Raw genomic sequence first — 140,183 nt, forward strand, 5'->3', positions numbered from 1 at the left:
CTGGGTTTGATCCCTGGGTCAGGAAGAACCCCTGGAGAAGGGAAAGGCCACCCACTCCAGTATTCTTGCCTGGAGAACCCCGTGTACAGAGGAGCCCGGTGGGCTACAGTCAAGGGCTCACAGAGTCCGACACGACAGACTGACACTCACTGTGGGACTGCGGCCTCTTCACTCACAGGGTCACCCCCTCCGCCCCATCCCTCAAAGCCAGATGCTGACTCTCCTCCAGCCGAGCCCGGGTACCCTGGCATATGACTGCAGCCCCATCTCTTCCCCAGCTTCCCCCTCAGCCGTAGCCACTGACCGCAGCCTCTGTCCCGCCTCCACCCCGCTCCACCAGCGAGCCCGACCCAGCAGAGCCCTCCAGAGGTGGACACCCAGCGGGTGGACGTGGCGCTCAGCCCGGCTCTGGGGACACCGCTGCTGGGTCAGCCCCCGTCACCCTGGCTCGTGGCCACGTGCTGAGCCGAAACCTCTACGCCAGAGGAGGGAGGTCCTCTCTTATCCCCATTTGACGGATGAGGACACTGAGGCAGGGAAACCCAGGGACAGGCCTGAGGTCAGGCGGCCGAGCTGAGGTGCACGTGAGCAGCCGCACCGGCCCCCAGGGTCCATTCAGCTCAGGGCAGAAGGCAGACAGGGGGACCTGGGTCCCGGCTCAAGTCAGACACAAACAGAACCCGTCCTGCATATCAGACATGGGCTCCCGTCGAGGAGAAGAGCCAGGCGTGTGAGGAAAGCGGTCTCAGGATGGTGCCCCAAGGGCCCTCGCAGAAAAAGGCCAGGGCTGGGGCCTGGCTGAGCCAAGGGGCCACTCGAGGGCCTGGGGACTGGGAGGATGCCGTGGAGTGGGTGCGTGACCCCTCAGGGGCCCAGGGGCCAGGAGGATGCCGTGGAGTGGGTGCGTGACCCCTCAGGGGCCCGGGGGCCAGGAGGACCCCATGGAGTGGGTGCGTGACCCCGGCCGTGGCCACACACACTGGGAAGCCGGCCGCCTGCGTCCCCCGCAGGACTCTGAGCGCCTGCACTTGACTCTCAGGTGACCGAGATCCTGTCTGAGTCCCATCAACGTGGGGATGTGAGGGGACGCTCTGGCCGCGGCTGCCGCACTTCTCAGAGCCGTCCAGGAGGCCTGCGGTGCTTGCGGTATCTGCCGGCAGGGTGCCCCACCAGGAACAACCCAAACAGCCACCAGTCAGAATGCAGGGTGCCCACGAGGAGGCAGGCAGCTGGGCCCAGGATGGCTGTGGGGCACGTCTGCAGTCAGACCCCAGAACCTTCTGGAGGGTGAGCCCGGCAAGGGACATCATCCCTCACTGCGCTCTGGAAGGTTCTTCCCCGACATGCACGCACCTGTCCATGCAGGTATCGAGACGCAGAGCCCCTTGCCCCGGCCGCAGACTGGCGGACAGAGCAGCGGCTGACGCCTGCCCTCCTCTGGGCCTCAGGGTCCCCTTTGGTGCCCAGCAGGCCTCACGGGGCCGGGCCCCCAGGAGCCGCTGTCAAAGCTCCTGCAGCAAGAGCCCACCTGGCCCCGGTGTCCCAGGTCAGGACCGCAAGGGCCGGGCCTCCAGCAGTGAGGACCGCAGAGTCGAGAGAGAAGGGCCCGTCACAGCAGCGGCCCAGGGCCAGTCCCAGGGGCAGGGCGCTCAGGCAGGCCTCACAGAGTCCTCCCAATGCCCCCACCAGATGGACTCTCACACCAGAGATGAGCAGAAATGCTCGATGAGAGAGTACTATGGAGAACCAACGTGAGCTTCCTGGACGAGGCCACACCCGAGCCGGCCCCAACCCCACGTGACTCGGGACCGGGCTTCTTCTCTAAACCGGGGCTTCTCAAATGGGGGCCACACCCGAGCCGGCCCCAACCCCACGTGACTCGGGACGGGGCTTCTTCTCTAAACCAGGGGTTCTCAAATGGGGGCATTTTGTCCCCCGCCAGGGAACATTTGGCAATGGCTGGAGACATTTGTAGCTATCACAGCTGGGGTGGAAAAACAAAAACCTTACCAGCGTGAGCTCCCTGGAGCTCCCAGAGCTTAGATGACGGGCTGAGGTTGGGCAGCCCTGGAGGGCCTCCTAGGAGGAGGGCCTCCTCTAGGAGGCTCAGGTGGAGGCGCTCAGCCAGAGAGGAAGGCGCATGGCCTGGGAGTTCTGAGTCCAGGGTCCCCTCAGCCTGGTCCACCCTGGGGGCTCCCGACCGCTCCAGGTGCCAGACCTTGGGCTGGGGGCTCATGTCTGTCAGGCCCTTAGATCCTTCCAATAACCAGAGGAGGCCAGTGCTGCTAAGATCTCATTTTGCAGAAGGGGAGACTGAAGCTCAGAGCTATGAGAGGCCTGCTCAGGGCCCTGGAAGTCACGGGTGGTGTAGCTGGGAGTCACACACAGGCCGCTCCACCTGAAAAACAGGTGCCCTCTTGGGGCCCCCAGGCCTGGCACCACCTCCCCTTGGCCAACACAACCAGCGCATGTGGAGAGCCCTGCAAGCCTTAGGCCTGGCCGTGCCCCTGCCCCTGGCTCTCCCGAGAGACATGACTTCTTTTCGTAGAACGGCAGAAGACACTAAGGTCAGACTGCGGGATCCATGTGCCGAACCCAGCAGAATCCAAAGGAGTAAGAAGCTCAGGAGGGCTTCCTAAAGGAGAAGGTGGGGTCAGGGATGGCCTCAGAGTGCTCGCTCTGGAGGCCCCTGGCCCACATTGATGAGGCCACTTGGGGAAATGCAGTCGGGGTCTACCCCAGGCTGCACGCACAGCCAGCCAGGAGGCCCCCATGCAGGCTGCCCCAGACGGCCCTGCCCCTCCTGCCGAGCTGGGGACAGAGCTGCATCCCTAGTCCCCCTCAGGCCAGGCGCACCGAGCCTTCACCATCCTGGAGGACCCCCCGGCCCACGGCAAGGCCCCTCTGCTGGTGCGTGGTTCTTGGGCTCCCAGGGTGCCTGTTTCCCTTGGGGGGAAGAGCCCTTCAAGGGGCTCCAAGGAGGGTTTCTGATTAACCAGTTGGCATCCTGTGTTTCCCAGGGGCGAGCCAGCCCTGGTGCCTACCCAGGCAGAGAGACGCCTCACCACCAGTGCCATGGAGGTTCCGGGGTACCCACTCCCCAGATCAGGAGCTTAGGTAAATGCGCCAGCATCCGCCACCTCAGCTGCCCCCACCGAGAGGACAGTCCTCTTCCTGTGCCTCCTAACCCCCTAGCTTCCCCCGAAGAGCTACTGAAGAAGCCGGGTCTGTCACCCTGCAGCCAGACCTTGACGTGCATTGTCTCATCCCTCCCAGACGTGAGGACACACAGGGCAGTGCCTTCTGTGGGCTCACCAGGCACTGGGACCGCCCGACTGACCCCTGCCTGGCACTCCCACCCCAGTCCAGGCCACGGAAAGTCCTGCAGGGAGGCTCGGCCCGACGAGCAGACAGCCCACTACTAAAGGCCTGGCCGGCAGCAAGAGGGGGCAGAGAGCTCCCCGCTCAGCAGAGCGCCAGTGGCTACTTTCCATGGAAAAAATGTCTTCAGACCCCCAGAGGCCGGGAGGCCCCAGCCCATGAGTCAAGGCTCTGCTGCACCATGGCTGAACCGCGTCCCAGACAGGCAGCCCCGCCCCCGTCCCCCACTCCGTTCTGAGCCAGGCTTTGCTCCCCTCCAGTCACAGTAAGGGCCCCCTCCAGGCTGAGCCCCACCCCTGGGCACTGTGGCCCCTAGGCCTCCAGCCCACCCAGCCCCGGCACCCCTGCAAGTCCCCTGTATCCCAGGATGCCCACCTCCTCCCTGCAAAGTGGGCCCCTCAGAGCTGGGCTGTCCGGGGGCCACCCTGGAGGCTGGCCCCGGGCCCTGGGCCTTTGCCCTTGGGCCTGGCACCGTCGGCTGCCAGCAAACGCGGGTCGATTGGAATCTGCCTTCCTCCAGGCCGGCGGCCGCCCAGCCTCGGCGTCACCAGGCTTCTCTGCAAGGTTTTCTTTCAAAACACACTTGGGAGACCAAATGTGGAGATGACAGCTAAGCCAGGCCACCTGTGCAGACCCCCAGCGGGACTCCACGGGGGTCTGGTAGTGTGCCCCTGGGAGCTCTGTATGTGGTGGGAGGCCCTTCCTTCCCCGGGCGGCCCTGACTCTAGGGACCAAGGCTCTGAGGCTGCAGCGATCTTGTCCCGAGTCCCAGGCTGTTAGGGTTGGGAGTGTCCGCAGAGCCCCTGGAATTTTGGAGAAGGGGGCCTCGTACCCTCTCCTGTGGAACCAGGGCCACGTCAGCTCCTGCCGTGTTCTGGGACCCCTGGAGCCCCCATCCGGAGGGTCACCAGAGCAGCCCCAAGCAGGAGGGTCGGGGGGGTCCTCTTCACTCCCCCTCCAGCGCCCACGTAGCTGGGAGCAGCGGAGACACCGTGAGGGTCCCAGACGTTGGCCCCAAGCTGCAAGGTTGACTGAAAAGTGTGGGGGCCTGAGCTTGCTTGGGGGGGGCCTGAGGCCCGGGACACCCCCACAGCCTGGGACACCCTCCTGCCGTCGAGGCTGGAGGCCCAGAAACACCAGGATGTCTCTCCATCCCGGGGCCAGCCGCCCTCCACTCTCAGCAGGGGTGAGACACACTGAACTGTTCCAAAGGGGCCCAGGTCAGTGTCACATGGGCAGTCCTGTGTCCAGAGGCCCCTGGACGTCTTCAGACACGGGACACTGTGCACGGGGCTCCCTTTGACCTTGACCTCTCTCCCATCCATGGTCTCACATTGCCCTCCTCCTGCTCCCCTCCCGTCCCCCCAGGTCAGGCCACGGAGCTGAGGCCAGACAGCCCGGGACGTCCAGAGCAGCTGACCCCAGCCCCTGCCCCCGCTGCTCCTGCATTTCTGCAAAGACCCCCGTGGGCCATCTGCTGTCCTGGCTCACAGGCTGGGAGCTTGCTTGGACCAACTTCATGTGGTGTGTGTCCCAGAACCAGGGCGAACTTCATTTTTTCCCACTGACGTCACCCGGCACGGCTTGAATCCGAAGTGACTTCGAAACCCTCAGAGACATAACTGCAGTTGTCTTTGCAAAGTGGAATCAGATGGTTTTTCCAAACCTCCCCGGCCCCTGCCTCCTCCCCGACTCCCTCTCACCCTCTCTCTCTTTTATTATGTTCCTTGGACCGCGGCCAGATGTTTCCTGCAACAGCAGCCCTCCAAAACGTTACAGAAAGAGCGCGCACGCGGCTTCCTGCCGCTCGGGTGGAAGTGGCGACGTGGCAGGCCAGGGGCGGTGGCCAGGCTGCAGGCCGGGGGAGGTGTCGGTCTGCAGCCAGGCCCCGGGTCCCAACACACGGCCAGGGGCCCACAGGGCACCGGGGGCAGCCCCCATCCCCGGATGCGGGGTCTGGGCCCGGGCGGGGGCCAAGTGCAGACCACGGCCTGGGAAAAACCAGGGCGTTAAGACCAGGCTCCGGGCACAGGCTGACCCTGGGGCGCTCCCAGCTCCATGTCTCCATGGCGCACGGGACCCTTCACACCCAGCAGCCTCTCCCAGGGCTGGCATCAGGGCCGGCCGCACCTGGACCAGCTCACCTGAACTCAGGCACACAGGCCCATGGGGGTGGGCAGCGGGGCTCACAGGATGGCAAGCGTCTATCCCGGATGAAGGCAGAGGCTGAAAAGTACAGGAGAAGCGGCCTGGATGGACCCAGCGTCGGTGCCCGAGGCATGTCTGGGGGAACTGGCACACAGGGGCCCCCAGAGGGAAGGTCGGGCCTCCCGGATCTCCTGGACGCCACCAGAGCCTTAGCACAGGCAGCTCAGAGCTTCCCCTGAGCTGGGGGGGGCACCCAGAGGTGCTGCAGCCCTGCCCAGCCCCCGCCCCAGGCAGAACCTGCAAGTGTGCATGTGTGCCCACGCGCGCACACAACACACACACACACACACACACACGGAGCCCCATCTTCCTAGCAGCCCCTCCCTTGTCCTAGGTGTCTCCAGGTTCAGAATGGGGGGGGGCGGGGCCAAGGCTGTGCCCCCACCCCGGTCAGCAGGAGCCCCACTCAGGGAGGATCCCCTGCCACCAGAAACAGTTCGGTTCTCCCCAGGGAACATAGGATGCCACGTGGACGCCCGGGGGCAGAGCTGAGGACAGAAGAGGGGAGTCAAGGTCAAAGGGAGCACCCTCGAAGCACCCCCGAGTCTGCCGCCGCCCTACAGGGGCCTCTGGAAACAGACGCCCCAGAGTCTGCCGCCGCCCTACAGGGGCCTCTGGAAACAGGCGCCCCAGAGTCTGCCACCGCCCTACAGGGGCCTCTGGAAACAGATGGGACAGGGGCCCCCACCTGCTTCAGGGCCAGTCAACAGGGCAGCTGATGCCGACCCCCGGGGCTCCAGACCACCCTAGGCTCCCAGGATCCGCTGGAGGGACTCACAGAACTCAGCCAGGCCGCCATGCTCATGGTTAAGGTTTATTAGCCCAAAAGGACAGATAAAAACCAGCCCAGCGAGGGTCCGCGTGGGGCAGGTGCCAGGGACACCAGGCACCACCCTCTCCCGAGGGGCGTGTGATGTCATGGGAGGGGTGCCAGCCAGGGAAGCCCCCTGAGCCTTGGTGCCCCGGATCTCCTTGGAGGTGGGTCAGGAAGACAAGCCTGGCCGCCCACGTGAGTGACTTTAGTTTCCAGCCGCTGCAGAGGTCCGGTTGACACCGGGGACCCTGAGGCTCCCCATAAACCGCGTCATTTCACAGACTCCCTGGTGTGGCCTGGAGCAGGTAGATGAAGATGCTTTTATCAGCAGGACATCCCACGTGTCCAGAGGTCCCGCCTGGGAGCTGAGCCAGGGCATGACCTTCCTTGGGTGTGCAGGGTGTGGGTACTCCAAGTCTGCTGAGTTAACTCTTTACTGCGCAGTGACTGTGACCCACCACGTTCCACCCTGGGAGGCAGTGTGCCCAAACGAGCCCAAGCTGAGGAGGCGGAAAGGAAGAAAACTGCCGGACACACGGCAGGTGTGACGGCAAGGCTGCGCGGCTGAAACCTCCATCTCTCGGGTGACAGTGAACCAGTGAAGTCACGTACTCGTGTCTGACTCTTTGTGACCCCATGGACTGTAGCCTACCAGTTTCCTCCATACAGGGAATTTTCCAGGCAAGAGCACTGGAGTGGGTTGCCATTTCCTTCTCTGGGGGATCTTCCTGACCCAGGGATCGAACCCAGGCCTCCCGCATTGCCAGCAGACGCTTTACCGTCTGAGCCGCTCAGGTTACAGGACAGAGGCAAACCCAGGTTCCCACGCAGCCCACCTCTCAGCGGAGGACCCAGGCCCACATCTCAGGGACCACATAAGAGGCCACGGTTGATCACCCATGGGTTCTTCCCTCAACTTCCTGTGCCACGAGTACCCTTCACAGTGGTCCCTGCCCCAACCCCCCATGATGCCCTAGGAGAGCGACAGGGACCGCTTCAGTCCCGGAACGTGCAGTGAGCATCTGTAAGGGAGAAGGGTGATGCTCAAATGCCCCAGAACAAAGCCCAGAAGCTCAATTCCAGACAACACAGGAGGGAGGCTTCAGGAAACGGGGGCCTTCTTGTTGCCCCCACCAAGCGGAACAACAGATCATCACCCCAGTAGAACCCCTCTCCCTACAGGAAGGAGAGCAGAGGGAATGTGGCTCTGTTCCCACAGAGCTGTCCCAGCCCTCAGCTGCCCCACACCGGTCACCTCTCCAGAGATACCCCCATGAAGGCTCAATCTTTTGACTCTTTGCAGACACATTTGGAAGATTCACTTCTAAAGGTTTTCATGAACACAGCGGCTCTCCAGGCTGCTCCCTGGGAATAGCCACGGGAGAGGCAGCGTCAGAGCAGTCCTACGAAACAGCCTCACCTGGGATCCCAACAGCAGCGAGAGAGATTTCAGTTAGACCCAAGGAAGACTGCCCGAGTGGGACCCAGGGATGACAGCTCGTTACAAACAGGTTTCAGGAACCCCCACCTGTACCTCCTTCTCTGTGTGAAGCCACAGGCACGTGTGCCATAGCTTCATAAAGCAGAGGGAGGGCCACTGCCATCGAAGACCTAGATAGGACTTACGTCTCGCCTATTACCACCCAATAAGGAGCTCAGGATCTGAGCCACAGTCAGCTCCTGGTCTTGTTTTTGCTGATGGTATAGAGCTTCTCCATCTTCGGCTGCGAAGAATATAATCAATCTGATTTCGGTGTTGACCATCTGGTGATGTCCATGTGTAGAGTCTTCTCTTGTGTTGCTGGAAGAGGGTGTCTGCTACGACTAGTGCGTTCTCTTGGCAAAACTCTATTAGCCTTTGCCCTGCTTCATTCCTTGACTATGCCAAAGCCTTTGACTGTGTGGATCACAACAAACTGGACAATTCTTAAAAAGATGGGAATACCAGACCACCTGACCTGCCTCTTGAGAAACCTGCATTCAGGACAAGAAGCAACAGTTAGAACTGGACATGGAACAACAGACTGGTTCCAAATAGGAAAAGGAGTACGTCAAGGCTGTATATTGTCACCCTGCTTATTTAACTTCTATGCAGAGTACATCATGAATTATGCTGGGCTGGAAGACGCACAAGCTTGAATCAAGATTGCCGGGAGAAATATCAATAATCTCAGATATGCAGATGACACCACCCTTATGGCAGAAAGTGAAGAGGAACTCAAAGGCCTCTTGATGAAAGTGAAAGAGGAGAGTGAAAAGGTTGGCTTAAAGCTCAACATTCAGAAAACTAAGATCATGGCATCTGGTCCCATCACTTCATGGCAAATAGATGGGGAAACAGTGGAAACAGCATCAGACTTTATTTTGGGGGAGCTCCAAAATCACTGCAGATGCTGACTGCAGCCGTGAAATTAAAAGATGCTTACTCCTTGGAAGGAAAGTTATGACCAACCTAGATATAGTATTAAAAAGCAGAGACATCACTTTGCCAGCAAAGGTCCGTCTAGTCAAGGCTATGGTTTTTCCAGTGGTCATGGATGGATGTGAGAGTTGGACTGTGAAGAAAGCTGAGCGCCGAAGAATTGATGCTTTTGAACTGTGCTGCTGGAGAAGACTCTTGAGAGCCCCTTGGACTGCAAGGAGATCCAACCAGCCCATTCTAAGGGACATCGATCCTGGGTGTTCATTGGAAGGACTGATGCTAAAGCTGAAACTCCAATACTTTGGCCACCTCATGCGAAGAGTTGACTCACTGGAAAAGAGTCTGATGCTGGGAGGGATTGGGGGCGGGAGGAGAAGGGGACGACAGAGAATGAGATGGCTGGATGGCATCACCGACTCTATGGACATGAGTTTGAGTGAAGTCCGGGAGTTGGTGATGGACAGGGAGGCCTGGCGTGCTGTGATTCATGGGGTCGCGGAGAGTCGGACATGACTGAGCGACTGAACTGAACTGAAGTAATTACCCACCCAGGCTTCCCAGGTGACGCAGTAGTGAAGAACCTGCCTGTCAATGCAGGAGACACGGGTTCGATCCCTGGGAGGGGAAGATCCCTTGGGGGAGGAAATGGCTACCCACTCCAGTCTTCTTGCCTGGAAAATTCCATGGACTGAGGAGCCTGGTGGGCTACAGTCCATGGGGTTGGAAAGGGTCAGACGCAACTGAGCACACAAGCCTCTTAGTAGCTGAACCTCTAGACTTCAGGGTTTGTTACTAGAATATGGAAACATATTAGCACTGGCCCAGGGGCAGAAAGAAGCGGGTTTTGTTAAAAGCATGTTTATTTATTTGGGTCTCAGTTGCACTGTGAGGGTCTTAGGGTCTTAGTTCCCTAAGGAGGGAATGAACCTGGCGCCCTGCACTGGGAACATGGCTTTAACCACTGGACCACCAGGAAAGTCCTGAAATAATAGGATTTAAATCAGTGGTTCCTTCAGGAGAACCTGGTGGGAAGTCACTGAAAGTCCGTGATTCCTTCACACCCTATCTTGGGGACCAGGAACGAAATTAGAAGATTGTCTTTCCCCTACTTTGTACCCGAAGAACTCCTCTTTACCCTTCCATGCCCAGCCCAATGCCTCCTCCCCCTGGGAGCCCTCCAAGCCCTTCCCCATTGGCTGTTCCTCCCTCTGCATTCCCATAGTCCTGTGACCCCCTCCTGGCACAGATCAGCCCACACTGGCTGCCTGCATGCAGCCCCAAGAGCATGTTCCAGGCTTCCACTCTCCAGTATGCCAGCCCTGGCCGCTTGTGGCTTTTTAGAGCTTGAAGTCTGACTTAACACAAGTGGGGACGTGCTGAAAGTGTAAAATGCTTGCCAGATCTCACCCTTGGTGGTAAATGAGTGTAAGATAGCTCACTAATAACTTTTAGATGGCTCACATGTTGAAATGATAACGGGTTGACACATTAGGTTAAATATATTAATCAAATTCACATAGTTTTTAATGTGGCTACCAGAAAAGTTCCAGCCTATGTTACATTCTACGGGGCAGACACTGCCCTCCCCGAGCCAGCCCAGGGCGGTGACTGCTGAGCAAAGGAACAGATGGATGGGTACTCAGGGCTGGCCGTCATTGCCTCTGCCCTGGAGTCTCAGACTCGTCCAGCATGACCCATGGCCATCCTGCCGAAACACAGACTCCCCTCTCTGGAGTCTGCACCCAGCCCTGTGTCACGTGATCAGCCCCACTGGGCGCCTGGCCCTGTGCTGAGGTCCCAGGGGATTCCAGGCAGAAGAAGGGGGAGCTCCACGGAGCAAGGCCCATCTGAGGTATATAAGCTCGCCCTCCGCCATTCTCGCAGGCAGCCCGGCGGGCGGTGCAGGCCCAGGGAAGTCTGGGTGCCCGCCTCCCGCTCGGGGTGAGCATCAGCCAGGCCAAGCTGGGCAAGAAAGCGGGAGACCGGGCTGTCCTTCCCCGACTTCTCACCAAGGTCTGCCCTGACTGAGCCGTCCAGACAGGTTCCCCACCCGCCCCTCACCGTGACTCCTCAGAGCCAGCTGAGACCGATGGCCCGGCCCCTACCCTGCCTGGTGCAGGTGCTTGACCGCTTCGGCTCCTGCGTATCGGTGGCCTCCGTTCTCCCCTGACTCACCGTGAACTTGGAAGGTGCCCACCTGAGCCTTTCTACAGGCCTCGGGGACAAGCCTTGGGTGTCACGTTGGGGTCCAGGGTGGTCAAAATTCATCATCATTTCCCACTGCATAGTCTGGCCACAGAGGGGGCTCCCACTGGACAAGGTCCAGAAGCAGCTGGGGTCCCAAACACCCGAGGTCTTCTGCTGTGGTCCCTGCACTCTGCACCCCTACTCCTCGGCAGCGGGTGGCCCCTCCCCAGCCACTCCCCTCCACGGGGTGTGAGGGGATGGCTGCCTTTGCACCCGGCTCTGAAAGTTCCCTCTCCCTTTGCAGAACAGGAGGTGGGGAAGACAAGCATTTGGGGGGAAGGAGGGCCCGTCGGCCAAGAGGAAATCAGAGACACTGTTATAGGGCCCCAGCTGCATCCAGCACAGCGTCCATTCGGGCAGCACAGGGCCAGGGAGCAGAGGGGCAGCCCCTGTCTATCACAGACCAGCACTCGGCCGGATGGGTGCCGGAAGAGGGAGGGCTGGAGACGGTTGCCAGGGAGATGGCAGGGCTTAGCCAATCAGCCCTGGCCAACAGGCTTGGCGGTGAAGGGCGCTCGGTGGGGCAATGCTGCGCTCTGGTGGTGGACGGGGGAGCTGATGGCCTGGCCCCGTCTCTGCCATCAAGCTCCCTGGAGGCACCCAGTGGTTTCCCCTTCATTCCAGGTACATGAAAGGCACCCAGGCAGGCAAGCACTTCTCTGGTCAGGGGGTCGAACGCCTCCAGTGCTGGCGAGTTTCACAACCACCCTGCACTTCAAGGAGGTTACCTTTTGTTGGAGTCAGCCTCACTTGCTGCCCCACAAGCCAAGGAAAGCTATTGGCAGGTAATAGATCATAAAATGTATCTTTCCTTGATTCTGACTTAATTCAAAGTTACAATTCACAAAGTTCTGTGCACAAAGAAAGGCTTTATTGAACTTGATCAGTCAGTAAGTCATTTTGGTTTGATAAATGGTCAAGTTGCAGAATCGAGGAATTTTCCAAAATCGCTGCTGTGACTGCAGCCATGAAATTAAAAGATGCTTGCCCCTTGGAAAGAAAGCTATGACAAACCTAGACAGCATATTAAAAAGCAGAGACATCATTTTGCCAACAAAGATCCACATAGTCAAAGCTGTGGTTTTTCCAATAGTCATGTACGGATGAGAAAGTTGGACTGTAAAGAAAGCTGAGCACTGAAGAATTGATGTGGTGCTGGAGAAGACTCGAGGGAGTCCCTTGGACTGCAGAGATCCAACCAGTCCATCCTAAAGGAAATCAGTCCTGGGTGTTCAATGGAAGGACTGATGCTGAAGCTAAGACTCCAGTACTTTGGCCACCTGATGCAAAGAGCCGACTCACTGGAAAAGACCCTGATGCTGGGAAAGATTGAGGGCAGGAGGAGAAGGGGGTGGCAGAGGACGAGATGGCTGGATGGCATCACCGACTCGACGGACATGAGTCTGAGTGGACACCGGGAGTTGGTGATGGACGGGGAGGCCTGGCATGCTGCGGTCCATGGGGTCGCAGAGTGGACACAGCTTCGCGACCGAACAACCACCTGGGATAATTAAAGAGCGCCACCCACTGTTGACCCAGGGAATTGCAACCCAGCTTTACAAGCTGTTGTAACTCTTCAGAGGGGCCGGGGGTTTGACCAGAGGAGTAGGAGAGGGTGTCCAGGAACTGGTGGGATTTCTCGAGCCCCAAGGGGTCCTGGTGGTCCAACAGAAAGAAACCAAAGTCGGAGGGGGAGCAGGTGAAGCCAGCCAGCCCCACTCACACACACACTTCACTGACGCACTTACACAGAGGCGGTGCTATCAGGCCGATGAATGCACGGGCTCCAGGCTCCTGAAGCCGTGGCAGAGCCAACCCTCGGGCCCCTGAATCCTCAACACACGCCCCAGGCAGCGTCCACCATCAACACTCTATTTGCTCTGAACTCATTTTCAGTTTTGTCTTGGCTTTTTTTAATATAAATTTCTTTTTCTTTAATCAAAGTGTCACTTATTTCTTGTACCCAGAGGTCACTGAGTTTGTGCTCACTGGCAAATTCCTAGACCTTTTCCTTCAACCTGTCCTACCCAAGGCCCTCTAAGACCTCAGGATCTTCCAGAAACCCCGATATCTGGACTTCTACACCCTGGATGGCCACCTGCAGCGCAGGAGGGCCGTCTTCCATGCCCTCTGGGACATTCTGCTCCGGGGGCGGGCGTGAGGGGAGCTGATGTGTGACTCCAGAGCCCACACTTGTATTCCCAGGGGTGGGGGTGGGGGGAAAATAAGGCCCCAGACGGAGTTCCCGGGCTACACCAGCAGCAGTGTGCCAGTCTCCTGGCCCCCAGCCCCACGCTGAGGCTCTGATAGGAGCTCTGAAGACCCCACGACAGGTTCCATGAGGATGCCCCAAGCTCCCCTCTCACACCCAGCCCCATCCAGCCCCAGACGTATCAGGAAACCTCGCCTTTCTATTGGGAAAGTCCCTGGTCCTGAGACCCCCAGCCCGGGTCCTGCTGACCTAGAACTAGGCGGGGAGGGGTGGGGGTGATCTACTGGAAACCTGGAGCTCAGCTGACAAGGGGTTAAACACATGGTGGGGCCTGGGGGTGCCAAGCTGAGCCCCCTGCCATCCCTCGTGTGTCCACAAGCACCAGGCCACCAGCCTCCCGGCTAGCACTGGCGATGAGATGAGACTGGTCTCCGCCGCAGCCCACCCCTCACCCAAGGTACCCAGGCTGCTCCTCTGTCAGCTGGCTTTGGGGCCTTTCTAATCAAAATACAAAAGCTGAGCTACCGGATGAAAACCTGCCCACTGAGGCTCTGTAACTGGGGTCGGGGTCAGGCCCATGCCCGGGGGGCTCTCATTCCTGGGGAAGGGGCTCAGGCACTACAACAGGGGCCCCAGAGAGAGACCTCGGTCTGGCGGGCGGGGGAGGTGGGAGAGAGTCAGCCTGCAGGCCAGCCCTGCAGCCCCATCCCCGGTCCACAGCGCCCCCGTCGCGCTCTCCTCCCCTCTGTCTCCCTCCCTCCCTCCCTCTCTCCTGGAAATGGGATATTAAAGACAGGCTGCATACGGAATCTCTTTAGAAAAGAACATCCTTATTCACCACAGCTGGGCCATCTCACAAGAGGCCTTCAGTAAACACGCTGGTTTCCGAAAGTCAGTGTTCAGGCCACAGCTTGTGACATTTTTAGTTTTACATATCCATGCTGCTTTCATTTTCTCCATAAACTCTTTTATTTTAGAATCATATTAGATTTACCAGGTTTGCAGGCAGCACAGGGAGTTCCCACAGACCCCTCACCCAGCTCCTCCCGATGCGAACGTCTCACATTCATCTGGTACGTGTGTCGTGACTCAGGAACTAGTATCAAACGTCATTATTAAAGGCAACAGCTCAGAGGTACAGCAGGTTCGGTTCCAGGCCACTGCAGAACCTACCACAGGAAAGCCAGTCACAGGACAGTTTTGGTTCCCAGGGCGATAACGGTTATGTTTATACTGCACTGCAGTCTATCGGGGCTTCCCTGGTGGCTACAATAGCGTTATGCCTAAGGAAACGATGTACAAATCTCAATTTAAAATATCTCAGTGCTAAAACACGCTAACTGCATCCAAGCCGTCTCTCTTTGCTGGATGCTGACAGCTGCTGAGTGGTCAGGGCGGTGGCTATGACAGTATCTTAAAAGAAGGTGACAATGACACTGGTCACGTCTGCCGACTCTGGCTTTCATGAACGATTACTCTGGAGCATACAGTGCTGTTCGAGAGCATTTTACCCACAGTGGAATTTCTTCCACAATCGGAGTCAGCCTTCCCATAGCCTGCCACTGCTTCGTGAAATAAGCGTGTGTAATATTCTTAATCTTTTGCTGTCATTTCAACAATCCTCACCCCTTCTTCACCAGGAGTAGGGTCCATGTCAAGAAATCACTTTTGATGGCCCAGAAGCCCATGAAGAGATGTGCGATATCACTAGTTGTCAGAGAAATAAAAGAGCGGGGGGACCCCAGGATCTCAGATGGTGCTTGAGCCCTGGCTTCAGCTTCAGGCCCCCAGCTGCGTTGGCCCCCAGCAAGAGAGTCAGCCTGCCCTTTGAAGCTTTGCAGCTATGAAGGCACTGACTTCTCCTCTCTGGCTACGAAAGGCCTGGATGGCACCTTCTTCCAGCGGAGGCTGTTTCCTCCACACTGAGCATCTGCTGTCTAGTGTAGCCTCCCCCAGGACTGATCCGAGTTGGGTCTTCCCGACGACTGGCTGCAGCTCCTCCGTCAGCACTTGCTGCTCCACCTGCACTTGCACTTGCCCTTCTCTCCCGAAGCCTCACGAGCCAACCCTGCCAGGTTCAGAGTTTTCTTCGGCAGCCTCCTCACCACGCTCAGCCTTCCCAGAACTGAAGAGATTAGGGTCCTCCTCTGGATGAGGCTGTGGGTTAAGGGAGTGCTGGGCTGGTTTGATCTTCTATCCAGACCACCCGAACTTTCTCCGTGCCAGCAGGAAGGCTGTCTTTCTTTCTTATCGTTCGTGTGATCCCTGGAGCAGCACTTTTGGTTTCCTTCAAGAGCTCTCTTTGCCTTCACACCTTGGTTAACTGTTTGGCGCAAGAGGCCTAGCTCGAGGCCTGGCTCGGCTTCTGACACGCCTTCCTCACTGAGCTCCATCATGTCTAGCTTTGATTTAAAGTGAGAGACGGGCAGCTCTTCCTTTCCCTTGAACACTTGGAGGTCATGGTAGGTTCTTAATTGACCAAATGTCACTATTATTGTGTCTCAGGGAAAAGGGAGGCCGGGTGGGAGGGAGAGAGACGGGGGAGCGGCCAGCTGGTGGAGCTGTCAGAACATGTGGGTGCAGCTCACGGCTTCTCAGATAATGACAACGGTGACACCGAAGGCCACAGGCCACCATAACGGATCTAACAATAATGAAAGTGTTTGAAACACTGGGAAAATTCCCCAAACGCAACACAGAGACATAAAATGAGCAAACGCTGTTGGGGAAGAAGCACCAAGCGATGTGCTGGACTCAGGGTCGCCACTGCCCTTCAGTCTGAGAGAAGCAGAGCTTCTGCGCCAAAGGGAAGCACAATAAGACGGGCTCTGCCTGAGCTTGTGTCCATGATGTGAAAGTGTCAGTCACTCAGGCGTGCCCGACTCGCTGCGGCCCCAGGGACTAGCCTGCCAGGCTCCTGTCCATGGGCTTCTGGCAAGAACACTGGAGTGGGCTGCCATTTCCTCCTCCAGGGGATCTTCCCGATGCAGGGATCGAACCCAGGTTTCCCGCATGGCAGGCAAAGCCTCCACCACCTGAGCCACCGGGAGAGCCTGGTTTATTCCACTATCTTGCGTTTCCCCCGACGTCCCACCCGACCTTGAGTTGTCACGTCTCCTTGGGCTCCTCTGGGCCGCAGTTTCTCAGACTTTCTGTACTGTGATGATCTTGACAGTTTTGAGGATTGCTCAGGGGTTCTGTGGAAGGTCCTCCAGCTGGGATTTCTCTGGTGGTTTTCCCATGGCGGGCCTTGATGGGGGGGTTGGGAGGAAGACCCTGAGGGAGGCACCCTGTTCATGCCACTGTGCCAGGGCTGCAGGCTGGCACCAGGACTCCTCACCGCTGGTGTTGGCATTGATCCCTGGCCGAGATGGGGTTTGCCGGGTTCCGCACCCCTCCCCTGGAACGTTCCTCTTTGTCTCCTCCCCCAGCAGCCTGCTTTCCAAGGAGGTCAGTGGGCACAGCTCGCACTCCACGATGAGGGATCGGGTTCCAGCTCGCGGAGGGGGAGCATGCACATAAATCCTCTGGAATTCTTATGCAGGAAGAGTCGTCCCTTATCCACCACGGGTTTATTTATTCAGTTGTGTATTTATACGAGAACAGGCTCACGGATATTCATGTTGTCCTTTGAGTCATAACCCAATCCGACTTTATTTGTTCTGTCTCAGCCCCGGGTGTCCCAGCCTCGTCTGCGGGGACCGTGCTGGTCACATCCTGTGTCCCCTGACGACCCACCGTCGTGCTCCTGTGGCTCCTGCACCCCTTCACTTTCACTCTCCAGCACAAGATGCTCCTGGCTCATTCCAGCCGCTTCCTCCCCAGCCCTGGCACGGCCTCCCGCAGAACCTCTGGTCCTTGCCCTGGGGAACGGTGTTAAAAACCAAGATCTGGGTGCCGGGGCGCTCAGGGAGCAATCTGCCACTCGCAGTGTCTCTCGGCTGACAGAGCAAGGGAACTGTGTGTGTGCCACACCGGGCTGTTACACGTAATCACAGGTGTGTCGGCATGCAACCGCCTGTACGAAGCTAAACCCGCATGCAATGCTGGGTCTCCAGCTCTCATCCACCACCAGTGGGGCATTTGAGCACCTCCCCTGTCTGTCCGTCCCTCTCATCCCAGCAGTGACATGCCAGGGCCCCCAACACAGCTGCATGGTCCAGTTTCAGTAAAGACAAGAAAGCAGCGCCAGAGATCGGAGCTGCCAGCCTGAAGCCCCAGGAACAGCTTCATCGCCTCGAGAACAGGATCCCACAGCGACACCCGTCACGGCTAAGTTTACAGCCCCCAAAGCTGCTAGCTCAGCCGCTGCTGCCTCCACTCCTTCAGGAAGGTTGCCCTGTCAGTCTGCACGCCGTCCTGGGATTCTCCCGACCTCCCGAGTAACTCTCTTTGCATACAGTAAGGCTCACTGTGCAGAAAAGTAGTGTCAGGCACCCGCCAGAAGAGTTTCACTGCCCTAAAAGTCCTGCATCTCCCCTACTCACACACCCCTAGAGCCACTGATCTGTTCACCACCTCCAGAGTGATGCCTTTCCCAGAGCGTTGCATGAACGGAATCGTGCAGTTCCTCTTTCTTAGGCTTTTTCACTCAGCAGCATGATTTACGACTCATCCGTGTCTCTTCGTGGTTGGCATCTCACTTCTTTCCTTGCTAAGACTGTCCCTCTGTCTGCAGGAACCTGGGCTGCTCATCCACTCAGCTACTGAACACGTCTCGGCTGCTTCCCACTGTCAGCAATTACGAGTAAAGCTGCCACAAAGGTCTGTGTGCCAGGCTGGGGGCGGACATGTTTTCAAATCGGTTGTAACAACACCTACGGCTGCGGTCACCAGATGATGCTGAACTTTGTAAGAAACTGCTTCCCAGAGCAGGCAACCTCCGCTCTCAGGGTGCGAGGGAGGCCCCCCCATCACGAGAGCCCTGCCACGGCAGCCTCTCCCCATTCTGCGCTCTCCAAGGGCCTTGGCGGCTAAGAGAAAAGCGTGGGCCCCTCACCCAGCCCAGCCCCTACCCAGCCTCCTGAGGGCTTGGCAGCAGACGGAAGGGAAGTCCACAGGCACCTCCGCCAGTCCCCACCAGCCGCTGGGGCCCCACCTGTCCAACCGGGCAGCCTGGAATCCAGGCAGGCAGCCAGGCGGGCTCACACCTGGCCCTCCCCGGCAGGCACCTGGGCCAGCTCAGGTAGGAGCGCCGCCCGGACGCTGGGGGCCTGGGTCCCACTGCTGGAGCTGAAGGCGGGCTGCCAGCTCTTCTCCTGGCCTGTTTCCTCCCTGAACAACGAGGCTGCTTATCATCAGTGATCATGGCTCTGCTCCGTGCCTGCACGGCCCGTACTCACTGCGGCTGTCCCCTCTCTGCAGAGGGGAGGCTGAGGCCCAGGAGGGAAACGCTCTGTCCACCCACATCCGGCTGGTGGCGGACCCTGGGCCCAGCCTCCTGAGCCTCGGGCCTCCCGGATGGCCCTAGCAGCCACTGCAGCGAGAACAGGACAGAGGCCCGGCCTGGGGGGCGGCTCAGAGACCTCAGGTTCCCCAGGCAGAGCAGGCTTCCGAAGCTGGGTGGGCCCTAACCCGGGGGCAGGGCAGCCAGCAAAGCCGAGTGCGGAGATCCTGGGCCTGGATTCCCTAGACACTCCTCACCCACCTCTGTCTCAGAAGCATGAGAACCAACCGCACTCCTCTGGCGTGACTGGGTTTTTTCCAGCCTTGCTCGCTGGGTGCCGAGCGCTGGTTCCCAGGCTCAAAGTCGGAGTCTGCAGCCAGCCCCCAGGGGCCCTGGTGGGATAAACAGCCCCTCAGGGTGGAGCCTGGCCTGTAAGTGTGGTCTGTGCGTGTGTGAATGAATGTGGAACCAAGGCCCCCACACCCCGGGATTCCCGAACACCCTCCCCGACGGGCGGCTCTGACCTCCCCGGGACTTTCACCATCAAGGGCATGACAACGCTCACCCTCCCGGTTCCCTGGCCTGGAACCGGCCCACAGCCCCAGCCTCCTCCAGATGTGGCCCCAGACCAGAGGTGGAGAGCTGCAGCCCCCACGCCTGCCAGGCTGGTACCTGGGATCGGCCTCGTCCCAGGAAAACGACCCAGGAAGTGGCGACCTCAGGGATGTTTTCTGGATGACTGAAGTCTCACCCACCTCAGCACAACAGCCCTGGGAGGTGGAGGCGTCTGTCCCCGCTGGGGGGATGGGGAAACTGAGGTCCAGAGGGGACAGGGCCCGCCCTCTCCCAGTCCGGGCTGAGCGCGCAGCGGTCTCCGCTGCCCAGCGGGGTGGCCCCCCTCCACCCTGACCCCCGACCCTCTGATGTAATCGGACGGGGGAGTGGCCTGGACCGCAGACTTCCCAGACTCCTGGCGATTCCCCGGCGGGACTGGGCACCTGCAGGACGGGAAGGACCCGCGCGACCTCTGCCCTGAGCGTCCAGCAGGGGGCAGTGCTGCCTCGCCCCGGGGGCACCTGGCGCGGACGCGTCTGTCCTCCGAGCTCCTCCTCGAAACGGGGGTCGGGCGCTGGGCCAGCCCTGCTCCAGGCCCTGCCGTCCATCTGTCTCAGGACTCCTCCCCAGGGGTGCGGCCCCTCCCAGCTCCTCTGGGGTCCCCCGCATCCCCAGATGGCTTCTGAGGCTGGAGGGCAGCTGGGTGAAATGGCCAGTCCACTCCAACTCTCTTGAGTCCTCGAGCTCATCCCCCGCCCAGGGACAGGAGGGATGGGAAGTCCGCGCCCACCCAGGCTGGCGGGCGGCAGCAGCCCGCGTTTCAGCTGGGGGTCAGCCCTCAGCACAGCAGAGGAGCCCCAAGCACGGAGGCAGAGGGGACCACGTGGGTACTGGGGGCAGAGGACAAGAACTGCCCTGTGCTCCGTTTCCCGGCGCCCTCCACGCTGCGGCCCTGTCCTGCCTGAGGTCTCAGCCCCGCTGGCCGCCTCTCCTCAGCTCCCATCACTTGCCGCTGCTGCGCTCAGGCCGTGAGGACCCCCCACTGCTTCTGTCCTCTGTGTCCCCTGCTGGGTGTCAGGGCCCCTCTGGGGGCTCACCCCATCTTCCTAGGACTTCATTTCCCACACAGGCCCTTTCTCCAACCACACCGCTTGCCTGTCGACAGCAGGGCCCACTCTCCTGTCACCAGGCTCCAGCACCAGCTTGGAACCTGCCATACAGGGATGCCCGGCGCAGTCCCGTCCTCGCCTCTGAGGTTCGCCAGCCCTGCTCGCTCAGCCCGTCACCAACGGACCCTGAGGCAGATAAACTTTGTATCAAGCCCAGCACCTGTGGTCCAGGGGGACTGCCCTGGGCTGGGGTCACCATGGCAACCGGAGGCACAGGGAGGCCAGGAGCCAGGTTGCCCGGGAGTGGCCGTGGGCAGCCCAGGGTCTCCACGTGACTGGGGGCCCTCCAGGGGCATGGCGCTTGGCAAGAGGTCAGGTGTGAGCCCGGCGCCCTGGACTCCTCCTCCCGGGCCCCTGCCCACTGGTTCCTCTGCTCTGCTCGTCCAGGATCGGCGCTCTGGCCCAGGGGTGCTCCCTTGGGCCTGCATCCTGGACAACGTGCGGGGGACCCTCAGCCTGGGGAGGTCATCTCAGCCACGGCCATGCCCTGGCCTGGGAACCCACGAGGAACCATCCCGCTCTGGTCTTCCCCAGAGACTCCGACGGCCCCTCAGGCCCTGCAGCCGTCAGAGGCAGCCCTCCTCGGGGTCCACTTACACCTGTCACATGCCCCTGCAGGGCCTGCCCGTGGAGACCGTGTCCAGAGCTGGGCCAGGGCCTCTGAGGTTAGGGTCAGCGGCCAGGGAGCCCCTGGGCCTGGGCATGTGGAGGTCAGGGCCAGGGTCCCTCACTGGCGAGGCAGCCCGCCGGTTCTCCAGGCCCCCGGGGCTGACTATACGTCCTAGACCAGGAAGGGGTCCCCACGGTGGTTACATTTCAATTTTTATGACAGGAAGCCAGAATGGGCTGGTAGCAGAGATTCGTGGGGGTCTGTCTCCTCTGCCCACCCTTCCAGGAGATACAGGCTGAGCTTGGTGGGCAAGGCCATGGCTGAGTCCCGGGAGGCTGTTGCAGGCAGTGGGCTGTGAGGGCCGGGACGGCTGAGCTCTGGTGAGGCTGGGAGTGTCACGCGTGCAGGGGCACATTTGTATGTGTGTACACGTGCACGTCCCCGTCCGTACCGTACGTCCGTACAGCGAGTCCTCGGGGGTCATCGGGGGGGTCCTGGTTCTCGGGCCTCAGGACTCATCATCAGGTGCACGCCTCCCCCGGGAACCACCTCTGCCCTCGGTACAATGTGTCCTGCGCCACCGAGCAGGGCTGTGGGCCTCAGGGCTTCCATCCCCAGGACACCCCGGGCCCCCGGAGGGTGCCAGCCGGACGGAGGTGCAGGAGAGGGTTGGGGCACTGCAGGCATCTGCGGCCGGGCCCCGTCCAGCCCCCAGATGGTGTGGAGACAAGTGGGAGCAGGTGGGCGCCACTACCTGCTCATTAATGGGGCAGCTGGATGACATCACTCATCCTGGGGCCGTGCGAACCTCCCGCCCGTAAGGGCTAATGCCGACACAAGGGCCGGACCCGGCCCACGCCCAGCCCCGAAAAGGCTCAGGGCGCCCCTCTTGGACGGGGCCCAGGCACGGAGGTGGTTACCCAAGAGCCCTGAGATGCAGAGCAGAACCAGGAGGAGGAAGGGCCCAGCAGCCCCAAGTCGGTCTCGCTGCTGGGGACTGGCCGCCACCACCTTCGGAGGGCAGCTGGGGTGCCTGCTGCGGCCCTCCGGGCAGGGTGAAGGCAACAGGCCCTCCCTGTCCAGGGCAGCCGGAAGCCCCCACGCGGCCGGCTTCCAGTCCCGACAGGAAAGCCCCCTGAACAAAGGCAAGCTGAGGGGTATTTTTAAACGCTCATGTTTCGTTTGTTTCTCCTCTCACGTTTTGCTCTGAGTCTCTTTTCCACAATTCTGACACCATTGTTCGCCCGGCACCTGCGGCCGCGATGTTTTCGAGAACAGTCACGTGGGGGGAAGTAATTTCACAGTCAGTCGCGGGAAGGCCAGCTGGCCACGGGGAGCACGCAGAGCGAGGCTTGGACGTTACTCGGAAGGGAAGGAAAACCTCGAGAGTTCCAGGCCCACCTTCTCGCCCGCAGCAGTGTTGTCCGAGGCCCGCACGCCCGGCCGGCATCCCGACGTTGACTCAGAAAGCCTCCACCTCTAGAAGCAGAAACAAAACAAGTCCCCCTCCCCGCCACGTCCTCCAAGTTACACATGAGGGATAAAATTACATTTGTACAAAAATAGATTTTTTTTCTACCTTTCCCGATGCTTTAGACGTCTTCTCTTTTTCTCTGTACGTCATCCTCTGCGAGCTACAAGCCCCGGCTAAGGCATTGCTAAGGACTGGCAACGGCTAAAGCTCTTTGCTCCAAAGCATCTTAAAATAGATGCGTCTCCTTGCCTCAAGGTATTCATTCGAACCCGGATTTCACCAAAGAAGGGGTCCTTACATACTTGCTTACAACAAGCAAATTTATAGGAAAATGGGGTCGGGGGGAGTCTTGATTAGAAATAAACAGAAAACGCTGGTAACTGGTCTGTGTGTCTGTGGATGGCGAGCAGGTCTGTGCACGCGGGGTCTCTACAGCACGGGTGTGTCCACACACACCTGCGTGGGCAGGGACCGAATTCCATGGCGGAGCAACATCAGCCCGTCAGGCTCCGGCTGGACATTCCGGCTGGGCCCAACCAGTGCCTCCATGGAGCAGGGAGCGCAGCGTGGTCTCCAGCACTTGCCCCGGGGTGTCTGCCAGCCTCAACCCTCCTGGGACGCCCAGGGCGGGGGTCAGTCCTCCCCCCGGGGGGATGAGGGCCAGCGGCTGACACGGGGTCCCTCTGCACGGATGTCCCCGGGCAGGCCAGCTTCCAGGGAAACGCCCAGTGGGGGGCAAGCCAGAGGCTGGCCTGGCCGACACCTTCCGAACCTGAGGCGCAGTCGCCTTCACTCCTCGGCCGCGGGAGCCCCGCCTGGTGACCGAGCGGGAGGTGATGCTGGGGGCAGGGTGGGGGGCCGTGCCGGAAGCGTCCAGTGAGCGGGACGCGCACGGATGGCTAACCGAGCTGACGTCAGTGCTATCTTTAGAAAATTAAAGACTGTCCCACCAAAATGATAATTACCAAAAAATCACCTTAATTGAACCAGATTGGTCTACTGAAGGCCTGGTTAAAGAAAACGTCTATCTACTGAGTAACGTGCCATTTCCCCACCATCACCTTTCCAAACACAGCAAGGACATGACCATGACAGCGCCCGAGAAGACAGGGGGCTCGGCCCGGGATGCCATGGCGGGGCCGGGGGGAGGCAGGAGGCCGGGCGGCGGGGGGGGCGCTGCTGGGGGCTTCTGGCTTGGGGCAGGGCAGCCGGGGGGCCCCTGAGGCCAGCCCCCGCAGGGCCCCATGTGGGCTCCAGAGCGGTCCAGGGCAGCGGGCAGGCTGGGCGTGGACAGGGTGTATCCAGCTACAGAAGGCACTGGGTGTGGGGTGGGGGGCAGACCTACAAACCCACCACCGGGGGGGACCCCAGGGAGAGGACCCCAGGGTGCCTGTGTCACTCTGCTGACCCAACCACACCCCCAAAGGTGGCCGAGACCTCCGGGGGGCTGGGCAGGCCCCGGCTCGCCCCACCTCTGCCGCAGAGGGCTTACGCGGTGGGTGCCGGGGCAGCCAGGGACGTGTCTCCTGCGGGTGGGAATGGGGGGGCCCAGAGAAAGGAAGTGACTGTGACGTCCTCCACACGCTCAGCCTGGGCTGGACCCTGGAGGGCAAAGAACGGACATGCTCTTCCCCACAGAGGCTGAGAGGCCGGCCTGTCCCCATCCAGCCTCTGGGGCACCCCCACAACCCCCCGGGGATACAGGCTTGGGGGAGCAGCCACAACGCCTACCCCAACTCCTGCTCTGGGGCCGCTGGCAGGGGCGGCGGGACCCCACGCACCCAGTTCCGGCAGGACCCCACGCACCCAGTTCCGGCCCCCAGTCAACAAACGCCAGGTTTCGGTGTGTGAGATGGGAAAACAGACCGGAGGGAGCGCGCAACGGTGCAAAGAGGCCTTCACCCTAAGAGACCCGGCCCAGGACGCTGGGCCTGCCGGGTCCCGACCAGAGCGGGTGCGGACGGACACGCGATGACAGCCTGTCTCTGGGAGCCCCCCCACCCCAGGGGCCCGCGAGACGCCAGCCAGCCAAGCGGCCTCCCTGCCCAGAGTGCTGCAGGCCCCAACCAGCTGTCCACTCCCTGCAGCCGAGTGCCCACAGGTACCTCCAGCTCTGGACCCCGCTGGCCTCCCTCAGTGTGCGCGGCCGACCGAGGACCCTCCTCCCCTCCTGTCCCCGTGGGCCTCCTGGGTGGTCAGCAGACCTCCGGTCCACTAGAGATAGGGCACGCCCTGCAGGATTGGGGGCCAGCCTCAGCCCTCTGCACAGGCTGGAAGGTTTGGGGGTGGGCTGGACAGGACCACGTGGGACCAGAAGCTAAAACCAGGACAACGCAGAGAGCACGGATGTGGGATGGGGTGCGCAGGTGTCTCTGCAGCCTTAGGTGACCCCCAAACCCAGCACAGAGGTCAGCTCCTAATCTGACCGGCTTGGGGAGCAGGTTGAAAGTCATCTTTGGAAAAAGGGGTTGCTCACCCTTCACTCTGAGGGACCAGAGCCCCTCCTGTCCTCCCAGGAGGCAGGCGGGGGTCTTTGGCAGCCCCCGCCACCTGTCCCCTCCTCCCGATCGCAGGTGAAACTGGGAGGGCAGGGCACCAGCCAACACAGGAGGCAGAGGGATCCTTGCAAACAGAGGAGCTCGCACAGGAGATTTCCAAACCCAGCAACCACAGAACGTGACGGAGCCCAGCCGCCCTCTGACCGCTACGGCTCCGGGGGTGGCGGCGTGAACCCCGTCAGCCTGCCTGGGTTCCCCCCTACTGGGGCTCACACCAGCTCCTGCCGCTCCAGCAGCCGCCCCGGGATGCCCGCTGCCTGGTCCAGACGAGTCGTGTGGAAAAGGAGGAGGGCGGCCGGCAGCGCGGGCTCAGCAGTGGCGGGCCATGCCCCCAGGTCCGTGGCAGGCAGAGGAGGGCGGGGTGGGGCCAGCGGGCCTAAGTCATCTGGTGCGGGGCCTCCAGCATCTCCATGAGGAAGGTGTCGATGGGCGTGTCCCCGATGAGCTTGAAAAAGAAGAGGTGCTCCAGGCACTTGAGGCCGATGGAGCGCAGGGCTGGGAGGCGCAGCAGCAGCTTGGCGAACCTGTGGGTGGAGCCGCGTGAGAGCCCGCCGCCCTCCCACCCGGCCCGCGGCCTCCAGGGGCAGGCCCGTGTCTCACCGCTCCAGCCCCCGAGGCTGTCACACGGGGAGGGCCCTCTCGGGCAGAGGATGGACGCAGAGGGGGACCACGGCCCAGGAGCATTAGACCCCAAGAGGACGGCCCCAGGGCAGAGACTCAGGATGAAGGGCAGGCGGCCAGGCTGGGGCGGGCTGATCAGGGCTTCGCGGGGGAAGTTAAAAGGCGCGGCGGGCTTTCTCCAAGTGCAGCAGGGGTTGTGGCAGGATTTTACGTGGGAAGAAGGGCTCTGACAGCAGATCTGAGCACCAGCAAAGCCCCTGGCCGCCGCCCTCTCGAGATGAAGCCGCTCCTGAGCTGGGGGGCAGGTCTGAGCTCCAAGAAGCCTCCAAGGGGGCTCACAACAGCACCCACCTTGCCCAGAAAGAGCTGCAGCAGGGCAGCTGAAGTCGAACAGGGCAGGTGTGGGGAGGGGGAGGAGGCCCCTTGGGCCGCGCCTGCCCCACTGCAGGGTTTCTGGGGAGGACGCTGGACGGTGGAGGGGCAGAGGAGACTTTGGGGGGGAGGGGCGCCAGGCTCCTGCGCTCTGTGCCAAGGACAGCTGCCGTGTGGGGACGGGGCCCAATGCCCTCCCCCCAAACGTCCACATCTACCCCAACCCCGGACCCCAGTCCCCACCCCTAGTACTTCCAGGCCTTCTCCACACGACCCTCCGGGGACCCTGGGACCTCACTAATTATTAACAATGTCTTTATTTCAGGGGGAAAGCCCAGGGCTTGGCTGCAACACAATCCACGTTTTAAAGGCAAAAACGCAGCTCGGAGTCTGGAGCAGGGCCAGAGAACGCGCTGTTTTCTGCTGAGCTGGCGAGATGGGCCGGGGCGGGGAGCCAGGAAAAACAGGCGGGCCTGCCACCCCTCCTCCGGGAAGTTTCACTTTAAACCAGATGAGGCTGGTTGGACACTTAACCATGTGTCTGCCGGCTGGCGGGGCGGGCGAGGGCAGAATCAGGCCTGGGGCCCTGGGGCCCCACCCCCTTCCAGCAGACAGAGGCCGGTCCAGGAAGAGAGGAGGCAGGAATCTGGACAACCAGTCTGCAGCCACCGTCTTCCAGAAACCCACTGGGCACCTGGCTCGGTGGACCCGGCAAGGAGACAAGTCCAGCCCTCCCAGGCCCATGGTCGGTAGGGAGAGAATCAGGCAGGCTCTGTGCTCAGACCACGGCCATCTGCTCCGCACACACTCGTAAAGCACCTACTATGTGTTAGCATTCATCCCTGCCAGGGTGAGCACACCAGAGCCCTGCCTCTAGCTGGCTGGCAGAGGAAAGCACCGCCTTGGTTCACGCGCTCTAGAGTCAAGCATGCCTACTGTGCACCAGCTACACTGTGTCTGGTGGGGCGGAAGAGCGCCTGGGTCCCCAGCTGCCCTGGGAGGGCAGCTGCCTTCTAACCCACAGGAGTGTCTGAAGGGCAGGGTCCCCAGACCCTGAGGCCCATCTGGGCGGAGACTGTAGCCGGATCTCACCTTCCTGGCTGCTCGGGATACTTATGTTTGCAGTACGCCTCCAGGGACGCGTAGACCTTCTCGCGAAGTGCCTCCACCTCAGCTGGGTTTGAGAGCCCCTTGGAGTCTGCGAGGGAGAGGGGCCACAGGTCAGGGCCCGGCTCTGGGAAGTGGGGACCCAGAGGCCCCATCCAGATGAGGCGGCCCTGCACGTGTGCCCTGCCTGCTGCGTGCTGGCCACTCAACCTTGGGCCTGTCCCCTGATCTCCCACCACCCCACCACCCCATCGTGAAAGTGGGACGGGCCTGCTTCCACCACCCCTGGTTACCACAGCAACCGCGTCACCGCCAGTGCATTGGGTCTCAGCCCCTCTGAGCCAAATGTAGGCTCCAAACCTCGTTCTGTCTGAAACCACACTGTGGGGGCTGAAGCCACCCTGAGCCCTGGGACCCTGGCAGCAGAAGCCTGGTCTGGAAGGGGCTCTGCCTGTAGACAGAGATGCCTGGGACTAGAGCCACCAAGACCCCAGGGCCCAGGGGTGAGGACCAAGGTGCACAAGCTGCCCTGGGTCATCTGGGCAGCGGTCACAGGCTCCCCTGAAGCAGTGAGAGCTCCCCAGTCGGTCAAAGCCAAGCCCTTCTCTGCTTGTTTGTCTCTGAGGTCACCCCACAAGCTGACACCCGACAACTCTCTCCCCACTGACCCCAAACAACAGCCCCCTCTGGGCACTGGGATTCAGGCTTACTGCCCTGACAGACATGGTTCACCCTGATGGCTTAGGGGGCAGAGGCTGGAGCCCCCATGCTGCCCATCTGAAGCCAATGCAGCCCTGGGGACAGGCCTGCTCTTGGATGACCTCTGAGCCCCAGGCCAGGGGCCCCCACACCGACCCCACCCTGGCTGTCTGACATCCCAGCAGGGGTACTGTGCCCAGCATGAATGCCACGGTGGCCTGGGGTCTTGGGCACCTCGGGAAATGCAGACTACTCTGCAGCTGGGCCCCCGGTCCCCCCACACCTGGGCCTGTGCCAGCTCTGGCCACCTCCCTTCCGCCCCCGGCAACCCCAAGTCTGGACCCCAGCAGGTAAAGCAGTGCCAGTAGCCAAGCCACTCTCGACTTCAGTGGGGACCTGCTGGGCAGGGCTGTGTTGGCAGGGTCGTGGGCTCACGCACAGGCCTGGAGACAAATGCCCCTGGCAATGGGCTATGCCCACTAGGGGACCCCATCTTCACCACAGCCTGACCCTCAGCACAGGAGCCGACGGAGGGTGAGGACTCAGGGCCCACGGGCCCTGCAGCTGCCCCGCCCTCCCACTGCCATGTCAGAGCCCAGCACTTCCTCGAGAAGCCCTCAGAGTTTGCCCCTGCCCCGTGCCCTCCCCAGCACCCCCAGACCAGCCGGGCTCCAGAACTCTGGCAGCAGAGCCCATCACAAGGGAGACAGGCAGGCTCAGAGGAGGGGCAGGGGGCCACCCCGCCCTATCAGTGGGCTGCAGGGCTGCGGTGGGCGCCCCGCTGCCTTGGTCCCTCTGGGGGCGGACAGTGGGCCTGGACGGCGGGCAGTACCGGGGTTGAAAAGAACGATGGCGCGCAGGCAGCCCAGCTCCGTCTTGTCCATCTGCATGTCCCGCATCTTGGACACCAGCTCCGTCAGCACCCTGGGTGGGGGGAGAGGAAGGCAAACACCAACGTCCAAGCTAGACCGCGCCCCTCCCGGGACCCCCAGAAACTGCCCGACAGACTCCGTGCAGGCCCAGAGGGCAACTGAGAAGGGTAAGGCGATCCAGACAGGGTAGGACAGTCCCTGCGCCCAGCCGGTCCCCTCCAGCCCTGAGGGGGGAGAGGGCTCCTCTCCTCCAGCTCCAGGAGCTCAGCATTTGGGATTTTATTCCAAGAACCCGGAGACTAGAGGGGGACCGCATGACAGCAGGGTGAGCCAGGGTCCTGTGCATCCGGGGTGAAGTCCACCAGCACACGTCCCCACCCAGCTGCAGACCAGGCCAAGGCCCGGATGCCATCCCTGCCCCACTCCCTCCATCCGTGGAAAGGCGCCTCCCCAGCTCCTGGCTTCCCTGCTCCTGGCTCGCTGCCAGAGGGGGCTCCGAGCCACTTCCCATGACCAGGCACCTCCCAAGCACTTGGGTCCCTGGAGCTGTCAGCTGGGCGCACAGCTGGGGAGGCATTTCTAAATGTGCCCTCGGAGGGACGGGCTTGCTAAAGAATCCATCTGTGAGCAATATGATCCTCTGGAGAAGGAAGTAGCAACCCACTCCAGTATTCTTGCCTGGAGAAACCCACGGACAGGGGAGCCTGGCGGGCTACAGTCCACGGGGTCGCAGGGAGTTGGACACGGCTGAGCGACTGAGCATGTAAGCAATAAACCCAGCACCCCACAGCCCCCTCTTCGAGTTTGTTGAAGAACTGAAATGTCCTGTGGCAGAGATGCGCCCCACACTGTCCGAATCAGGGCCTGCCCAGGGTGCCTGGGGCAGGCGGGTGGGGTGCAGCGGTCAGGAGCCGCCCCCGTTCTTCCTGAGCTGTCCCACCTAGCAGCACGCTCCTGCATTTATCCCCAGGGGGCTACAGCAGGGGTCTCTGCTGCTCTCCCACCCCCACTGTAAAGTTCTTGTACTCAGGGGCTCAGGCTTCCCTGGTGGCTCAGTTGGAAAAGAATCCGCCTGCAACGTGGGAGACCTGGGTTCGATCCCTGGGCTGGGAAGATCCCTGCAGAAGGAAAAGGCTACCCACTCCTGTATTCTGGCCTGGAGAATTCAGTCCATGGAGTCACAGAGTCAGACACGACTAAGCGACTCATTTCACTCAAGGGCTCAGCTGGGACCCCGCCCATTGCCTCCCCTCCCCGGGGGTCCACTCACCCTGTGCTGCAGCCCCCCAGCCTGAGGGACCCCCCACGCCCCTCCCCAGCCCCTCCAGCTCTGGCTGGTTGACACCCCAGTCCCCAGAAGGCTCAGGTGCTCTAGGCCCACAGGCAAAGCAAGCCAGGGACGGGAACAGGCATCCCAGTGACCCCACCGGTGGAGACGGACGAGTTGTGATTTCGGAGCCTGAGAACAGAGTCACCTGACCACCATCCAGCACCAGCCAGCCGCCTGGGTGAGTGCCACGAGGGGAGGGAGCAGAGAGCAGCGTCCCCGCGGGGGACAGGCCTGGAGCGGTGCTGGGACATGGCCATGGGCCCTGGGCCAGGCCGCACGCAGGCTCACGGAGCCGCGATGGATCAGAGAAGTCCTCGCCGGCTCCCCCGGGACAGCACCACCGTCTAACTATGTTTTAAAGATGGGGCTGCTTTCCTTCCCGCACACAGATGTGGCGGGAAGGACACCGCAGTGGGAGCTGCAGTACATGGGCGGGCCAGGGATTTTAATCTTAGGGAAGTTGCTCAGTTGTGTCCGACTCTTAGCGACCCCATAGACTGTAACCCACCAGGCTCCTCTGTCCATGAGATTCTCCAGGCAAGAATACTGCAACGGGTGGCCATTCCCTTCTCCAGGGGATCTTCCTGACCCAGGGATCGAACCCTGGTCTCCCGTGCTGCAGGCAGACGCTTTGCCCTCTGAGCCAGCCGGGACTCAGTCCTGGGGCTCTCCTGCTGTCTCCGCAAGTATAGCCCCGTGCCAGGCACAGAGGCCGCGGGCGCCCCCACCTGTAGCCCCGTGCCAGGCACAGAGGCTGCGCGCCCCCACCTGTAGCCCCGTGCCAGGCACAGAGGCCGCGCGCGCGCCCACCTGTCGAAGATGGCGCCCACGCCCGCGCTGTGGGCGCTGTTGCGGTGCACGTGCAGTCCGGTGGCCAGAAGGATGCCGTCCTTCACGGCGATGGAGCGGTGCGAGAAGGAGGCGATGAGCAGCTCGTTCCAGCCTGCGGGCGGGGCGGGCGGCGCACAGGGTCACCGGGGTCTCCAGGCCCCGCCCCGCCCTCTCGCCCCCAGGACCGCCCCCACTGAGCCAGCAGGGACTCGTCCACCGCAGGGCTCCGCGCCCGGCCCGCCCCGGGGGCAGCTCGCACCCTCTCGAGGCACGGCCTCCGTGAAACCCTGAGCCCATGACCTTTCCACAGAAGGGCGCTTCCCGAGCACTGACCCTTAAGTCCCGCACAGAGCAGCTCCCGCAGCTGCTTAGCCCGGGCCCTCCACACTCAGGTGCCCAGGAAGTCCCTCTCTGTACATGCCAGACGCTGGTGCCACGGAGCGCGAGGGGGCCCCCGGGCCCTCTCGGGCAGCCCCACCGCAGACTCCCAGAGCTGACGTTTTGGGGGTGCCACAAAACAGTAAATGATGGAACCCAGGAGCGGTGGAGCCAAAGGGGGACTGCCACCCTCTCTCCGAGAGTCCCTGGCACACGCGGCGTGGGCGCAGGGCTGGAGGAGGCAGAGCAAAGACCCTGTGTGCATGCGCTCCTGCAAACCGGACGCGCCAGCCGTCTCCGGAGCGTCACTAGGGACCGTCTCAGACCCCAGCCCGGAGCCCACGGAGCACTCGGCAGTGGGGGCTGTGACCATCACCGCTGCCCCAGAGGCTCCGGGCTGGTGGCTGTGACCGTGTCACAAGGGTGATCCTGTTCAATCATGACTCAACCCCGCGAAGCTAGTATTGGCCCCACTTTATACAGCGGAAAACAGAGCCCGGGAGACAAAGAGGCTGCCGCTCAGCACGAGCACCCAGGGCCCCGCCCCACCCCGCAGGCCGGCATCTTTTCCTGTCAGCTCTGGGGTTGGGGTCTGTGCCCCAGTCAGAGTGAAAGCTCTTCCAGGGACCGTCTCCCCAACCCTGGGCCCATCGTGGACGGACACCCGCTGGCCAATCACAGGGCCCAGGAGACTGAGGATGAGACCTCGTCAAGCGGCAGAACCGGGCGCCCAGCAAGACTGCCCTCCTCTGAGGCCCCTTCCCCAGCCCTGTGTCCCCAGGCCTTCTCCCCAGCAGCGCCCCCCACTCCCCTCTCTCTGCCCGGCGCCCCTTGCCTCTGGGACTCCCTGCAGGAGCAGGGCTCCGCCCCCTCGCCCGCCCCACAGGCCCCGCCCATCGCCCCTGCCAACCCCTCGCCCCGCCCCCACCAGGCCCGCCCTCACCTGCCCGCAGCAGGATGACCTGGTCGTCCAGGGGCAGCTCGGAGAAGTGCGGGATCCGCTTGGCCCACTCCACCAGCGTGAAGAGCTGCTTGTCAGCCGCTTGGCAGATGTTGGTGACGGGGTCGTTGGGCTGGGGAGGGGCACCGTGGTGAGCACCGTGCTCGGAGCAGGGCCCCTGATCCGACCCGGCGGCGGGGGCTGATCAACGCCCCCACGACCCCCACGACCTCAGCCCCCGAACCCCAGCACAAAGGACTCGACGAACACGGCCGAGTGAAGGGTTCTGAGGGGAGGTTACCCTGGAAGGCGTGGGTGGGCCCGGGGACATCACAGAGCCCCTGCTGGTGGGGGAAGGTCAGAGGCGGTGAGGACGTGAGGACCGAGGCCAAGGTCAAGGAGGGAAGAGCTGCCGCCCCAACATGGAAGAAAGGCCGGAGCCGGGGCCCGGGGTACCTCCAGAGCTGGAGAGGCCGGGGCGCAGCCCGCCCCCCCCCCGTCACCCCTCAGAGGGCCAGCCCTGCTGATGCCCTGACTTAGCCCAGGGACACAGATCTCAGACTTCGGGCCTCGAGAAGTGTAAGGCAGTAAAATCCGTGTTGATTTAGGCACTCGGTTTGCTGTCATTTGTCCAGCAGCCACCAAAAGGTCACCGTCTTATGACCCTTGGTCCCGGCTGCAGTCCTTGGGCCGGAGCCGGGTGACCTCGTGTTGCAGACCAGGCTTGGGGAGGGGGTGGGCAGTGCCAGCCCCTCTGGTGGTGTTGCTTCCTCCCAGACTTGGGAGGTGGCGCACACACAAGGGTGCATCTGAAGCCGTTCCGGAAAGTTCTGATCAGAAGGGGGGTGCGCGCGTGCCCATTTAGTCGTGTCTGATTCTTGAGACCCCACGGGCTGCAGCCCACCAGGCTCCTCTGTCCATGGGATTCTCCAGGTAGGAACACTGGAGTGGAATGCCATTTCCTCCTCCAGGGCATCTTTCTGACCCAAGGATAGAACCCGTGTCTTCTGCATTGCAGGTGGATTCATTACCACCTGGGAAGCCCCTAACTTGGTCATCCTCACAAACGGGGAACCCAGGCAGCCTCAGTGGCTCCATGCTCCAGCCCGCAGGGCTCAGACGGAGAACCCGCAGGGCCCTTGGGGGTGGGGACCAGGCAGCGGAAGCGCCTCATTCCAGGAACCACGTGGGCCAGGCATCCCCCAACAGGGTGGGCAGGCCTGGAGGAGCTTCCCTGATAGAAACCATGTGCCCTCCCGCAGTGCGCAGTCTAAACAATCTGGCCTGTGAAGGGCCTGCTGAGGGCTCTTGTGGGAGGCCTGGGACAGAGGGGCACGGAGGCCAGCTGGGCGGACAGGGACCAGCGAGCAGGAGGAGGACCTGGGGCCGCGGGAGAAGCAGCCTGCAGGGCGCACGGCCAGTCAGGGGAAAGGGGTGGAAGGCACCAGCGCCCAGACGCCCCCTAAGTCACCGTCACACCGAAGCCCCAGGGGGCCGGCCCACACAGCATTCCCGCCTCCACCTGGGAGCACCGACCAGAAGCTCAGCACAGACGGCACCCAGACGCCCTCTGCCTAAGCCCAGCACACCCTCCAGGCATCACACACCCATCCCGTCCGCCGTCCGCCGGATGACTGCAGCCACAGGCAGAGCTAGCCTGCACTGTGGACCCGGCTCACCCGAGCGATACACCCAGCGGCTAGCGAGCCAGAGCCTGGGGCCAGGCTCCAGTCCTCAGGGACCCTGCTCCGTTCCCTTCCAGCCCACGGGTGGGAAGTCAAGCTTGATGGCGGGGTCCGGGGAGCTGCACTGAGGCGGGGCGGAAGGCCTAGGGAAGACCGACCAGTCCCGGGCTAAAGCCCCAGAGGTCAGGCCTTCTCTGGTCACTAGCAGGAGCCTCCCTGAGTCCCCAGGGGGCCCAGAGCAGGCCCGGTGGAGTAGGCCAGGCCCTTGGAGGCAGGTGCCAGGTCATACCTAGAGCTGGGGGCAAAGGTTACCTGCACCGGAGGTGCGGGACTAGGCCTGGAGGGAGGGGATTCCCCTGGGGGAGGAGCTCGAACTCCACCTGGCTCCATCCTGCTGGGTGGCCTCTGGCAGGTACTTAACTTCTCTGAGCTTGATTCCCACAAAAAGACAAAACAGGCCTCATTGAACAGCAGTTTCATGAGTTCTGGCCCCGTGCCGGAGAGGTCGGGGCCTTCCCTGTCCTAGGAGGGGACCGCGGGGCCCCCAGACTGGGACCTGAGGCTCCCCCAGGGAAGACAGGTGTCCCTGGTCTGGGGGAAGGGGCCCAAAGAGCCAGCCCCAGAGGGGGACCCAGGCCAATCCGCCAGGAGCAGCCACAAGAGGGCAGAGTCCCCGCCAGCCAGCCCACCGGCCTGGCCCCTAAATCGCCCACCTGTTCTGCATTCCCGGAGCGCACAGAGGGCAGACTCGTGTCCTCCCAGACAGTGTCCCCACCGGACAACAGTAAAACCTGGCCGACCACTGTCGATCCCTGATTCTTCAGGGTTTCTGCTCAATTGTGAGGCCCTTGCTGCTGCCCTGGCTGCCCACTGGGACTGGAGAGGTGCTGTCGGGTGAGGTCGGGCCACAGACCAGAGGGGCCATCAAGGGTCAAACCGGGCGGGGGGTCACTGCACACAAGAGGCGACTGCCCCAGAAGGAGGAGGCCTGCCTCCCCTGGCGGGGCAGCCAGAGTGGGGGTCTGAGAGGGGCTGCAGCCTGGGGCGCCCCATCACAGGAGGACAAGGAAGCGGGGTGTCCTGTGACCGCGGACAAGACGGGACCCCCACGCTCTGAGGTTGGGGGAGCCGTGAGCGGGCGCCCGCGGGCACGGCAGGGTCCTGTCCCCGACCACAGCCGGGCACGGGGGACGGCCCGACGTCGAGGATGGAGAACAAACCACCACTCGCCGCGCCGTGACCCCCACAGCGTCAGGGGCGCTGAGCCCCCGTAATGGGGGCACAAGGGGGTCGAGAGGGAAAGGGCTCCCCGAGGAAGGGACACTTTCCAAGGCTGAAGCCGGAGGAGGAACAGAGGAAACCGCAGGAGCAAGGGCCCTGGGGCTGCAGCGGGGGCGGGGACAGAACAGAGGGGAGAGGCCAGGGGGACCTCAGGGCTGCCCTGAGCCCACACGGGGACACAGACGACGCTGAGACCCAGGGCTGCCCACGGGCCTGGCTGCACAATGGGCCAGAGGCAACAGGAAGCTGGAAGGGAGCCCTAGAGTCCTGGGCCGTGAGCCCAACAACCGAAAACTCGCCTACCTGACTGGCAGCAGAGCCTTGTGGAGGCGGGGTGGGGGGGTGACGGGGTCCCCCTCCAGGCGCGCTCCCAGGTGGGGGTGATGACGGGGTCCCCCTCCAGGCGCGCTCCCAGGTGGGGGTGATGACGGGGTCCCCCTCCAGGCGCACTCCCAGGTGGGGGTGACGGGGTCCCCCTCCAGGCGCGCTCCCAGGTGGGGGTGATGACGGGGTCCCCCTCCAGGCGCGCTCCCAGGTGGGGGGGTGACGGGGTCCCCCTCCAGGCACGCTCCCAGGTGGGGGTGATGACGGGGTCCCCCTCCAGGCGCGCTCCCAGGTGGGGGTGATGACGGGGTCCCCCTCCAGGCGCGCTCCCAGGTGGGGGTGACGGGGTCCCCCTCCAGGCATGCTCCCAGGTGGGGGTGATGACAGGGTCCCCCTCCAGGCGCGCTCCCAGGTGGGGGTGATGACGGGGTCCCCCTCCAGGCGCGCTCCCAGGTGGGGGTGATGACGGGGTCCCCCTCCAGGTGCGCTCCCAGGTGGAGGGTGACGGGGTCCCCCTCCCTGGCCCCCGTCCCCGGAGCAGAGCACACAGACATGGCGGGGCGCTCAGGTGGGGGTGATGACGGGGTCCCCCTCCAGGCGCACTCCCAGGTAGGGGGGTGACGGGGTCCCCCTCCAGGCGCGCTCCCAGGTGGGGGTGATGACAGGGTCCCCCTCCAGGCTCCCAGGTGAGGGGGTGACGAAGTCCCCCTCCAGGCGCGCTCCCAGGTCGGGGGGTGACGGTGTCCCCCTCCAGGCGCGCTCCCAGGTGGGGGTGATGACGGGGTCCCCCTCCAGGTGCGCTACCAGGTGGAGGGTGACGGGGTCCCCCTCCCTGGCCCCTGTCCCCAGAGCAGAGCACACAGACATGGCGGGGCGCTCACCGAGCTGGGGTTCAGCCCCACGTTCGCCTCCACGTAGGTCTCGGTCTTGGGCTCGACGGCCAGCTCGGCCTCCAGGATCTTCTCCACCGGCATGTCCTCGTTGGCGCTGCTGGTGGACTCCACCTCGCTCTCGCCCCGGTCCTTGCCCCGCTGCCGTTCCTCCTGCACGGCTGAGGCGGGGTGGGGGGGCACCAGTCAGCCCGCAGCTCCCGCGGCAGCCTCCGCCCCCGGGGCCCAAGCAGCCCACCCGCCAGCCGGCCAGGGCCAGGGAGAGCCAGGCGGCTCGGAGCCGGCCAGACCGCAGCCCCATCTCTGCCCCAAGCCCGGCCTCCCGCTCCCGGGGGCTGTGCGCTCTGAGAACAGAGCATGCTGCCTCTCGCTAATTCATTCAACCACGGTTCACACCAGGACCACCCAGGGCCAAGACAGACGGGGCCCCGCTCTCAGGAAGCCAACGGTTCAGCGGGGATCCCGAGGTGGACTGAGAAGGGCTTTCATGGACTATGGACACAGGCAAAGCCAGGAAGGCTTCCCGGAAGAAGTGGCAATGAAGTTGAAGGAACAGAAAAACAGGGATGGCAATTCAGGCAGGGGAGGGGGCAGGCGCCAAGGCCGAGGGCCAGCGCAGAGATGCTGCTGCAAGGGCCTCTCGCGTCAGCGAGAGATCAGAGTGGGCCAGGCTCCTGGACAGGGTGCAAGGCTCCCAGAAGAGGGAGAGAGTGGGCTGCAACCTCTGAAGGTCCACGCCCGCTGTGGGGAGGACTCACACCCAGTCATGAGCAGGGACGTCATGGCCGGGCTGGGAGGGGGTGGGGTGGGCGGAGGGGGTGTCCAGCATGAGCCTGGGGGACTGGGCAGACACGGCCAGCCTAGTCTCTGGGAACCAGGGAGAGAGGGAAGGGTTTATTTCAACACGTCCCAAGGAGACCCACGCAGAGGAAGGCCGAGGCGACCGGGCACCGCACAGTGGGCATTCACATACCCTCGATCTCAGAGCCCGTGTAGCTCAGGCCGCCCTCTGCTAAGAGGGGCTGAGACCTCCCTGAGGTCACCCCGCAGGCCAGTGGGACAGTGAGCCACAGCCCAGCTGTGGACCCCACCCAGAGCCCCACAAAGTCCCGAAGGGCTCCTGCAGCGTCCTGGGCTGACCCCACTGCCCTGCCTCTACTGGGGACAGCAAGGACCCAGGACCAGAGCAGCGGGGGGAGTCTACAGCTGGGAGAAGCCGAGTCCAAGGCCAGAGGGGCTGCCGCAGAGCCCAGCACCCTCACGGCGGAGCCCCGCAGACGGCCAGACACGCCCGAGCAACAGCAGCACACCAGCACTGGGCGGCCCCCCCAGCCCGCCCTCCCGAGGTCCTGCCCTGCTGAGCCAAAGCGGGTCCAGGCATCCCCTTGACACCGCAGGTGCCCTCAGCGCCCACCTCAGGGCTTCACGGGGCCCCTGGGGACCCCAGCACAGAGCAGGAGCATGTGCGAGCCCACTCCCGGGGGCCGCGGTGCCCACACGGCCACCATGCTGTGCAGAAGGGCCCGCTCGCAGCCCCTCACCCCCAGGGGCCAGGGGAGCCTCCCTTCTCCAAGGCTGGGGGCATGAGGGTTCCCTTCCGGGGCTCCGTGGGGTCCCTGGGCCCCACACAGCTCCATAACAGCCCATGTCGACCCCTCTCCACCGCGCCAGCCCCACCGACAACTGTTCGGAGATGCCGGGACCCATCGGTGCCCTTCTCTGGGCCGTGGGGCGACCTGAGGGCCAGCCCGACACCTCCTTCCTGCCTCCACAAACGGCTGCTCACAGCTGCCCCCTACCAGGGGCTTCACTCTCCGAGCCCAAATGCTGACTCAAGTGAGGGACTTTCCATTGGTGCAGCCGGACTCCGGACAGGGGCCGGCCGACGCTGCGGACCGGACCAGCTGGGCCACGGAGCCAGGCAGAAGGCCTCAGGCCAGAGCTTTTGCAAGCCTGGCGCTTCTGCAAAGTCTAACAGCTGGTGGGGCTGGGTGGGAAGCTCAAGCTGGCCAGCCTGGCCCCCGCCCCACTCCAACAGCGGATGCTGGGCTGGGCCGGGCAGCTCCTCAGGTCACCATCTGTGCAGGGGACTGGGTCACAGGCCAGAAGCATGGACCCAGCATGAGGCAGCCACGGGGCCCATCTGGACCACAGCCAAGCAATGGGAACTCAGAACCCTGGCAGGCAGTGTCCCTGAGACCCTGAGGGTGGGGTCCCCGGGGTCTGTGCTCTGGACAGACCTGAGAGGCCCGTTTTACCAAGTGGGGAAACTGAGGCCCAGAGCACCCCTCATGGCTGAGCCCTCAGGAGAGCAGGCGGCTCAGGAGTCAGACCTGCTCTGCCCCGGGTGAGCCCCAAGCCTCTCTGGGCCCCAGCACCGCCCCCCAGTGAGACAGACGGCACCCACCTCCCGGGGGTCCACAGGCACTGTCCTCCATCTGCTCGTGACTCCCGCCCCCACGCCCCCCACGCTGTGGCCCAGTTACGGGGGTGCCCGCACTGGAGACAGCCCTGGGCACAGGGGTGCCAACCTGGGGGCCCTGGGTGGGGGGGGCAGGATTAACTAGCGAAGCTCTGTGAGCACCTCACTATAAACGTTACGGCTTACTTTACAGACAGCGGTGGGGGTGGGGGCTGGGCTTCTTGCTGGACCAGGTCAGCTGTCGTTCCCAGCGGTCGTGGTCGCGTGTGACTGACATCCAGCCGGCGGGAGGCCTCGGGTAGGAGGGGCGGCCAAGACCAGGCCCTGTTCTCCTCCCAGCCCAGGGTGGGGCAGGGGCTGCACGGTAGGGGGCGGGGGTGGGGGTGGGGACCGTTGCCAGGAGAGCAGCCGAGCCAGCGCCCGGAGGGGCACTAAACATCCCAACACAGCCAGGGTCCCCACAGTCAGCAGATTCCGGCATGGGACCCCTCTCTGCCACAGTGCTTGCTGCCGGCCCCCTGGGGAGCTGGGCAGGGAGCTGAGGGGTGGGAGCAGGTGTCCGGGTCGGGGAACCCACGCCTGCTGCCTCTTTTGCTTCGGGCACATCCCCTGTCCCTTGCCGGACCCGAGGGGCAGGCAGGACGGGATTTCATCAGCGGCTCTGGCCTGGCTGCCCCTTCTCAAGGGCGAAGGGGGCGTCCCTGCCAGAGGCCACAGAGCAAGTTAGGTGCATCCAGCTCAGAGGACCCGGCCCTCCTTCCCCGAGTCTGCTCACGAGAACGATTATGTGCACACGCTCACACATGCACACAGGCTCACACCCACGCACCCACACACCCACACCAGCATTCACACACACCCACACGGGCACACAGGCTCACACCCACACACACACACATGCACACCAGCACGCACACACACCCACACGGGCACACAGGCTCATACCCACACACACACACCAGCACTCACACACACCCACACGGGCACACAGGCTCACACCCACACACGCACACCAGCACTCACGCACACACTCACACGCACCCACACGGGCACACAGGCTCATACCCACACACACACACCAGCACTCACACACACCCACACGGGCACACAGGCTCACACCCACACACGCACACCAGCACTCACGCACACACTCACACGCACCCACACCAGCACTCACACACACACTCCCACTCACCCACACGGGCACACAGGCTCACACCCATGCACCCACACCAGCACTCACACAGACACACACACACATGTACCCATCTTGTGGCCACCAGTCTCCCGCCACCCCCACCACGCCCCCTGCCACATGCCTCCCTTGGGGGAGCTTGCCAACACCCCTCTGCACAGGTGAGGAAACCAAGGCTGGGAGAGGCAAGGCCACGCACCCCGCACGGACAGGGAGGCAGGGACGGCTGTGGCTCTCTCCGCAGGGGGACGTGGAGCCACACCCACCTGCACAGGCGCACGCGCACACACACGAGGCACCGTCTCCACACCCCTCGCTCAGAGCCAGCAGACGGACACAGGAAGGAAGCGGGGAGAGGCCTTCCTGATGGAGGAAGGGCGAAGCAGGGAGGCGGGACAGTGGGTGACCCCTCCGCCCAGGTGCTGTCACCCCAGACGGGGGCCAGGTCTCCCTCCTCAGATTGGGAAGCCCTGCGTGCTGGCCTGCCGCCCTCATCAGACGGGGGCGCCGACAGGCCCCCGAGTGCAGCCGCATGCCCAGCGGACAGGCCCGGCCCAGCCGGGGAGGCCTGGCCTGCGGGCACCTCCCACCCAGGGCCCCGGCCCCGCGGGCCGCGTGAGCGCCATCACCCAACACGAAGCCGTCACCTGCCGCATCCCTCGCTAGCCAGCCCTCCCTGCGGTCAGCCAGTCCAGGTGCCAACCCCAAGCCTGCGTCCCCGCTGCACCAGAAGCGACCAGAAGCCTCTCATGGGGGTCATGTCGTGTGGGGCCGGCTGGCATGGCTGCCCGCCACTGGGCCGCACCTAGGAGGGCTCTGGCTGGCCCAGGGGGCCTACAGCCTACACACTCCTGGACAGGGCTGGGGTGGCACACTGGGCCCCCATCGCCAGGCACTGCACTGCCCTAAGTCATGCCGCCAAAGCCCTGCCCCCGCCAGGGAGCCCTCCTGGCAGGGATCACACCCCGGGGTTGGGGCAGAGAGGAAAAGCCTGGCATGCACCTCGCTGGCACACAGAGCCCTCTGCAGGGCTGGCACCGTGGCCACACAGGGCCTCACCCCTCACCACTCTGGAGGGCAAGGCAGTGGGGTTGCCCCCGCAGCAGCAGGGGGCCAGACGGCGCTGCACCCACGGGCGGACGGAGACGCCTCCTACCACCCCGCGGCTCGCGGGCCAGCGAAGAGTTTAACGTCGTGTTGGGAGCACGAGAGGGCTGTGTAGGCGAGTTTTTACTGCCTGCTTGTGACTTATAAATCCAGCGGGAGGCGAGGGGAGGTAGGTCCTGATGGAATCAGGTATTTATCTAATGGCCCATAAATCAGGCCTCCAGGGCTGCGGTGCCTCAGGACGGCGCCCAAAGCTCCAGATTCATGCATCAGATGTAGAGCTCGGGCATACGGCCCTGCAGGCACGGCCCCCGAGGCCTCCTCCCTGCCCCCGAGGCCCCCTTTCTGGCCCCCAGGCCCCCTCCCTCCCTGGAGGGGTGTGCAGACAGTCATGGCACCACGGGTGGGTGAGTGTATGTTACCAGGCAGGGTCCCCAAAGAGGCTCCGGGCACAGCAGGCACCCCTAACAGCCACCAGTGGGCAAGGGCAGGGGGGTCAGAGCTGCTGACAGCCCCAGACCCGAGACTGCAGCTCCAGTGGGACAGAAGACGCTGTCTCTACTCTCCCCAGACCCTGGGGAGACAGACCACTGGGGTGTCCCCCGGGCCCACAAGTGGAAAGCTTGAGAGGGCCTTAGGAGAGGGTCAGCATTTACTGGACTGGACAGCCCTGGGGTCCTGTGTTCAGTCACTCTGTGGGGCCCACGGGGAGCCACATCCACTGGGGGTCTCGGCCTCTGCACGTGCTGTCCCCTCCACCCAGACACGTGGTCTGCCGGACACCCCTCCACTCTCCAGGGGTCAGCTAGACACCTGTCCACCAAGCGCTACCCAATGCCCACAGCAGGGCCGGGGCCTCCTCTGGGTTCCCACAGGCCCCAGGCTTCCCCGAAGGCAGCACTGACCACTCCCGGGGGCCCTTCCTGGCTGTGTGACAGTCACTTTCAATGGACAGATGGCCACGGCTCGCTGACCCACCCCAAGGTGCAGGCTGATGTGCCCACCATGTGCTTGCCCCCGCCCAAGTTTCCATCCTTCAGGAACAACACTGCCCTCACCACCTCCAGGAAGCACACCCTGACTACATGGGGCAGCCAGAGGAACTGGGGCCGGACACAGGCCTCCCCACACCAGGCACATGCTTCCTCTGCCCTCCTGCTGGCCTTGAGGAAGCCAGGGCCCAGTTCCAGCCCAACATGTGACCGTGGCCGAGCCCCAGACCCTCTGGGCCTCAGCTTCTCCACCCACACAGAAGGGTGGGCCAATGTCTCTGGAACATGCGCCCCCATCAGGAAGGCTGGGCGGGCAGACCAAGGCCCAGGCCGGCCCCCCAGCTCACACTGGAGCCCAGCAGGCGCCCCTCTGCGGGGTCCACAGGCACACTGCCCCTCGCCAGCGCCGACACCCCAGCCCATCACTGCCTCTCGGCCTCAAGGCACAGACCCTGCAGCACCACCGGCCCAGCTGAGGCCTCGGGCTGTCAGCAAGCAGGACTGGGGCCCAGGAGATAGACGAACAAGATGGAGACTGCAGCCCCCACAGGAGGGCGGTCCTCAGCGACGAGACAGCCGCCCGGCTCCCCCACGGGACCGGGGAGAAGGTGCGCACACCAGCCTGTGGGGACCTGGAGCAGACACGGTGCAGGAGGAACGCGCAGACCATGACCCCAGACGGCACCTCCCAGCCAGGAGCCCCCAAACCCGGTCCAGAGACCGAGGCCCACAGAGGGCAAGGGGCCATGAGGAGCCCACCCCAGGCCCAGGCCCCGGCCGGCGGGACAGCGGGACAGTTTCAATGACCCCAGGAGAGCGGCCTTCAATGCTCCCTGCCCCACCACCTGACACACACCTGCTGTCAACGAAACCCAGCCCCAGTCCCAAAGCCAAGAGGCCTGCAGTCCAAGTGTCTCTGCTGTGAGGATCTGGGTCACGAGGCACCCCTGCCCTGACGTCAGGAGGAAGCAGAGCCCAGGATGACCCAGCGCCCAGCCCGCTTGGGTCGTCCTCATGGTCTCCAGAGCTCCCTGACCACCCCGCCAGGCCCAGGTCTCCTGGATCATCCTCCCGAGCGGCGACAAGCAGGCCCCAGGACCCGCCTGTACACTCTCTGGGGCTCGTTCCAGGTGGAGCCCCCACCTCCCACCTCCCGCCACAGCCCCCCAGAGCCCAGGCGCTCGGCGGGGCCCACCAGGACCTCGGAGAGGTTCTGACGGATGCCTGTCCCCAGCAGGGCTGGGAGCCGCCGGCAGGCAGGACCAAGGGTGTCCCTCCTGTCACCCCAGAGCCTGGCGCGAAGCCGGTGCTCAGGCAAGAGTCAGTGAGTGAGACCATGGCCCCCAGGGTGTCTGCTAACCCGGCAGCAGCAGCGGAGGCCTCTGGAGGGACTGAGAGCCCCGCCGTCAGCGCTCTGCAAAGGGGCTAGAGTGGGGAGGGCCGCGTGCCCGTACCTTCGCGCTTCATGCCCATGGCCAGGCACTTCTGGTAGCGGCAGTACTGGCAGCGGTTCCTCTGCCGCTTGTCAATCAGGCAGTCCTTGTTGTCCCGGCAGGTGTAGGTCAGGTCCTTGCGCACCGTCCGCTTGAAGAAGCCCTTGCAGCCCTCGCAGCTGTACACCCCGTAGTGCTTGCCTGCGGGCGGGGAGGCCATGAGCGCCGCGCGCGCGCGGACCCGGACACCAGGGCCCACGCCCTCTCCATGGCCGGGCTGGCGCCCCGGAAGGGCTCAGCTGGCCTGCCCGCGGGGCTGCGGCGCAACGGGCCCTCGGCCTCCCCTGGGCGGCGTCTCCACCGGAGCCACCCGGCCCCGCTCACCATCTCCTGGACTTGGAAGCGCTAGGAAGTCCAGGGTGAGCAGCTCAGAGCTCCGGCGGCCTGTCCCCCCTGCACCCACCCGGGGGTCCCGCCCCGGCCGGGGGTCCTGCGGCCCCGCCCTCAGCCGCTCACCTGAGGAGCGGTCCCCACAGATGGCACAGATGTGCTTGGTGAAGGACGCCATGTTCCCTGAGGGGTGGGCCGGCACTTTGAGGACACCATTGAGGCCCAGCGGGGGCTTGATGTCCTCGCTGCTGCTGACGGGGTTCATGGGCGAGCTGAGCTGCAGAGGGAAAGCAGGGTCGGCCCTGGCAGGCGCCGCAGGACATCTGCGGGGCAAGGAAGGCGCTACCACGCCCCCCTCCATGGAGAGAGAAACAGGGCTCGGAGGGGGCCTCGCCCACCCCCAGCCATGTGGCCCAGCAGGCCCAGCCCCACGGAGCCCCATAGGATGTCCACCCCATCGGCTCGGCCAGGCTGGAGGAGGCCGTCCTGCCCCCAGGGCCCCAGCTCCCACGGAACCCCAGGCTCGAAGGAGGACCCACGAGGCCCCAGCTCCCACCAGGGCCCCTCGGCCGCCTAAGTGAGAACTGCCTGCCACTCCTGGGCGCTGCCCCCAGCGGCCAGCCAGAGGGACCCGCTGGTGTGGCCGGTGCTGTGGGGACCCCAACCCATGGATGGGCACCGAAGCCTGGCCCCGGAGAGGAGGGAGGGGAGAGGGAGGACACAGCACCCCTACACACTCACACACACACACACACTCACACAACCCTCACATACACACACACTCACACAGATACACACACGCAACCCACACACACACACTCAGACACACACACAACCCCACACACACACTCACACACACAACCCTCACACACACACACATACAGACACACACACACAACGCTCACAGACACACACGCTCACACACACACACAGCACCCCCCGACACACACACACCCTCTGCCCCTCCTGCCATCACACACACACACACACACACACGGCATGGTGGGGGTCTCGGATCCTGCAACCCAAGGAGAGAAGGAGGAAACAGCTCCCCTATACACACACACACTCTCTGCCCCTCCCACCAACACACACACCCTCCGCCACACACACACACAATCCTCACACGCACACACAACCCTCACACACACACACAATCCTCACACACACACACAATCCTCACACACACACACAAACAACCCTCACACACACACACAATCCTCACACATACACACAAACAACCCTCACACACACACACAATCCTCACACGCACACACAATCCTCACACACACACACACCCCCTCTGCCCCTCCCGCCATCCTGACACTGCGCCAGGAGGAAGCGTGGGAAACTCACCGGTCACCGTGGCAACAGCTGCCGCGGCAGTGACACAGCAGTTTTGGTTCCGCTGCGCCCACCCCAGCTCTCCTGTCAGCGCCCAGGGCCCAGGGGTGCTTCCCACCGCACCCTGCAAGCCAGCCGCGCCCCACAGGCGCCAGGGCGCCAGCCGGCAGCCCCCCAGCGCCCTCACTTCTGCAAAGCCCTGACCGAGGCGGAAGGCAGGTCCTGCAGCGCCTCTGGAGGGACCGCGGCCGCCGTGCTGCCCCGGGGTCGCCCCGGGCCGGGCTCCTCCTGCACACGGGAGCCTCACCCCCTTCCCTCCCTGTGGGTCCCGACTCCCAACCCCTCCTCCCAGGACAGGAGGAGCTGGTGCTCAGCACGCACAGAGCACACGCCGAGCACCTGCAGGGACTCTTCCAGCCCTGGACGTCTGGGCTCGCCTGCCCAGATGGCCACCTGGTTCCGTGAGGACGCTGAAGCCCACAGGACTCGGGGGGCTGCAGGGAGGCCCGGAGGCCAGCTCTGGCCACGTGGGGCTGTCGGGACACAACGGGAGGGGCAAGGGGTGTCCAGAGGACCCCGCTGCCTCCAAGAAAGCCCCCCACACCCCCCACACAGTCTGCAGGCTTCAGGAGCATCTCCCAGAAGACGGTCAACTCAGCGGGGGCCCTGGCTATTTGCTGAGTGCCATTGTGCCGGGCTGTGCCCCGTGGGAAGCCCCGAGTGAGCGGAGAGAGCCACCTGCCCCCCTTCAGAATGGATACAGCAGCCAGAGGGGCACACGGCTTTAAGGAGTCATGCAGGTGTAAGCTCAGGCCTCTGGGAGCCACAGCTCTGAGGGACTCCCTGCATGCTGCAGAAAGGGTGTCCAGGGCCCCGGGAACAGGCCAGCCCAGAGCCGCGAGACCATCCACTGAGCACCCAGCCAGGCACCTGAGGCCATGGAGAACACCCCCTGCCCAGCCCGCGGGGATCGCCAGGAGGTAGGGGGGGCAGCCACAGCTGACCGTGGGGGTTCTGCCTCCTCCATTCCCTGAGTGACTTTGGGGGAATTATCAAACTGCCCTGGGCCTGAGGCTTCTCATGTAAAAACCAGAGAAACACAAGTGCCTCTGTCTGAGGGTCGCCATCAGGATGATGAAGCGATTTGGGGGCCGTGCTGACAGCAGAGCTCGTGAACCCAGCTCGGGCCACAGCAAGCAGCCTCTGCACGAGCACTGGGGCCTCCGGGGGCCACCCCCAGGCCGTCTGGGCCGCGGACGATGGAAGGCAGCACCCAGCCAGAGGGGGCCGCCAAGCACATGCTTGGCAGAGGGCACACCAAAGGGCTGCTGGGAAAAGGGCAGACCACCGGTGTGGCCGCGGTGGCTGGTCAGCAGCAGAGGCCAAGGGAGCTCCCGAGGGGCTGAGGACGCCAGTGTCGGGCAGAGGCTGGGCACGAGGCCTCCCGCGGGCTGTGGGGCCCGGCCGCGACCCTGAGCAGCTGGATCCGCTGGGCAGCACCCCGGAAAAGAACTCGGACACTTCCTCTGTGGCTATCCAAACCGTGCTAGGTGGGTAGGGGCCACCTGTCCTGTCCCCCAGACCCCCACAGGCAGGCCCTCGGGACCGGTGTCCACCCTCCATAACCTGAGGCAGGCCTTAGCACCGGGGATGGAGCCCTCAGGCACGGCTCCGCGGCATGCCCAGGGTGGGGGCCCGTCCCATTTCCCCTTTCTCGTCCTTGGCAATCACCTCAGTTCCCGCAGAGCCTTCGGGACGCACTGAGATAACCACCCGGCTTGTCGGGGCCCCAGCTCTCCTCCTGTCTCTCGCCGCCCCTCGTCCACGCCCACCACACCCTTCCTTCCCAGCCCTCACGGGGGAGGCCGATCACCCCCATCAGCACGGGGTGGGAGGCCCCTGGACCCCACCGGCCTCTGCCTGCCCATCTTTGCCGAGGGCAAACCCCTACACGTGGCCTGGTGGACGCAGCCTCACGGCTGCGGTGCCCACAGCAAGGACAGGCAGGGCCCACGCGGGTCCTGCCCAGGGTGGTGAGGCCAGGGCGCCAAGGCGCCCACACATGCCCGGCACTGCAGGCGAGCTCTGGGCTGAGGTGGGGAACGCCCCCTGGGCTGATGGTGCCCCTGAACCAGGGGAGAGAAGGGGCAGCTCAGGCCACGGTGCCCGCGGCCCAGCCCGGTTCTGCCCAGAGCCCCCAGCACCACCCGCATCCACTTCCCTGCAGGGCGTGATCGAGTCGGGGGGCCGTCCCCACCAGCAGCAGGAGTCAGACCGCCTCACTGGCTCCAGCCCCATGACTTCACGGTTGTGGTTTTGAGGCGGAGGTGGGGGGATGTCCCCCAAACTCCACCCACACTTCCATGAATATGGGGAACCCCAAGTTTCTAAGACAAACTGCTGAAGCCTAGAAGCTGAACTCAGCTCCTGGGGAAGCAGTTATGGGGGTCAGAGTGGTGGGAGCTGAGGCCTTCCCAGGAATGGCGGCCAGAGACTGAGCCCAGGGCTCAGATCGTGGCTAAACTACCTGCGGCCTGACTGACCGATGGAAGGAAAGGCGGACAGCTGAGCAGCGGGTCAGCGGTGAACGTCGGGGGACACACCACACCCCTCAACTCCCACCAGGCTCAGGGGACCTGCGGCTCCTCGCTCACAAGCACCTGCACTCAACAAGCACTCACCGCGTGCCGGGAGCCTCGCTGCATGCCAGCAGCAACAGCCTGGGACAGACAAGGCCCCAAAGCCCCAGCCCCCAGCACCGCCCACCCCTCCCCTCAAAACATGCTGCCCCCAAGGTTTGGCGGACATCACTGCCGCCCTCGGGCCCCACCCCGCAGAGCCCCACTCCAGCTCACACCCAGGCTCCTCCACACATGAGCCCTTGGGTGTGCAGGGCGGGCACCAGACCAGGGGGCAGCAAGGAGCTTCACAGGCCCAAGAACCAGCAGGTGCTGCCTCCGGCCCGGTTCCCAGGGGACAGGTGCAGGCCGGGCCTCCCATCTGCCTTTCGCTTAGCGGCAGGCACTCTGCAGCCAGTGAGGATCGGGGTGTGGTGGCTATGCTATAAAAAACACGGCCAGGCCCAGGAAGGTGGCTGAGACCCCTCGTGCCAACCCTCTAGCCTTCTGTCTGCTTCTGGAATGCCAGGGGACACAAGGGAGCGTGAGCCCCCCAGGAACAAAGGGACTGACGAGGGGCCCGGAAGGGCCAGAGGGGTGCTCCACCGAGACCAGCTCCGGACAGGCCCAGCCGACAGGCAGTGGGAAGGCTCTAGACCTCAAAGGCACCGCGCCCTCCAGTGCCAGGAGTGGGAGGTCCTGGAGGCAGGGCAGCTCCCGGGCAGCAGGGAGCCCACGGGACATGCTGACACCGTTAGCCACGCGTCTCTGGGCAGGGGGGCCTGTGCTGGGGTCCCTCCCGAGCCAGCTGTCCTGTCCCCCCAGGGAGACAGCTCCCAGAGCTCCCGTCACAGGGCCCTCCTCTACTGGGGCCTCTTTGATGGACAGGCCTTTCTCTATGGGTGGGCCTCCTTTACTGGGGGCTCCTTGATGGGGGCCCTCCCTCTATGGGGGCCTCCTCTACTGGGGCCTCTTTGATCGGGGGGCCTCCTCTACTGGGGCCTCTTTGATGGAGGGGCCTCCTCTACTGGGGCTTCCTTGATGGGAGGGGCCTTCCTCTATGGGGGGCCTCCTCTACAGGGACCTCCCTCTATGGGGGCCGTGCTTTCTCTATGGGGGGCCTCCCTCTATGGGGTTGGCCCTTCTCTACTGGGACCTTCCCCCACAAGAATGACAGCTGATCCCGGACATGAATGACACTCAGCAAAGGGGAACTCAGCTCTGTCAGGAAGGACAGTTTGAGCCCCAGAAACAAGGAGAACCCTTGGGATTCAAGCAGATCTCCCAGGCATTCAGCAAAAAATCCCACCCGGAGACCATCAGAGCCAGGAGAGGACATGAGCAGCTGGGGCCCTGGGCACCCCGAGCAGCTCTGTCGGGGTGCAGACAAGAAGCACCCACATTGGGAAGGTTGGCGGGGGTGGGCAGTGGGCCAGGCCTCAGGGGTCCCCCAGACAAGAGCTGGCTCTGCCAGGCGCCAGCTGCCTCCTGATCTGTACACAACCTCGACAGACAGGCTGTTCCAAGAAGCATCTGAGCAAACTCGACCACAGAGATCACCAAGCCCAGGAGGCCATCTCTCTGAGGCTGCTTCCAGAGGCGGAAGGCAAAAGCGACGGCACCTGCTTCCCAGGGGCCATGGAAGGTGCAGGTAGAGTCAGGCCCCGCCCCCCAGCCCGGGCCCAGCCCTGCTCCGGGCCCTGCCCCGCACTTACCTGGGGGCTGCCGGTGCCGAAGCCCAGGGTGGGCGTGGTGGGCACCGACATGGCATGCGGACCCATGGGGGAGCTGATGACCGAGAAGGGCGGGCCCATGCCGTTGATGGGCGAGCTGAGGGTGCTGATGGGTGAGTGCAGCTGTCCCGGGGAGCCGAGGGAGGAGCCGATGCTGGGCCCCAGGGAGGGGTGCAGCGAGGGGGCGGCCATGGAGCTGCGCGCCGTGGGGGAGCTGAGGGAGGAGGAGTTCACCTGCGTGGAGAAGTCTGCAAGATAAGAAGCCACAGGAGGCCGGTCAGGAGCCCGCACCAGCGACCCACTACCCCCGGGCCACAGCGACCACGCCAGGCCTGGAATGGCAAGGGGCTGCCTTGGGCAGGGCCCTGTCGGCCAGGGAGGCCCGTCCAGGCACGCCCAGGGCTCCCCTCCAGGCACCAGCCCCACCTGGCGCAGCTCTAAGGTTCAGGCTGGGCCTGAGGCAGACATAGGAAGGACAGGCTGACAGCCTACCCGGGCAGGGAGGCCAGATGGCTGCCCCTCGACCTGCAGCACCCTAGGCCCATCCACCTGGAATGCCCAGTGGCCCGGAGTTGCCAGTCTCTGCCCATCTACTCAGGGGATCAAGGTGAAAGTCCGGGGATAATAAAAACCCTGAAGGCTGGTGTTTCCACCACACCCACCATGCAGCAGAAACAGCCCATGTCCTCAGTGTGGATGAGCGAACAAAGTTGGGAGGCACACGGCAGGTCTCCTTATCCCGTTTTACAGACGGGGAACTGAGGCCCTGCGTCCTTCCAACTACCCACAGAAGGGTGGGCCCAGCACACTGCACGGGCCTGCTCAGGGACCCAAGCAGCGGTGGCCGAGACACCACACCCCCCAGGCCCTCTAACACATGGGGCCCTGGAGAGGTACGGCTTCCTGTGTGCCTGGGGCCTGGTGGCCTGTAGCCCGGGGGCGGGGAGCTTCCCAGTGGGCCTGGTGGAGGGGCCCGGGTGTGTGCCAGGCCTGGAGACAGGCAGCCTACAGAGGCTGCGGTGAGAGGCCCGGACCTCCCACACGCCAGTCTTTCATCCTAGGGTTTTCCAAGTTCCGTCAAGCACTAATTGGGCCTCCCCTCCACCCCGAGGGCTCAGCGAGAAGCTTCCACAGGAGGGAGGCTCTCTGGGGTGAAACTGCCGCCCGAGGGCCTGAGCAGACCACGGGAACTCAAAGAGGCCCAAACAAGGCAGCTGGAGCCAGAGCTGCAGGCCACAGCAAACCCTGCCTCTGTCTGGCAGAGTGCCCTGAGCACACCAGGACCCCACCCCCACCCCGCCCGGGGCCTCAGCCTTCCCATCTGCAAAATGGTCTCTGGGTCTTCCGGCCCAGCCTGAGGGGATCACACAAGCTTCTGACAAGTCGAGCAGGCCAGGGGTGCAATGCAGTGGCCCTTTCCAGGCACCCCCAGGTTGGGGGGACACCCTGCCTGGACCACCCAACAGACCCAGGAGAATTTCACGTGCCCGAACCTGAGAGCAGCCGTGCCCAGAGAGCCAGGCTCAGAGCAGGAAGAAGTCTTGTCTGGGCATTGCCCCCAAGTCCTCCCCCCATATCGGTCACTGGTACCAACAGTCCTGGGGACACGCTGAAGGACACTACCGCCTCCAGGCACAGCCAGGCGGGCCGACTTTGGCCGGAGCTGAGCTCCCAGCCAGGGCCTTCTGAACTTGTCCATGGAGGTGCTGGGCAGCCCACAGAGTGGGGTGGTGCCCCCAGGCACACAAGAGGCTCTGCCAACCCTGAGGACCCCCTTCCCTGGGAGCTCGTACCCATTTCCTTCCTGCAGCCCCCAGCCTGCTGGGCACCCAATCCCTCACTTGCCCTCTGAGGGAGGAGGGGCATGGCAAGGGGGCCTTGAATTCCAAGCCAGGGAGTAGGGGCCCATCTGCCACTGCATCAGCAAGACAGCCTCATCTGAAACTCTCGCCATTCACAGAAACGAGCGTCAACAGTTTCACTGAAAATCCGAGCTTAGGGAGTCCAGGTCCACATTGGCGGCACCTACTGGCACAGACAGGAACTGCACTCCAGCCCTAAGAGCCATTCAGCTTCCGGCACCAGCATCGGGGGCTTTCCTGACAGCTCAGCTGGTAAAGAATCCACCTGCAATGCGGGAGACCCCGCTTCGATACCTGGGTCGGGAAGATCCCCTGGAGAAGGGAAAGGCTACCCACTCCAGTATTCCTTGGCTTCCCTTATGGCTCAACTGGTAAAGAATCTGCCCACAATGTGGGAGACCTGGGTTCGATTTCCAGGTCAGGAAGATCCCCTGGAGAAGGGACAGGCTACCCACTCCAGTATCCTGGCCTGGAGAATTCCACAGACTGTACAGTCCATGGGGTCGCAAAGAGTCAGACACTACAGAGCGACTTTCACACGTGACCCACGAGAGGATGCCTACAACCTGCGTGCACAGAAGTCTTCCCCAGGGGTTGGCAAGAGCAGGCAGGCTGCAGGAAGAGAAGCAGACCCAAGGTCTGGCTGCACGCCCTTGACTTCTGTGAAGGCCCGCGACCCTGTCCACCCACCCGTGGCGGACAAGCAAAGGCACAGCAGGCATACCGCTCCCCCAAACCTACAGTGCCCCCAGGCCCAGAGTCACTGCTCCTTCCCCACAGCCCCGGGATGCCCACTTCACCGGCCCTCGCCGCCTCCTCCCTGCATGAGGAACCCTGCCTCAGCCCACGCTGCAGGGTGCAGGCTAGCACAGGCCCCTCCCCGTCACTGAGTCCCAAGAAGCACCTTTCTGACCTCCGGGGGTCGGGGTGGGGCGCAAGATGGACATTACAACATCCATTTTGCAGGCATCGTCCCCAGAGAGCACAGCGGCTACCACTGGGGCCGCAGATCAGGTGAGTGTTTCAACCTCCACATCCAGAAGGCGGAGGGCCTGGCCTCCCGAGGGAAGCCGCCCACCGTTCTCCTCTGGGAACAAGACGGGGGTCTGAAGCCAAGAGGGAGACGTCACCCTAGGGTTCCTGCAGTTTCCCCACCTCCACTTGGCCAGCCTGGGGCACTGGAGAGCTTCAGATTGGAGGAAAAGACAAAAGGGCTTCTCAACAGTGGCTGCCCATAAGGGGCGGAGTGCAGCCGGCAGGGCCGGGGGGCCCAGAGCCCGGTGCGGCCCCCAGCTGCTGGCCGGCCACACCCGCGGGGCAGGCTTGCAAAGCGCCCCACTCCCACAGCCACAGACGCTCGCGGATCTGAGCTGGGCCTGCTGGGCCTGAGCTGCGGGCTTATGTGTTTGTCTGCTGCTCCCTGGCAGGAAGGGGCGGGAGAGGCAGGAGAAAGCTCTGGCCGGAAGGAAGGAGGGAAGTGGCCTGCTTGGCTGCCAGCTACCAGGCGGCACCCCAAGTATGAGAACCGCGAGGGGGGAGAGTCTGGCACGAGGGTGGGGCTGGGAGAAGGAGGAGACGCGGGGCGGGTGGGGGTCCCGGGAACAGCCCACCCCCCAGAGGCGAAGGGCAGAGCCTGGCTCCCCAGGCCGGCCCCCAGGCTCACGGTACACCAACTGCTCCAGACCAGGGGGCTATGGGCCCCAGGGAGGGGCCACCCCAGCCCATGCCCACCTCGGCGACCCCCGAGGCCCCCAGACCCCCATTGGGGCCCTTCCTATTGACACACACTGCCCACAGTAGACACTTTCCCGGAGCCCGGGTGACAAGGCCCTGCGTGTATCTTCTGGAGTCTTCTGGAGTCTGGCCAGGCAGGGAACATTAGGGAGAAAAGTGCCTAAACAGCCCCTGCTCCACGTGCATGCAGGCTCTGCTTCTTCCGGGCCTGTATGTGTCCCCACCCTCTGATAAGCAGTGGCTGCGATAAGGTGCTCTTCTTGAAGTCATACTTTGGACTTGCAGGGGACTTGCCACCAGCGGTCACTACATGCTTATCTGATCCTGGGCTGCAGGGCTCAAGGCTCAGGCCCAGACCCCACCCTGGCAGCCGCTGACACCCAGCCCTCCCCATCCATGAGGACCCATGGTGCTCCAGGGGAGGGGCAAAGCCCAACTCCCGAATCTCCCTGCCCAGAACCTGGGCCGGGCCCAGGACCGCCCTCCACGGATACCCTCCCGGCCCCTGGGGACCAGCAGCAATCCGTGAGACCAGGCCTTGGAAGGAGGCCACGGCCTGGGAGTATATAGGGACCTCCAAGAAGAGGCAGGCAGCCCCGACCTGGGCAAAGGGACAGAAGAGCTGCCAGGTTCAGGTCAGGAAGGCCTGCCTGGCAGAGTGAGGGACAGACCTCTTTCTTGGCACAGAAAGCGTTTCAGGCCATAAAACTGATACTAAACGCAAACACCTGGAGGCCAGAAACGGATGCCATGGGGCAGAGACGAAATGCCCCGGAAGGCTCAGCGCCCCGAGCAGAGCAGTCACTATAGGGCCCCGGGGTAGGGGTGAAAGGTTACACTCAGCAAAGTTAGAGACTGTTCCCACGGTCCAGGCACAGGCCGATTCTCGAGGCGGTGAGTCCCCCGTAGGAGCTGTATGCAAGCTCGGCATGACCAAGCAGGAGGCCCTGGGCTCCCTCTGGGGGGCGGGGGCATTCCCCCAGCCAACAGCCCCAACTGCACAGGCTCCCTCCTCCAGAAAGCCCTCCAGGGCCTTCCTGCCTCCCTCCCCACTCCGGGCCCCCAAGAAGCAAGCCGGGGAACCCCCACCAACTCCCTTCCGGCCTTTGCCAGGGAAGGTGGGGGAGGCGACAGGAAATGCCAGCCCAATGCGAGCCTCGAAGCCTCGCGGCCAGGGGACCCCTGACCCTCGGAAAGCGGAGCTCCCGAACCTGCAGGGCCCAGCAGAGCGGCGTTTGAGCCGGCCCCAGGCTGGGGTCCAGGGCCCAGGCCGCACATCCTGGGGGCCAGGAGGGCACCAGGCCTGGCCAAGCAAGAAGCCCGGCAGAGGCGAGGGAGCGTGGGGAGGGGCCCCGGGCAGGACAGCGACGGAGCTGGGCAGGGGGCAAGAGCAGACGAGAAGAGCCCCAGGGAGCCGACCCGGCCCGGCCAGGACCAAGACGGGCTCTGAGCACAAGCGTCCGCGCCCCCTCTGCCCGGGGACCACCTTCCCTCAGCCGCCCCGGAACCGAAACCCACGGAGGGGAGCTGGCAGGCCTGCCAGAGCTTCCTGGGACGCCCACCCCCAGCCCCCGCCTTCCGGAAGGACTGCTTCCCCTGGCACCGCGGGAGGCAGAAGTGGCAGCCGCGGGGCCTGCGGCGGGACCACGGCGCGCCGGGGTTTAGGGGCTGCGGGGAGCGGAGGCGGGGAGGCAGGAAGGTCCACAGGCCCCACAGGGACGGGGCCCTCGGGAACGGGGGCAGCGCCCCTTCTGTAAGTGGGCACACCTACTGTGCAGAGAAGCAGGCCTCGAGCCCCTGCAGGGCGGGGTCCCAGCCCGAGCCGGGGGCCTGCAGAGGGTGGGCCAGGGAGCACGGCCAGCCCACAGCCTCCGCCCAGGGGGCTCCCAGACTGAGGCTCCTCAGGGGTAACCTGGCCCCTTCCCCAACAATGCCCCCAGCCCCAAACCTCAGCCCTAGCGTGAAGGACACAGGTCAGCTCGGCCTGCACCTCGGGGCCTCAAAGGAGGGTCGAGCCCAGCAGGCAGGCGGCCTCAGGGGCCCTGGCGAGGGGCCTCCCCACCGGCCGGAAGGGTCCCAGGCCAGGAGGCCGTCGACGTCAGGGGCCAGAACTTGGGTCCCAGCGCCACGCCAGAGCCCAGGGCGGGCCCGACCCTCCAGACCCCAGAGGAGATAGGAGCCCCCCGAGACATGCGTTTCCTTCACCCCTCACCCAGCGCTCAGACAGCCCCGGACACCCGACAGGGCTCCACCCGAGCAGGCGCGGGGAAGGCAGGCGTCCGCCAACTGTTGCTTCCTGGCACTGCCCTTCCCAGCCTCTGTGACACCTGCGGAGGGGGAGGAGAGGGCAAGCAGAGTGGACGCTGAGGGGCCAGCAGGACGCTGCCGAGGGAGGGGCACACATCCAGCATGACTCCACGGGCGTTAAGGCTTCGCCTGGGCCCAGAGGGACCAGGGGCTGTGGACCCAGCGGACGGGAGCTCCATCGTCACCACCGTCACCCTCACCGCCCCCACCACCAAGGCCAGCGTCACCACCATCAGCACCACCACCCAAGGGACCACTTGCCCTGCTCCCCGGGGCGGCGGATGGTGACCCTGGAGGGCTTTTGCCACGAGTGACAAAGGGACGATGCTTCGGGGTTCTGACGGCTGTCCTGAGCCAGCCCGGGCTGGCGAGGGGCAGGGGGAGGAAGGGGAAGTGGTGGGGCCACCCTCGCCTGGCACACTGGTACAGTCTGGGGGCACTGTGGTTGGGCCCAGTGGTGGCAGGTGTGGCTGGAGCCCGGCCGCCGTGGTGAAAGTGGGGAGCACAAGCAGGAGATGGGGGTGGGGGGGCAAATGGGGCTCCCGGGGCCGGCCGGCCGGCACCTGGACCTCCAGGTCCACGGAAGAGCTGAGCATAACGGTGCCAAGGCCCTGGGCGGGGCGCTCGGGCCGGGGTCTTGGCAGGAGGCCTCCCCCAGGCCCACCCCTGGAAGCTCATGGTCCCAGGGGGCTGAGGTCCAGCCTTCACGCCAGGACAAGCGAGAACGCCAACCCAGCGTGTCTGCGCAAGCTTCCCCGTGATTTCTGCAGCGGATCCTCCATGACCCACCGGGCCAGCGGCACCCAGATAGGTACCCATAGAGAGCACTGCCTGGGGGCACCCTAGGGGCTGAGGGGCACGCTGAAGCTGGAAGGGGCACTGCTCCGGCCGCCACGGTACAGAGAAAGGACCTGAGTCCCAGAGCCCCTTTCACCCTGACTCTCCAGAGCTCAGGGAGACGGGCTCGCGGGCGCAGGGAACACACCTGGCCAGACCCCCAGGACGCCAGGGCCAGACCATGACGGAGCCCTGCAACTGTGGCCCGGGGCCTGGATGCATGAAGCCCCCTCCTCCAGGACACCCAGAGTGCGCCTGGCGGGAAGACCACCACACAGGCTGCTCAGAGCCTTGGGAAAACAGGGCCTGCTGCATGGATACCGCCCCCCGCCCCTCCTGCACACCGCAGGTGCCCTGAAGGCTGGCTCCTGAAATGCCAGCTCGCCATCCTCCGCCCCCATGACTCCAGGGCCCCCTGGACCTTGGGGCTCAGCCAGTTCCTCAGCCAGGTGACCCCAGACGGACCAATCCCTAGGTCAGCCCAGCAGGCAGGCCTGTCCCCAGAGGCCTTGGAGAAGTTGGGGGTTGGGGGCATTTAGGGTCAGGACTGGCGATGACTGGACGGTGGCCATGGCATTCGGAGACCCACCCCAGGGCCAGGCTCCTACCTGGACACCATTTCTCCATCTGCCCAGCGGGATGCCCACCCCAGGGCACAGGCCACAGAGCCACCAGCTGGGGCTCCCAAACACAAGGCCGGTCCTTTTAGGAGAGCTCTGAGGCTTATGACTTCACCAAGGGGTGCCCCCTCCGCCCACCCCAGAGACAGTTGGGGACAACGAGGATCCAGGGGACCTCAGTTACAGGGCCCCCCGCCCACCCCAGGGTCATTCCTCCTGCTCAGTGGCCAGACACAAGCTGCCCTGGTGGGGAGGCCAGGAAGGGGCCAAACCCAAACCCCCAGGCCTACCGGAATCCCCGGGAGGGGGCATGGAAAGGGAGCGGGGGCCACAGGGCAGCTGAGGCTGCACTCAGCCCCTCGGTCCGTCAGCCTCTTGGCGACCCCAAGGACTGTAGCCCGCCAGGTTCCCCTGCCCATGGGGACTCCCAGGTCAGAAAACTGGAGTGGGCTGGCGTTTCCTCCAGGAGATCTTCCTGGTGCAGGAACCAAAGCTGCGTCTCCTGCGTCTCCTGTGCTGGCAGGTGCATTCTTTACCACAAGCACCACCGAACCTGCGTGCAACGCCGTCACCGCTGCGGCCTCCGCAAAACGGAGATCCCCAAACCCAGGGCCTACTGGAGGCCGGTGGCCTGTACGCCCGCCGGGCCCGCCCCCGCGTGAAATCAGAGCGTCCTCGAGGCGAAGCTCAAGTCTGGGGAGCAGCCCCAGGGGCTGCCGTAACCGTCGGGAGCCTGGGGACTCCAGCGGCCTGTCGTCCCACCTGCGGGTGAGGAAGGGGCCGGGAGGGCGGGGTGCTCCCCCGCCAAGCGCCAGAACCGGCTCTCTGCCGGGTGCCCGGCACCCCTCACTCTCACGCAGAGACCCTGGGCCAGCCCGGGAGGCCGGCCCCACTGCCGGCAGGGTGCCCACCGTGGAGACGACAGACACAGGCAGCTGGGAGCACGCTCACCTCTCTGGGGCCCGGCGGGGGCTCCCAGGCACCACGGCCTCCCATCTAGGCAGCACCCCTGAACCTTCCCCAGCACCTCCGGGGCTCCGGCCCTGGCGGCAGAGGAGGGGACGCAGGGAATGGGGGAATTCCTGATGAAACCCCGCCTGCCCCACGGCTGTCTGGGGTGCAAGGGGACCCCCCGAGCCCGCAGGCTGGCTGAGGCAGTTTCTCTTCAACAGGAAAAGAAGTGATGCTTGTTTCATTTTGAGCCATGCCGCTCCGCCGGCTCAGGGGCCGCCACCCAGCTCTGTCGTGGAACGCGGGTGCCTCCACCCCCGGCCTGGCTGCTCCTCTGCGTTTCCCGCCACCCCGTGGCACTGGGGACACCAGGTAGATACTCAGGCCTCCTGTGCTGGAGACGGGGGCAGCCGTCCCGGGGGGGCCCACCCACCCCAGGATGCTGGACGGTCAGGGAGCAGGGCAGCTCCTCGGGGCCCGACGTGGGCTGGCCTGTCCTGGGACATCCCCAGCCCTCCCACCGCCCTCAAGCATCGTCATTTCTCAGATGTGGGCACGGACACTCAGCATCTCCAGAGCCACGTGAGGGGTGCGGCAGGGCCAAGTCTGAGACCCAGGGGTGCAGAGAGCCGGCCTGGCACCCAAGGGGCTCCTGGTGGGCTTTTAGAGACCCTGCCACCACCATGGGCTGCGGGCCTGGCCCCTCGGTGTCCTCCCGGGGCAGAGGCTCACCCCCACTGCACTGACTCGGAGTCACCAGGCTGGTGCCCGTCGTGAGCAGAGGTGCGGGCGGCAGGGCCTCTGCAGACGGAGGCAGGGCTGGTCCCGTGAGACAGACTGAGAACTGGAGCGGGGCTCCCCTGTTCCCGCCGTGGCGGGGGCGCCTCCCGCCTGGGCCGGCACAATGGCTGCCACACAGTCCAGCTGGTCACCCCCACTCACCCCTGCTACAAGCCTGGGGGGGAGGCTGGCACAGACTGCACCTCGGCACCCCTTCGGGCTACGGCCCACTGAGCCGGCCCACCTGGGGGCTCACGAGCTGGCAGGACTGTCCCCAAGCTGAGATCTGACCCCCACCCCGGCCACCCCTTGGGGACCTGCTGCGCGCCAGGCTGTTTCTCCAGTCCCCACCCCAGGCCCCCCAGCAAGTGCAGGGACAGTCCCCACTCTGCACCGAGGGCCCGAGGCCCGGAAGGCCCTAGAACCTCACCCCGTCCTCACGAAGCATCGAAGCACAGTCCCAGGTCCCTGACCTAAGGCCTCGTTCCTGACACACCTCGCGGGCCAGCGACCAGGAGGATGAGACCCTGCGCAACCCCCAGCGGGCACTTTTCAGGGGCTGCCGCAGCGGCAGACCCCCCGCAGTGAAGGTACACAAGAGACACAGGTTCAGGTCGCATCCGCGCCCTGGGAGCCCAGAGAATCCACACGGGGACTCGGCATCCTCCCGCGGCAGCACCCAGCCCGGCCACCCAACCCACGGGTCTCCAGGCAGGAGCGGATGGACAGGCAGGCGGCTGGAAAGACTCCCTGGGCCCGGATGACCGTGGCCTCCGTGAGGGCCCCATCAGCCCCTCTGTACAGACGGAGCCTCGAGAGGCCATGCCCGATCTGGCCGCGGCCAGGCCACAGAGGCTGGCTCAGTGTGCCCTCCCCGCCCCGTGGCAGCCCCCTGCACTGGTCACTTGGCAGTAGGATCCCCGTGCCCTCGGTCACCACCAGAACCTGGCATGACCCCCATCACGCTCCCCAATTCCAAAGCCCACCCTCTCCTCACCTCCCCGGCACGCCCTGCCCTGCTCTGGCCCCCTGGGACCGGGGCCTCTGGCCCTGCACCCCGTGCCTCAGTGCCCCTTCCTGGCCTTCTCAGCCTCGCCGACAACCACAAACAACCTCCAGGAGGGGCCAAAACCAGGGTCGCCGGTGCGGTAGGGGGACCAGGGACTGTCCGTTTCCGCTGCTGGCGCCTGCCCTCGGGACATGGGCAGACAGCCTCCGCAAGCTGCGAGCCCCGGGCAGCTCTGGACAGGAGGTGGGGGCCGGGGCTGCCCATCACCGTCCAGCCAAATGGCTGACACACACCCCCAGGGCAGCACCACGCCAAGGGACCACAGTGGCCCAGGGCAGCTGGACTCTAGGAGGCCCAGCTTCAGGGGCGGGGCCACATCAAGGCCGGGGGACGCAAGCCAGGCAGGCAGGTGTCTCCAGCTCTCAAGGCCGCCCCAGGGACTGGGCCGCCCCCACCCCGGGCACGTGACACAGAGCAGTGGGAACCCAGAACCATGCCTCTCGAGGCTCCAAACCCATCCTGATTCCCCAAACCCCCACGCCATCCACAGAGCTGCGTGGGCAGCGCAGCCCACTGGACCTCTGGGGAACCCTTGCCACCTGGCCCTGCGAGGGAGCAGCTGTCACCTGCACCTTCAGAAAGACGGCAAAGCACAACCTCACTCCGTCAGAGGCCTTGAACACGACACCCGCACCCACCCAGAGCCAAGCAGGCTGCAGACACAGGTGCAGGAGGGCTCCGGAGATGAGCGGGAAGCCTGGTGCACTCAGGGCGGCAGCCACCAACGGCAAACGCTCAGACACGGCACGCGTTTGACTCAGGGAGCCGTCCCTGCTCAGGGCCTAGGGACTCAGTGCTACCCACCACGCTAACACGCCGCTTTGGAGGACTTCCCAGACAACGGGTGACTGGAAAAAGCCAGAGGCGGCACCAAGAGAAACCAGGCAGGAGACAACGGGAAACAAAAGTCAACCCAACACCCAGCAGCCAGGTACGCGTCCTCTGTCGACAAATCTCCGGACCTTGCACACATCTCCTGAGTGCGGCCTCAACAAGGGTCCCCTATGCCAAGGAGACGAGCAGCGTGCCTGAAGGACACTCAGAATGTCCGGCCCAGCCACCAAACACGGTGACACTTTGTCACACGCGGGCTGCAACAACCAAAGTGCACCCCCACATACACACACTCACTGCTTCTGAGAACTCTGGACTAAGGGTCAACACACTCCACACCCTCTGTGAGCACAGAGCCGCCCAGGCCAGCCCAGGACGTTTTCCATGTGAAGGTCCCTTCACATGACTTTAAACGTTCTGTCGTGTCAAGAGACAAACCGACCTTGAAAATTCTCTTCCCTGCACCCACTCTACAGACCAGCAGACCAACAGCAGAGCTGAAGAGGCCTGTCCAGGGCTGCATGTTGGGCTGCCCAGTGCTTGCCCTCGAGGGACAGCTGCTGGAGGAGTGTGGGCAGACGCCCCCACCTCCAGATGAGGGAGGCACAGCCCCCCACTGCTCAGAAGATGGGGCCTTCGACAAACCTTGGGCTCGGAGACTTGGACCTGGAGCCAGCCTTCGCGGTCACTCGGCAAGGGTGGGGGACACCAGCCCCGGGACGTGTGTGTGGCACCAGCAGGCCTGGGTGCCCGCCCCTGAAGTCCTGACTGCGCAGAACACGGGCAAGGCCTGTGAAGGGCGAGGGAGGGCAGGCAGCCCCAGCCAAGACCGCCTGGGGCCCAGCTTTCCAGCAGGCTCTCACCTCAGGTCCCGGCTCCAGCACCACATGCCTCCCGGAGGCCGCCTGGAGCAGCCTCACCTGGCGCCCACCACCATCCACGTGGCGGGAGGAAGGCCGGGCCAGGCCCCCCACCCCAAGGACAGGCCAGCGAGGCACCCTAGACGTGCGGGCAGGACCCTGGCCAATCACGACAGCAGGGACTCAGGAGGCCTGGACGAGCAGAGTGCCCTTGGCTCCTGCGTGGGCCGCCAAGTCCCTTCCCTGAACCGCCGTGTGGCTCTAGGACAGTCACATCATGTCTCTGGGCCTCGGTGTCCCCTCAAAACTGGGCACAGAGGAGCATGTCCTTACAGGAGCGTTGGCAAAGCGTGGTGTGTGACCCCAGTGGGCCCTGGCACAGGGTGAATGTGACGGAGCAGAGCGCCTTGCAACCAAAACAAAGGCAGGCAGGCAGGAGCAGGTGCTGGCCCCCAGGGCACAGGGCAGGGGCTGGGACCCCCTGGCATCCAGCCTCCTCCAGGCCTCCTCCCTGCCTGCCCCACGGGAGCCGAGACCCAGGGCGAGCCGGGGACGGGGCCAGCTGTCCATCCCGGGCCGGCCCTGGGCAGCCCGAACCCCACGGAGCTTCTTCAGCAGGTCCAGGGCCTCCTGCAGCTAGACAAGCCCTGCCCGCCCCGGCCTCAGTTTCCTCATGTGAAGAAGGGCCGAGCCAGACCCGAAGAGGCCCTCCTCCAGGGAGCCTCGGGGCGAGGAGACGCAAGAGGCAGTCCTTCTCCCCTCCCACCTGACTCCTGCTGTGCAGACACCAGGGGAAGACTCAGGACCCCGACGAGACGCCCTGAGCACGCTGGGCTGCGGGGACACGCCTGGCCTCTGCCCAGCTGTCCTCCCCTGCCCCCACCCAGCCCAGACACCCACCAGGAACACCACACCCCGCAGGGGAGACTCTGCCCCTCCCAGGCCCCCAGCACCCCCTCCCACCCCAGCCTAGCCCTACCTGCCAGCCACCTGTGGTCCCCCGACCGCCAGGCCAGGCTGCCTCCCGAAAGAGAGGCCAGCAGGTGCAGCCTCATGGCCAGGGCAGGCGAGAGGTCCCACCAGGGGGGCGGCCCCACCAGCCCCCGGCCGGCTGACCCGGGGTCCCGCGGCCCCTGGCGCTGCAGCATGGCGGGCGAGCTGGCCACGGAAGCCTGGGAAGGGGCCCAGGAGGCCAGCGTCTCCGCCAGGCAGATGGGAACTCTTCAGAGCGGCTGAGTTCCCCTTTCCCAGGACCGCCCGGCCCCCCACCCTCGCCCAGACACCTGTGACCACAGGCCGCTCCCATTGGCCGAAGCCCAGGGCTGCTCAGAGAAGGATGGGGACCCCAGCCTCGTTTCCTCAATCTGAGCTCAGCCTCAGCCTGCAGACGGCGCCATGCATGGGACCCGGGCCCAGCCGGGGGCCAGCAGAGGCCGAGGGCAAGGCCTGGACCGCAGTTCAAACCCGCTCACGGCTGCCAGCTGCCGGGGTGCGGGCCGGCCAAGTGGGGCTGGCTGAGCCCAACACCCAAGCTGCAGGCTGGCATGAGGTCGCAGGGATGGGGCGACGGCTCCCGACGCGGGGCCGGCCGCCGCCCCCGGGACACTCAAGCCCCCAGGTACACTGACCCAGCCAGGGAGCTGGAGCAAGCCGATATAGCCCTCATGGGGGCCACAGACCCCTGGTCCCCGACTGTCAGGTCTCCACCTGGCCCCGCTGCTTGCCGGCAGCAAAGGTCCTGCAGGAGGGGCAGCAGAGGCCCAGGCTGAGCCCAGGACAGGCCAGTGGGCCTGGAGAGGGCGGTGGGTGGACAGCAGGGCTCTGACTGCCAGGAAGCAGGGGGAGCCACGAAGAGCCCCCGGCCAGGAAAGCAGGGCCCTGGCAGAAGCAGCTGGGCCCCAGGTGGGGGCTCTGCCCCCAACAGGGGGGCAAGCAGGAAGCTGGGAAGGAAGGAAGCCGTCGTGGCTCCCAGCCACCCTCCAGCCACACAACGGGTCATTCTTCCGGGGCACAGAATGCCTTTTGTAGGCCAGCGGCCAGCGGCCCAGCCCTGGGGCCGGCATCGGGGCCGGGGCGGGGGGAGGGTGCTCAGGGTCTGCGTCACAGGGCCCCCTGCTGCTCCCGCACAGGCAAGTGCAGGGTCCTCAGTCCTGGACTCCGCCCCCGGAGGCCTGAGGTCCAGCCAGCTGTCCACATCCGGCCACACAGGCCGGCTGCCCTGGCAGCTCTGGCCGCACACGCTGTGTGCGCACTGCCTGCTCCACGGTGGCTGGCGCATGCTGGCGGCCCTGCCTGCCCCTGAGCAAGTGGAAACCCTGCTGCCCACGCAGGGCCCAGGCAGCCTCTCTCCTCTCCCAGGACTCCTCCGGAAGGGCCGGGGTCCCCCTGCCCAGGCTGACCCAGCGGACAGACCCAGCAGCAGCCCCCTGCCCGCGTCTCCCATGCACCCCACACCCTCAGGCACGTGTCGGCCCCCACTGCAGTCTGCGCCTGAGACCCAACCTACTGTGGGACCCGGGTGGGAGGTGAGGGGATCCACCACCACCCCACCCCATCCCACCCTGCCTGAAAAGGTCCACGCTCGCGGAAACCCACCCAGGTGGGGGCTCAGCGAGGAAGACGGCACTCCCCAAGGGTCACACGGGCAAGTGGTGGCTCCAGGACGCTCGGCTCTGGGGTGCGAGGTGGAACGTCCCTTCCCGCCTCGCCTGGCTTGGGTGTCTGCCGAGCGCACATGGTGTGGTTTTCACGATGAGTACACAAACAGCCTCTGCAGAGGCCTGGTTTTAGCAGGATCCTGGCCCGACGGGCCGAGGCGGTGGCTGTCCCTCCTCCGCGTGGGTCGGGATTCCCCGCTTCGCGCCTCCTTGTGGCACTCTGCTCCTCTGGTTCTGGGCCCGGGAGCGCGCCGGGCTAAACTCGCCAGGCGGACGGGGGTGTGGCGGGGGCCTGCCTGCCCACGGCGAGGATCCCAGCCCGGCCAACTCAGCTGCGACTGGTGGTCAACCGTGACCCCCGGCTCCTCCCCAGCTGCCTGAGGGCCCGGCCGGGGTCCTGGACTCCCAGGACTCGGCCGGGAGGCACCTGTGACGTCCTCAGGGCCCTCGCCCCACTGACTCAGTTCGTTTGCAGCCAACAAGCCTTGCCACGTGAACGCCACCTCCAGCCACCACCCCCAGGCCTGCTCACACTCAGCCCCACAGGTGGCAGGCGGGGCTGCCTCTTGCAGACTCACTCCCAGCAGCGCCAGTGCCAGGCCCAGGACACCACCTGGCTGGCAGCTGGCTCCCACCCACCACGCCCTCTCAGCCCCCGACCCCAGCATCAGCCCTCCTCCTGTCCCATCACGGTCCATCCACCCTCTGCACCCTCAGAGCAAGTGGAGCTAACCAGGCGCTGGGCCTGCCCCACTGGCTAGGTGGCCTCGGGGGTGACCGCACCCTGCACACCTGACCCATCTGTGCAGACAACTCGGGGGGCTGTCATGGGACTGGGTGTTCAGAGGGCTCAACTCTGGCCACTTCACCTCCGTGCGCACACAGGAGCCACATCGGTGGGTCCCCTCAGCCTGTAAGTCGGAGCGGGGCACTGCCAGGGGTCTCCCACCCCCGAGAGTCCCACCAACCAGACCCTGCCCCTGGGCATGCCCGGCCAAAGGCGCCCAGAGTGTGCCAGGCTGAGCCCAACCCTGAGCTGCAGTGCCTCTGGGTGGGCAGAAAGGGAGGGGCCCCGGGGAGCCGGCCCGCGGAGGCAGAACCAGCTGGGAGCAGCCCACGGCGTTCAGGTCTCTTCCCCAGCCGCGTTCAGCAACATCACACCTGTGGCCGAGGCCGGCCACGGCAGGAGAGTCTGCCCCCCGGAGAGCAGAGCAAACCACAGACCGCAGGCCCCCAGCCCCAAGTGCCAGGCTGCCCCCCGCTCGGCCTCGGCATCCCCCCAGGTGTAGCTGGAGGGGTCGGCAGGGCCCCCCAGCACCCATCGTCCCCGAGACCTACTGCTCCTCCCAAGCACTGGGGCCCAGTCCTGACCTCACTTCTGGGCCGCCCGGCTGGTCCAGCAGCAGTGAGGACAGTGGCGCGGGGCTCGCCCGGGGTCGGCCTCTCGCTCCCACCAGCCGTCCGAGACCTGCCTCGGTGCCCACCTCCCGGCCTCCAGGAGGCCCCCCAGCCCCTCTGCAGACCCCTACCTCTCCCAGGCCTCTCACCCTGGCAGTCAAGGCGCTGGCGGCCGGAGGCCAGGCCCTGCCCAGGGCCCCCAGAGTCCAGGCGAAAACAAACACACACACACACACACCACCCAGCCCTCAGCTTCCTTCCTCCCCACACGACCAGTGGTGAGAACAGCAGGCCAGGGCCGGGGTGGGCGGAGGCGGCCCCCCAGGGCCACGCGGAGCCCCCCTGCCGCCCCTGGCCTGGCCCGCGCCCCTCCCTCTCATTCACATCCTGGCGGGGGCAGGGCATGCGAGGGTGCCGTGCAGAGGCCAGCCTGGGGGCGGGGGGCAGGGGCAGAGGACCCCCAGCTGCCACGTCCCACGGCGGGCACACTGAGACCGGGCCCCTCCACCTGCAGCGTCCCCCACCCCCCATGAGCACTTGACTGCTCCCACCCCACACCCAGGAAGCACTGCAGGATACCCCGGAAGTCAGGGGCCTGGTGCGCGGGGAAGCCACCCCCACAGCCCAGACCAGGACCCCCAACCCTCTGCTGGCCATTGTCTTGGAAAAGATTCGCCGGAGGTCTCCACCCATCACAGCCAGCAAGTCCAGCCCACCTCCCTCCCGCAGACCCAGCCTGCCCCGCACAGGCCTCAGTGCCCGGCACTCCAGCCCCCTCCAGTTGGGGTGGCCCTCAGCCCCTCTCGGTCCCAGCCCGGGCCCTCGGAGTAGACACGGTCATTCATTTCCCTTGCGTCTTCCTGCCAGGGACACCCCTGCCTGGAAGCCCTCCTCACACCAGTGTAGGGAGTGCAGGACAGGGGCCCAGCCCTGTGGATGCCAGCTCAGGTCTGAGTCCCTTGCCCCCGAGGATGGGCAGGAACCCCGCCCCAGGTGTGCTGCCTTCTCGGGCCCATGCCACCTCTGCCCTGCCCCAGCCCCGCACCCCACCGCCCCCAGGACCTGGGAGACCAGCCCAGTCCGCACGCCACCCCTCACAGCGGTGCCCACACTGGCCCTGGAAGGCGGGACCTCTCCAGGCCCAGATCTGGCTCCATCTGCAGCCTGCACAGCCAGCACCCCACGCCACCATGGGGCCCCCGACTCTCATCCCTCCGGGGCTCTGCTGGCTCTGCCGCCAAGCAGACAAGAGGGGTGCTGACCCTCAGGAGGACAGGAACCCCTGCGGCTCTAAGTGCCCCCCGCCCCGACATGAAGCAATGCAGGGCCCCTCCTCTGGCCTCTGACCCCCAAGACCTGGGAGCCAGGGGGGGCTGCAGGAGCTCAGCAGGACGCAGCCACCTCCACCAGACAGGACGGGACACCTGGGCACAGAGGACCAGGGCCCGGAAGCGCTCTGGACATGGAACCCCGGACCCCGGGCCTGGACGCCGTGTCCGTCTGCCTTCCCACCTACCCCCCCAGCAGGTTCTCGGCCCATGCAGAAAGTGGGCATGGGGGGCACAGGGTCCCTGTGAGGCACGGCCTGGCCCACAGGCAGGAGAACTGCCCCCACAGGCGCTCAGAGACCCCGCGCCCAGGCCTGGGCCTGTCCCACCTCCTCCAGGAGGCCACACGCAGCCCCCAGCCCCCCACTGCCCCGGGGCTGCAGCCGGTTCCCAGGCCCGGCCGGCAGCGTGCCCCGTCACGCCAGCCCGCAGCCCGGCCCCCGCCGCCCCCGTGCCCAGGCTTGGGGGTGACTCACGGGGCTGGCACGTCGCCTCCAGGCCCCACCGCGGGCAGCCGCCCTGAACACACACACACCTGTCCGGACTTGATGCCACAGGCTGGCGGAGGGACCTGGGAACTGCGGGTGGGGCCAGCCGGGCTCTGGGCCACGAGGAGCCCCCGGGAGGGGCCCACGAAGGCTGCACTCAGGCAGGAGACCCAGGAACTGCAGCCCGACCCCAGAGACCCCACTGGCCCAGGGGAGCGGTTCAGGGAAGGGTCTGGGAGCTGCACTCTTGCCCACCCCGCGTCAGTAGCCCAGACGCCAGCGTGCCAACCGACTGACCGGGGAGGGCGCCGAGGCCTGCAAAGCCAGGCCCACACCACCGCCCTCCCTCCATGAGGCCATGCATCACCCTGAAGGCCGGGCAGGCCAGTGGGCCCCGACAGGCCACGGATCTCAGGCTCTCGCAGGTGCCACTTGGGGAAGCCCACCACAAGGACAGGCATCAGTTCAGTCGCTCAGTCCTGTCTGACTCTTTGGACTGCAGCAAGCCAGGCCTCCCTGTCCATCACCAACCCCCGGAGCTTGCTCAAACTTGTCCATCAAGTCGGTGATGCCATCCAACCATCTCATCCTCTGTCATCCCCTTCTCCTCCTGCCTTCAGTCTTTCCCAGGATCAGGGTCTTTTCCAGTGAGTCAGCTCTTCGCATCAGATGGCCAAAATATAGGAGTTTCAGCTTCAGCATAAGTCCTTCCAATGAATATTCAAGGTTTATTTCCTTTAGGATGGACTGTTTGGATTTCCTTGCAGTCCAAGGGACTCTCAAGAGTCTTCTCTGACATCAGTTCAAAAGCATCAGTTCTTCAGTGCTCAGCCTTCTTTGTGGTCCAACTCTCACATCCATAGGGGTGTCTGAGCCAGGGCCTTACTTCTGCTGAGGCCAGGCCCGAGGCCTCACACACCCATCAGGGCTGTCCTGTAACCTCCCAGAAACCAGAGGAGCCAAGAAGGGGTCGTGACAGCCGGGAGCCAAGGCCCACAGCAGAGGCAGACCCTGCTTCCGGGCACAGGATGGAGCTGGACAACCTGACTCGAGGGAACAAAGCGAAACACGGGCAGGGGAGGTCTGGCTCTCACCCTGCATTCGGCCCAAGGAGGCTCCAGGGCGGCGTGGCTGGGCCCGGACGGACGCCTGCAGGCTGACGACGCACGGTCAGGCTGCAGCCCTGCTGGGGTCCAGAGCCCTGGCTGTGCTGGAACCCGCCTCCCTCAGTGAAGCCAGCTCCGGGCCTCCCCCTGCATGGAGCGGGACGAACACAAGGGGGTCGAAGCATCCCACCTCCGGGTGCAGCCCACTCTGCACGGGCCCCGTGAACCACGGCTGAGCCAGCGGGGAAGACAGGGAGCGCCACACCGCCCCGCCCGCCCCGGTCTAGAGGGCACGGACTGCCCTCCCCGGAGAGCTCCTTGTGTGTCCTCCCCCCGGCCACAGTCCCACTGGGCTACAGTCCCCACCCAACCACTATCCCCCCAGGCCAGGATACCCCCACCACCATGATCCCCCCACAGGTCACAGTCCCCACCCAAGCCACAGTCCTCGCCCCCCGCCCTCCGGCCACAGGACCCCCGACCACGGTCCCCCCCAGGGGCGCGGCCCCCCCCAGGCCACGGTCCCCCAGGGAGTGCCACCTCTCCCTCACCCACCTTCTGGAAACAGGAGTGGGCAGCCCCTCAGGAGGCAAGTGAGAAACTGCTCGGGGACTAGAACTGCCCCCCACACACAGCCAAGCTCTGGGCCGTCTGGCTCCCCGCCCCCACCCCCCGCACCTCCAGCCCCTCCCCGTGCAGAAGGCGCCCCTGAAGCAGACGTGGGGCTCAGCACCCCGCCGCCCCCCCAAGCTCAGGGCCTTGCTCACCCACACCCTCGGCCCCTCCCTGCGTCACCCAGAAGGCGTGGCGGTGCCAGCTTCCTGCCAGCGGCTCCGAACCCCCAGTCAGTGTAAGGCCTGCTCAGTACCCAGGGCGGCAGTGAGGGCCACGTGCCGGGGGGCGCCGCGTGCCGGGGAGGAAGGCGTGCGGGAAGGCCATGTGAGGGGGAGGAACACGTGCGGGGGAAGACCGCAGGCCCCAAGCCCCGGGTGACCGGGCCCCTGCAGCCCCGAGGCGGCCCAGCCACATGGCGCCTCCCCAACACACCGCCCCCACTCGAGGGGCTGGGACACGGGTGGGTCTGGGAAGCGGGGCTGTGACCCGGAAGACACACACAGGTGGAGAGTCAGAAAAAGGAGGGACTCAGAGTCTGGGGTGAATACTTCACATCTCAGGGGGACTGGGTGCCCCTCACACCCCCAAACGCAGCACGGGCTGGCGAGCTCTCGCTCGGGGCCCTGAACAAGGGCGATGTGCGTCTCACTGACAGCGCACGGACCCCAGAGCTCGGGGCAAGCTCCAAGTGGGGCTCGCCCAGGGACCCGGCCCCGCTCTGGGCCTCCACCGATGGCCCTGCAGGTGGAGGGGCCGGGCTACCCCCGTTCTCACCTGCTCAGTGGCCGGGCGTCTCCAGGACAGGACGTGACCCCTGCGCTGGGGAACACAGGGAGGGCAGCCAGTTTGCCCATCAGGGGCCCAGCAGCTGACCTCCCAGGCCAGCGGAGAGCTGAGTGCCGACCCTGCCCAGGGCCCCAGGGAAGACTCCCCAGGGGCAAGACTCCCTGGTCCCGCAGCTCAGAAGCAGCCATTCTGGGTTTCTGTCCTCAACCAGGTCACGTCAGGCCGGGCCCCTGCCACTTGCAGGGCTCATCCTAGGCCAGGGGACGTGGGGCCACCACAAGGACCCCACGGCTCAGGTTGGGAACAGCAGCAGAGGGCCTTCCTGGGGTGGGCAGGGGGCGCAAGGCAAGGACTCACAGACTGCCCTGAACTCAGAGGCCCACAAGGCTGTCCACTTGGCAGCCAGCCTCAGGGAGGTGCGAGCATCCTGCACCCACCCCCACCAGGACCCCTGGGTCCTCAGCACCCAAACTCCTCACTGGTCTCAAGCACAGGGAGCCCAGGACCCCCAGCAAGCTGTCTGGCCCCCATGGCCCACCCATACACGCCAACCAGGCAGGGGCACGACCAGCGTTTCCTGAGCACCCCGTGCCCGGGAGCCTGCTCTGTGCACTTCAGAAACCCTACAGGCGTCGCTGTCTTCTTGCAGAAGGGGAAGCGAGGCTTGGACACCCAGCTCAACCCGCCCGCGGCCACCCACTGGTCAGCGCCGGGGCAACGGGGGCCCGAGACTGTCCGGGCACAAGGCGCGGGGGTGAGGGAGGCAAGCGGGGCCAGTCAGCAGGGGGACGGTCAAGGGGCAAAGGTGGGATCCTCCGTCCCACAGGGGATGGAGCATGGAGATGGGCGTGAGCACACACACATGTCAAGGTGTGCGCACACACTCCCCCACACACGCCCTGCCGGGGGCCCAGAGGCCCGAGTGCCCCCGACGCCCAGCAATGCCTCAGGGCAGTCAGCACAGCTGGCGGGGCGGGGGGCGCTGTGCCTCGTGCAGAACCCTGGGTTCTGGGTCCAGAATCTCCTAGAAACTGCTCTCGCCTCCACTGGTCGTGGGAGGGCCAGCCTCCCCCAAAGGCCTCCTCCTCCTCCTCCTCGTCACCAGAGGCCTGTTGAAAATCTGTATTCCGTTTACACTTAGAAAACAATAAACGCCGAGATAGGCCGTTATCTGTCTGCAGGGGCAGGGCAAAGGCGGCCGGCGTGCTAACCTTGGGCGAGCGGGGCTCCGTGGCTGGTTTCCACTCTCTCTGTTCGGCTCTAGTAACAGAGTTGCAGGGCAGCTGGAGTTTGTTCCCTTTGGTGGGGCGGGGCCGGGCCGGGCCGGGGGGTGGGGGGGTCATTTACAGGATCTCAGCAGTTCTGTCATCAGCCACGTGCACAAACTCTCCCACCGAACACGCCGTCTGAGCCAAGCGCAGATTCCATTTCCTCACAACCCCACCCGCCCCCAGAGCCCCTCAAAGGCTCCCGCACATGGGCTGGAAGGGGCGGGAGTGCAGGGGGCTCCCTGCACAGCCCCGCACCCACTTGCCACCCCGCCGTGTCCTGGGCCAAAAGATGAGACGGCCGACCCGCCTTGCCCAGGCCCGAGCTCTAACACCAGCCCGTCCGGTGGTCCCCGGGCTGACCCCAAGATGAACCAGGCTTTCCTCTGAGCCAGGGTCTGCCTGAAGGGCCCCCAGCCACCAAGAGTCAGCTTGCCTCAGCACCCGAACCCCGGAGCTCCAGAAAGGGCCAAGGCCCACCCACGAACCCCTCACACTCGGGCTCGGTCGCTCGGTCATGTCCAACTCTTCCGTGACCCCGCAGACTGCAGCCCACCAGGCTCCTCTCTCCATGGGATTTCCCAGGCAAGAACACTGCAGGGGGTTGCCATTCCCCTCAGGGGATTTTCCCGACCCAGGGACTGAACCCAAGACCCCTGGGGCCCCTGCACTGGCGGGCGGATTCCTCACTGCTGAGTCACCTGGGGAGCCTGGGGACCCCTTGGCCTCCATTTAAGAAGCCTGCCATCTCCCAGATCAGGACTGAGCCAGGTGAGCCCCGGCTGCCGCCGTGATCCGAGAGAAGGACGCTCTCCTGGGCGCCCAGCACCCACCTCTCGCCCTGCTCCTCGCGCCAGCCCTCAGGGCGCCCTGGCCTGTCCCAACCTGGGTTTACCCCCAGGCGTGGGAACCAGGTCATTTCCAGGAACACATCAGCTCTCTCACCTGGAGGACATGCTGTTCCCTGGGCCTGAAACTCCCCATGTACCTCTCTCGGCTCGCTCCAACACAGTTTAAATAAAAGCCGCCTCCAGGAAGCCCTCCTGATCCTTTTACGACATACCCTCAACGGGGCACTCACCGCACCACAGGATGCCCCCAGTCCACGTGTCTGAGGCCGCCAAAATCTGGGAGGTCCGAGGGTAGGAGCCACAAGCGGCTCGTCAGGCAGCCCTGGGGCCTGGCCTTACCCTGGTATACAGCAGGCACAAATAAAAGACTAAATGGGTGAGCAGAGTGGGGATGGGGAGCTAGGAATGGGCTGACACAGCCTGCGGGGCTCACCGTGGTCCTGAAGAAACAGCTGAGTAAGAACCAAGTTTCAGAGACCCCAAGGTGCCAACCAGCTGTGCAAACCAGGCAGGCCGAGCAACCTCTCTGAGCCTTTATTTCCGCTTCTGCAAACAGACGTCACATAAGGGGAAAGTGGCCACGAGGCGGCCTGTCCCTGGCCATCCCCGCGGCGACGAGGCGAGCGCAGGTGTGCACGGAACCTGCAGACCTGGGCTTGAGTCCTGTCTCCACGACTCACGGCTGGCCCAACCCCGCTGGGTCGACGCGTCCTCGTCCCCAGAAAGGCCCCCTCTGGGCATCTATCACAGAGCCCTCCCGAGTGGGTGGCCTACGCCTCCACGGCCTCCACTGTGCTGGGAACAGGCAGATAATCCAGGCCAGGCCCTGCCAGGGACAGCCAGGGCACAGTCAGAGGCCTCTCCAGGAGCCCAGAGGGCCCAGCCGGTCAGGGACGTGGCAGGAGGGAGGGCACTGTCTGGGCACACGCATCAAGGAGGGTTTCCTGTGGGAGGCACCACCTGCCCCCCTCCAGCTATAACTTAGAGTAGGTTCCCACCTTCGGCCCCACACCAAGCCCCGGGCTCCCCACGCACAGCTGGGAGGACAGGACCAACCTGCATGCACGCCCACCGTGGGGACTGCCAGCCCAGCCAGAGTCCCAGGGAGGGCTACAGAGTCAGAGCGGATCCCTGGTGCCAGGAGGCATGCAGCCAGGGGCCAAGTCCACCCCACCTCCTGACCGAGCGCCGCAGCAAACCACGTAGTCACTCTGGGCTCTAACGTTCTCATCTGCAAAATGGGCTAATGGTCCGTCCGGACCATTTGTCTGAGGACTCTGATGCGGTGCCGGTGCATGGAGCAGGCATCAACCACAGTTCCGGGACACAGCGGGCACTGCGTGACCGGGAGTCCTCTTGGGGGTCACTGCACCTCCATCACTGTCACTCCCAGCCCCAGTGACAGTGCTGAGTGCCACGGACCGGAGCCCACGGGGTCCTCCCCACTGCGACCTCTGAAACGCCCACCTTACCAGGAGAGGTCTCAGCATGGGTCTCCTGATGACCCTTCTCCACAGGCCCCTGGCTCAGCACCCGCCTCGCTGTGTGGCCCCAGCTCGGCCCCTTACCCTCTCTGAGTGTCCACTTCCTCATCCAAAAGAGATATGTCTCCAGGGCCCCTCCCCTGCTGGCAGGCGACAGGCCAACACCACAGCCGGGGCGAGGCCTGACCACAGGTTCCCAGAGCCCCAGGCCCCACCCCGCAGGGGGACAGGGCTGGGGTCTGTGATGGCGCCCGGCTGGGAAGGTAGGCCCAAGACCCTCTCCTCCTCCCCTTCACCCAGAGCCCGCAGGGTCCCCTCGGGGGGTCAGAGAGTCTGGGTTGTGTGCCCGAGGCTACACAGATCAGCACGGCAGGGTCTGGACCCGCCGCTGGGCTGGAGGTGGACTTTCCCACTGCACCATCTCCTCCTAGATGGACCCAGCAGAATCCTAGAAAAATTGGGCAGCCTGGACACCAGCTCTCTGCCCACTACTGTGTGCCCCCCAGCAGGTCACTTGGCCTCTCTGGGCCCCAGCTTCCTCCGTAAGCAGTGAGCAGAAAGCCCACCCGGGGAGGTCACAGGCAGGGCTCCGTGACTCCCGGAAGTCGAGTGCCTGCCGCGCTGGATGGTCAGTGAACCTGCAGTCCCCAGGGTTGCTGTCTGCCCCACACAGGGCAGCCCCGGGCTCAGGCCTGAGGTCAGCAGAAGAAAGAGGAGGGCCACCTGGCCCAACCTAAGGCTCCCCCCACCCGCTCCCGGAGGTGGGCGGCTCAGTGAAGGGCTCACAGCCCCACCCGGGGCAGCCTCTCATGGGGGCTTGGGCCCTTGGCCACCACCCACTGCCACCAGACAGGCATGTGCCTCCCAGGAGGGCAGTTGCCCGCCCCCGCCTCCTGCCCAGCACACAGCCTCAGCGCAGACTCGAGCTCTGGGTTCAAATCCTGCCCTCCACTCCAACACCTCCTGACTTCCGTACAACAGGCAGGTCACCAGGATGACGAGAGCTCAGAGTAAAGTCACCCAGCCCTGAGGTCACGCCCTCTGCCCTGCCCCAGGTGGAGGTGGGGGAGCAGCGGTCTCTCCCCGTCTCCCGGGGGAGAGAACAGAGCGGCCGGGCACCCCACGAGAAGGGCCCCGGCCGGGCCTGGAACCCGGCTCCTGACATTCGGTCCTGTGATGGCGGCAGGATGTTGGGAAACCCGCAGGCACTTGTTTCAACACCGCGGCCACGTCAGCGGTCAGTTTCGACACACAGCGGCGCCCGGGAGGGCCGCGGCCTGCTCGTCCTCAGGGCGCACGGACCAGTTGGACCATCGCAAAGGTACAGAGGCCGCCGCCCCGGCCCTAGGCCACCACAGGCCCCCGCAGGCCCGCTCCGCCCCGAGCTTTGCATGGCCCCAACGGACCCAGCACTCGGGGAGAGCACGTTCCGAGACCGAGTGTACCCCATGCCCCGCACTGGTCCCAGGGCGCAGAGCCAGGTCGGGAGGGCGCGGCCCAGCCCACCCAGGCCTCACAGTCAGCACAGGGTCCAGCCAAGCCTGCATGCGGCCCACGTCCCTTGGTTGAACATCGAGGGAAAACGAGAGAAGCCCAGGACAGCAGCTGCCACCCAAGGGCACCCCTGCTGCCCAGAAGGGACCTGCTAAGCCCACCTCAGAGAAGGACACCAAACCCCAGCGAGGGCGAGAGACCCAGGCCGCAACCAAAGGAGCAGGGCAGCGGGGACCCCACGCGAGCCCGAGGCCCGGCCGCCCCAACCCAGCCGGCGGGAGGGGAGGCTATGACTTGGGGTGGGGGTCAGCCTCGAGGGAAATCCCTCTCCCTGTGCCCTGTGTCCCCGGGGCTGAGTGGACACTTTGCCCACATGTCCAAGGCGCCAGCCCCTGCTGACCCCAGGAGTCTGCTTGCCCCCCAGCGCCGGGGACCAAGGGTCCCAGCACAGCCGCCCACGGTGCAGGCCTGGCACGTCCTCGCCCTGGGCCCTCGGGACACATCCAGGACCAGCTGGGGGGGAACACAGCGGCGCTCCCCCACAGTGACTGCACCCTCGCCCGGCCACCCAGCCTGGCAGTGCCCCCGGGCAGCGTCGCCCCTCAGCACATGCGGCCCTGCAGCCGCCAGGCTCCCTCTGCACAGCACGTCTACCCAGGCGCCCCCACTAGCGGCCAGCATAGCGCCCAGCTGGCTCTCAGAGCCAGCTCAGCGGAGACCAGGAAGGATGATGGCTCTAAATCCCGAAAGGCTCGACATGGCCGGCGGCAGCCCCCAAGACATAGAATTTCAAACACTGCGCCCCTCATCAGGAGGGGCCCAGGCACCTTCCCAACATGGGGTGCTGTTCTAGATCCGGGCACACAGTGGAGAGCCCACTGGGGGGACACAGCGTGGGCCCGAGCAGAAACGACATGGTGATCGGGGGACGCCCAGCCTGCAGCAGTGGTGGGCAAGGCCCGGAGGAGGCCCCACGCTCTGAGCAGCGGGAACGCCAGCCAGAGGGCTCTCCTGCGGGGAAGCGCGGGGCCAGCCAGGACTCACCCAGGCCTGAGGCTCCCCCAGGGCCCGCGGAGGATGGACATCACCCCACATGCCCTCGGAAGCCCCTGCAGACGTTCCCTCGGGGACAGACAGGTCTGTCCTCCCTGTCCCCAGGCGAGATGCCGAGATGCCCTCCCCAGGTGCCCGGGAGCCACACCCAGTCTTCAGACCAGCAGGACCCGGACAATGAGAGGGACGAGGGACACACCGCCCTCGGCAGGACGCAGCGCTGCGGACACCGCGCTTGCCGCACAGGCAGACAAGGCTGCCTGCACACACGACTTTGACAAGAGGCAGGGGCGAGCCTCCAGGTGAAACGGGCCTCGCACCTTGACCCCGCCTCGCTTCCCTCCTCTGAACCGCGAGGCTGCAGGAGATGGGGCCCGCCCAGCACGAGAGAGGACGGGACTTCCCGAGGTCACTCAGCCGCCCCCGGCTGGACCTCGGAGCCAGGCCCAGAGTCCCAAAACCTCTGCAGCCCCTGAGGGGTCAGGGGGTGCTTGGCAGCGGGAGTGGGGACCTCACAGGGACAGGCTGACGGGGCCCCAGACACCACGGTGTCTCAGGCGCCCACACGCATGCACTGCCCACAGGACAGAGCTCCGTCTCACTCAGTAAGATAGCCAGCCCTCCGCACCTTCTGCCGCCAGGCCCTGATGCCGAGAGGTACAAGTCTAGCGCACCCCAGTACCGGGCGGTCCCCCAGGCGGGGACTGACTGGCCTCAGGCAGGGGGAGCCCCCGGCCCTTGGGGGCAAACCCATCAGAGCCCTGGGACAGAGTGACAGCTGTGACTCCGTCCCCAAAGGGCGCCTCCTCCGGGAGCCTGGTCGAGCCTCTATCGAGCCCCCCGCCAACCGTCTGCTGAGCCCGGGGGGGCCACCGGACACTGGGAATCAAGAGCCCAGAGTGGGCAGGGCCACCAGTCCTGGCCTCCTCCACGGGAGGTGGCCGCCGCAGGGACAGGGGCCCCTGGAGACAGGGCCAGGGGAGGGGCTTTCGATTTCAGGCCTCTCCCACCCGCACGTCGCGTTAAGTGACGCGTGAAGGAAGCTCAGGACTGAAGTACTAAAGACCAGGTGAAAGACGTGGCGCGTCCTCCGACCGCGAACCCGGGACTCGGGCCAGCGAAGCTCCTGCCACCGCCCCTCAGCCGGCAGGAGGGGTCCCCAGAGGGCAGCGGAGGCCCCGGTCCACCCCCGCCGCAGCCGCACTTGGGCGACCAGAACCTGGAGCCCAGCGCACACGCTGGCACCTCCGCGGCGACAGCGAGACGGGCTGGTGACCCACAGAAGACATCAGCCGGAGGGGAGGCTCTGCACCGGGGCTCTCCGGCGAGGGGGGCCCGCGGCTGATGTCGGGGAGCTGGAGCACCATTAGCTTAATCAGCAGCTCCTGCAGGATCAGCAGGGCTGGCTGAGCGGGGCCCGGAAGCCAGCATGGCTGCTGGAGCCCAGTGCCCAGGCGACACCTGGCAAGGGAGAGGAGCCCAGAGGCGTGAGGGGTGTCAGAGGCGGCACACGGGCTCCCACGGGCCCACCGCGCAGGCGGGCACCCGAGGCCTGGGAGACTGCCCTCGGGCAAGCTCAACAGTCCAGGGCACACTGGGAAGGCCTGCCGAGGGAAGCCCACCACACCCAGCGCCCCTGGTGGCCCACAGCTGGGCAGAGGCTCAAACCACCCACACACAGCTGGCTGCCCGGCTGCTCTGAGCCCCCCACCCCGGACGCCCGAGACCAACATCCAGCCACCCCTCTGGGGCACCGAGGCAGGGGGCAGCCTTTGTCCCAGGACCGGGAAAGCGACCCTCCACTCCAGCCTCAGCTGCCCACATGTCCACGCAGGGACCCCCTGCCCTCCAGACCCCAAGACCGCATCTCCTCCCAGACGCTGATTTTGGAGCAGGAAGACCAGCCCTGACCAGCCCACCCATGCAGGACCCTCAATGGCGCCACCACAGCAGGCCCTGCGCGCCGGCCCCAGGCAGGCCACAGGCTTCGTGCTGCCCAAGGGGGCTCAGGGTCTGCGACCCTGCCCTGGGAGCCCGCCGTAGGGGCCGCACTGCCACTGACACCAGGGGTAACGAGTCCCAGATGGGCCGGGGCGGGGGCGGGGACAGCCTGCTGAGGGAGCCCGATGGTCCAGGATAACGTGGATTTCTGAGCCCCGGCCAAGCCCCTGCACCCGGGGGGCGGCCGGCCCTGCAGAGCAGAGCCCGCGCCCTCCCAGAACATGCGGGTGTGCGCCAGGGACCACCCAGGCAGTGCTGGCTCTGGAGACCACCCCCCAGGACCACGGACCCTCCCTGGCCACCTCTTCGCAGGGCCTGGCACCTGGCAGCCTCAGCCTCCCTGTGAGACCGGGCACCACACGCCCCCAAGGCCTGGCCTGAGAGACACTGACCTGGGGCCAGCCGGAGAGGAAGGGCTGCCAGAAGCAGGCACCAGACGGATCAGACAAAACCCCAGATGTGAAGACTCAGGTCAAGACTCAGGCCAGGCTCCTAGAGGTCGCTCACCTGACCCCTGACCCGCCACCTCCAGGCCACCCCTCAGGCTCACGCAGAGGGTCCAGCTTCACCAAGGCTGGGCGTTTGTGTGCGCCTCCCCCACCAGACAAGCCCCCCACCCACTCCTGGCATGGAACCCCTCCTCCAGTGTGGGCCTGACCCAGGCAGGATGGGTGGGGAGACCTGTGAATGGAGCGGTGAGTTCTGCCCTAAGCACCTTCCCTTCTGTCCACGAAGCCTGCTGACCCCTCCCCAAGCCCACTCCAGCCCCTCAGACCCCCCGACCCAGGCAGCACCAGGAGCAGACATGAAACTGGCTCACCCGCCCCACCCCAGGCCCCCAAGGGATGGCAGGGCCCGCATCCACACGCACAGCACAGCCATCACTGTGTCCCCCACGGCAGAGTCCCCAGCAAGGGGCAGAGGGCCCAGCCACGCTCAGCACAGGGCCCACTGTCCACACGCGGCCAGCATGAGGCCCGCAGAAGGGCCAGGACGCCCGGCCTCACCCTGGGGCCAACACACCAGCCAAAGCCCGTCCTCAGAGACGGGGTCGGCCCACACCCTGAGCATACCCAGGGCTGGGGACCCACATGCCCATCACCACCCACATGCCCCTGCCCTGGGGGCTGTTGGCCGGGCACCAGCAGGCTCCCATGTGTGACCCTGAGTCCCTGCCCCGTCTTTACAGCAGGGGCCCCTGAAAGGACCCTGAGAGACGACAGGCGTGTGGGGGGCTTTCCCACGGCCTGCGTGCAGCTGGCTCAGTCATCAGGGCCACCCCGCCTCCTCCGTCTCTGCACCCCGAGTCCAGCTACATGGCGAACCCAGTGCTCAAAGCCTTTACCGCGGGAAGTGCCCCCTGATGCTGAGTGCGACCCGCCCCCCACAGGCGAGCCCAGAGCCCGCATCCCTGCCCCATAGGACACACGGGTTCCCGCCCCATAGCATCCACGCCCGGGTCTGGGATGAGTGAGCAAGACGCTGTGCACCTCGGAAACTCAGCTCAGTTCGAGATTGAGGGGGAAAGACCCATCACGCCATCCCGGCAGAAGAATGCAGAAAGTGGGAGGAGGGGCCGGAGGGGGGAGGACGGGGAAGACCCACCGCGGCCGGGGCGTGCCCGGCAGCCACCCCCGCCTCGCCACCCGCCCGCTTCCCGGGGATGTGCTGTTCTCTTCTCAGGCCGTCAAGTTCTCAGGAAAGGCTTCTCCCCCGAACTGCTAAAGTAAGTGGAAGTGACAGAGCCTCACTGCCCGAGGTTTCCGCTAAGGGCAGCATGACTGCATTTACCCAAAACTCACACCACCTGAGTCTGCCTGAAAGCCAGGGCCCCGCCCGCCCCCACATCTGCTGGCGGCCAGGGGCCCCCAGGACCCAGCATCCTCATGCCGCCGAGGGCTGCGCCGAGTCAGCTGGGCGGCGGCGTTGTTCAGTCTCGCGGTTGTGTCCGCCTCTGCGGCCTCATTGACAGCAGCCCGCCAGGCTCCTCTGTCCAAGGGATTTCCCGGGCAGGAACACTAGGGCGGGTTGCCAGTCCCCTCTCCAGGGTGTCTTCCCAATCCAGGTATCGAACCCGTGCCTCCTGCATTGCAGGTGGCTTCTTTTCCGCTGAGCCCCCAGGGAAGGCCCTTGGCCGAGCGGAACCATGCCTGGCGCGGCCCAGGACACGGGCTCCCAGAGGCGTGCTCACCGCAGCCGCGCCACACGACCCTCTGCCCACGTGCACCGGCCCCTCTTCCTGGACACAGTGCCAGCAAGTCACAGACGCCAGACCGCAGACACAGGCGCCCCGCAGGGCGAGGAGCAAGGAGCAGCCAACAAGCACCCAGCAGGGCGGCCACAGGGCCCACCCCAGGCCCACTGGGGCTGGCGCCTAGATGGGAAACCAGTGAGCTGTGAAATTGGCTGATCGCCTAAGTGGACACCTTCCACCTCTCCCCTCCAGCAGGGAGGAGGGTGGGCAGACGAGGCTGGAGTCTCCTGGGCCCACCGTGTGTCTCCCGGGGGAGGGGCCCCTCTGAGGTCACCCTACCGCCCCCAGGCTGTGCAGGGGCAGGGGGCAGCGAGGGCCTGCTGCCCATTCGCCCGCAGCCACCACTCACAGAACATCCATCACCCCAGGAGGCTCCCCACCTGCAGGCAGAGCCCTGCAGGAAACAAGCGCCCAGCGCCCTGGGGGTGACCACCCGTCCCCGACCTGCCGTGGGGGAGGGGTGGAGTGCCAGCTCTGCGGGCCCGCGTGCTCCCCTAAGGACAGCTCCCAGCCAAACACGGTGTGGGAGAGCCAGACTGCGGCGGGGGCCAGGGCTGCTGGCGGAGGAGAAGACCCCCTGCCCCCACCTCCCACTCGGAGCCCAGGAGCCAGCCACAGCCACGCCAGAGACAAGAGTCTCAACACAGACCCTGAGGTTCACCCCTGGGGACCGCCCATCGCTCCTGCTCCGGGAAGACTCACGTGACCCCAGGCTCAGCCCCGCACCCGGGCTGGTATAGGGCACCCCCCCACCCTCCACCCCAGGGACGAAAGGTGGCTCTCACTCAGCACACCCGCAGAGGCCAGCTCCAGCTGGAGCTGGACGCACCCTGGGGACACGGCCAGCTCCATGGCCACCCTCTCAAGCCCAGCCGGGCAGGGCCAGGGGAGGTCCCTGCATGTGTCAGACCAGGAGGAAGCCCAAGGCACTTGGGCAGGAGCTTGCTCTGGAACCTTCCATCTCCACCTGGCCATGTGGGCAGACGGCGAATCAACCCTGAGAGCCTACGGGCCTGCTCCCAAACCAGGAACCTCCGCAGCGCCCAGATTTTAACCAGATCCATCAGGCACTTGCTCAGCAATTCAGTCGCTCAGTCGTGTCCGGCTCTTTGCGACCCCAAGGACTGCAGCACGCCAGGCTGGACGCGCGTTACAGCACCAAAACCTCGTCACCGGCAGACGCAGGCACAACCCGGCAGGCGCCTGAGCTCACATGCGCTAAAAGCATCTCATCCCCGTGGCCTCCTGGCCACAGCTGTTCCAGCCCCGCCAGGGTGGACTCGGGGTGGGGAGAGTGAGGGGCAGTGGGTGGCCGTGCAGGGAGGGTCCCCAGGGCCGGATGCCGCAGACCAGGCCCTGAAACGGGCCTTAGCACACAGGGCCTGCAGCCCAGTAGGTCACGGGCCCGGGGGCAGCCGCCCCATCTCAAGGGAAGCCCTGCGTTTTCCTAGCCATGTCACTGAGCTCTCCAAGTTCCCTCTTGGCTCTGAGAGCAGGTGCCAGGCCCAGAGAAAGCTCCAGAAGTAATCAGTCGAATGAAGTGGCAGCACGGTCACCACGTCACCCTGACGAGTCGGACGGCGTGTGGGAAAGTCGAGCCCGACACCGCAAGGCCACCGGCTCCCATCGGATCAAACCCCAGCAGAGCCCAGACAAGAGGCGCTAGCCACGGCGGGCTCGAACGGAGCCAGGCCTTCCCAGATGCCCCGAGGCGTCTCCCCAACCCCAGACCAGGGCCAGCGTGGGGCTCACCTGGGGCTCTGACGGCCCCTGGCGACGGGCCAGAATCCCAGCTGCCCAACAGCACAGCTCAGCGTCCACCTCAGTGCCATGTGACCACCGTCCCCCCAGGCCAAGGTCCCAGGTCTTGGCCAGGTCTGGGGCAGCCCCTACAGCCAGGATCCCCAGGCCTTGGATGGGGCTATTCTTTCCAGGAGGTGCTGGCGAGAACTCCCCCCGCCCCAGGTGATCCTACGCTGCCTCCCAGACAAGGCAGCCCTGTGGCTGAAGCACCTCTATCTGCAGGGCAGAGAGAGACCACTCAGTGGGCTTGAAAGCGGCTCAGACAGGGGCCCGGGGCAGGCGCTGCACCACGCGGTCCCACCACCAGGCCCCTGGGGAAGGAAGCAGACCCAAGGAAGCAGACTTGAACTTGGGACTTCTGCAAGGCCACAGGGCCGAGCCGAGCTCACGGTCACAGCGCGGTCCCGTGACCAGCAGGCAGGGAGGGGAAGGAACAGCTGCTTCCTGCCAACTCCGCCCCGGCCCGACGACAGGGAGTCTGCAGGCTGTCACCGGCTAGGGCAGCGGCCGGATGCCGACCTCGCCCCCCACAGCCTGGGCCAGGCCACTGATGGCGGCAAGTGGCTGTCAGCCCGGCCAAGGAACCCTGGACCACCCCCGGGCAGGACAACGAAAGCAGGGGCTTTGGGTCAGAGCCGGGGGCTCTGAAATGGCCATGGTAACACCAGCCCAGACAGTGGGGCTGAAGGACACAGCACGCCGCCCCGCCAGGCACCCGGCACCCCCAGCTCCACCTCCACACCCCTCTCCAGCCCGGGATCCCAGGGTCCCCAGACCCTACGCCTGTCCCCTGGTGGGGGCAACAAGGCGTCTCAGAGCATGAGCCCCTTCCCTTCGCAGGTCAGGCCCACCAGAGCCCCCAGGCTGCCCTGCTCAGCCAGACATCCAGCCAGAGGCAGCCCACGAGGGAAACGGACAGGACGCAGGCTGGGGTCCCCAGGGTAGGCGCAGGACCTCCCAAGCCTCAGCCGTGTGTTTGGACCGGTGGACACGGAGGAGGGGCCACCTGCCTCCCACTCCCACGAGGGCCCCACCGTGGCCCGTCCAGCCCCCTGCCACATGTACGTGCGCCGCCGTGGGAATCCGGCCACAAATGCTGACTGGATTTATTATTATTATTATTTACAGCAGAGGGAGCGAGGAGTCTGTCTAAACCAGTCCTCAGGAAAACCCAAACCCAGGCCCACTGATGGGGGTGGGAGGGCCAGGGAAGGGGACCACCCTCCCCAGCCCGGCGCCCTCCAGACACAGTGGCACTGCATCCCCCGAGAAGGCGTGGAGCCGGGAGAACGAGGATGCAGACCTACGGGGTTGGGGGTTGCGGGGCTGGGTGCTGGAGGGCCGGGGACCGGGGGCCAGGAGCGCGGCCAGGCGGGGCCAGGTGAGTGGGTGCCAGGCAGGAGCACCAGGAAACCAAGAGGGATGAAGCAGAAGGGGAGCGGAGCCCGAGGAGAAAGGCACCCGGGGAGCGGGGGCTGGGCGGCCAGCTGCCCAGCTCGGCTCATCAGCTGGTTGCTGGCGAACACTGACCCCAAGGTGCCCTCCCAACACGAAGCCCATGGGCACCCCGACACGGGAGACCACTGAAGTTGCTGGGCCCCGCAGCCCTCCCAGGCTCTGAAAGGCCTCAGGCACCTACCACCGGGCCACAGTTTCCACGGGGGCACAATGGGAACGGCGGCTTCCAAGTCTGGTTCCAAGACACCGTCGCTAGGGAGGGCCGGGGACTCCCAGCCCGGACCCAACAGCATCGCCGTGGCCTCCGTTCCTGTCCCAAGGACGGACGGGGCGCCCCTGCCCAGACCAGTCTCCGCTGCTGACCCTGCACCCTCCTGGCCTCACCTGGAGCGTCCCCTTTACCAGGAGGTGCGCACACACCCTCTGCACCCAAGCCTGTGCCCGCTGAAGTGCGAGCCGCCCAGCCATTCCAGCGTGGTCCCCGGGGGGCTCCCCCTGCACCCCTTATTTCCTCGTGGCTTCCTGGGCTCCAAAGGATCCTGGGGCCACTTCCTGAGCCCACGGCAGTAAATGGTGACCTACGGGGCTCCTGGTCCCCTGCCCACACGCACAGCACACTCACACGAAGACCAAGCTCAGCCCTGCCAACATGCCCAAGGCCAGCGCGCAGCCTCGCAGACACCCCAGCCCCGGCCCATCCTGCAGACAGCAGGGCAGGGCAGGGAGATTCAGGGCAACAGCAGCAAACAGCGCCCGCGAGGCCGGGTCCTGCAGAATTCTCTGCCGCTGGACCTCGCCGTCTCCTGCATATGACACAGCTGGGGCGCCCAGGAGCGCGAGTCAGACCCCACAAAGCCCTCTGGGGCCCGCCGTGACCCCCCTGCCCTCAGGTCTGGCCTCCCCGCAAGAACCCAGAGCTCCTCTTTCGTCGCTCGATCTCTGCACTTGCTATCCCCCGGCCCCCACCCACTCCCTTATCTGGACCTGCAGGTTGCTGCCTCCTCCAGGAAGGCTTCCCCCAAGCTCCACCCCAGCCCAGGCGAATGGAGGCCCTTTCATCCTGGACAGCAGATGCCCATGTCCTGCCCCTCGCCCCAAGTCAGCCCTGAGCCCTCACTGACCTCCTGCTTGAAAGCGGCCGCTGACAGCGTGACGAGCCTCCTGTCCCGCCCAGAGCCCAGCAGGCCTGGACACTCACAGGCAAGGACACGCAGGCTGGGCCGGACAGAGCCCGACGGCCTGGGCTCTGACCCGGGAACGGGGGTTACAGCTGGCTCCTTCCTTGGCCGAGGCCGCTCTTATAAGTGACACACGGCCTCACGGGGACCCCTCTGAAGGACACGACCCTTGGGTGGGCAGGAGACCAGGGTCTGTCCACAGAAACACACGTGGGGGTCACACCTCCCTCCCGTCAGGCGCCCAGAGGATCCCACGCCCCCCACTCCAGCCGGCCTCCCCATGTTCCCTGGTATCATGGCCGCCTGTGGCCGCCCCGGGCTCCTCCTCAGCCGGCACTTCTCCCACTGACCGCTCCCTGCCCCAGGCTGCCCCACTCTCGTCCTCTGATAACACAGGTCACAGGCTGCGGGGGCAAAACTGATCATCGTCCAGAGAAAGCACTGGTTTCGGTCCATTTTCTAGGAACGCGCGCTCCGCCCCAAGCGTGGCCCTCACTGCTTACTTCTGGCACATGTCTGCGTTCCAGAAGGTCCCAGCTAACAGAAACCCGACTTCTGCCGGGGAGGAGCACTCCTTCCCTCCACGCTGCTCAGGGCTGCGTCCCCCGCAGCACCCCGGGCTCGCGGGGCCTGGCTGGCACCACCCTGGGCCTGCACGACCCCTGCACACAGAGCCCCACCTTCCAACCCCACCCCAGGGGCCGAGGAGGAAACTGAGGCCGGGAAGGGGGGGTCCTGATGTCACACAGCTGCGAGATGAGGGTGGAGGGAAGGTCCTTCCCGTGCAGGCTCCCCTCCCGGCCCCCAGGCCCCCCACCCCCGGAACAGGGCCAGGACGCAGGCGGGAGGGTGCAGGCCAGTTTCTCCTCGGGGGGGAGCAGGCCCTCCACCGGGGGCAGGATCCAAACCCGTCCGACCGCCCCAGACGACTATCTCTCCATCTCATTTCTCAACCCAGCCCCGAGCGCGCGATTGCGACAGGCAGGCAGGGGACCAGATAAGGAGGCGTGGGGGTGCGGGCTGGGGGCTGGGGGCAGACTTTCGCTTTGCTTTGTTGTGTCTTGTTTCTGCCTCAACTGCACCCTCTTTGCTCCCCAACCCTCCCCAGGGCTTCCTGGGGTGCCCTGCGCCAGTCACGGGCCTGAGGTTCGGGACCGCCTACAGGGCGGGGAGGGAAGCAGGTGAGGGGAGGCCTTTCCCAGCCGCGTGGGCACAGGTGCGGCCACCCAAGCTGTGACTGCACCCCAGCAGGACCCTGACAGACTCCACCCTTCCCGTCTGAAGCCCCGCGGCGTCTGGTCCAAGAACCAGTAAACAGGAGCGTGTGCCCCTGCACCGGTCATTCGGGGCCTTCACTCATGGGTGGGGAGGCCCCAACCCCGCCCTGCAGGCCCCCACTGTACACGGGGCTGCCCTCCTCAGCAGGGCTGTGTGCCCAGCACCCTTGCCTCCCCTTGGACCGACCTCCAGGGAGTCTTCTCATACCCACCATGGCGAGTCCAGCCCAAGGCCAGGTCCAGGGACCCCAGGCCCCGCTGCCACGCGCTGTCTTCCCATGTGAGCCAAGCCGATCCCAGCACCGCACAGAGAGCCAGCAAGGCAGCAGCACTTTATCCTGCCCACTGCAGTGACCGCGAAGCTGAGGCTTGGGCGGGATGGGGGCGGGTTAAGGAACCTGCCCACAGGCCCCCTCTCCCGAGTGGGGTGACCCTCAGACGCCTGACACTACCCCCAACTTGGGACAAGTCTCGCCAGTCCCACCAAGCTGGGGTGGAGAAGCCAGATGAAGACAGGCCACATCCTGAGAAGGCCCCCAGCCCTCTGGGGGAGGCAAGGGAAGATGCAAAAGCCAGCAGGGTCCATGCTTCCGGTCAGCGGGGAAAGGAGACTTGGCCTGAGTCAGTGAGAGCTCTGGGGGGCTCCCTGTGGACACACGACCCTGCCCCTCTTCAGGGACATCAAAGCCCAGCAGCCATCCCAGACCTCGCCTCCCTCCCCAACCTAAGTGTGGTCAACCTCCCCCCGCCACCCACCACCGCCAAGGGCTTATCTGACACCTGGGAGCAGCCCAGCCTCTGCCCCTCTGGGACTAAATCACCCGCGCAAAGCTTTCCAAAAAATGCAGACTCCAGGGCAGAGCAGAGGCAGGGCGCTGGGAGGAATTCCCCGCACAGCTGCAGGTTGCACAACGGGCCAGGCCTCTACCTGCCTCCGCCGTGTTGCAAGGACCCGCCGCCCTTCAGTCTGGGGAACAGGGCAAGGGCAGAGGCGGTACCACCCCCACCCCCGGGCAGTGGGCAGGGGTCCAGGCCTCGCCAACTTCGGGCACTCGCCCCGGCCACGGAGGACCCTGTGCAAACTTCCCCGGGCAGCCGCCACCCCGTCCCTTCTCTCTCGGGCTCTGTTGGCCCCCGAACTCTGGGCCGCCCCTCCCGACCCTGCCAGAGAGGTGAAGCCCAAACAAGCGGAGATCAAAACCTAAACTGACAAGCAGCAGGGCCCACAGCCGGCTGACCGTGAGAGCCCCTCACCTTCCCCGCCTCCCAAGGCCAGATGAGGAAACGGGTGGGGGTACTCGATGTCTCCCTGACCTACAGTGAGGGTCTCACTTGCCTTCATCGTCTGTCCTTTGGTAGACAGGGTTCCCAGCACCTGCCTGGCCCAGCCCCCCCGGCCACTGCTCCCACTGACCCTGGGTACCCAGAGCCCCCCGGGGACCTGGGCCTGGAGTTCCCCAGGTGAGGAAGAGCCCTGGGGCAGAGACAAGCCGGGGGGAGCCAGGCACAGTGTGGGGGGTCCCTGCCTGCAGGGAGCACGGCCCCAGCCACCCTGAACCCCAGAGAACGAGACAGGATGCACACCCCTCCTGCAATCACAGGTCCCAGCACTTCTGGAACACAGACCCAGTTCTTGAGCTCCCTGAGGGCAGGGGAGCCAGCCCCGGGAGACCCCCTGGTCCAGACATGCCACAGCGCTGGGGCAGGCCCCCTGACTCCCAGCGGACACGTCCTAGTGGCCCCAGTCCCTGCAGGCCCATGCTCATCACCGGCCTGGAAGGCCCACGGGCGCCGGCAGAGGAGTCGGAGTGCACAGGCCCGGGGGATGGGAGCCAAGATCAGGGACTCAGATTAGCATCACCGGAGGAGCAGGAGGGCCCGGGGCGCGGGGCGGGGCCTGACCCAGATCTGAGACTTTCAGCAACAGCAGAGCTCCCAAAGATTCAGATCTCCTGGGAACCACACATACCCGCCCCCGCCACACACACGCACACACACACTCCTGCATGCATGCACACGCACTAACGCACACACATACACACACTCTCACGTGCACACGCGCGCACACACACGCACACACACACATACGCTCCCACATGCACGCACTCACGCACACACACGCACACACACATGCACACTCATGCACACACACATGCATACATATGCGCACACACATACATACATATGCACACGCGCGCACACACACACACACACACATACGCTCCCACATGCACGCACTCACGCACACGCACGCGTGCACACACGCTCACACACACATGCACACACACGCACACACACATACATACATATGCACACACACGCATGCACGTGTGCACATGCGCGCACTTACATGCACGCACACACACACTCACACACACACAGCTACAGGAAGGGCACTGGGAGCTCCTGGCCCAGCTGCATGTCAGCGTCACCCGGGGCCACTGGGGAGCCCGGCTCCAAGGCTGCCGGCCTCCTTGGTCTGGGTCGTGGTCCGGACACCGTGGTTCTGAAAGCTCCTTTCTTTCAAAGGCAGGCAGCCCAGGAGGGACACCCTAACTGGATCAGAGCTACAGCTAACTCAGCCCCACACTTCACCAAGCCCAGAGGCCTGCTCACGCCCCGCCGACAGCTCCGGAGGGCAGACACAGAGTAGCCTGCGGCAGCACCTGGCTGCAAACTCTGCAGAAGCGACGCGGAGCACAGCCTCGTCACGCAGCTCCTGGACACGGAGCTCAGCTCCGCGAGTTGCGGACAACGGCAGAGCCCGGGTCAGAACGGCCCGGCGCGCGCCTCCACCCCACGGCTGCAGCTTCCTGAGGCCCCGGGTGGCCACAGCTGGCCTGAGTCCCTGCTCCGGGGCCTCGAGACCTCTGCTCCCCGGAACAGCAGGCCCCAACCCGGCCCCGCGTGGCCCCTTCGGGCCCGTCCACCCGCTGCAAGTGCAGCCTTCTCAGGGCGCCCCTAGTGAGGCTTGGAGCAGTGTCTGGCGCTGCCCCCCGGGTCCTGCCAGCTCCGTCAGGGAGAGGTCAGGAAGCCCACATCACAGACGGCTTGGCTCACCCAGCCCTGGACACCAGCCGCCCTCAGAAGGCACCAGGAGGCTTCCAGGACAAAAGGCCCCTCCCTGCCCGAGGCCAGGCGGCACTGCCAGACAGAGGGCACCTCCCCTCTCCCGCCCTGGGGATGGCGGGGGGACAAGGCAGACAACCCTCTGGCCTGGAGGAGGCGGGCGGTGCCCAGCCCACGCCTTTGGGAGGACCAGCAAACAGACACACTGGGGCACACAGCCTCCAAGAAGCAGACAGAGCCGCCCCGGCCGTCAGAGCCCTTCCTCACGCACCGGAAGGTTTGTTGAGGGCGGGCAGTGCCCTGGGCAGCCACGTGAATGGACGCCAGCCTGACGCCCCCATGCGTGCTCAGAGGCACACACACACACACACACACCCCCAGGCCGCCAGGCCCCCTCCAGCTCTGTCCGCCTGGCCCGGGCCTCCCACACCCAGGGCCGTCAGAAATTCCACCTTGTGGGGACATTCACGAGCACCATTCCAGCGGCCTTTAAATCATCTAAGAAAATAAACACGTCTCCTCCCAAGCTGAGCCCGCTTCCTGGGGCTCCAAAACTCCAGGTGCAGCCATCCCCAAGGGCATCCCGAAAGACGGCAGGCACCCTGCTCTCCAGGAGGACTGTGCCCGACACAAGGGCCCTGTCCACCCGCCCCCATGGCACGCAGGGGAGGCTGAGGGCCGACGGGGAGCCACCCCGAACCGGCCCCGCCCTCAGCCCCTCGGATGACCCCACGACATCCGCACCCCGACTCTGCCTCGCCAGGGAAACGGCGCTAAGCCAGGCAGGAGCCGCCAGATGCGGCCAGCGCACACGGCGCCCAGCACCCGCCGGCAGCCGGGGATCAGTGCCAGCCCCGCCAAAGGAAAACACGGAGGCCCAGCAGAGGGAGGCTGGAGACTGGGTGGTCCAGACGCGCCGCCCCACACGGTCTGCTCCTGGCGGGCAGCCACCTCTGCCCGCCGCTGGGCGGGTGCAGCGGGAAGGAGCCGGGCAGCACTGCCCAGCACCGGGCCACCGTCCACGGGCCTGGAGGGAATCCCTGCTGCCACCCTGGGGCCCGAGACACACCCGCAGGCCCCAACGCAGCCCTGAAGACGCCCCAGCCCAGCCCCTGCCTATCCAGAGCGGCACTGTCCACCCACGTCCAGGCTCCCCAATGGCCCGGGAGGCCTGGGGGCTCACCGACCCCGGCTCATCAAGCATCCAGCAAAAGCCTGGGCAGGCCCAAGCCAGGCAGCCCTGGAGCCCAGAGCCGTCCCCGCCGCACCCAAGCCCCTCGCATCACTAACGGGACCCTCGGGACCGCCAGGGCTCCCCCTGCCCCCTGTCAGGCCTCCTGACCTCAGCCCCGGGTGCGCCCATTCTGACCCGCGAACACACGGAGCCAGAGTCTGCACCCCCAGCCCCAAACACAGGCCAGGACGACCCCGCCAGCACACGCCAGACACACACACACCCCCCAAACACACACCCTCATCAACACACACCAAACACACACACCCCACCAACACATGCCAGACACTCACCCCCCCACCAACACACACCACACACACCCACACACACCCCCACCAACACACACATACACACACCCCCCACCAACACAGGCCAGACGCCCCCACCCGGCCAGCACCACAGCTCCCACAAATCTCTGAGGCCCCCTGGCACACCCACCCTGACAAACCCCGCTGGGCACCGGTCACCCCTCATTCGGATGGTTAAAAATTCATTCATGGCGGCAGGTTGGTCATTACATCTCGGCCTTAATTAAAGAGGGCCTCACAGCGGCATTTTAAACAGCAATGTCATTTTCTAATTGACAAGGCTCCATTATCGACAGAAAGACTCAAACAGGGCTGAAACGGAGCCAGCGCCCCTCCCAGGGTGGGGGACGATGGTTCGGCTTCAATTTTTAATCCACTGATGAAATATTCACAGGCCAGGGAGGAGATCACGTTTCCCAGGGCGTCGGATCCCTGCCACGCCGGGGGCTCCTGCGCTGGGAGGGCACCAAGTTTGGGGTGACGCGGTCAGGTCAGGGCAGGAGCCGGTCACCTGCCCACCCACAGCCAGCACCGTCCCATCGCCTGGGCCACGCGTGCCCTCCCTGCCCGGCGCCCTGCCCTGGGCCCACAGACCCCAATGGAGTGAGACCCCGGAGGGATGCGGGGGGACCCAAGGCCACAAGCAGCTTTCCCGGCCCCCTGTTTCCGGCCCTGCCTTGTGTGGACATCCACGGCCAGCCTGCCCCAGGAGAGTCAGCACCGTCCCCAGAGCCATCACTTCCTAAGGGGTCCACAGAGAGTGGCCTCCACCGCCAGCATCTGTTCACAAGCCAGCAGGCAGACCTCACGGTGCAGACACTTCTCCCAACCGCTGCATCGGCTACACCCGCTTTACAACGGGGACACTGAGGCAGGAGGCCCTGCCGGCCCTCCCAGGGAGTCTGCCCACCCTGACCCAGGAGCAGGGAAAGGACAGCTGAGAACACACATGAGGACAGAGGGGGCCCAGGGCCCTCAGCCCCCTGAAATGTGGCCCGGGGTGCCGTGGGGCAGGCAAGGAATCCGGCCCACCTCCCTCCTGCCTGCCTGCCATCCCAGGAGGAAAACATCTGGGATGAGCAGCCGCCTGCAGTGGGAGGGACAGTCAACGAGGCCCCCAGGCAGCCGGCCAGGTGCCCACGTGCCGACCCTGGCTGCAGGTCTGGGAGCGTCCACCAGCCGCGTGCCCACTGGGCCTCCAAAGAGGAAGACACTGCTCAGAAATTGCCGCCTCCAAGGAGCAGGAGCCCACGGCAGCGGGTCCCTGGGGGCCCCGGCCACCGACCAGCCGCCAGGGGCCTCTGCTCCACCCAGATGCAAGAGTGTGACGGGCAGCCGCCTCCATGGACGAGGGGCCTGAGGCTCAGAGGGGCCAGGGCCAGGGCGGGCAGGTGAGGCAGGCCGGCGTCTCTAACCCCAGCGGCGTGTCTGACCTCCACCCCAGGGAGGGCAGGTGGGGTAGGCCAGGGTCTCTAACCCCAGCGACGTGTCTGACTCTCCACCCCAGGGCGGGCAGGTGAGGCAGGCCGGCGTCTCTAACCCCAGCGGCATGTCTGACCTCCACCCCAGGGTGGGCGGGTGGGGTAGGCCAGGGTCTCTAACCCCAGCGACGTGTCTGACTCTCCACCCCACAGTGCCCAGCCCTGTGGTTCCCGGGGGCCCATGCTCTCCCCCCACCATCCAGCACCCCACCCCTGCTGCAGCAGGCAGCGTCCACACATCCTGCCGTGCGAGCTAACACTGACCAGCTGCCCAGCCAGCCCGGACAGGTCGTTTAATCACAGCCCGCGATCAGCACAGCATCTCCTGGTATCTCTGGGCAGGAGCGTCCGTCCAGCCATCTGGACATCCACCCCTCCTGACCTCAGGCCCACGTGTACCCTGGGCAGAGGCAGTGCCTGGGGAGGGTGGCGGGGTCCCGCAGGGCAGGAGGGGGCAAGCATTCCCGGCAGGATGCTGGCGTGAGTCCACAGAGCTAGCCTCAGCGCCCTCCTCCCCAGAGCCCCTAGAAGACCGCAAGTCCCTGTCCACAGGCTCCTCTTCCACCGGGCGTGCACCCCCGCCCCAAGCCCACCGAGCCCTCCCCCAGGCAGGGTCGCTCCCTGCCCAGGTGTCCAGGCACAGCATCATCGGCGGCGGTGGGTGGGGACAGCCGCAGGTCCAGGCCCCTCTCCTGGGAGAGCCTCAACGCGGCCCTACGGGGCCGGGGCAGGGCTCAAAGGACCCCCATCCCCACTGTGAGCCCAGGGCCGACGCGAACCCACTCGTCTGCCCCACCTCAGCACGGGCACTGCCTGCACCACTCATGACAGAACTGGGTCTCGGCCGACACGCCGGCCCCTGCCAGGAGCCGCTCTGCCCCTGGCGCAACACGGCGGCTCCCAGGGACACTAGCGGAGCCAGAGTCTGGGGTGAAGCCGGGCTGAGGTCCCCAAGGTCGGGGAACGGCCGGCGTTTTGGGGTCACTCTCGGGATTCCGCTCTCCCCACACAGGTCCCGGCTGCCCCCCACCCCAGCCATCAAGCGTCCAGGCCCAGCGGGATGCCTCTCAGGGATGGACCTCGGGACAGAGCAAGGGTGCAGACGTGCAGAGGCGCCCCCCGCCCCAGGAAGGCAGGCCCACAGCCACGGCAGGGTCAGTGGTCCCTGGGGGTCAGCCAGCAGCACGGACTCCCCCAGCCCTTGACCCACTGACCTGCAGCGGGGCCCCCTTGGGTGCCCTGTGCTCAGCGCACGCCCCCGCCCCCCGGCAGATGCCGCGATCCCCGCACCGGCCAAGGCGCCACCGCCTGCTCCCACCCTCGAGCCCCGGGGTCGTGCTGACCAAATGCCACACTGAGGACACCCCAGGCTCTGACCGCAGGCCCCAGGTCCCCAGGCTCCGTCCCCAGCCCGGGCGTCAGTGTCCCCAGGCCCTCCGGCCTCCCCGCGACCCTGTGCAGCCCAACCGACTGCCCGGGACTCCAGTCTCCCCCCACCATACCCCCACAAACAGCACTGCCTCTCAGACGCAAACCTCAAGGCACCCCAACTCCCAGAGTGCACCCCAATTCCAAGTGCCCCCACTCCTAGCCTGTGGGATATGGCTCTAACCACAGCCCAGCCCCACCACGCCCCCACCCCCAAGGCCACCACCTCTCAGGGGCTCGGGACCCCACCCTGACCCTGGGCCCCGTCTCTGCAGCAGCAGGGCTTTTCATGGCTGGCCCCCGGCTCTGTCCCCCGCCCACTGCACTGCCATCAACCCGGGCCCCTATGCTGACCCACTCCCCGGGCTGGCCTCGCCCCCTCCCCAGGGCCCCTGGACGGGCTGCCCCGAGCCCCCCCAGCGCTGCCTGGCCGCCCGTCTCGTCCGACAGCGCGTCTCCAGCATCACCCCACGTACCCAGGATGCGACCATCATCACCGCAGGCCCCGCGCTCCTCTGGACGTGGGGGTGGGGCAGTCAGAGGGGAGCCCAGCTCCGAGCCACTCCCCTGGGGGCCCTGCGTCCGGTGGGTACCCCGACACTGTGAGGGCCGCCCCCCACCCCCCAGCGCCCGTCCATCGGTGCGGAGGCACCAGGCTCTGCGCGGGGGGTGCAGACAAAGGCAGGCCGGCCACCCCGAGCCCACAGTTCACCTCGGTCAACACCACGGCCGACCAGGGCTTCCTCCACCCAGCGATTTACATTTTTATTAAATCACACAGGAAAATTAGAAACAGTATTACTCCCCTCGGCCCTTAACTCTCTCTCCACCCTGCAGCAGCACAGTCCGTCCCAGGGGGACACCCCGGCCCCCACCCCAGCTCCACCTTCCCGTCGCCTCCCAGTGCCAGCCCCGGGCCCCACACAGCCCACGGGGGTACCCCCCAAGCACAGGGCCTCCGCCACGGCCAAGGTCCTCTCACAAGGCCCTGGTTCCGGCCAGTGCAGCCAAGGGGCAGCCTCTCCCCTGTCCCCCGGCACTGAGTTGGGCAGAGTACCTCCCCCAGGCCCAGTCCTGCCGTCCTGTGACCCGGGGACTTGGCCAGGCCCAGCTGTCACCCCGCCTGCCCCGTGCCCACACAGGAGGCCCCCAGAGCTCCCACCACCCCAGCTCTGCAAGGTTACCTGGGGAGGACGCAGAGGGGCGTGGCAGCCCCCAGAAGCCCCCACCCCCACCCTCAGCTACGTTCCTGCTGCACCCTGTGTGAAGACCTGCGGGGGGGGTTTGGGCACAGCCCGTGGGACCCCCGCAGACACAGAACTCGGGCCCCAGTCGGGGATCAGGACAGGGGCCCCTCCAGCGAACCACGTGCAAACGCAAAGCCTCAGAAGGAAGGGTAGACTCGGGGGGTCTGAGGATGACAGTGGGGGCAGCCAGGGCCACAGCGACCACCCAGGGTCTGCAGGGGTGACCCCCACGCGGGGCAGGGAGGGGCCGTCGGGGAGGGAGATTTCAGGGCAGACACAGCACGGGCTCAAACGTTCCAGCAGCAAGAAGCAGAGTGGGAAGGCTGGTCCCGTGGGAGCACAGATGCGTGCCAGGTCTGGGCCTGCAGCTTCGCCCTGAGGACCGCGGTAGGGCAGGGACAGCAGGGCGACAGCATGGCCTGGTCCAGCGTTCTGGGACAGGTCACAGTCCACAAGCAGGCAACAGCCGCACGACCCACACCCAGCCGCCGCCACCCGCTGCTCCCCACAGGATCCCTACATGGCAGGCGGGGGGAAGAAAGGCCAGAGGCACAAGGCAAGGGCCGTGGGTGTGGAGGGGGCCCTCCCAAGGCGGGGGGCATCTAGGAGGGCTTCCCGTAGGAAGGGGCGTCTCGGCGCCGTCCGCAGAGCAGGTGCAGCAGCAGCACAGCCAACCCGCCTCTGCGCCGGGAGGTGACCCGGATTTAGTCACGAATCAGCGGGGCTGCCTCGCCGCTTCCCGGCCACACAGAGAGGTAGCAGGGGAGCAGGGACGGAGGGGAGCATGCAGCGCGATTAACTTCAGCTTCAGCTGCTCCCGCCCGCCCCCGTCCCTGGGGGCAGAGCCCCTCCCAGCTGATGCTTCTGAAACACCTCAAGGGGCCAAGCAGGCGGCTGCTGGCATCACCATCAGGTGGGGGCCTGTTACCAGACTCTGGATTAAGACCTCCAGGAAGGGCCAAGCCCAGAACGCAACGTCAGAGCAACAGAGAAGGTCCCGCCAGACCCAAGCCCGTGGCCGCGGCCCCTGCTGCTGGAGGCCACTGAGGCCAGGACTGCAGCTACCCAAGCCCAGGAGCCAACCCTCCCAAAGGGCCATGTCCGTTCTGCCCCCAGGGCTGGGCAGGAGGGGCCCCGAGCCCACCAGGTGCCCCCACCGCTGCTGGCCCAGGAGACACGAAGCCCCCATCTGCAGACCTGGCCCCTTCCCGGGACACACACTCAGGTCGTGCCGACATCGGCTCTGAGACACTCCAGGGGGAGTGGCTGTGTCCCCAGACAGGCAAGGAGACGCTGCCCGATGCCCTGAGACTGGGCACTCACGACGGCTCCTGGGGCCACCCATTCCCACTTTCCAGACAGAGGGGCCCCCAAACACCACCAGGCAAAGGGCCCTCCGGTTCAAGCAGCTGAAGCAACAAGCTCTGTGAACACAAGACCCCGGCCCTCCGCTCGGCCCAAGGCCCCAGGAGGTGGCCCCGACCCCACACTTGCCGTCTGACCATCTGGCCAGCACTGATGCTGAGGGGGGCTCCGAGGCCACACCCACCACTCCTTCCAGGGGATGGGACGCTGGCACCACAGCCATGACGGGACAGGACCTAACCCAGAGGGGCTTCCTGGAGGAGGACACATATATGCAGACACCTGACGGAGCAGGAAGGTGAGCAGGCCCTGGAGGACGGGGCAGGTGTGGCTCCTGAGGACCAAGAGACACGGGGCAGGGGTCACAGGAGGGCAGGACCAGGCAGCAGCAAAAACCACATCCCGCAAGCACTGGGGAGCCACAGACGGTGGTGCCCAGGGAAGGGGCAGTCCAGCGGGGGGTGGGGGGCAGCACGCAGCCCCAGGGTCCAGAGCTGGCTCCAGGCCCACCCCACCCTCCTGCTGGGAACCCAGACAGGAACCCAGGGCTCGACTTCCCACCTTCGCAAAAGAAATCTGGGCCACGGGTGCCCCGGGCTGGGGTTTTTTGGTCAAGAAATCCGGTCTCCCCCCTCCACCCTGCGGCTGCTGAGTCAGGAGCCCGGTGGGGGGGAGGTGGGGCCAAATCACAGCCCCTTCCAGCAGCAGCATGGGCAGGAAGCGAGCTCGCTGAAGCCTAGCTCCCACCCCCGGGCCCGGCCCAGCCCGGCCCACGGGACCAGCACCCCTGCCACAGGACCACAGCATCCTCTCTGCCCGTCAGCACAGGAAGGGACCCACTTGGGGATGGGGACACCGAGGCCTGGGGCAGGACAGGCCGGGTGGATTCATGGTTGGCCAGATCCCCTCCTGGGGCACGGAGCAGACGCAGGCTCAGGCCTGGGGACGGTTTCGAGGTGGAGGGGTGCGGCAATCAGGCTGAAGGGACCAAGAACTGGGGGAGGGGAAGGGAGGCAGCGGGAACAGCAAGCGCAAAGGCTCAGAGGTGGCGCACATGGCCAGCAGGGACCCCTCAGGCTCCGCTCTGCGGGGGGCGCCTGCCTGTTCTGGTTGGGGGCACGGGGTGAGGGACCTGACCAGGCCTGACCACCCACCCGCCCCTCTGGCCACGGGCCCGTGAGTGTCACAGCGGGAGTACAGAAGGACGAGGGCGCCAGGGACGTCACATCTGCTGACCGAGCCCCCGCCACCTCCCCCCCCCCGCGTTTGGGGAGGAAATGCTCTTTCCCACAGTTTCGAAAGATCCTCTTTGCTTGAAGGAAGAGAGGCACCCAGAATCACACCATTCCACAGCCTGGGGCCGTGCTCGCTGCGGGGGGTATGAGGGGCACGGCGGGTCCCCCAAGCCTGGCCAACAGGGAGCCGCCCACCGGAACACACACCCCTGCCCAGGCCGTGAGGGGAGAGGCCAGCGCGGACCAGACAAGGCACTTAGCGCCCCCCTCCCCAAGTCTGCATCAAGGCGGCACCTGGCAAGGGGGCTCCCTTCCTGGTCCTGGGGGATCCCTGGGCCCCAGAAGAGTCTGGAACCGCCCCTTCCAGGGAAACTCTTCCTACCCAGGGGGGCGAATTCCCACGTCTCCCCGCTACAGCCCGGCCCACCACTGGGTGCCGCGGGCACTGCAGGGCAGGCCTCCACAGGCCCCCAGGCACCAGTCAGGACTCTGCTCCCCAGCCTGCAGACGAGGACTCCGAGGGTCAGAGCGGCCCCCAGAACTGAAGGTTCACCCCCACGACCGCCCCGGAAGTGTCACCACCACCCTCCACAGAGGAAAAAGCCCGGCTCCGACAGACACGCTGCCCCAGGTCACTCAGCTGCAAAGGGCCGAGTGGGCACCCAGATCAAGCTCGGGCAGGCTGCTCCCGCAGGGCCACCCAGCCCGCACGCGGCCTCCCCAGGCTCCCAGAAGAAGTCCCTCCTCCCAGCAGTGACGAGGCAGCCCCACCAGCCAGATACCCTCTGCCCACACTGCCTCTGCAGGGCCGGGAGCATAGAAATCCCACCGTATCCAAGGAGGAGGTGTCCGCCACCCGCCTCAGCCACAGGATTTGGTTTTCTGGCCTCTGACAAAGGGACTCCCCACGGTCTTGGCACCCACATGCCAGCTGCAGCAGGCACCTCCTGGACGGGGCCAGCCACATCCCTCAGCCTGGAGGGAAGGCCACATCGTGGGGGACAACAGCCACCACGGAGGCCAGCTGAGCCAGCCAGCACACGACGGGCCAGGAGTGAGGCCAGGCCGGTTCCTCCCTGGGGACCCTCCATGGGCCCCCTTGGGTCAGGATCCCAGACCTACCAGGTAGGTCTGGGCACTGCTGCCCAAGCCCCCCACCCCAGGAACCCCACCCAGCACCTCCGGAGTGGCAGAGGATCCCGGGCACACGTGGGCTCAGCGGGACCAAACCCAGGCTCGACCAGTTGCTTGGCACCTGCGCTACTGCCAACAGATGGAGCAGCGGGCATGGAGCGGGCCTCCCTGGGCACAGAGCGGGACAGGGCTGGGCCCGAGTGTCCGCCATCCATCCAGCTCACAGCCCTTCCTGACCACGCCACCCTGCGTCCTCAGGCGCCCGCAGCACACTGGGGTCGCACCCAGACTTGCTGGTCCATCTCTGACGTGGACACTGGAGGGCTGGTGAGATGGACGTGCCTCTGTGGCCCTGTCCCAGCCAACAGCTCCCCAACGGCAGGGCCACACAGGCCTTCCGCTCTGACCCAAAGCGAGCCCTGCATAAACCCTGCCACCCTGGCCTGTCCCACCCTCCCCTCCACATGGGAGGTCTGGGGCAGACAGCACGATGCAGGGTGCCCAGCCTGGGCACCTCAATCTCCTGGTCTGCAGAACACTCAGGATTGGCGGCCCTACACCCGCAACCTGAGAGGCCTCAAGGGTCCGCTGGGCCTCCGAGCCTGCCCACACCTGCAGACAGGGGGTGCAGCAGGCTGGGCACAGGCCGGCACCAGGCCAGCGGCTGGACTGCAGCCCACCAGCTCTCCACCTGAGCCCCAGGCCCACCCAGGCCTGACCCAGGAGGCCAGGACCCACCACCGAATGCCAGACGCCAGCACAAGGCTGCACCCATGCAGGCAGGTGAGGGCCCCCTCACCCCAGGCTGGGCGGTAAGCCCCCCAACCCCCAGGGTTTCCACGTCCCCCATACCCATCGCAGAAAGACTGCGGCTGGCCAGACCCTCCAAAGCCTCCCCCACCACCCCACAGCAGGCTTCTCCCTCAGTGGGTCAGGCCTGGGCCCAGCAGATGCGGTCTGCAGGAGGCCAAGTCCAGGCCTGCCCTCGGCGCACCCTGCCTGACCAGGTCCGAGGCAGACACACTGTTCACCTGCGTGTCCTCAGCCCACTCCGCCCAGCAGACACGCCCACCCTATCACCCTTCCTCCTCTGTCACGGCCACCCTCAACCTCAACTTCCAGCAGAGAACCAGGGCAGGGCGTCAAGACACGGGCTCGTGAACCGGGGGACACACCCACGGCCACCACCCACTCCCCACGATGGGCCCCCGGGGACGGGAAGAGGCCACCTCGCAGGAGTACCTGGGGAGAAATGAGCTCCCCGCCCCCAGGCGTGTGCAAGCCACACAGCTGAGCCAGGGTCTCGCACACACGCACTTGCTTCCCCGAGGCCCCCGGACTGCGCCAGGAAGCCGGGTGGAGACTGGAGGGCGGGGGCCTATCTAACCCAGAGTTGCTAAAAAGGGCCAACGGGGAAGTAAAAATAGGAAATAAAAATAAAATTGCTCCAGCCGGCCCTGGTTGTTTGTGTAGGAAACAAGGCATCTCCCGGCCCAGCAGGGCGGGCTCCACACTGGGCCCCTCCCAGACAAGGAATGTCTCCACACACCCAGCCTCCAGCCACCCCAGGAGGCCAGCTCTGCGCCCTACGCAGGAAAGGCCCAAGACGGGTCCCAAGAGCCAGGTTCAGGTCTCAGCGCTGCCACCAACCAGCCGGGTGATCCTGGGTGAGGGGCTGAGGCCCTGTGGGCCTCGGACGCAGACCCCCGCCCTGCCCACAGCTCCGGCCAACAGCCTCCCTCTGCCGGGTTTCCCCCACCCGGGACCCTCACCATCAGCAGAACACTGCGTCCGAGGCAGGCGGTCAGGACATGAGGGAACCAGACCACCGTGAGGGAGCTGGCCTGGCTCCCCGAACGGCTCAGACCCGAGTCCTCATGCACACGACGGAGGAAGCCTTCCGTGCCCTTCCCTGCGGGCACGTGCAGGCTCAGCGTCAGGCTCATTCACACTAAAGTGTGCCTGGCTGACCCTGGCTTCCAGGCCGGCCCGTTCTCCCAGGGTGCAGGATCGCTCGCAAGACAAGACAGCCCAGCCAGAGGGCACGAGAGGGGGGCTGGCGTTCCCTCAACTCACCGCCCCCAACTCTGGCAGGGCAGGGACCCTCCGCCACCCGCCTCGTCCAGGGAGGCCCTCCCTTGCTGGGTCAATGCTCATCGACAGTCTGAGCCTGCCCGGGGCGCCCACTGAAAGGGCGGGTGAGCGCTGCTGACCGTGAGCGTGGTCGCCACAGCGCGGGCCCGCGGAGGAGCCCCCGCCCACTGGGGGCCTTTTCAGAGAGTCTTCGGCCCTCCTGGGGTCCCTTCCGCCCCCACCCCTGGGTCTAACCTTCATCTGACCCCTCCCCCAGGCCTGGAACCAGGGGGAGCTCCAGGGGACTGGCTGGGGAGACCGGGGGTGACACTGGCGGTCTGACCCTGGACCCGCTGGCCCCAGACCCCTCTCCGCACAGCGGCCCGCCGTCTTCCTGCAGTATACCTCTGCCCGCGGAGCCCCGCCCTCCAGCCCTCGGAAGAAACCCCAGTATCCTGCACAGCGCGCCTGTCCCTCAGGCCCCCTGCCCCTCGGACCGGCCGGGTTTCTCCGCGCACACCCCAGGCATTGCCCACGCCTGCTGCTCAGCTGGGCTCCAGGCCCTCAGGGCCCGCCAGGACTGTGGGTGCATCTCCAGCCCGCACGTGCCCGTGTGGGCACACGCGACCTGCGCAGGCACACAGAGGCTCACACAGGCACTCTGGCCCCGGAACCCGGCCACAGGGGTGACTCAACCCCATCCCTGTGCCCCCACGGGGTTCTGGCTCCAAGTCCCCAAGGAGGGTCTGGGCAAGATGGAGGTCCCTGAGGACAGGGGGGCCCAAACACACGCCACTCGCAGTCCTAGCCTTTCTGTCCAGCGGCCTCTGGCTCACAGACCCACTGAGCGAGCCGGAGCACACGAGGCGGGGGTCCCACGAGTGGGAACAGAGGGTGACAGGGCAGAATCTGGGGCGCCCTGGCCTCGAGGTCCTGAGGGCCAAGTCCAAGGGACCCACGGCCAGCAGGGACCCACCCAACATGGGCATGTGAGCCAAGGGCCACCAGGTTCCAAGCAGGCGTCCGGACAGCTGGGACACAGCAGCAGCAGTGACAGCAGTCACCTCAGAAACCAGGGAGGGATGCATCCGTGCGCTGCATGCATGTGTGTGCAGGGCCTGTACCAGGAAGGGCTGAGGGTCACGGGGGAGGGAGGCCCAGGGCAGGCCACCTCCAGAGCCCCAGAGGGTCTCCCTACAGGCCCACTCGCTCCCCCAAGGCCACGATCTGCTGCCTCCTGTCCAGGCCCAGGGGACTGGGGGTCCCTGGCTGCCCCCGCAATAACGACTCCGTAGCTTATCAGCCCTTTCCAGGACCAGCGCAGGCACAAGAGCCATTCTGTCCCCACCGTCAGCTGGCCGCAAGAGTGCCCCGCTGCCTGACGGGGAGACACAGCGACCGTCCACAAGCAGGTAACTCACAGCAATGAGCTGCGGGCAGCGCGACAGGGAGACACGGCCAGGGAGACACACGTGGGAGCCGGCCTGTCTCCCAAGGACCGCAGCCAGCAAGGGCCTGGGAGGTGTGACCTTGCCCCGTGACCCTGGGACTGCCGGCGGGAAGGGTGCCAGCCAGGGTCAGAGGGGCGGCACCTGGACTGGCGCCGGCCAACCAAGAACCAGAACTGCCCGCAGTCCTGCACCCAGACCGCGCCTGGCAGAGAAGGCCCGCGCCCCCAGCTAGCCACAGCGCCAGAAAGAAGTGGGCAGGTGCCGAACGCCCCGTGGGAGCCCGGCTCAGGCCGGGGGCCGTGCCCACACACCTACCCACCCTTCCGGCCTGCGAGGGAGGCCCAGCGAGGCTTCAGACATGCTCGGACACCCCGGGCTCTGTGGTGCACTTGGCCTGCGGCATCTCCTGTCCCCCCGGGCGCCCATGTGCCCGGTGGAACTGAGCTGGGCCCACGGCGCGTGGGGGCCCACAGTGCGAGCTCCAGCCCACCCAGCTGCCTGGGTCCAGGCGGCAGCAGCCAGGTGCTAGGCTGCACCCACACCAAAGTCCTGACGCCCCCAAACCTGCCCCTGCTATGATCTCCTCCTGGGTAAAAGGCACAGCCCCAGGCCCTCTTACGCTCAGGGTCAAAGCCCTGGACCGCTTCTGCCTAGTTCACCAGGACCCCTGCCCTGACCGCTGGCCTCTCCTCACACACAAGCCAGACGCCACTCTCCCTGGCCCAGGACCCTCCAATGGCTCCACCTCCCTAGGACAAAAGTTCCAGAGGCTTCTCTGTGCTCCCTGATTCCATCTCTACCCTTCCCCTCACTGGTTCAGCTCCAGCCACGCAGAAGATGCAAGAAGTTCTGGGTGGGAGGCCTCAGAAACGTTAGTTAGAACTAACATGAAAATCTGAGAATGCAGAAGCTGACTTCTCCCAGGCAAACTCCTATACATCCTTCACAACCCAATCTAGAGAGGCCAACCCACTGACGCCAGGACAGACCGGTGACGCGTCTCCTGTGCCCCTTCTGCCTCCTGCGGTCCTCCACCACCACACTCACACCATCCCTTCCCCGACAGCAAAGGCAGGCATGACCACGCTTGTCAACCATGAGCGACCTAACCTGCCACACTTTATCAGTCCCACTTTACGGAGAAGGCCCAGAGGGGGTGTGAGACTCAAATGATGGTGCTGGGGTCCACCCGGTCCCTTGGACCCCAAGCACCACTCACTATCCTGGGGCTGGGCCTCACACAACCTGCCACCCTAGTGACCAGCAGGAGCCAAGCGTCTGCAGACAGATAGCCAGTCAGATGGACGGAGGGACAGACAGACGACGTCAGGCAGGCGGGAGGTTAGCACTGAACCTCTCGCCCCACCATCCAGGTTTCAACAAGGCAGTCTCAGCTACAGAGGAAGAAACCAGGTCTCAACACAGGGCATCACCTGGGGCTGAGGGCCCCCCACGCTGCACCCGGGCACTGGGTCCAAGGGAAACCCAGGCTCTGTCCAGCAGCGGGAGGTGGCGGCCTCTGCAGCACTCAGAGCGGGTGTGGGGGCACAGGAACACACACCGCCCCAGCCCTGGCCTCAGGCTCCCTCGAGGGCCGCTCCACGCCCAGGAATCGGCCCCGGGGTAGACAGACACACAGCAGGACTCCCCTTCCCTGGGAGTCGGGACGGACCCCCAGAGGGGGCATTCAGTGACGATGACTCTGAGTCTCAAGTGGAGGGAGCAGGCAGATGTGCTTTCAGAAAACACTAACTCAGCCCACATACACTTTCCGAGGCCGCAGCAGCGCCTGCCACTCTGCGTTTAGCAGCAAACGAGCCCTCCGGCCAAGCCCACCGAGGTCTCGGGGTCCCCCCACCCTGGGAGCAAGAGCCCGCCCGACCAGTGGTGTCAGCCAAGGGTCCCAGCGGGGAGCAGCACTTCCACCTCCGACGCAGCCCAACATCCTTCCTTCCATTTCACGAATGAGGAAACCGAGATGAACAGGGAGGAAGTAACACGCTCCAAGTCACAAAGTTCATGTGGCAGGGCCGGGGCGGGCAGGCCAGGGGGCTCTGAGCACGCCCCTGGCCATCGCTGGCACCCACTTTGTGTCCAGGGAGACAGACGAGGGAAGCGGAGAGGCCCTGGCTCCCCTCCCCACGTCCGAGACCCTCCAACTGGACCCTGGAAGATCGTGGCCCACCCAGCCTCCGTCTGAGCCCAGAGCGGCCTGGCACTCAGGGCCCAAGGCCCCCACCTCCTGCCCTCCCACCACCCCTCCCCGACCTTGATCCTGGGCAGAAAGTCCGGGAGCAGGGGTGGGACAGGGGCGGCTCCGCCACCTCCCATGGACTCTGGCCCCAATCAGAGCTCTTTTTCCTCAGTCCAGGCGAGGAGGGGGTGCGTGAGGAGCCATCAGGCAGCCCAGAGCTCCCGCAGGAGGCTCCGCGGCAGGGGTGGGGGCACCTCGGCGATGAACCAGGGATGAGGGGACAGACAGGCGATGGAGGGAACGACCCCCAGCTGCTCCACGTGGAGAGGGGCCCAGCTCCGGCCACCCCCTTCCCCAGGAGCCGGAGCTGGTGTAAGCTCACGAGGAGGGCCAGCGTGGTCATGTTCCAGACCAGCACGTCCCAGGCCCAGGAAGCAGAGAGGACGTCAGGTCAGCAGGAAAGGGCCCAGAGGGGCTGCCTGCCACCAGGCTGGGTTCCGCCAGGTGCCGGCCAGGCCCACTCCCGGCCTCCCCTCCTCCCAAGGTTAATTATTCCTAGAGCAGCTGACCACACCCCCCCCTGCTCACTGGCGCCTCACCAGCAGACGGGCCACCCAGCCAGAGGCCAGCAGAGGAGCCTGGTTGTGCCGTAGGATCCTTCTGAAACCTGCCAGGGTGGGTCCTGACCCACCGCCCACCCAGCAAACTCTAGCTTATCCGTTAAAGCCTAACAACATCACCTCCTCTTTGCAGCCTCCCTGACCTCCCCAGGCAGTGAGAGGTGAGGCAGCTGAGACCCGGAAAGGTGACTGGCCAGGGCGGGGACACACGGCCTCCCCACTCAGAGCTGACACTCGTTCTCACCAACCAGTTCCGAACACGAGACAGCCAGAAAGCAGAGTGAGTGGTGCTGAGTGCAGGGGAAGAGGCATGAGGGTCACACGGTACTGAGCAGAGGCCCGAGTGCCACGCCGGGGAACGGGGGCCCCAAGGAGAACCCCCGGGCACCGGGGACAAACTGGCCTCAGGGGTGGCTGGCACGACAGCACCCATAGGCCCCGCCCAACCTCCCTCTGCCACGCTTATGACTCCCCCTCACGCTGCTCACCCTCAAACCGCCTCACCAGGACATAGGTGAGAACCAGAGCTGGGCAGCTGGGCCCACCGGGACCGACCGTCTGGCTGACCCTCAGCCGACTTCCCAGCTCCTGCAGCCCTGGGCCTGCCCCCTCAACAGAGAGAGGGCACAGGGCAATTTCCTGAGGAGCAGTCCCCAGCGCAGGAGAAGGAGGCCAAGGGCGGGAGGTCGACACTTCCAGGAGCCAGAGGGGCCCGGGGAAACTGCAGCAGGGGAGAGGGGATCTGCCCGGACAGCAGCGAGCTGGCCAGAGAGCAAGATGGCCTGTGCACCCGGCCTGGGCTGCAGCCCTGCGGGACACGGGTGCTCCGACCCATGGAGGTGGGGTGGGAGCAACACCTGCCCGGCGGGTGGGGCAACCACAGAGGGGCTCAGGGGATCCCCAAGAGCTCAATCAGGAAGCGTCTCCAGGAAGCAACAGCCTCTGCTGAGGGCACCCCAAAGCTGCTCTGGACAAAGCCGGGTCACGGGGGTGCAGAGCAGGCACTGTCTCCAGGAAGGGTGCCCACCGCCGCTCGGACCCCAGCGTTGACCTTCTTCTGGGCCCTCATCAGCCAGGACACCTTGGGCACATCCCTCAAGCCCCCCAAGACTGAAACCCCCATCCCCAAAACATGGACCGCAGGGCCGGTCCACTTGAGGGGGACAGCTCAGCCAGGTCACCACCGTGCTACCGCTGCCCAGTGCCCCCAACACCCGGGCTGGCCTCTCAGGGCCAAACGGCCGGCAGGGTGGGTGCTCTGGACAAGAGGCTGGGATTCTCCGGAGAGTGGGGGCCAGGCTGGCCCACCAGCCCCTGGACAAGGCCCTGGGCGCGCCCTCCATGGTGCGGGGTAAGCCGCCATGACAGCAGCTGCGGGTGGCCTCTACCCCACTCCTCAAGCCGCGGCGCATTCCTGGACGGCGCAGGGCCGTGCATGCTCCCCGGCCAGCCCACCACTGTTTCTCCAAGGCCACACTGTCACCCCATGGCCAAGCCCAGCACCCCGTCCCAGCGCCTGCCACCCCGCGTCCTGCACACACACACGAGGGAGTGACCAGGGACGGCCTGGCTGGAGCTGGCCGGGGCGGCATGCAGCTTCTGGAAGACACAGGCCCACAGACGGACAAGGAGGGTACTGGGACCAGGACCCCCACGTCGGGGCTTGGGGCCAGCTGCCCAACTGGTGCCTGCTCCCAAGGGTGGGGCAGAAGGCAGCCGTCCATCAGTGGCCCGTGAGCGCAGCGACTCCGGCCACCTGGGCTGTCACCACCTGACCTCTGCCCGGGGCCAGCGCGGACACTTAAGCTAAATTGGTCAATTACGGGCCACTTAGACCCGTCCCGGGGCTCCCGGCCTCCCTCCGCTCTGCGCAGCACCAGGAAGCCGGTTGAATCAGTAACCTCATTACAGCCCCACAGCCACACCCGGGGCCAGCTTTGAACTCTGCGGGGCGGATCCGTGGCCGCTGCAGGATTTACACGCGGCTGGCCCAGGCCCAGCTCACTCCCCCTGCCGTCCCCTCCCCTCTACGCTGGAGGCTCCAAACGCAGGACAGCCGCAGCGTCCGCGAGGCCCCGTCACAGCAGCCCCGTGCCCCGCGCCCAGCCGGAGAAACTAAGGCCCGGCCAGAGACCACGCAGCTCGGATGAGCCCGCACGAGGAACCCGGGTCCTCTCCTGGCCCCGTGCTCAAAGAAGGCACAGCTAACTCCAGCCCAGGGGCCCAGCCTGAGCCCCCAGGAAACCACGTGGGGTCCCCACCCCCAGCCCAGGCTCAGGACCGCTCACAGGGGCACTGGCCACGTAAGGCTCCAAGCCCACCCAGGACCCTCCGCCCTCCAGCCCCCGCCTGCCGCCGGCTCACCCTCTGCACAGAGCTGGCGGCCTCAGCCCGACCCCCCACGGCCCCGGGGCAGCTCCCTGTCCCAGGGTCAACCAGCCGCCTCACACAGCGGCCTCTCCCAGCTCAGGCCACACAGGCTGGGGGCCAGGCGTCTGGGCGCTGGGCTCAGCTGACCCTGCTCCGGAGGGCCCTCCCCCACACCTGTTGCAAGCCCGCCTCTCCGCCAGAGTCCGCTCCAGGACTGGCTCCAGCAGGAAGCCTGGCCGCCCCCACCGCTCATGCCCAGCTCTGTGGGGCGGCGGGGCCCGGCCGGCACTGGGCAGGTGCTCCCCGGGTGCTGAGCAGGCCGGAGCCAGCCAGCAGGCCCGAGTCCTTCTAAGGAAGACCTCGTGGGGACTGTGCTAGAGCCGGCCGGGAAGGCCAGGCCCAGATGCGTGTGCACCGGTTTGTACACGTGGGTGTGTGCATGCCTGTGCCCTGCGTGCAAGATGCGGGGGCATGCGTGCACTGGGGGTGGGGAACACGGCCCCGCCCTGCCCCAGGGACCAGGTGTGGCTGCCCCCCCCCAGCACCCACCCAGGGCCCTCAGGGATTTGCTGCGGACAGCTCCACCCTGGGCGGGGTGAGGATGGGGACCCCAGGCCGCAGGGGTCCGGAGGCTGCACCTCGAGCTGTGGTTCTCCACCCTCGGCCCTGGCTCAACCCCCAGCCAGGGACGACCCGGGAGGAAGACCTTCCAGGGCGAACAGGAGAGAACAAGGGTAGTGAAGCTTCAACCCCCATCAGGTCTCCCAGAAGAGAATGCTCACCTGAGGGCCCGGGACACCTAACAGGGCTCCCGGGGAGACGGGACGGGGCACAGACGCAGGGCCTGCCAGGCAAGTGGTTTCTGAAGGATCCGGCAGTAGGGGCCCGTCCCAGGACACGGGGCCCAAATGGAGCTGAGAAAAGGCAGGCAGAACCGCCCAGAGGCGAGCCCAGCCTGAAGGCCCCCACAGCTCCGCAGGCTCATCCCTGCAAGGACGTCACGGGGCTAGAAACCCAGCCCCAGGGACACAGCGGGCACCCAGGGGATGGCGCCACCATGTCCTCAGATGGGCAGCACAGGGCCCTGGACGTGTCGTAGGAGAGATTCAGAGACACGGGACAGACGGGGGTCACGGAAGTGGGGGGCCCTGGGCGGGCGCCAGGCTCACCTGCCCCACTCACTCGGGGATGCAGGTCTCAGGGACGAGTGGACACACAGACGGAGGGACGCGGGACAGCCAGCGGCGGGCGGGTCGGGTGGCCGGAGTGCAGCACACGGGGCCGCGGTGCGCACGTGCGTCCCCACTCTCCCCTGCGCCGGCCCGGGCCAATTTTACTTAGCTGCTTTCTGCTCCATTTCACACTCATTCCGCTGCTGAGCTAGACAATTGCTCTGTGACTCTAGGGTGCAATTTCCCCGTCTGGGAGGCACTGGGGCACGACTGCGCGAACATCCCGCAAGCCAGGCCCTCGCCCGCCCCCTCCCAGGGGCTGGGGAGCAGGGCCCCAGCCGGGCTGCGGGAGCCCAGACCAGGCGCCTCATCGGTGCTCCGAGCGTGGAAGACGGGGCGGGGGCTGCCCCCTTTCCCGCGTCTGCCGCACGGCTGTGACTGCGGCAGCTACGCCTCTGCTTCGTGGTCCGTTTGGCTCTATCCCGGGACACCCGGGCCCCCACCCACCCCCGCCATCGATCCAGACAGGGGACACAGGGAGGCTCTGACCACAGGCCACACCTCTGAAGGAGCCCGTCAGGGAGACACAATGGACTGCCTTCCCCGGCACCCAGCGAGGGCCGGCACGCATCCATTTTACAGATGAACGACTGAGGCTCTGATAGGCCGGCGGGCAGGACACACACAGGCAGCAAGGGCAGGGGACCCGATCCCCGGAGGCCTGGCCACCAGCCCACAGGAAGACACAGCCCCCCAGGAAGGGGCAGCGCCAGGGTCCCCGGGACACACCGCGTCACTCGAGAGGGTGCGGGGAGGGGGAGCAGGGGACAGAGGGGCCTGCGGAGACGGAGCCGAGGACGGGCCAGTGAAGACAGGCCTGTTCCTGCGCGAGCAGGGCAGGTGGGGAGAGGGGAGGAACTGCCCCTGCCCCCCGACCTTCCACAGCGTGCGGGACACAGAACTGCACAGCACACACCAGGGCAAAGGGCTCGAAGGGTACCCGCCAACGGACACCAGCCACACCAGCCACCGGGGCCCTCGAGGGTCCAGACCCCTGCCCGTACCTGACCCCGCCAGTGGCCGGCTCCCGTGGGAACAGACCAGTAGACGGACATCTCAAGCCCCTGGCCACCAGGGCCAGCTGCCACGAACTCTGACTAAACCAGGGGCAGGTGGAAGAGGGAAGGAGTGTCAGGTCTGGTCCTGGGCCAGCTCAGGGGCCTCTGTCCTGTCCTGTGCACGGCGGCTGAGTCAAGACCAGGAGCCCTCTGCTCCTACGGGACGCGCCGAGCTCGACACCACCACCCGCTGCAGAAACAGGCCAACTGTGGAAAGAGCCCAGGTGAGCCGAGACGGCGAAACTCTGCAGGCGGCTTCCGCAGGCTCTGGGCAGGCCTTTGGGGCCTTCACCCCCGCACACACACACCACCCCCTAAGTCTGCCCCACCCCGACTCACCGAGGCCCCGTCCTGATGCCGGATGCCACGCACACCCGCCCCATTCTGCACGCACAGTAATTCCACAACCAGCCCCCAGGGCCTCCTCTCCCAGGACGACAGACCAGAACCAGCACCGGAAACCCGCCCCCAGAGCCACACGGGGCCGGGGGCCAGGAGGGGGAGGCCAGGGAGGGCGGGCGGAGGGCCTCCTGGAGGAGGCGCAGCTCCCCGCAGGCCCTGAAGGACAGGCACAGCTGGACAAGCTGGTAGAGCTGGAGCCGGCCCCCAGCGGCCACCCGGATACGCGCACGGCTGCCCGTTCAGCTCTGCCAAGCCCCAGCTCAGAGCTGCCGGGCCCGCCCCCCGTGGCCCTTCCCGAGGGTCCCCAGAGCAACCCACCACATCCAGGCAGAGTGGGTCAGGGCTATGCACTGGGCCCAGGCGCAGCGGACAGGCGTCCAAGTCCAGGCTGGCAAGGCAATGGCCACGGCCACGGCCACAGCCACGGCCACGGCCAAGCCCATCCGAGGGCTGTTTTCTCACCCTGACACTTCCCCTGTCAACACACAGAGCCCCCTCCGGAGTTTACCAAAACAAATGCCCCAACAGTCCCAGGGCCCAGGCCAAGACGGGACTGCCTCGGCAGGCCGGCCTCCAAGCCCGGCCTCCGCAGAGTCACGTGACCCTGTTATTTCGGGAGGCCCGGGAATGTGCTCTATTTTGGGTCCCGAGGGCTCTGATGTTACCAGATGCCCCTCATCCGCGCTCCAAGCTCTCCCAGGTCCCCAAGAGCTGCCCGGAGGGCGATCAGTGGACCTACCATCCTGTTACTGCCCCCCACAACCCATTCCCAGGCAAATGGGCCACGAGTAGCCAGGGGTCCAGGGTCTGAGACCTCGAGACCGCAGACTCAGTCTTCCAGCCCCACCGGCCAACCTGGTGCCAGCACAAGCTTTCTCTCAACAGGCACAGGCGCTGGTCAGCCGTGGGCAGCGGGGCTGCTGCGGACAAGTTCTTGGCCCCTAGATCCGTACCTTGGGCTCATCCCTGCCCTGCCCTCACGGGGAGGCTCGGCCGCTGGGCGACTCCTGGGCAGGTAAGAGCAAGGACCCAGGCCCGCCACGCCCCAGGCAGTGGGTGCTGGAAGGACCAGGCCCTCTGCCCGAGGCCCCGAAAGTGGATGGACAACCGTTAAGGGGCAATACCGCCTGCCCAACTGATCCAGGTCTGCCCTGGGCAGCCAGCCACGCCTGGACAGGCCAGGCCTTCCGACACTCACCCCCCACGAGGGATTAGGCCGTGTTGACAAAAGGGCTTAGGCAAGTAGCCGCTTAAATGGACCTTCAACTCCACTGGACTTCAGAGCTGGTCACAAGCTTACAAAAAAAAAAAAAACCTGTAATCAGAGTCCAGGGCTGTCTGCTCAGGCCTGGGGCATGGGCTGCCTGGGCGGCCACAGGCCGGGTCAGAGAGAAGGCCCCCCCAGCCTCCTTGCCACGGCGGGAGGGCTGGGGGGAACATGACACCCATCCAGGTTCCTGGGACACAACTTTTCCTTCCTGTGGGGACTCCAGCACAGCCAGCCTGCAGCCGGGGCCCTCCACAGGGCCACTCCTAGGACCCTGCCAGCATGTCAGGGACTGGGGACCCATCCGGCTCCACACACCCAGGCAGGGCCCTGCCTCATCAGGGGGCCCAGGAAAAGAGCAAAGACAGAGTTGAGCGTTCTTGCTCCAGGGAGTATGTGCATGTGTGTGGGGGTGTGTGTGTGGGGGGGGGGGAGGGGTGTGTGTGTGTGTGTGTGTGTGTGTGTGTGTATACACATGTATGTAAGACTTTAACAGGCGACAGGAGAGGTTGTTGGTCTACATAGGGCCCCCTGCCCCCGCCAGCCAGTCCCAGCAGCAGCAAGTTACAGTCGACTCAGATTTCAATCCATAAACACGGGTACCACCATGGGCTGGGGCTGCAAACCCCAAACCATCACTTTGTTGCCGGTGGTCTCAACCAGTTTTCTCATCTGCAAAATGGACGTGCGTGCCCGCCCTGGAGGCTCTGAGAAAGAAAGAGAGTGCCCAGCCTGGTGCCTGCGGAGGTGTGGACCATGCAGGGTCACGGAAGGAGTCTTCTAAGACCTGGCGATCATGGAAGCCCACCCCGGTCACCGTGTCACACGCCCCTCCGTGCGCCTGCCAGGAGCGCTCAGACCCTCACCCAGCCATCCCGGGAAGCGGGGCCGGTTCCACGCGGCTCCCCTCCACCTCCCCATCTCAACAGACGTCCCCGCAGCTGTGCAGCGTTCTGGCGGCCAACCGGGTGGCCAAACTGCACCCCAGGCTGCAAGGGGGTGGGCAGGCAGGAGCGGCAACAGACCGCGGGTTTCATTCATAATCAGCTGTTTTAATTTCCATTCAGCACAAATCCTTCACCCAGCCTGACAGCCCAGGCTGCGGGCCCCACCGCCAAATTAATATCCTTCCCGGGCTCGTTTATAAAGTCTCCCCACCCCCTCCCCTGCCTCTCACTGGTTCCCAAACCCGCGGAAGGACAGCAGGCGAAGGACAGCAGGCCGGGGGCACATGGCCATGCCCCCTCCTCCTTTGTGGGGCCAGACCTGGCGCTGGGGAGCAGCCCAGGGCAAGAGAGCCCCCGGGCGCGATGGCAGCGGGAGGACGGGAGAGCCGGCTCTCCGACCCTCCAGGGTGCCCGCCCCGAGTGCAGGGCCAGCGCCAGGGAACGCCAGGAGGACACTCGCGTGCTGCCAGAGTGAGGGTCCCCGTGTCTGGAAGGGGGCCGCCCCGGGTTTGACGGTCCCGGTCTTAAGGCCCTTCGGCGACCCTGCCCACTGGCGCCCGGGCGGCTCTGGGGGAGGAGGGGTCCCGAGCGTTCCAGGGCCGGCGGCCTGCTGGACTCCGCAGCCCGGGCGGCGGCGCAGAGGCCGTCCCGATGCCAGGGCGGCCGGAGGCTGGGAGCGCACGAGTTGCGCCGCCCCGCTGGAGCCGGGCGCCCGCGCGGGGGCCAACAGCTGCCGCCGGGAGCGCCCCCCGCCGCGGCCCCGCCGCCCGGCCGCCACCCCCGGCCCCGCTGCCCGCCCCCAGTCGGCGGCCGGCCGCGGCCCGCGAGCTGCCCGCCGCCCTCGCCCGCCCCGCGCCCGGCCGGCCCGGGGAAAAGTTGCCCGCCCGCCGCGCCCGGCCCGCGCCCCAACTCCGCGCCCCAACTCCGCGCGGGCCGGCCGGGGGCGCGGGGCGGCCGGCGGGCAGGGGGCCCCGCGCGCGCCGGGGACGCGCCCCGCCGCCGCCCGCGATCGCTCACCGAGCGGCAGGAAATGTTTGGTGTCCATGTCTGCGGCGACCTCGCGGCGGCCCCCGGCGCGGCCGGCCGGGCCCGGGCGGCGGGAGCCGGCGGCGGCGGCGGCGGCGGCGGCGCGCGGAGGCCGCGGCGCGGCGAGTTGTTGCAAAAGTCGCCCAACAATGTAAACTACTTGTGCCGCGCGCGCCCGCCGCGCGCGCGCCCGCCCGCCCGCGCCCCCGCCGCGCGCGCCCGCGCCCCGCTCCGACCGCGGCGGCGCCGGCGGGGGGGCGGCGGGGGGCCCGCGACGGGCGCGGACTCGGCGCAGCGCCGCCGCCCGCCCGCCCGGCCTGCGCGCGCGCCCAGCCCCGCCCCGCCCGGCGCGCGCCCCCCGCCGGCCCCCCCCCCGCCCCGCCCGCCCGCCCGCCCGGCGCGCGCCCCCCGCCGGCCCCCCGCCCCGCCGCCGAGTTGCGGGCGGGCGAGCGCGGTGCAAACTTGCAAGTTTCCCTCCGCCAGGGGTTCCCGGGAGGCGCTCGGGGGCGGCGGCGCGGGGGCGGGGGGCGCGGGCGGGGCGGGAGCAGCATTCCCTCCCCGGCCTGCCCCCCCCCAAAAAAAAAAAAAACCACCGGGCGGAGCGGGCGGACAGCGGCCGGGCCATTGTCTGGGCGGCCACACAAAGCGGCCGGCCGCCGCGCGGCGCGCACAGCCTGCCCGGCGCCTGGGGAAACTGAGGCCCCGGGCGGCACAGGCTCGGCCCCGGCCACTGGTGGGGGCTTTCATTTTCTGAGGTCCCCGTCTGGCCCCAGCGACCCCCACGGACGGCCAGCGGGGGTCCCCCGGGAAGCGGGGCTGGGGGGGAGGCGCCCCCCGGCTTCTGGGAGCACCAGGCTGGGGGACCAGGCGCGGCGAGCTGGGTGCCGACTTGTGGCCGGGTGGCCTTGGACAGGTCTCTGCCCTGACTTTTAAATTCATGACGTGTTTGTTTAAAAGCGAAAGGACAGACGCCCGTCCTGACAGACAGCTCGGGGCAGTTGGAGTTGGGGCTCCTGCCTGAGTTACCTGCGCAGACCTGGGCCTCCTGACCCCGCCCCCACCCCGGGCTCGCTGCCCTGCTGGGTCCTCTCCCGGAGGCGCTTCCCCACGTCACCCGGGCCGAACGTGTGGCCCCCGGGCCAGGGGCGCTGACGGGAGGGCCCAGCCGACGGCCCAGGGACAGACACAGCCCTGGACTAGAGGGGGGCCCTCCCGCCTCAGGCACCACTGCCATCTATGTGACCTCCAGCCTGCCTCCCCAGCCCCTCTTCTGGGCTTCACTTTCCCCTCTGTGGAATGGGCACACAACAGGACTGCCTCCCCATGGACAGCCAGGGGCTAGCTCCCACAAGGCCACTGAGACCTGTCCTGCTGCAAAGAGAGGCCCTCGGGCCACTGGGAGCATCCTGGGCTGGGGCAGGGGGCAGGGAAGTGCTGGTTGGGGAGCCCGCCCTCCCTCCCCCCGCGCAACCACAGGCCATGGCCCAGGCTTGCCCTGTCCCCCTGGCTCTTGTCTGATTCCTGCCTGCCCTCCTCCCCTACTCGAGAAAGTCTGGTTTTTGCTGGCTCCTGAGCCCCCTACCCATCTGCCCTTGCCTCCAGCTGTGGCCGGTGTAAGACTGGTCCTCGTCACTGTCATCCCAGCAAACCCACTCCCCCCTTCGTCCTGCCAGCCACCCACTTCTAAAGCCCATTTCCTTCCGCCAGGGCTGGGGGTGGGCAAGCATGCAGGCTGAGCAGGGGCGAACACGGGTGCTGACACGTCTGGGGCGCGCGCTGCGTGCCAGCCCCCGTCCTCGGGCCTGTCTCCGTTGCCCGTGGCACGGCCTTCCCTCTGTGCACCGTCAGTGGCCCGTCTGAACGCCGTCCTCCCAGCCTGGCCTCCTGACCTTCGCCAGACCTCGCCACTGCCGCCGGGGACGAACCGGCCCTCACCGCTCGGGAGGGGAGACCACCCAGTACCGTGGCACCCACTTCTCGGCTAGTCACCCCCAACAACTCCTGGGCAGTGGGCACTGCCAGCCCACCTGACTGAGGAGGACGGCCAAGGCCGGGAGAGGTGACGCCATGCAGCACCGCCACTCTGCAGCGAGGATGGCTCCCGCGTTTGAACCCGAGCCCCATCCTGCGACCTCTGGGCCAGCGAGGCTGTGAACCCGCGCAGGCGCCCGGCCCCCAGTGCCCCGCGGTGCGGCGCTGCCTTCGCACCGCATCCTGTGTGGACAGCCAGCCGTGCTCTGCGGAGTGGGGGTGGGCTGCCAAAGAAACGCGAACCGTTCCTGCGCCCATTGCCGTGGGTCGGTCATTCGTTCAGCACACATCTCTTCAGCCCTTGCCAAGGGGTCAGGCCGTGGGCTCAGTCTAGGTGGTCCACGGAGCGCAGGCGTGGGCTGGCTCCCGGCTCTTCCTGTCGCCTGCCGTGTGGCCTCGCCGGGCCCGTCCTTCCCTGTGCCTCGGTCTCCTCATCTGTAGAGTGGGCATGGTCCCCCGTGCCACGGAGCCACGGAGAAGATCAAATGAGCGTGTAGTCACGGGCCCGCAGCCTGTCTGACTCAGTGAGGCTGCGAGCCGTGCCGGCTGGGGCCACCCAAGACGGACAGGCCGTGGTGGAGCGTTCTGACAAAACGTGGTCCGCTGGAGAAGGGAACAGCGAGCCACTGCAGTATTCCTGCCTTGAGACCCCCACGAATAGAGGGTGAGATGGCTGGATGGCACCATGGACTCAATGGACATGAGTCTGAGCAAGCTCCGGGCGTTGGTGAGGGACAGGGGGGCCTGGCGGATGTGACCGATCGACTGAACTGACTGAGGGAGACTCTGGCCCCAGGAGGGCTCAGTACCGAGCGCTGCTGCCGCCGCAGTTACCAGTGCTGTTGTGAGATGGTGAAGCGGGCACTCCGGGCGCCCCAGCCCAGCGGGGAACACCCACAGGGGGGTGGGAAGTGGTGGACAGTGACTGAAGGGCCGGGATGTGGCAGGCCAGGGGCCCGCAGCTTCTGGGCACGGCTGTTTCTTGGGCTGGGTTTGAAGGAGGCAGGTTTTCATCAGATCGAGACAGGGCTGAGGGCACTCCAGGCAGAAGGACCAGCACAAGCTCTCGCCCAGGGCGGGGAGGTATCCAACCTGTTGAAGGAACAGCCTTCAACTGCCTTGGCAGGCAGGTCGGAACACGCCAGGCGCTTATAGGCAAACTGGTCCTAGAGGCCTCGAAGCCTGAGTTGGAGCATCTGAAGTCGCTTGCCTGTGACACCCTGGGCTTCCCAGTCCTCCCCCAGCCCCTTGCCCCAGAAAACTCAGAGACTCCGTTTGGAACTATTGGCACCTGGAGCCAGGGAGACAGGCACAGGCGAACTTCCACGTGGGTTCCTCGGGACCTCTGTTCCCAGCAGAGACCTCCGATGGTGTCTCCAAGCCCCAGCCTCGGCCAGGACCCCAGAAGGCTGCGGGGGCAGTGGAGTGCGCACATGTCCAGAGCCCCGCAGGCCCGGCTCTGGTGCCTCCAGGCGCCACGCTGCTCGCAGCCTCTTCTTGCCCTTGGCAGGGGGCCGGGGGTGGTGGGGTGCAGGGGTGCTGCAGGAGCTGGCTGGCTCGGAAGGGGAGGGGTCAAACACCCAACCTCCCTGGCGGAAAATGTGCTTGGCCTTGCTATTTCTGGTTCTCACTCCCCCCTCGAGCAGGGGCTCTTTGGTGCAAACGATCCCACAGGGCCCCGCCCGGGACAGTGGCTGCCCCATTTGGAGTCTCCAGGCCCCAGCAAACCATGGAAAAAAACACCCCCAGCCTTCCCGCCATGTGTTTCTGCAGCCAAAAGTATTTTTATAGTAATATCCATCCATTTACAACCTGGGATCTGAGAGGGTTTTGTTTTTTGTTTGGGTTTTTTTTTCTTTTTTTTTTTTTTTTCTCCCTGAAGGATGCTTTTTAAGGTGCTTTGGCCTATTCCCTGCGCCTGTCTCAGCTCAGGCTTGTAAACAGTCTCCGGAATCGCTTGGTGAATAATATTTTTAAAGGCTGCTGTCTGCCAGGCGGGGCCCCGGAGACCAGTGTCTGGGTGGACGGCTCCCGACAGTTCCTAGGGCACCGGGGTACACCTTGGCTGCTTCCGGGTCCTTCCCTCCAAGGAGGGTCCATGTGATCCTGGACTGATGACCAGCAGGATCTCACAGACGGGGTGGGGCCTTGACCCCCATAAACAGGGCAGGGGCTCAGGCACCCAGCCTGTTCTCAAATCCCCCGGCCTGGAGGGCACTCTCTCACCTCCTCTGGGGGTGATCCTCTCTGTCGCTGGTGACAGCTGACTCAAGCAGGCAGGTAAGGAGGGAGCCCAGAGGGGCAGAGGGGCACCTGAGCTCACCCAGCAAGGCGGACAGAGCTGTTCCAAGTCCCGCCCTGTCTCTCCGTCGTGTGGGGGAGCTCGGGAAAGCCGCTGTCCATGCTCAGCCTGTCCTGCTTAGTGGGGAGAAGCTAGCGGACTGGGTGGAGGGACACGGTGGAGGAGGAGACGCCTTCTGCGAAGCCTCTGTCGCCCTGCAGGCTCTTGACCGCTCCCGTCCACAGCAGTGGCCAGCCCTGCACAGCCAGACCAGCGCGGCCGAACAGAGGTCAGGCTTCATCCCCATCAGATGCTCTGAAGGCAGGCTGCTCCCCTGCATCGTGTGGGAGCCTCGTCCCAAACCTCTGGGAACTGAAAGGCAGTTTGGCCAAACCAGTCCATGTGAGACAGGCCTGAGGGGACGGGGCTGACTTCACGGAGAAAGACTGGGGTTCGGAGCAGCTCCCCACAAGGGCGGGCGGGATCCTTCCGTGCTAGGTCACTTCCGTGTCCAACTCTGTGACCCCAGGGGCCGTAGCCTGCCAGGCTCCTCTGTCCGTGGGATTCTCCGGGCAAGAAGACTGGAGTGGGTTGCCATGCCCTCCTCCAGGGGATCTTCCTGATCCGGGGATCAAACCCGTGTCTCCTACGTCTCCTGCATTGGCAGGCAGGCTCTTTACCACTAGCGCCACCTGGGAAGCCCCGGGATCCTTCCAGAGGTCTCCAAAGAGAGGGTCCCTCCAAACCCCAAGGCCACTTGGAAGGAGTCACAGACGCCGGGGCAGGGGGCAGAAGGAGTGAGGGGCAGCTCGCAGGGGTCCAGAGAGTTCCGAGTCAGCAGAGGAGGACGCTGCTATTTCCTGGGGCCACGAAGCACCAGCCACCCCATCCGCCAACTCCGGCCTCAAAGACAGATTCCTGCTTCCCCGTTTCACCAGAGACAATACAAACACCCAGGGGAGCGGTGACCGGCTCCAGGTCACGCAGCAGCCCTGGCACCAAGGCCAACAGATTCACAGTAAGGGTTCATGGTCGGACACCCACCCTCGCTTAGGGACAGCCTCTCACTCGGGCCTCCAGCGAACTGCTCACCTCCCTGCTTCTCACGGGCGTGCAGATGCTAAGACCAGGTGCAGAGGGGAGGGCCAGGCAGCAGACTGGGAAACCTGGGCGCTAGGGTGGGTACCGGGAGTGGGGAGGCTGTGCCTGGCTCAGCCACCGGCTCTCCCATGGCCCTCTCGGAGCCTCAGTCTCTTCTTTAAGATGGAAGAAAGGAGCCAGCTAATCACAGAGCCTTCTTGTTTTTAACGTGAAATGAGAACATCAACAGGGCAGTCAGTGTTGCTGGAGCCCAGGAGCAGAGAAGGGCTCAGGCCACGAGGCGCAGCCTGGGCTGCCAACCCATCCCAGGCCTGGCTCCAAAGATGGCACGCCCCTCCCTGGCTCCTCTTCCTCATGCCCTCTCCAGACGCCGCCCACCGAGCAGGAAGATACTGTGTTTCACCGGGAGCATTTATTATCGACAACTGCTCCATAAATCTTCGCCTGTACACATACATATACATAAGAGGCGGATAAATGGGCAGGGCAGAGCTGCCGTGCGCAGTCTCCCTGATGTAGTCAACTTGCCCCGTAAAGATAACGGGAATGATTCATAATATTTATTTGACAGACATGATATGAGCCGTAATAGCCTGTTGGGATTAAAAATATCCGTACGTCCCTGTCACCCACCAACGTGGTTTAAATATTATATATGTGGCCACTGCAGCAACTGGGAGAAGGGAGCGGTTATGGATGGCAGTCGGGAAGGGGAGTCGAGGCGTGCTGCGGGATGGGAGTGTGGCGATAGAGTTCGCCCGGGGCTCCGCAGGCCTGCATCCAGAGAAGCTGTCCCAGGAAACACCGCCCCGCACCCAGCTTACCCCCAGACCACCCGCCAGCCGGGCCACGGCTGCCCTCGGCCAGCGCCATCCCAGGAGGGCCCGGCCTGGCTGCAGCTCAGGGTCCGAGGATGCGGCCACCCAGCGGAGGGCAGAGCCCTGCCACCCCCCTCCCGGCAGGTTAAAAACCCTTTCCTGCTCCCCATTGCCCTCAGGATAAAGTCCAAACTCCTAAGAAAACCGGCCAGGCCCTCCCTTCCTGACCTGAGTCATCTCCCTCCTGCCGGCACCCAGCCCTGCCCACAAAGCCGCCCGATCCCGGGCAGACGGCAGTTCTGGTCCGCTGTCCACACCGGCCACTCCACATTCCACCAAAGGCCCAGCCCCACCACGGCCCCTGTGGGCAGCTGACTGGCCACTCCCGACACGCACGCCCCAAAGCCGGGCTGAGCCTCCTCTGCCCAGCCGATAGCCCACACCCTCCCGGTGCCTCCGGGAGGCCTGTTTCTTGGATGTTCCCACCTGCCTGAGAGCCCATCGAGGCTGGGGACCTGGGCATGGGACCACCAACTTTCCTTTGCCCTACCTGGGACATCGTGGGAGCTCCAGATACTCATGGAGGGGGGGCAAGGAAGGAAGTATGGTGTTGTTTTCACAGGGCTGGCTTCCTCTCTGAGCCTGGGGGTGGGCTCTCAGGGTCCCTATTTACATCTCAGAACTTTTGTACTTACGAAAACACCCTTTCCCTTTCGGGGCCTCAGCTTGCCCATCAGTACGATGGGTCTCTAGTCCCTGAGTCAGCTGTGTTCCCTGAGGAAGCCTTTTAGGGTTTCCTTTGGGAAAAACCCAGAGACAGCCCTGAGAAAATCTCCAGGGGGTATGCACTGCCTCCTCCATCACCCCCAGCTTGCCCCGTCCTTTCTGGTCCCACCCACCAGCTCCCAGAGCCCCCTTCAGGGAGCCCCCATCCTCAGGCTGATGACTGTTGGCTTTTGTTTCTCCCACTGACGAGGGTCCATGCTCCGCAGAGGAGCCACGTCTGAGCTAAAAAAGAAAAAACTGCCCAGAGAAAAGGGACTGCCCTGGAAAGGCGGTCGCCAGGAGGAGAGTCAGACTTACCTGCCCGCCAGGGGCCGGCCTCAGCATCCCGCGTCCCCGGGACGCGAAGCATCACCCTCGTAGGCAGGATGGGAAGGTGAGCCCAGGCCCACGTGCTGTCGATGAGCCAAAGGAGACGGCACTTTTCCTCGGCCACGGGCCTGGGCCTCCACTCACCCCACCGGGGACAGCTGCTCCTCGTGGGCCCCTTTTGGCCACTTTCCCTGCCTCCTGCTTCCAGGCAGTGCTGGCCACGTGTGGGACCTGCCGGGCACCTCCACCAGCACGTTCCCAGGACGGGGGTCTCTGCTTTGTCCCGGACCGCCCCGCCTCACCCTCAGAGTGCCCAGACCCTGCATGCACGGGCTGCCCTCACCTCTCCCTGGCCACGCCACCCTCGCCTCCCCCGGGACGTGAGCGTGGAGTTCCCACCTTCCCTGGGTTGAAGGAGATGCACAACAGTGGGTAGAAACCCAGCAGTGACGGGTCCCCCACACAGCCTGGACAGCTGCCCAGGTCCAGGAGCTGCAAGTGGGCTTGGCGGGCAAGGCCCTTTCCTGCAAGGCCTTTGCTGTGGAGGGCAGAGGGACAAGACGGGGCGGGGCCACGCCCTGGTTCATCCCCTTCCCCTGAGAGGCCGGCCCGACTCTGCCAAGTCACAGACCCCTGAATCAAGAGGGGACCCGCAGTGGGGGGCAGAGACAGGGCTGATCCTAGGCGCCCAGGGTGGCCTGAAGGAGGTCAAGTCACAGAACACCCGCCCTGGGCAAGCCTCGAGGAAACCGCTGGGGTGACCCGGTCGTCAAGCCCCACCCAGCCCAGCCTGCAGGGTCACGGCCAGGGTCATCTCACACCCCGGGTCCCTCCAGGGGCTCCGCCCAGGCGAGGTCCCAGCATCGCCCAGTTTAAGCCTCGTGGCCAGATGTTCCCAGACCGCCCCAGTGTTTATACGCGGGTCTGTGATTTCACAGGGACCGGGCCTCTTAGTGGGGACAGGCCCATCCCAGCCGAGCCTGCCCACCCCGTGCCCATGGCTGGGCCCCTGGGCTGAGCTGGGTGAGGGCCTGTCCCCATGAACTACGCCTTGCTGGCTTGGCCCCTGGGTTTCAGGACTTAAATACTCGCTTGGGAGGTCAGAAAGGCCTCCCAGTGGGCCCTTGGGGCCGCTCAGAGCTGCCTGGGAGGCCACAGGGACACCAGCAAAGGCGGGCTCACACCTTGCCAGAGAGAGTGACACGGTCCCCACACCTGTGTCGGGCTGTCTGCAAGAGCTGGCCGGCCGGGCTGGCCCCGTGAGTACCTGGCACGCAGCACCCCGCCTGCCGGCCCTCTCGGCTCACTGGGCTCCGAGAAACATTAGCCGCCCGGGGACACTGTCACCCCGATAGCCTGACCGGTGTCACTCACTGGGGTTCAGACTCGGGGGTGCCCCCGACGGCTCATCCTCCATGCCAGCTGGCGAGCCTCAGCTTCCTCCGCTGTAACATGAGCCTGCCTCCCGCCCCCCGCTTCTGAGTGATTCCCCGAGCCCTGCCCTGGGCATGCCCCTGCCCAGTGCCTCTGCGGTGCCCGGAGCCGAGCTGGCTGCGCTCCATCCTAAGGAAACAACTCAGAGGAGATGTAGTGTAGCAGGGGAGGCCCTGTGGCCGCCCGGAAGGCAGGCAGCCTTGACAGACACCGCCGATCATCTCTTAAATAATACGGGATCAGCCCCGACAGAAGACGCGCACGTGCTGGAGACAAAATGCCAGTAGTGGGCAAAAACTCCGACTGTAAACGCAGCCACAGAATCAGGAGAGAAACCCCTAGCCCTGCTTGCTGCTGGTGGGGAGCTGGGAGCTTGCACACCCTCCACTGTAATTTTCTTCATCTTTCTGTAATGAGCCTTTATCACATTTAAAATCAGAAAGAAGAAAGAATAGACTTAACAAAAGCCTGTCTGAATGCATCTGAAACTTGATTCCTGTTGTTGAAGTGACACTGGTCCAGGTCCCGTCTCCAGCTCAGAACAGCCAGCCCACCCCCGGCCCTGTGCCGCCCCCACCCCCGAGACAGCCTCCTGAGCCCCGGAAGCCAGGGGTCTCATCTCCTCTCTCAGCTCACCTGCCTCCCACCCTCCTCACTGTGGGGGACACCCCCAGCCCCCGCACTGGGCCACCCGTCCCCCCACCCAGCCACCCCAGGCAGCCCCTCCCCCACCCACATCCAGCCGGAAGGAGCCGCGTCCACGTTGTGCTGATAGCGATAGACTCCCACTCGCCTGGTTGGCTGCGAGGTTATTTGTCTGGTCTGCCCACCTTGTCACCGGGCCAGGTGAGAGTCATAACGCACTTGATTTCACAAGCACAGAAGGCTGCGTCTAAGTGGGCAAAATATTTGGACCACAGAGTGACAAGTGAGACCATTTCAGTGGTTTTAAAGGCTGACGCAGAAGCCACTTGGCTTTTGTTCCTGGCTGTCTGTTGCCAACACAGCTGAACGGCTGGCTTCATTCAAGACGTCCTGAGCTGCAGGACGGGGACCTGAGCCCCGGCACCCCACAAACACCACCCTCGCTCAGCAGTGCCTCCCGGGAGTCAGCGGTCAAGGGTCAAAGGGGACCGGCAGCAAGGAAGGGAACAGCCGGTGGTCCAGGCCCCTTTCCCTCCATCTGCAGGTGGCACCCTGGGGTGACACATGCCCAGGCGGGCCAGACACTCAGACCAGAGAGCGGACATGACAGGAAGTGCAGGAGAAACGCAGATGAGGGCTCAGAGAGCCAGCAGGGCTCCCGAGCTCTCTGACCAGGCATCAGGGCTCGGGGTTCGGAGGGACCTGGATGTGGGGCTGGTTCCAGGGGGACAGGAGAGGGCAGAGCCTCCTGTTGGGGAGGTCGGGTGGTGGGGGGCAACCTCAGGGGCTGGTGGGTGGGGCTCAGCATGCTTGGCGGGGATTCTGTCCCAGCAAGTCGGAGTGGCCCTGGTTTGAAAGGGCCTCCATCTCTGTGGACAGCAGGGATGGGAACCCGGGAGGGGGCTCTGGGCCTGGGAGGCCACCCTTCTGACTGTGAGCTCCTCCAGGAGCATGCTCATTCCCACATAGACACAAACGCCGCGGTGGTCCCTGTTCTGCAAGGGAGGCAGATCAGGATGCTGTGACTTGCTTTCCATCACGGCTCCCCAGGGGCACTGCCCAGCCGCGGTCCAGGCTGGTCTGTAGCTGCAGCCTGGTTCCAAGAGGGAGAAGCTGATCGACCTGGCTGGTGGAGCGGGTTGCACACTCCCACGCCCACCTACCCCAGGTCCCCACCCGCCCCATCCCCCCCGGGTCAGCCCAGCTGCAGGGCCCCTGCTGCCCTGGTGGCAAGACAGCCCGAGGCCTCACCCTGCCCCAGCCACCTCCAGAGGACTAGCAAGTCAAGCGTGCCAGGCAGGATTCGGGAAGCCCCAGACCGCCCTGATCCCCAGGAGGTCTTCTCCCCCTCCCGCAATTTTGCACGCGGGACGCTGGGGCCCAGATGAAGGGAGGGGCTCGCCCAAGGCCGGCTCCCAGGACTCGGACCCTCAGACACTGCCAGCAGGCCCTGGAGCTGCGGGGGCTCGGCCCTCCCCACTCCAGCAAGCCTCAGGGATCAGCCCCTCTCTGGGGTCCCTGCCGCCTGCCCTCCCTGAATGTGAGCTCTTCATCACGCCCGCAGCCCCCAGGAGTGGCTTTGTCTGGATGCCGCGTGACAGCCGGAGCTGAGCGGAGGACTAACAGGATTTCTCAGCCCTGTCACTCCAGCGATTACCCCCTTCGGCCATCTGAAGACGAATTAGTGTTGGCTCCCCTCCCTCCGCCCAGACCGCCAGCCCTGAGTGGCTCCCGGTGCGTCCGTATCTTCCAGTCAAGCTCAGAGCTAAGCTGGATTTCAGGTCTCTCTGACCAGGCCCCGCGGGCCCAGCTCCCTGGACAGACAGACAGCCCTCTTGTGAGCCAGACAGCCCTCTGCCCTGTGTTGGGAGCCTGTGGGGTGGGCGTGCAGAGAGAACTGGGTCTCCTACGCCACCCACGGTTGGACCCCTGCTGTCACAGCTCACTCGTCCTTGGGGCCCAGCACCGGGACTGCTCTGTCCCTGTCTCATCCCCACTAAGGTAAGGGCCCCAAACCTCCCTGGAAGGCCCCTGAAAGAGTCAGAGATGCAGCAGCAGAGCGTCAGGCCTGTAGTAGGGGCGTGATGCCTGCTAAGTGTCCCTGCTGTGACTGGACCCATGATGCCTGTGAAGGATGATGGTTAGCTAAGTCTCTTTCTAGTGGATCCTCTAATGGACACTGGGTTTTCTGGGTCCCGTGAGGAAAGGTACCCACTGGAAGTACCTCCTGAAGAGTCTAGGATGTCTGTCTGGGGCTGCCAAGCAGTCCTGGGTCGGCATCTGCGTTGGTATGGCCAACAAGGCTGCACTGGCCTCGACTGGCCCAGGGGAACACCCTTCAGGGCACTGATGGCTTCACCCCTCCTACACGGAACCCGGAAGGAGTGACCTCAGGGTCTCGGTCACCTGCGTTCTCCAGGGACACTCCAGGGTGGGGTGGGAAGATTTGTGGCACGTCCTGTGCGGCCTGGCAGACCTGGGCTCTGACTATGTTCTCTGAGCCTCAGTTTCCTCAGCTGTAAAATGGGAACCAGTACTTGCACCAACCCCACCCCCTAGGGGGGTCTTGGGGTCAAGGAATGGGCAGAGCACACAGTGAATACATTTGCTTTAAAAGTAAATAAATAAAACTTGACTGTGGGAAGAAGAAAAGGAGACTCCCAGAGGCTCCCCAAATTATCCTCAGGGCTGGGAAAGAAGCTGGTTCTTCTCCCGTAAGCAGTGTGCCCACAATTCTCAGCAACACCTCCGCTCTGGCGGGCCTGCCAGCTTCGCTGGGGTCTTTTCAAGAGGAGGCAGCCCGGCTGAAGCAGGGGGTCCAGCCCCATCCCTGCCAGCACTCCCAGCTGGAGAGAGGGTACAGCACCACCGCTGGCCCAGGGCACGTGCAGCCGGTCGGGATCCATCATCTCTCTGGGCAGCAGGGGAACCTGGGTCGGATCTCCTGCCCCTCCCAAGATCAGCCCCGTGACTGGAGCCTGACGAGACCCCAGCACACCCGAACCTCCTTTCCATCCTTAATGGGGCGACAGTCTCTGCCGGGATGGCACCAAGGAAAGAGCAAGCCGGGCTGTCGCCATGACTATCAGGCTTCAAGCAGTGACCCACCACCTAGACGAGGAGTGAGACAGATTTCTAAGTTCATGGAAGGAGGGACTGTTGGCAACAGCGAGGGCCAAGCATGAAGACAGAGGTCCAGAGAGATGAACAGATGCCCTGGACCTGGAGCGATGGCACAAGAGGAACGCAAGGCAGGCGGTGCCGCCGCAAGAGGAGGGACGGACAGACGGCCCCAGGCAGAGGCGGGCGGGAGGGCTGGGAGAGGCAGAGCGGTGAGTCTGAGTTGGGCGGGCTGCTGAGTGCCACCTTTTCCACAACAGGCCAGAGTCTGCTGCCTCATGGACCCGTTTCTGTCCTCCTGCAGAAATGAAATTACAGGTCTAACTCCTGGATCCAGCCTGCTCTCTCCAAATATCGGGAACAAAGCTGCTGTCTAACAGTGACCCCACGTATCAAAGTTCACGGGATGCAACTAAAGCAGTCCTTCGAGGAATCCATGACTTTAAATAATTACATTAGAAAAGAAGGAAGACCTGAAATCAATGACCTAAGGTTTCCCCTTAGGATGATAAACTAAATCCAAAGTACATAGGATGAGGGATATAAGAAAGATAAAAACAGAAAATCACAAAATAGAAATAAAGCACAGAGAAAACTGACAAAGCCAAAAACTGGGTCTTTGAGTATATCCGCAGACGGACAAACCCCTGCCCAGAAGACTGAGCAAAATGAGAGCCCAAAAATAACCAGTGTTAAAAAGACGGCCAGTGTCAGAAGGGAAAGGGAGACCACTGCAGATCACCACCGCAGATCACCACCGCAGATCACCACTGCAGATCACCACCGCAGATCATCACCACCGCAGATCACCACCGCAGATCACCACCGCAGATCATCACCACCACAGATCACCACCGCAGATCACCACCGCAGATCATCACCACCGCAGATCATCACCGCAGATCATCACCACCGCAGATCACCACCGCAGATCACCACCGCAGATCATCACCACCGCAGATCACCACCGCAGATCATCACCACCGCAGATCACCACCACTGCAGATCACCACTGCAGATCATCACCACCGCAGATCACCACCGCAGATCACCACCGCAGATCACCACCACTGCAGATCACCACTGCAGATCATCACCACCGCAGATCACCACCACTGCAGATCACCACTGCAGATCACCACCGCAGATCATCACCACCACAGATCACCACCGCAGATCATCACCGCAGATCATCACCACCGCAGATCACCACCGCAGATCACCACCGCAGATCACCACCGCAGATCACCACCACTGCAGATCACCACTGCAGATCATCACCACCGCAGATCACCACCGCAGATCATCACCACCGCAGATCACCACCGCAGATCACCACCGCAGATCACCACCACTGCAGATCACCACCGCAGATCACCACCGCAGATCACCACCGCAGATCACCACCACTGCAGATCACCACTGCAGATCATCACCACCGCAGATCACCACCACTGCAGATCACCACCGCAGATCACCACCGCAGATCACCACCGCAGATCACCACCGCAGATCACCACCACTGCAGATCACCACTGCAGATCACCACCGCAGATCACCACCGCAGATCATCACCACTGCAGATCACCACCACTGCAGATCACCACCGCAGATCACCACCACTGCAGATCACCACCGCAGATCACCACCGCAGATCACCACCACTGCAGATCACCACTGCAGATCACCACCGCAGATCACCACCGCAGATCATCACCACTGCAGATCACCACCACTGCAGATCACCACCGCAGATCACCACCGCAGATCATCACCACCACAGATCACCACCGCAGATCACCACTGCAGATCCTACATACACTGACAAAATAGCAGAGAAGCTTGTATACACAGTTTGATACCCGGAAACACGACAGTGTAGGGGAAATGGGCATATTTCTTAGGATAGACAACATTCCAAAGTTGACAGCAGAAACAGCAACTCTGATCAATCCAACAGCTGTTAAAGAAATTCAGTTTATCAGAAATAACCCCAAAACTCCAGGCCCAGATGGCTTCACTGACGAATTCTAGCAATTATTCTAATCTTATATCAAATGTTTAATAAAAATATTTTTCAAAGATTTAGTAAAATATCAAAATTTTAACAAATTAAATCCAGTTCAATCCCTGAGACTTATCTCAGAATACATTGTTGGTTCAACGTTTGAAAAACAACAGAATTCGTGATGTTAACAAGCTAACGGAGGAAAATCATATTATCTCAAAAGAAAGTATGATTATTTCAAAAGATTCAGAAAAAGCACTTGACAAAACTCACTACTCATTCATTATAAAAGCTCTCAGTAAGCTAGGTATAGTCGGACACTTCCTCAAACTGATGGAGGGAATCTACTAAAAAAGCACTTGTAGTCAACATCATCCTCAACAGTGAAAAGCTGGCTTGTTTCCCCGATACTGGGAACAGAGGTGCTCTCCTGCTGCTCCTGTTCAGCATGGCACTGGCAGCCCTAGACACCTATATAAGCCAAGAGAAAAGAAAGAAAAGACGAAGCTCAGAAAAGACGCAAAACCGTGCCTGTTTGCAGATGATATGATTATCGATGTGGAGAACTCCAAGGAATGTACAAAACAACCATGAGATCCAATAAATGAATTTAGTGAAGTCATAGGATACAAAGTTAATATTAAAAAAATCTATCATACTCACATGTTAGCAGAAAATAATGGAAAAATAAAGTCTTAAAAATTCCGCTTAGGAGAGCACAAAAAAATTAAAGTGCTCAGGAATAAATCTAGCAACACTTGTCCAAGATTTTTACATTAAAAATCACAAAATAATGCTGACGGAAGAAAATAAAGATCTAAATAAATAGAAGGATGTACCATGTTCATGGATTGTAAGGCTGAATACTGGATAAGATATGAGAGATTTCCCTGCGATGGTTTGACATAATCCCAGTCAAAATTTCATTGGTTTCTGATAGAAGTTGACAGCTAACCAGAGTCGGAGCACCAGGACGCTGGCACCCCCTGCCCTCCAGCTTGGGGGCGGGCCGGGGTCGGGCCGGGGCAGCCCACCCTCTGGCAGCTCCCACCCCCTCCCTCCCCCCTCCCTGCCCCTCCCTCCCTCAGGGCAGCCTGTCAACGGCCCAGGACCCCCAGCGAGTCCCCCAGAAGCGGGACCTGGTGGGAGCACGTGCCAGGAGCTGCCTGGGTGGCACCCTCCAGTCAGTCTTGTCCTTCGAGGCCGTCCTGCCCTTGAGTGGACAGGCTTGTGGCCGCAGGTGGGGCCCCACCAGGGAGCTCTAGGCTCACACTGTGCCAAGCTCTTTCCAGGCCCACCCAGGGCCTTCCGTCCGGGACTTTTTACAGCTCTGTAAGCACTGGCTTCAAAATACACCCGCCTTCCCCTTGCCGAGAAGTTGGTGTGAAGCTGACCATTCTCTGTATGAAGTGGACCCCATAGCAGGGCCAGGTCCCCGGCAGGGACTCAGATGTGTGGCGCCAAGCCAAGCAGCCGCCTGCGGACACATGACACTTCATCCAGGAAGTGGCTGCCAACCAGCACCAGCCCGTCCCAGGCAGCCGCTTCCGCCTTAAACGCAGCACCTACAAGGAGTAGCTCGCGACATTAACTTTGTTCTGTTTCAAGATTGTGTGGGTCAGGAATTCCTTTGGAGTTCAACTGGGCAGCTCTCCTGCTCCAGGTAACACTGGCGGGCTCACATGGTGGTCTTCGGCTGACAGCCGGGCTGGCCGGCATGGCTTTATTCACAAGTCTGGCCCCTCACTGATGACTGGAAGGATGGGCTCAGCTGGGACTGTCACCCAGTTCACCTTTCCGGTGGGGTGCTCACAAGGTAGCTAGACTCACACGTGGCCGAGGGCTCCCGGAGTGTCCTAACAGGTCTGAGGGGCGGGAGGGCTGCAAAATGTCGTCTGACCTAGACTTGGAAGTCACATGGCATCATTTCCCCAGAGCTCCATTGGTTAAGCAAGCTGTAGGGCCCAGATTCAAGAGAAGAGGCTTTGCCTCCACCCTTCTGTGGGGGAGGGATTACTTTGAAAGGACTCTGCGGTTAAGAATGTTTCCTCGGTTGGCTGTGTAGTTGCCCGTAAGAATGATGGCTTATCATCTCCATTCCACTGCCACCACCATCACCGCTACCGCCGTCAAAGCCACCACCACCGTCACCGCTACCGCCGTCAGAGCCACCACCGTCACCGCCACTGCCGTCAAAGCCAACACCACCATCACAGCCACCGCCGTCACAGCCACTGCCGTCACCGCCACCGCCGTCAGAGCCACCACCGTCACCGCCACTGCCGTCAAAGCCACCACCGCCGTCACAGCCACCGCCACCATCAGAGCCACCGCCGTCACCGCCACCGCCGTCACAGCCACCACCGTCACCGCCACCGAGGTCACCGCCGCCACCGCCGTCACCGCCACCACCGTCAAAGCCACCACCGCCGTCACCGCCACCGCCATCACCACCACCGCCATCAAAGCCGCCACCGCCATCACCGCCACCGCTGTCACAGCCACCACTGTCACCGCCACCACCACCGTCACTGCCACCACCGTCACAGCCACCACCGCCTTCAAAGCCACCACTGCCGTCACAGCCACCGCCGTCAAAGCCACCACCGCCGTCACTGCCACCGCTGTCACAGCCACCACTGCCGTCAAAGCCACCACCGCCATCACTGCCACCGCCATCACAGCCACCACTGCCATCAAAGCCACCACCGCCGTCACCGCCACCGCCATCACCGCCACCGCCGTCACAGCCACCACTGTCACCGCCACCACCACCGTCACTGCCACCACCGTCACAGCCACCACTGTCGTCAAAGCCACCACCGCCGTCACTGCCACCGCCGTCACAGCCACCACCGCCGTCAAAGCCACCACCGCCATCACTGCCACCGCCGTCACAGCCACCACCGCCGTCAAAGCCACCACCGCCGTCACTGCCACCGCCGTCACAGCCACCACCGCCGTCAAAGCCACCACCGCCGTCACTGCCACCGCCGTCACAGCCACCACCGCCGTCAAAGCCACCACCGCCGTCACTGCCACCGCCGTCACAGCCACCACCGCCGTCACAGCCACCGCCGCCGTCACCGCCACCACCATCACAGCCACCGCCGCCGTCACCACCACCACCACCATCACAGCCACCGCCGCCGTCACCACCACCACCGTCACAGCCACCGCCGCCGTCACCACCACCGCCATCACAGCCACCGCCACCGTCACCACCACCGCCGTCACAGCCACCGCCGCCGTCTTCGTTACCACCACCGCCGTCACAGCCACCGCCGCCGTCTTCGTTACCACCACCGCCGTCACAGCCACCGCCGCCGTCTTCGTTACCACCACCGCCGTCACAGCCACCGCCGCCGTCTTCGTTACCACCACCGCCGTCACAGCCACCGCCGCCGTCTTCGTTACCACCACCTCCGTCACAGCCACCGCCGCCGTCTTCGTTACCACCACCGCCGTCACAGCCACCGCCGCCGTCTTCGTTACCACCACCGCCGTCACAGCCACCGCCGCCATCACCACCACCGCCATCACAGCCACCGCCGCCGTCTTCGTTACCACCACCACTGTCACAGCCACCACCGCCGTCACCACCACCACCACTGTCACAGCCACCGCCGCCGTCACCACCACCGCCGTCACAGCCACCGCCGCTGTCTTCGTCACCACCACCGCCGTCACAGCCACTGCCGCCGTCACCACCACCGCCATCACAGCCACCGCCGCTGTCTTCGTTACCACCACCGCCATCACAGCCACCGCCGCCGTCACAGCCACCGCCGCCGTCACAGTCACCACCGCCGCCGTCACAGCCACCGCCGTCACAGCCACCACAGCTGTCTTCGTCACCACCACCGCCGTCACAGCCACCGCCGCCGTCACCACCACCGCCGTCACAGCCACCGCCGCTGTCTTCGTTACCACCACCGCCGTCACAGCCACCGCCGCCGTCACAGCCACTGCCGCCGTCACAGTCACCACCGCCGCCGTCACAGCCACCGCCGTCACAGCCACCACCGCCGTCTCCGTCACCACCGCCGCCGTCACAGCCACCACCGCCGCCGTCACAGCCACCACCGCCGTCACAGCCACCGCCGCCGTCAGCACCACCGCCGCCGTCAGCACTGCCGGCGCCACTCGTTTCCCGCTTTGCCATCTTCACACCGTCATCACTCTCCAAACCTGTGCTCATGCCCCTCTGAGGCTGAGGCCGTTATGATTCCCGTGGAACAGACGGAGACACCCAGGCACAGAGCGCCTTGCCCACACTGACCCCGCCAGAGGGGAGTCCCCGTGAAATGCACACTTTTCAAGCGCCTGGAGTCATGGAGGGCGAGAAACAGGCAGCTCACCAGGATGCAAGGTCTGCACCCCCCTGCCCACATGCGCTGCCATTAAAGCCGGCTCCCGCGTCCACCCAGAGCTCTCGCCGAGGTCAGCCCACACGGCCTCGCCACAGACCTGTGGGGGAAGCTCTGTCACCCCCAGACTAGAGTCGGGGCAGCCGGAGTGCAGAGAGGCCCAGTCTCCCGTTCCCAACATTCTCTCTTTTCTGCCACAGCTGCCTAAGCTCAGGAAACAGGCGGAAGTGGGTATGCCAAGCAGACATTGGCGGTTCTGTCTCCACTAATCAAGGTAATTGGATAATTGCCACTTCATGGTGTTTGGTGTTGACACAACCTTGAACTTGGCTTTCTTCAGATCCTCTCCGGGAGGCCCCACTGGCTGGCGAATAAAGCCTCCTGCTCCGCAGGCCAGGGGCGCCGGGGGCTCCTTCTCCAGCCGGTGGGCCGGGGGGAGGAACTGGCAGACAAGAAAGGCTAAGCGACTGTCTGAGGTCACGGAGCCAACCGTGGATGAGGCGACAGAGAAGCCCCCGTCTGCCCAGCGCCTCCGGCTCCGACAGCTAAATCGCCCCAAAGAGTCGTATGTGATTTCATTCTATTCTGTCTGCAGGAGGGAATCAATGTTTGCTAAATGAAAAGGAAAAAGATCGGCAGGAGGAAAATCCATGTTCAACTTCTAATAGGGTGTCACCGATGATGCCAGGGCCAAAGGAGACCAGCAGGCCCACCTGCCGCGGGCTTGGCTGTGCTGGGGACATGGTCTCCACGGCCAGGAGCCAGGGACGGCGGGGGACACTGGGAAGGGGCACAGGTTTCACAGCCCTCTGCCAAGCCTGGGGTGGTCGTCGGCCTTTGAGGCGGCTTTATCTGGAGATCCCCGAACGGACCGAGAAGGGGGCCGGCTGGGTGAGCAGGAGGAACCCTCTCTGCTGGAGGCGGATCTGGGAAAGTCGCGGGCTTACTGCAGAGTCCGCGCCCCACTCGGGCCACGCCGCTCAGCACAGAAGGGCCCGGAGGACCGGGACGACGGTTCCTCTGGCAGGAAGGACACCGCCCTCTCAGGACCCCGTGTGCGCTGCGGACACCCGCACCAGGCGCCTGTCAGGGCCACGCGGGTTGGCCAGGGCCTGCTCCCGGTCCTTCCTTGACTCTGGTGTTTATTTAGGGAGAAGGTGTTGAGTATCTCCTGAGCAGTGGGCACCCAGCCTGGTGTTGGGGATCCAGGGGTGACCAGGGCAGAGCCCGTCTGCGGGGTTCTGGTCTGGTGATACAGGGAAAGAGGATAGCGTTAGGCAAGGGCACGGGGGCAGTGGGCAGGGGGGCGGTGGGCAGGGGGGTGGTGGGCTGGGGGTGGAGCACCACCCCGGCCTAATCCGCCCAGGGGGCTCCGGGGGGCTCCCAAGGAAGGGGTGCAACGTAAGTCTCAAAGGAAGCGTGTTTCTAGCTGAAGGAGCCGGGAGAGGGGGCCAGGGAGGCCGGAGAACGGACCAGACTCCCCGGGTCCCGCTCCAGGTGAGAGGGGTGAGCCCTGGGCCAGAGGGGTCGTACCCATGGGCCGCCTCTGCCCTCTCTGAGCAGGGAACCCTCCATGGGGGCTCAGACGGGCATCCGTGTCAAGGCAGAGCCAGGCTCTGCCCGACAGGAAGCAGGCACAGATCGCAGGCCTCTTGAAGAAAACAAACAGAGGCCCAGGTGCAGGGCCTCAGGAGCGGACCCTGCAGGTGTGACGGTCAAGCATCCTCAGCCCCCGGCCACTCCCCTTGGCATCGATATGCCTTCAGTTCCCCTACGATTTCTCTTAAGAACCCATTTCCTTTCCGCGCATCCTTTAGCCCTCTCGACTGCAATCCCAGGCTTAGCTGGCCCTGACCTCGTCGGTACCCTCCAGCCACCCTTTGCTGCCCGTCTGTCTCCCGGTGCCTTCATTTTGATTCGGCTCTTGCTGACTGTTTGGAGCTTTCGTTGCTGTTGTTTTGTGGGGTTTGGGGTTTGTCTTTTAAGGCTTTTAGGCCGCGCCATGTGGCTTGCGGGATCTCAGCTTCCCAACCAGGGAACCCGCGCCCTCGGCAGTGAGGGCGCCGAGTCCTAACCGCTGTGCCGCCAGGAAAGGCCATCTTCCATGGCTTTAGGTGTGCGGTGAGTGTACATTTCCTGGGGACTTGTGGCTCTGCCAGTGTCCCCACGAGCTCCCCAGCCAATGGCAGCTCAGCTCAGGACTCAGGGCCCTGAGGTGTGACTTCCTTGTCTTGAGCAGACCTCGGTGTCGCCTTGCAGAGCAACGGAGCTTACAGGAAGAGCATTTGGAAGGAATCAGGCCGGCGTGGGTACGGGGGGTGCCTTCTGAACCAGTCTGAGGGGGACAGATAACTGACACAGACGGGCCAGAGCCGGCCGTGACCACAGACCCCCGAGCCGCCCCAGCGCTGGTGCAGGGAAGGGCGCCCGGGAACGGTAGAGCACAGCGCACGCGCACCCAGGGCTGAGGTGCTGTCCGTGACGCAGCCTGCCCCACGTGACTGCGGTCTGCTGGTCCTTCCCGGTGTGTGTTTTTAAGTCATTTCCTTGGTGACTCAGATGGTAAAGAATCTGCCTGCAGTGCAGGAGACCTGGCTTCGATCCCTGGGCTGAGAAGATCCCCTGGAGAAGGGAACAGCCTATCCACTCCAGTATTCTTGCCTGGAGGATTCCATGGACAGGGGAGCCTGGTGGGCTACAGTCCATGGGGTCGCAAAGAGTCGGACACAACTGAGCGACTAACGTAACACTTTCTAAACAAACAAATGAAGGAGTAATTCCTTTGGGAAAGTCTGGAGAATGTAGAAAGCTACAGGATAAGAGACACAATTAAAACACCAATAATCCCAGAGTGAAGAAATAACCATTATCAATACTTTGGCTTTTTCCACTAGTCTTTTATTTTTTCTGTGAATCAGTTCAGTTCAGTCTCTCAATCGTGTCTGACTCTTTGCGACCCCATGGACCGCAGCATGCCAGGCCTCCCTGTCCATCACCAACTCCCAGAGTTTACCCAAACTCACATCCATCGAGTCAGTGATGCCATCCAACCATCTCATCCTCTGTCGTCCCCTTCTCCTCCCACCTTCAATCTTTCCCAGCATCTGGGTCTTTTCCAGTGAGTCAGCTCTACGCATCAGGTGGCCAAAGTACTGGAGTTTCAGCTTCAGCATCAGTCCTTCCAATGAACACTCAGGACTGATCTCCTTTAGGATGGACTGGTTGGATCTCCTTGCAGTCCAAGGGACTCTCTAGAATCTTCTCCAGCACCACAGTTCAAAAGCATCAATTCTTCGACGATCAGCTTTCTTCACAGTCCAACTCTCACATCCATACATGACCACGGGAAAAACCATAGCCTTGACTAGACGGACCTTGTTGGCAAAGTAGTGTTTCTGCTTTTTAATATGCTATCTAGGTTGGTCATAACTTTCCTTCCAAGTAGCAAGCGTCTTTTAATTTCATGGCTGCAGTCACCATCTGCAGTGATTTTTGGAGCCCTAGCAATAAAGTCTGTCACTGTTTCCACTGTTTCCCCATCTATTTGCCGTGAAGTGATGGGACCGGATGCCATGATCTTAGTTTTCCGAATGTTGAGTTTTAAGCCAACTTTTTCACTCTCCTGAATATATTTACACACATATATACATTTTTTAAACCTAGAGATCATACTATATTTGCCATTTTGTGCTCTTGTTTTTCTATTAAAATTATATCATAGACATTTTCTTGTCTCATTCAATACTCAAGTTATCATTTATAATGGTGACACCGGGGTCTGGCAGGCAAATTTAGATTAATCTATTCAACTCTTTCTAGAACTGAGGACATCTGGCAAACGTCCTCTGTAGACATGTCCATGTTCAGTTGCTTCAGTACGACTCTGTGCGACGCCGGGGGCCGCAGCCCGCCAGGCTCCCCGTCCACGGGGGTCTCCAGGCAAAAAGACTGGAGTGGGTGGCCGTGCCCTCCTCCAGGGGATCTTCTTGGCATCTTCAGTCACTTCCAAACCACCCCCCCCGGAGGAGCACTCACTGCCAGGCTGGACACCTGCCGCCCAGTGGGATGAATCCAGCCCTGACCCCTGGTCCAGCTGTGCCCACATAGCCTGGTGAGCCCAGGAAGGGACCAACACCCACTTATACTATGTTCTTAAAAAATTTGTCTTCTTGGAGTTTTAATGAAAGGCGAGTGAACACTGCCCTCTGGTCTCATTGTCCACAGTACTGACCAGCAACTTGATGGACACAAGTTCGAGCAGCTCTGGGAGACGGTGAAAGACAGGGAAGCCTGGTGTGCTGCAGTCCATGGGGTTGCAACAAGTCAGATGTGACTGCGCAGCTGAACCCCAACAATACCGATGGGAACTCTGCCTCCCCTTGCGAAGAGATGGACTTGCCCAGAAGAGCGGGAGGAGCTTGTTGTCTGTCCTTTGCCCATTCTCCCCTTCAGAGGCACATCACTTGGGGGGCCTCTTGCTGCTGCTCTCAGGCAGAGTAATTTGAGAACTGCTTACAAACCAGAGAGTTTGCAAAGGTGAGAGAAACTGCAAGAGGCTGGCCCCAAGAGCCAGGGCTGGAAGCAGGGCCTATCCTCACCCTAGGCTTGGAGTAGCAAGGGGGACGGGTGGGGATGGTGTCCTGAACCCAGAGGCAGAGAGGACTTGGGATGGGGGCACCTGGCAGGCACTGGCTTCCTGGAGAGAAATCAACACCCTGACCAGAATTGCTACACCCCTCTGAAGCTGGTTTACCCTGGTAGCTGAGGTGGTGAAGAATCTGCCTGCAATGCAGGAGGCCGGGGTTCGATCCCTGGGTTGGGAAGATCCCCTGGAGAAGGGAATGGCAACCCACTCCAGTATTCCTGCCTGGAGAATTCCATGGATAGAGGAGCCTGGAGGGCTTCAGTCCATGGGGTCACAAGAGTTGGACACGGCTTAGTGACTAAACCACCGTCTAAAGCTGGAAGAGAGGGAGGCCTGGGTTCCCGCAGCAAGGTCAGCCTCTGAGAAGACAGAGCCACCTGGAAACGAAAGAGGAGGGTCCCCGGGAGCAGCATTTACCGCTTCTGTTTAATTGCTGTTGTTGTTGCTTAGTCGCCTTGGTCATGTCTGACTCTCTGGGACCCCACAGACTGTAGCCCACCCAGCTCCACTGTCCACGGGATTTCCCAGGCAAGAATCCTGGAGTGGGCTGCCATTTCCTACTCCAGGGGATCTTCCCGACCCAGGGATCGAATCCACATCTCCTGTGTCTCCTGCATTTGCAGGTGGATTCTATACCACGCACCACCTGGGAAGCCCTTTTCACTTTTACTGATTAATTTTTTGGCTGTGGGATTAGTTCCCCGACCAGGGGTGGAACCCAGGGCCCCAGCAGTGGAAATGCAGAGTCCGCTGGGCTGTCAGGGAAGTCCCAGCATTCCTGACTGATTTGTGGACCCTCCTGATTATCGTCCTGTTGGCGCATCCGCCAGCACACAGCTCCCACGGCACAGTCCACATTGCCTTCCCTGCCCAGCGTTGGCAGCCGTGCACGGGACGGGACACCCCGGGTGGTGTTTTCACCACCAGGGCTCAGGTCTGCCGGTCTCCCTGCCTGCTAAAGAGACCGAGTCAGGCAGCTTTAAAAATATCACCTCAGCCGAGAGATGGTCCCGGGGCTCCATGCGGCAGGAGCAATCACAGTGAATTCGCGTCAGTTTATTTGGAAGGACTAAAAACAGCAAGATCAAAGGGCTGAAGAGGCTGCATGCACCAACTCCAGAAAGGTTTTGATTTTCAGTGTGAACTTCACAAGTTCAAGTAATGAGTCCCCTTGTCGGCCCCAGTAACCCCGCCTCCAGCCCTCAGGTGGTCCCCTCCCATGGGGACCAGACGTGGACATCGTGTGATCATGATGGGGGGTGGCTGGTCCTAAGACCCTTGGTTTCTGCCTGGCTTGCTCTCAGACCACCAGCTCTGGGGAAGCTGCCACCATGCTGTGAGGATGCCCTGTGGAGCGTCCACGTGGGGAGGAACTGAGGCCTCCTGGCCACCGCGGGCACCGACTCACCAGTGATATGTGCCAGGCCCTTGGAAGTGGACCTTTCAGCCCAAGCAAGTCACTTCAGCCCCCTGGCACCTTGACGGCAACCTCTTAAGAGACTCCAAACCAGGCCTGCCCAGCAAAGCTGCTCCCAAACGCACAGGAACTGCACATGACCACAGATGGTCATCATCGCTGAACCTGCTGCATGGAGCGTCGTTTCTCAGACAGCGGTAGACACAAGCCCAGTAGTTCACTGAAGACCTAGGGGAGCTGGAGATCAAAGGGGGGAGTCCCAGTTCCGGGGCTGCAGGTGACCCCTGGGAAGCCCCCGACGACACAAGGGCTGCTGGAGCAGAGCTCAGGGAAGAGAGGTCGAGACTGGGCCCTCCCCGCGGAGCCAGTGTCCCTCTCCGAGCCTCAGTCTCCCCGCCTGTCTAATGCGGGAGCTGGGCAGAGAGGCCCAGACCTCCCGATACTCAGCGGTCAGCATGCACAGATCCCACCCCAGTCCTGACCCCGGCCTCCCTTCCTTGAGTAGCGCCCGGGCTGTACCTGTGCCCCAATTCCAAAAGCACCAGAAACAGGACCCACTCTGCTACCTGTTTAGCCAGAGGAGGGCGTTGCCCCTGGCCATGCAGAGCTCCCCTGTGTGGCTTTGTGTGTGTGTGTACTTTTATAGCTGAGATATGTCACAAACCATAAAAGCCATCCTTTTGAAGTGTACAACTCAGTGATGTTTGATATTTTCATAGACTTGCACGTTCATCATCACTAATTCCATCTTTTCATCACCGTGAGGAGAAGCCCTGCACCATCCAGTTATCGTGCCCATTACCCCTCCCCCAGCCCCCAGCAACCACTTATCTGCTGTCTCTGTGGATTCGCCTGTTCTGAACTAAGTGGGGAGACACGGCACGGGACGGTTTGCATCTGGCCTCTTTCATGTAGAGTGTGACGTTTCTAACTTTCATTCACGCTGTAGCCTGTGTCGGAAACCCCTTTCCATGGCTGCGTAGTTATTCCACTGTGTGGCTGGACATGTGCTTATCCATTCATCCACTGATGGACACATGGGCTGTTTCCATGTCTTGGCTGCTATGGATAGAGCTGCCCCTACCCCCCCCCCCCCAGGAAGGAGAAACCAGTCAAAGAACCTGACCAGTCCTCTTGTTAAGGGAAATGCCAATCCCTCCATTTACTGTGTACGTTCAACTTGTGACTCGACCTCTGGGAGGGAGACTGTGCGCCTTCTTTTCCTGAGCAAAGATGGGCCTGCCCAATACCCGAGCCCCCAGTTCCAAGTCCCGTTTCACTGATGGTCAAAGGGTGAGCCTGGGCCTCAGTCTCCCCATGAAGTTGTGGAGCAGGGAGGCCCTCGCCGGGACAAAGTTACTCCTGACCTTGTCACTCAGCCATGACCACTGTGCCCAGAGGCCCAGGGACCCCCCCCATCCACCTGCTAGGACCACAGGAGAGGTCAGAGGCCATGCTGGGGAGCAGGCGACCGTGACCAGGAGGATTTACAGAGAGCAGAGAGGAGATGGGAAAGTGGAAAATAGCCCCAGAAAGAACAAAGCGACTGCACCGATACAGAAATGAAGCTCAGTTGAGGATGCTCCTGGCAATGAAAGTAAAGTCCATGCTGTAAAGAGCAATATTGCATAGCAATCTGGAATGTTAGGTCCACGAATCAAGGCAATTTGAAGGTGGTCAAGCAGGAGGTGGCAAGAGTGAACATCAACATTTAGGAATCAGTGAACTAAAATGGTCTGGAATGGGTGAATTTAATTCAGATGACCATTACATATCCCTGAGAAGATATGGAGTAGCCATCATAGTCAACAAAAGAGTCTGAAATGCAGAACTTGGATGCAATCTCAAAAATGACAGAATGATCTCAGCTTGTTTCCAAGACAAGCCATTCAATATCATGGTAATCCAAGTCTATGCCCCACCACTAAGGCCGAAGAAGCTGAACTTGAACGGTTCTATGATGACCTACAAGACCTTCTAGAAATAACACTCAAAAATGATGCCCTTTTCATCATAGGGGACTGGAATGGAAAATTAGAAAATCAAGAAACACCTGGCTGCTGCTGCTGCTAAGTTGCTTCAGTCATGTCCGACTCTGTGCAACCCCATAGACGGCAGCTGACC

At 64.5% G+C, this 140,183-nt stretch overlaps 1 protein-coding gene across 4 annotated transcripts; it reads right to left on the bottom strand.

Moving 5' to 3' along the window:
- Positions 1–22,162: 22,162 nt before the first annotated feature.
- Positions 22,163–113,241, bottom strand: RXRA (retinoid X receptor alpha). Of its 4 annotated transcripts, none has more exons than XM_055399052.2 (10): positions 113,086–113,241; positions 49,583–49,848; positions 44,032–44,182; positions 43,537–43,716; positions 36,358–36,527; positions 32,190–32,319; positions 30,848–30,980; positions 28,668–28,759; positions 27,122–27,227; positions 22,163–25,560 (listed from the first exon to the last, which is right to left on the bottom strand). In XM_055399052.2, exons 1-10 carry the CDS (start codon positions 113,111–113,113, stop codon positions 25,413–25,415), a joined length of 1,404 nt encoding a protein of 467 aa, XP_055255027.1. In that variant the 5' UTR covers positions 113,114–113,241; the 3' UTR covers positions 22,163–25,412. The 4 variants fall into 4 exon arrangements, with proteins under 4 accessions (XP_055255027.1, XP_055255028.1, XP_055255026.2 ...); XM_055399053.2 differs by lacking the exon at positions 113,086–113,241 and adding an exon at positions 110,173–110,701; XM_055399051.2 differs by lacking the exon at positions 113,086–113,241 and adding an exon at positions 73,424–73,540.
- Between the last annotated feature and the right edge of the window lie 26,942 nt (positions 113,242–140,183).

Source organism: Moschus berezovskii, chromosome 11 (assembly GCF_049115385.1).
Source record: "Moschus berezovskii isolate FMDL1 chromosome 11, NW_MosBer_1.0, whole genome shotgun sequence".
NCBI lineage: Eukaryota > Metazoa > Chordata > Mammalia > Artiodactyla > Moschidae > Moschus > Moschus berezovskii.

Bases quoted from the DNA above. Each gene is read 5' to 3' on its own strand.
- RXRA (XM_055399052.2), bottom strand. From the start codon at position 113,113: ATGGACACCAAACATTTCCTGCCGCTCG. The intron at 49,849-113,085 runs GTGAGCGATCGC...CTTATCTTGCAG, and splicing joins CAAACATTTCCTGCCGCTCG to ACTTCTCCACGCAGGTGAAC. The intron at 32,320-36,357 runs GTGAGCGCCCCG...GCCCCTCCCCAG, and splicing joins TGGGGCTGAACCCCAGCTCG to CCCAACGACCCCGTCACCAA.